This window comes from Heterodontus francisci, chromosome 1 (assembly GCF_036365525.1).
Source record: "Heterodontus francisci isolate sHetFra1 chromosome 1, sHetFra1.hap1, whole genome shotgun sequence".
In the NCBI taxonomy this organism is placed as follows: domain Eukaryota; kingdom Metazoa; phylum Chordata; class Chondrichthyes; order Heterodontiformes; family Heterodontidae; genus Heterodontus; species Heterodontus francisci.
In genome coordinates this window covers 270,750,122-270,881,843 of record NC_090371.1, presented here as the reverse complement: position 1 = coordinate 270,881,843, position 131,722 = coordinate 270,750,122, and the positions used below count along the sequence as shown (strand labels likewise).

Below are 131,722 nucleotides of genomic sequence, written 5' to 3'. Positions count from 1 at the left end.
AAGGGCAATTAGGGATGGGCAATAAATGCTGGCCTAGCCAATGATGCCCTCATCCCATGAATGAAAAAAAAAGAATTGATATATTAGGAGACTCAGGGAAGGAAAAGAATCGACAAATCTCTACATATTGGCTAGGGAAGGAAAAGAATCGACAAATCTCTACATATTGGCTTCTGCGCTCTGAATCTTACCCTGCTAACCTTCTGTCACCTGCTATTTCTGAACAGTGTCTTGACATTTAATAGACCTTTGGCCATCCTTATATAATTTCTATTTTTACACCAATAGCACCCTATTCCTTTAAATCACCCGTTTCAACACATCTATTAAGATGAAGGCTGAACACATTTGGATATTGCTGCGCAGCCCCAGTTTGCCAAAATTGCACATTTGAACCCTCAAAGGCAGCCAAGCAGCGCTGCCCATCACTCATGCATCTCAACTGTTCTGCAAAAACCGCCAACAACCAGCTAACCAAAACCAAGTTCTTCAGTTAGCATCCCCTGTGTCACTAGATTCCCCAAGAAAATTTCAGGAGCAATCGGACCACTGTCCTTCCGAAGACCAGCCCTACTTTCACAGCGCTTCACAGAGTGGTCCCGAGATTTAACCCTATCATCATTTAGAGGCACCCAGAGAGAACAGAGAAGTTAACAAACGGCGGACTATTTTTCTTGCTTCATTGAGCAAGTGGGTCTTCAGCTTCCAGGTCACTAGAAACCCGACAACTGAACTATATTCTGATAAACACAGTTGTGGTCTGACCAATATGTGATTCCTATCTAACAGCAACATGGTTGATTCTTCCTCACTCAATTAGGGACGGACGACAAATAACGATGTAGCGAATGGCACCTGTACTCATACCCATTGCCGCAACTTTAACACAACTCTAAAAATGAATAACATCAGTTCACCACATATCTGTAGCCGATTTGCCACATGTGGCGAGCGTATTGGACAACACTGGATTAGAAAGGCTAAAAAATGGAGATGTGGAAATGGTGAGCCTGGATGTGGGAGACAACTTTGGAAAAGGAATGGCGGTTGGAGATGGGGCGATAGTTTGTAAGCACAAAGGGGTCTTGGAGAGTAAAGGAGAGATTAGCAGGACACGGATTCCCAAACTTTACAGTGCCTTGGATACCAGTGTCTCCAGGAGGTTCATACAAAATACTGTCTCCAGACAGCATAATAAGTAAGATAGTATAAGTAATGAGAACTGCTCCAACTTCAGCATTATAGACTCAAAAGCCCATTTTCAAATGCTCCAAGATCCCAAACCCATCCTGACAAATAAACAATGCCCTTGAGAGACAACTGTAAAACACTGATGGGAAACAGAGTGGCAACATCTACTCAGTGCTGGTAACAATGTCCTCTGTCCTTACTTGTAAAAAAATGGATTTATTCCTTCTTATCCAACTTCTTTCTAGACTATACAGGTTGTGTTTCTCTAATCTTTCCTTATCTTTGCATTTGAGATCAGTCTTGCTGTTCTTCTCTGCACTCTCTTCAATGCATGTGTATTTTGTGATGTTGTAACCAGCGCTGAATATAATGCATAATCCAGTGGATATGCTCTGCTATTGTGTCTATGTATCCCAGTATGAAGTTTCATTTTAAAATTTCTTTCTCACAGCATCTAGACATCGCAAATGATGACTCTACTATTATTCCTAGATCTCCAGACCCCAATCTTCCCACTGCTAGTTCAGCTCAGTTCCCTTCACTATACTTCTGATGTACATTTTTTCAAGCTACATTTCATATTTTATAGTAATCAATGAGAAATGTATTTTGCCTGTTAACTGCCCAATTGCAGAATATTCTATCTCATTTGCTTCCCATATTTTAGTATCATCTGATACATTAATGACTGTCTCAATATCACTTCCTGCTCTCGCCCTGAAATGGAAATCTTTTTAAAACATTGCTTCTAATTTCCAACCTTCCCACTGCACATGGTTCATCTTCAACTCTTCCCTTCTCTACCTCCACTTCTACCTTCATTCCTGGGGATAGGCTGTCCACCAATGTGTACTACAAGCCCATAACTATCTTAATTATATTTTCTCCCACTCCATTTCCTGTAAGAACTATTCCATTCTCCCAGTTTTTCTGTCTCCATCACATCTGTTCCAATAATGTTACCTTCCACACCAGAGCTTCCGAGATGTCTTTCTTTTTCCTTAGCTGTGGACCCCCCTCCACTGTGGCTGATAGAGGCCTTGGCAATGTCTGTCCCATTTCTTACACTTTTGTTCTCACCATTTCCCTCCCTCCCAGAACCATGTTGGGATACTCTTGTCCTCACCTTCCATTCCACCTGCCTCTATATTGAACGGATCATCCTCTGCCATTTCTGCCATCTCAAATCAGATGTCCCCACCAAACACATCACTAACACTTACTCCCTTTCTCCTGATGCTTTCCCATGCAAGGGTAAGAGATATAACACCTGCCCTTTCACCTTCTCCTTCCCCATTGTCCAGGCCCTCAGACACTCCTCCGGGTGAGACATCAATTTACTTGTACTTCTTCAAATTTAGTATACTGTATTTGCTGCTCATGATGTGATCTCCTTTACACTGGGGAGACCAAGAATAGACTGAACGGTTGCTTTGCTGAACAACTTTATTCAGTCCACAAGCTTCCGGTCACTTGTCACTTTAATTCTCTATCCCACTCACATTCTCTGTTCTTGGTCTCCTACACTGTTCCAATGCAAGCTTGAGGAACAGTACCTCATCTTTCTATAAGGCATTTTACAGCCTGCTGTCCTTAACATTGAATTAGAATTAGAATTAGAACATTACAGCGCAGTACAGGCCCTTCGGCCCTCGATGTTGCGCCGACCTGTGAAACCATCTGACCTACACTATTCCATTTTCATCCATATGTCTATCCAATGACCACTTAAATGCCCTTAAAGTTGGCGAGTCTACTACTGTTGCAGGCAGGGCGTTCCACGCCCCTACTACTCTCTGAGTAAAGAAACTACCTCTAACATCTGTCCTATATCTATCACCCCTCAACTTAAAGCTATGTCCCCTCGTGTTTGCCATCACCATCCGAGGAAAAAGACTCTCACTATCCACCCTATCTAACCCTCTGATTATCTTATTGAGTATAACAACTTGAGATCTTAACCATTGCTCCCATTTTCTCTCAGGCAGCAGGTACTGGTAATGAAGGATGGCCACACGAGAGCCATTGGGAGTGGAGGAAGTGGGGGTTGATGCTTGGGTCCAGATCGGATTTCCTCTATCACTACACGGCTGGTGGGGTAATCTGTACCCTGGGGTCTCCCTACTTTTCTTCCACTGTGATCATGAGACTGGGGTGCCTTTGCCAGATTTTCCATGCTCCCTTCCCCATTTGCTATTTTGCTGTTTTGCTGTAACCATTTACACCTCATCTTTTATTTTTATTCTTCACTTTTTGCCTTTTGCACTATCATCCCTTTTGTCATTTAATCATTCATGCCTTCCACCCTATCACAGACCTCTCACTTATGTTCCTTCCTGCCCCTCTCCCTCCTGTCTCTCTGGCTCTGCACTTTCACTTGCTTAAAAACTTTTCACCTCTAGCATCTTCCAATTCTGATTGAAGATCAGCAACCTAAAGCAAAAGAACAAAGACAATTACAGCACAGGAACAGGTCCTTCGGCCCTCCATGCCTGCGCCGATCCAGATCCTCTATCTAAACCTGTCGCCTATTTTCTAAGGGTCTGTATCTCTTTGCTTCCTGCCCATTCATGTATCTGTCTAGATACATCTTAAAAGACGCTATCGTGCCCGCGTCTACCACCTCCGCTGGCAACGCTTTCCAGGCACCCACCACCCTCTGCGTAAAGAACTTTCCACGCATATTCCCCCTAAACTTTTCCCCTCTCACTTTGAACTCGTGACCCCTAGTAATTGAATCCCCCACTCTGGGAAAAAGCTTCTTGCTATCCACCCTGTCTATACCTCTCATGATTTTGTATACCTCAATCAGGTCACCCCTCAACCTCCGTCTTTCTAATGAAAATAATCCTAATCTACTCAAAGCATTAATTCTGTTTCTCTCTCCACCGATGATGCATGATCTGCTGAATAGTTCCAGCATTTTCTGTGTTTATGTAAGCTTACCTTTGATATAAAACCGATTCATGTACAGTAGAAACAACAGGGGTCCAACCACTGACCCCCATAGGATGCCAATCAACAATTTATCCCTCACATTGCTTTAGGTCTCTGTCTCGAGAACTCTCGCTTTTCTGTTTTTTAACTGATTTCTTACACTGCCCTTACACTCTAGTCAAGATCCCTATGGTTTTTAGTTGCATATATATATCCAGATGTTGTATCAGCTGAACAGTTTCCAGTTGCTATAGGGATGGCTAATCCATAGTATTCATATTGCATATTTCAGAGGTATTCCAGTTCTCAATGCACAGCATAAAATAATTGGTTTAATAATAATGAGATTATTGTGCAGTGTCACTAAGATCCAGCATTAATTCCCCTAAGCAATGCAATCATGAAATCAAATAAAAAGCTTGTTTTGGCACGCATTCACACAGTATAATACACAAACATTGAACCCATTTAGTAATCTCCCTGAAGGAAATAGAGTGAATGCAAATCTGCAACAAGTTGTGCAATGCAACAGAAATTGTAAAAATTACATTGCTTATATTACACAGTTTATTCAGGATTTTAAGTTGTGAGTTTCTGTTCTACCACTGTCTTTGGTTGTATTAGAACTAGATTCTTCAACAATAAACGGAGAAAAAAAAACTTATGGATAGATGCATCAGCACATTCATTCCAACAAAGTAAAATAAAAATACAGTAATTCAAAATTGTTTTAAGTTTTGAGAGACACCACTATCAGTAAGTGTTCACAATAGTGGAAATGATGAACATTTTGCTATTGTACCCTATGTGCGCTTAAAATAGAAATGGTCTCTTAGCCCTAATTGTTAACAATCAAAGAGATTGCAGAGACTATGATATGTTTACAGCCTCTTAGACTGTGCCTGGTGCACTGCAGTGGGGCTAGCATCATTCTCAGTGTTTGCTGTGAGAAGGTGTGACACTATGTGATATTCTCCCCACTCCCTTAAAGTTATGAGTAAAATTCCTAAGGGATATATACCAATCTGATCAGGGATGTGTGGAGCTGGAAAAGCAGGGGTGGAGATGGTAGCATGGTGTTAATGTCACTAAACTTGTTCAAATCCCACCATGGCAGCTTGTGGAACTTAAATACAATTAATTAATGAAAACATCTTGAATTGAAAGCCAATCTCAGTAATGGTGCCATGAACCATAGGGCGGCACAGTGGCGCAGTGGTTAGCACCGCAGCCTCACAGCTCCAGCGACCCGGGTTCAATTCTGGATACTGCCTGTGTGGAGTTTGCAAGTTCTCCCTGTGTCTGCGTGGGTTTCCTCCGGGTGCTCCGGTTTCCTCCCACATGCCAAAAGACTTGCAGGTTGATAGGTAAATTGGCCATTATAAATTGCCCCTAGTATAGGTAGGTGGTAGGGAAATATAGGGACAGGTGGGGATGTGGTAGGAATATGGAATTAGTGTAGGATTAGTGTAAATGGGTGGCTGATGGTCGGCACAGACTCGGTGGGCCGAAGGGCCTGTTTCAGTGCTGTATCTCTAAACTAAACTAAACTAAACTAAACTATCATAAAAACCCATCTGGTTCACTAATGTCCTTTAGGGAGGGAATTTTCTGTTTTTACCTGGTCTGGCCTACATGTGACTCCAGACCCACAGCAATGTGGTTGACTCTTGACTGCACTCTGAAATGGCCCAGCAAGCCACTCAATTGTCAATGCAATTAGGGATGGGCAACAAATGCTGGCCTTGCCAGCGATGCCCACATCCCATTGGAGTAAAAAAAAGTTAATGTTTTGGGCTTCCTTCCTGTCGGTCCATTCGATCCATTTTTACAGCCAGCACATCCACCCATTAGGGGAACGAATTGTAATCTTAGAAAAGAAAATATCATAATACCACCTCATCAAGCTCCAGCAATCTACTCCAGTGAAAAACTCCTGTCAATATAAGGCTGAGCTGCTGCCCTCACCCATTCAATGATCTGCCCAACCCTGACCTTCTTGCTGCAGAGAACTTGGATGCTGCATATATAATGTCTTCCAAATATGGATCTCTCATAATAAAATTTGTAAAATGTAATTCCAGGTAAATGATTACTAATGCTATAGATAGATATGTTCTTTCTCAGACAAAGTATATCTGCTTTTACATTTATGAGTAACGAGTCACATTTTATATCAATTACAGTTATATCAGAGTATAACTAGCCAAGCTGTTCCAGTACAGCTACAACACTGGCATCTACCCAGCAATGTGGAAAATTGCCCAGGTATGTCCTGTACACAAAAAGCAGGACAAAACCAACCTGGCCAATTACCATCCCATCAGTCTACTTTCAATCATCAGTAAAGTGATGGAAGGTGTCATTGACAGTGCTATCAAGTGGCACTTGCTTAGCAATAACCTGCTCAGTGATGCTCAGAATAGATTCCACCAGGGCCACTCAGATCCTGACCTCATTACAGTGTCATGCAGGCCCCCACCTATTTAGAATGAGGCACATATATTTTGCCACATGGACATTAAATTTTAAAATTGTTGCTGTGAAGAAAAGAAGGCCTATTACAAGGGGTTGCCAAGCCCCTGACGGAAAGACATTTTTTTGCATACTAGCAGACAGTGTTGGAACAAAGGAACCAGTCCCTGCTCCCCAATACACAAAAGAGACCTGGTCAAAAGAGTCAGTCATGTGACCACCTGCTGGCCAACTCGAGGAGTTTTAAATTGGCCACAGAGAATTTGAACTGAAAAAACGCTGTTTGCTCCTGGACTCGAAAAGACCTCTCGCCTGTCTGCTCTCATCTCGTTCTCACCAGCTTCGGAATCCATTGAAGACATACGAATTCCAAGAGAAATGTGTCCTACAGCGAACAAGGGTTAAGAAGAATACTGGGCCCCAATGAAAAGCAAGATCTACCTACAAGCAAGGACTACAGTGAGCTCGAAGCACAGTAACAAAAACCCCTCTTCAGTGATTGCCTCAAACCTCTCTACTTTATTTTTCTTCTGCTCTTTGCTGTCTCTATTTGCATGCGCATATCGTATATGCATGCTAGCGTGGGGCGCGGCGTGTATCCGTAGGTGTTAACCGAATTTGAGATTAAGTTTAAGTTTAATAAAATTGCACTTTTCTTCTTTAAATCTGAGAAAACCTGGTGTGCTGTTTTCTTTGCCTTATAATTGGAAAGCAGTGAACAAGGATTCACCAAGGGGGAGCTCAAAACATGGTGTGTTTAAAAACAAAACCCTGTTACAATAAGATCAGATGAAGGTTGAGAAAGACCCCTAGACACCTTTCTCATCTGGTCGTAACAGAAATTTGGGTGCTAGCATCCAGAATTTCGCCCACAGACAAACGAGAGAAGTTGGAAGTGTTCCCAATAAAAAAAGACCAAGATTAATACAGGTTTTCTTGTGGTTGTGTGTGATTGAATACTAACATGTCTGCAACAGAAGCTAATAGCTCTCCAAGAATCCGAAGTAACTTGGGATAAGTTAAAAGCACTGTCTATGGAGGAGCTGAGAAAAATGGCTGAGCAGTGTGAGATCACTGTATGTGGCAAGGCTAGGAAGTCTGAACTCCTAAGGCCAACCATTTTTCACTTGAATCTGAAGAAGCAGGAGCAGGCTTAGAAGCAGAATCCAACAGGGAATTGTTAACAAAGATACAACTGGAACAGAGGGAACTTGAATTAGAAGAAAGCAAAAAAGAGAGCGAGAGGCAGGAGAGGGAAAAAGAGAGAGCCTTCCAGAAGGAACGGGAAGAGAAAGAGAGAGCATTCCAGAAGGAAAGAAATAGAGAGAGAGAAAGAAAGACAGGAGAAGGAAAGAGAGAGAGAGAGCGAGAAAGAACATTCCAGAAAGAATCCAAAGAAAGGGAGCTGAAGCGGCTTGAGTTACCTAGGGGGTGAACAGAGTAATCCTAGTGAAAGCATGGCCAATATGGAGGAGTGTAATTCAGGCTGGGTACAAAATTGCTAAAACTTGCCCAACTAATTCCAAAATTCAATGAGGAAGATGTGGAAGAATTTTTTGTGTCTTTTGAGAAATTGGCAAGGCAGCTAAAATGGCCAGCTGAAACTGGTCACTTTTAGTACAAAGCAAGCTCACTGGAAAAGCCCATGAGGTTTATTCCTTGTTGTCAGATGAAAGTTCATCAAATTATGAAATGACCAAAAATGCTATCCTCAGGGCATATGAATTAGTATCTGAAGTCTACTGCCAAAAGTTTAGAACTCTCAAAAAACAAGCTAATCAAACTTATTTGGAGCTTGAAAGAAGTAAGCAGCTGGATTTTGACAAGTGGCTGAGGGCTCTTAAAATACAGCTCAGCTATCAGACGCTCAGAGAAGTAATTCTGTTAGAGGAATTTAAAAACTCTCTCCCACTCTCAGTAAAGACCCATGTAGAGGAGCAGCGGGTTCAGGGAGCCCAGCAAATGGCCGTTCAGGCCAATGAGTTTGCTTTAATTTATAAGCGGTTTCCCAGGGGAAACCTTTCCTAATCACCCCGTCAAATCTGAAAAGGACAAAGGGTGGGAAGGTGATTTCTGCCCAGGCAGTCCTGCGAGAGAAAGGAAAGCAGGAGACACAGGGGGCCCTCCTCCAGCCAAAAAGGAAGTAGCTGTGAGCAAGAGTGAGACCCAGAGACCTGTGTGCTTCCATTGTAATAAGGCAGGATTTAAAAGCTGAATGCTGGAAACTAAAAGGAAAACCAGTAGGGTTAGTCAGGGCACACCCGGTCAGTGAAGACGGGACCCTGATGGAAAGTCCAGCAGAACAAGTTGTGGCTTTAATTGCAGTAAGAGTGCAACCTAGGAAGGTTACTATAGCCAGTGCAGGAAAAGCTAATAGGATTCCTGAAGGTTATCAGGGTTTTGTGTCAGAATGGAAATATCCCCACACCCCTCGAGTGGGGCAAGCAAGCCCATAGTGATTCTCAGGGACACAGGGGCCACTAGATCCCTTTTACTGGGAAAAGGCCTGACCATTCTCCCAGAGAGTGCAGTGAACACCAATATGGTGGTGAATGGTTTTGGAGGGCAGTGTAAGCCTGTACCTGTACACTGGGTGCACCTGGAGTGCGACCTAGTTTCGGGACCGGTGACCGTAGGGATTGTCCCTAGTTTGCCTGTGGACTGGGTTGACCTGCTCCTCGGTAATGATCTGGCAGGGGTGCAGGTGGTAGCCCCCCTAGTAATGAAAGAAATACCTCAGGAGGTCAGAGAGACAGGGCAGTGACAGGAGACTGCCCCCTGCAGTGTCCCTGAATGTGTAGTGGGTCAGGCTATGATCAAACCAGCTCCCCCAGAGCAGACTGCATTGGCACTGCAGGCAAATGACCGTGAGGTCTGCCTGCCCGAGACTTTCTTTGGAAAGTTAGGAGACCCAGGGAATGAATTAAATGGATTTTCCCTGCCTGAGGCTCAGCGAGCTGAGCCAGTATTGCAAGAGTTAGCACAGGCTGCCCAGTCTGAAAGTGAAGCAGAGGGAGTCCCTGATTGCTACTATTTAAAGAATGAGGTACCGATGAGGAAATGGAGTTCTCCTCACAGACTTGAGGGCAAGGAATGGACAGTAGTTCACCAGTTAGTGGTGCCGCAGAGGTACCAGAGAGAAATATTAAGAAGGGTCCATGAGACTATAGTGGCTGTACATGCCGGTATATGAAAGACCAAAGCCCGCATAAGTCAACAGTTTGACTGGTCAAAACTCCACAAAGATGTGGTGGAGTCTGCAGGAGTTGCCACATGTGCCAGATTGAGGGGAAACCCCAACCTACAGTGAAACCTGCACCCCTAAGTCCTGTACCAGTGTTAGGAGGACCCTCCAGCAGAGGGCTGGTGAATTGTAAGGGACTCCCGCTGAGAACAAAAGGGGACAGGCAGGCATACGGCTAGCAAAAGGTTAGAAAAAGAAGGTGAAAAAGTGACCAAGAGGGCAGGTTAAAGGAAGTCCGGGAGGAATTCCAGATGATAACCACTACTGTCTGGTCAGCCAACCCCGAAAAGCTACACACCACGTCCTCTTATGTAAATGCAGACTCTAGAAGCACCCCACAAGAGTTGTTAACAGCATTTACAGGAACCTGTAGAGACATAGATAAACCTTTATGGGGCACAGAACCCATGAGGGTGATGCCTCACCTAGTCGAAGTGCCACTGGAGCGGACAGTCAAGCCTGCACACATACCTGCAGGCAGGAATGTCCCAGAGAACCAAGAGGAGATTAACAGAGAACCCTCCCCCACAGTCAGAGGAAAAGGGAACCACCCATCCCCTGAAGGCAAAAGCTTTTGCATGACTCAGCAAAGACAGCTCAGGATAGACCCGCCCATGACTAACTCTCGGGAATAACAAACATTACCTCAACAGGAACAAAACCTAGGCAGTCATGGCAATTTCCCCAAAGAACCACATGGCTACTGGGATCCCAAAATGGGGAATTTAAAGCAGCACTGGCACCAGGAAAAGACAATTTTAATAGGCTTTAAGATTCATGAATGAATGGAAATGAATGAGAGAAATGCATGTTTTTTCTTTCTGTATCTTATATTTCTCTTAAACCTTTTTAATGAAATGTGCCTTTTTTTTCAAATTGCATTTCATTTCCCTGGATGTGGAGGTGTCATGCAGGCCCCCACCTGCCAAGAATGAGGTAAAGGTCTGCAAAGGAAACCCGACCCAAGCCCGAATGCCGGACCAGGTAGCCCGACCCGACCCAACCCCAACCTGACACATGTCGTTGGGTCCCGTTGGGGTCAGGTAGCTGGCCTTTACTCATGTACTTATGTATTGCTCCCCAATACACAAGAGACCTGGTCAAACCAGTCAGTTATGTGACCACCTGCTGGCCAACTAGGGGAGTTTTAAATTGGCCACAGAGAATTTGAACTGAAAAAAAGCTGTTTGCTCCTGGAGTCGAAAAGACCTTTCTCCTGTCTGCTCTCATCTCATTCTCACCAGCTTCAGAATCCATTGAAGACATATGAACTCCAAGAGAAATGTGTCCTACAGCGAACAAAGCTTAAGAAGAATACTGGGCCCCAGTGAAAAGCAAGATCTACCTACAAGCAAGGACTACAGTGAGCTCGAAGCACAGTAATAAAAACCCCTCTTCAGAGATTATCTCAAACCTCTCTACTTTATTTTTCTTCTGCTCTTTTCTGTCTCTATTTGCATGTGCGTATTGCGTATGCATGCTAGCGTGGGGCGCGGCGTGTATCTGTAGGCGTTAACCGAATAAGAGATTACGTTTAAGTTTAATAAAATTGCACTTTTCTTCTTTAAATCTGAGAAAACCTGGTGTGCTGGTTTCTTTGCCTTATAATTGGAAAGCAGTGAACAAGGATTCACAAGGGGGAGCTCAAAACACAGTGTGTTTAAAAACAAAACCCTGTTACAATAAGATCAGATGAAGGCTGAGAAAGACCTCTAGACACCTTTCTCACCTGGTCGTAACAACAGGCTTGGTTCAACAATGGACAAAAGAGCTGAACTCAAGAGGTGAGGTGAGAGTGACTGCCCTTGACATCAAGGCAGCATTTGACAAAGTATGGCATCAAGGAGCCTGAGAAAAACTGAGGTCAATTGGAATCAGGGGGAAAACCCTCTGCTGGTTGGAGTCATACCTAGTGCCAAGGAAGATGGTTGTGGTTGTTGGAGGTCAATCATCTCAGCTGCAGGAGTTCCTGAGAGTAGAGTCCCAGGCCCAACCATCTTCAGCTGCTTCATCAATGACCTTCCCTCAATCATAAGGTCAGAAGTGGGGATGTTCGCTGATGATTGCACAATGTTCAGCACCATTTGTAACTCCTCAGATACTGAAGCAGTCCGTGTAGAAGTGCAGCAATACTTGGATAATATTAAGACTTGGGCTGAAAAATGGCAAGTAACATTCGTGTCACACAAGTGCCAGGCAATGACCATCTCCAACAAGAGAGAATCTAACCATCTCCCCTTGACATTCAATGGCATTACCATCGCTGAATCCCCCATTATCAACTTCCTGGGGGTTACCATTGACCAGAAACTGAACTGGAGTAGCCATATAAATACCATGGCCAGAAGAGCAGGTAAGAGGCTAGGAATCCTGCAGCAAGTAACTCATCTCCTGGCTCCCCAAATCTGTCCACCATATACAAGACACAAGTCAGGAGTGTGATGGAATACTCTCCACTTGCCAGGACGGGTGCAGCTCCAACAACACTTAAGAAACTTGACACCATCCAGGACAAAGCAGCCCGCTTGATTGGCACCCCATCTACAAACATTCACTCCCTCCACCATCGACGCACATTGGCAGCAGTGTGTACCATCTACAAGATGGCAGCATAGCACCAATGTTACTCACACAGCACCTTTCAAACCGACGACCTCTACCAACTAGAAGGACAAGAGCAACAGATGTGTGGGAACTCCACCACTTGCACGTTCCCCTCCAAGTCACACACCATCCTGACTTGGAACTATATTGCTGTTCCTTTACTGTCGCTGGGTCAAAATCCTGGAACTCCCTTCCCAACAGCACTGTGGGTGTACCTATTCCACATGGACTGCAGCGGTTCAAGAAGGCAGCTCACCACCACCACCTTCTCAAGGGCAATTAGGGATGGGCAATAAATGCCGCCCAAGCCAGCGCCGCCCACATCCCATGAAACAAATAAAAAAAGTTTAACACATCAGTAAGCAATGCTTGTAAAAGGATGGATATAAAATACCTCAACATAAACATAAACACAAGGCTACGGGCCAAGTGTTAGAACACGGGATTAGAATGGATAGGTGCTTGATGGGCCTGTTTCTGTGCTGTATAACTCTATGACTATGCTAAGATTAAAGGAAAACTAGTGCACGTTGTGCTATTTGAATATTTAACGAATGGATTAACCCCTGACGTCTCAGTTCAAGCAAATACAATTTACATTTATATTATATAAAAAATAACAGGCAGTCTGGATGAATTGCAGCGATGCGTAAAGACTCCAGATGTTTTGGATGTTTATAAAAGTGTAAAGGAGATACTTAAATAAGCTCGTGCACCAATCAGTATCTAAGAGCTTTAGAGCAGAGAGTGTGAGGCTGTGGAATTAACCTCGAGTGTTCCTGGTCGAGACAGCAGCAGTATCAACATTACAGACCAGATTGGAGATCTGGATAAAGGGTTACGGTAACAGGGTGGATAAACGTGGTTAGATCTATTTGCTCGCGTAGAGGGTGAACTCCGAAAGGAACTGGATGGATCGAATGGCCTGTTTCTGTACTGTAACTTGTATGTGTTTCTATGTACACGTCTGTGATTTGGCGCTGCTGTTCCCAGCATCAGCTTGTGGAACTTTTGTATCAGGGTGAATGAGCTGGGATCTCTAAAAAGTGACAAGACGAATAATCATTCTGTGGAACTGCACACTAATAGACCGCAATGTGGTCATTTGGAAACAACGGGTGTGAGGAGCGAGTGATGGAGAAGGCATTAAAAGTGAAAAGGTTGCACGTTTCCCGTGTTTTATACAGATTAAGCCATTAAATATAAGTTCTGAGCTAACTATGTTGCCCGGAAATCAGTTTTTGTCTGTTGTTGAGCAGGCCTGATATTTTCTGTGGGGGCCAGAGAGGAATATTTATGGGGCGCTGGCTTTGCACATTGTGGCTGAAGTCAATCAGCTCTGAACCAGGTTTGTTCAGGTGTTTGTTTCACACCAATAACTGCAAATCCACAGTGGCAACGAGGGGAAAACTAGTTTCTAATCATGTAACTAACGAAGAAACAGGAGGCAGACTTTGGGGTGAGAGGAATAAGAGAAAATTATCTTCAGTAAATAGTTCAAACACGCCATGGGAAGTAATGTACACTGTCATTAAGTTTGAGGAGGGAAAAGTTACTGGCAGCTTAAGAAAAATCTGCAAAGCGATACAGAAATATTGCAAATGTAATAGGATCCGCAAAGGTCAAACTGCATTAACAAATATATTACAGGTATGGAGGTGGCTGGGACTGTTGCAAACCTCAATTGCCCTTTGCGTCACAGTGAGCCATCTGTGACACAGAGTACATTGTCATACACTATAACAATGAGATTTAGTTCCAGTCAATGGGGCTTGACTTATTCAATAAATATTTTACTAAGGTGGTTTGTTTTTAGCCTGATTGACCTGCACGCATTGAAATTATATATTGACTTTTTTTTAAAATTTCATTACCGTGAAGAGAAACACCATTGAAATCAGTAAATGTGAAATTTCACGTGAAGGTAGGTACAGGCATCATAATTAAACAGTTTGATTTCTCACAGCCTTTACCTGTTTTAAAGACAAATAAGCCACTGGCGTAAAGAATATCAGTGTTCTTTGGTACATCGGAGATTAATCACAGATTATTCACAAACAGGCACATGGAAAGCTCTGCGAGACTGTAAAACTCTGAGAGACTATAAAATGAATTTGGTGGAAGAGATATTTAATTTCTTTTTCTCCCGTGATTTTCAAATTGCGAGTTATATTTCCACAGTTTTGATTTAATGGGTCCATTTCAGCCCCCTCCCACTGTTCATAAGAACATAGGAGCAGGAGTAGGCCATTCAGCCCATCGAACCTTCCCCGCCATTCATGGCTGAACATCCACTTCAATGCCTTTTCCCCAAACTATCCTCTTATCCCTTTATATCATTTGTATTTAGAAATCTGACAATCTCTGCTTTTAAACATACTCAATGACTGAGCTTCCACAGCCCTCTGAGGTAGAGAATTTCAAAGATTCACAACCCTCTGAGTTCAAAATTGCTGTGCCGTTCCTGAACTTTAAAATATTCCTCAAGCCCAAGCCTGTTCCTAGATTTTTTTTTATTCATTGATGGGATGTAGGAATTGCTGGCAAGGCCAGCATTTATTGTCCATTCCCACTTGCCCTTGAGAAGATGGTGGTGAGCTGCCTCCCTGAACCGCTGCAGTCCTTGTGGTGAAGGTGCTCCCACAATGCTATTCTATACTCAATTTCAAAATTTGCAGATGACACAAAAGTTGGAAGAAACGTTGGAGAGGAAAGTGATACATAGAAGAGGATATAGATAAGCTGGTGGATTGTGCAGACACATGGCAGATGAAACTCAATGCAGAGAATTGTGAAGTCATATATTTTGGTAGAAGATCAAGGACAGGCAATATAAAATAAAGGGTACAATTCTAAAGGGGGTACAGGAGCAGAGGGACCTGGGAGTATATGCACACAGATTGATAAAGGTGGCAGGGAATGCTGAGAAAGCGGTTAGTAAGGCATACAGGATCCTGGGCTTTATAAATAGAGGCATAGAGTACAAAAGCAAGCAAGTTAAAGTGAATCTTTACAAAACTGGTTCAGCCTCGACTGGATTATTGTGTCCAATTCTGGACACCACACTTTAGGAAGGATGTGAAGGCATTAGAGAGGGTGCAGGAATGATTTATGAAAATGGTTCCAGGGATGACAGACTTTAGTCACATGGATAGATTGGCAAAGCTGGGATTCTTCTCCTTAGAGGAGGTTAAGAGGAGACTTGATCACAGAATCACAGAATTGTTACAGCGCTGAAGGAGGCCATTTAGCCCATCATGTTCGCACCAGCTCTGTGAAAGACCAACTCCCTCAATTCCATTCCCCTGCCTCCTCCCCATAACCCTGCACATTCTTCCCTTTCATATAACTAATTCCCTTTTGAATGCTTCAATGGAACCTGCCTCTACCACGTTCTCAGGCAGCACATTCCAGACCTTAACCACTCGCTGCGTGAAAAAGTTTTCCTCATGTCACTTTTACTTCTCTTACCAAGTACTTTAAATCTGTGCCCTCTCGTTCTCGATCCTTTCACAAGTGGGAACAGTTTCTCTCTATCTACTCTGTCCAAACCCCTCATGATTTTGAATACCTCTGTCAAATCACCTCTCAGCCTTTTCTTCTCCAAGGAAAACAGTCCTAACTTCTCCAGTCTACCTTCATAATTGAAATTCCTCATCCCTGGAAACATTCTCTTGAATCTTTTCTGTACTCTCTCCAATGCCCTCATGTCTTTCCTCAAATGCGGTGCTCAGAATTGGACACAATACTCCAGCTGAGGCCGAACTAGTGTCTTATATAAGTCTTGATAGAGGTGTTCAAAATCATGAGGGAGAAACTGTTCCCGTTTGTGGAAAGGTTGAGAACTGGAGGACACAGATTTAAGGTGCTTGGCAAAAGAACCAAAGGCGACATGAGGAAAATCTTTTTTATGCAGCGAGTGCTTAGGGTCTGGAGTGCACTGCCTGAATATGTAGTGGAGACAGATTCAATCATGGCTTTCAAAAGGGAATTGGATAATTGACTGAAGTAAAAATATTGCATGCTATGGGGAAAAGCCAGGGAGTGGGACTAGCCCAGTAGCTCTTACAGAGAGCTAGCACAGCCACAACAGGCTGAATGGCCTCCTTCTGTGCTGTAATCATTCTATGATTGTAAGATTCTGTAGGGAGTTCCAGAATTTTGATCCAGTGACGAAGTAACGGCAATATATTTTAAGTCAGGATGGTAGGTGACTGGGAGGGGAACTTGCAGGTGGTGGTGTTCCCATGCACCTGCTTTCCTTGTCCATCTAGGTGGTAGAGGTTGGAGGTTTGGGAGATGCTGTTGAAGAAGCTTTGGTGAGTTGCTGCAGTGCATGTTGTAGATGGTACACACTGCAGGCCATGGTGTACGGGTGGTGGAGGGAGTGAATGTTTAAGGTGATGCATGGGGTACCAATTAAGTGGCTGCTTTGTCCTGAATGGTGTTGAGCTTCATGAGTGTTGTTGGAGCTGCATTCATCCAGGCAAGTGGGAATTATTCTATCACATTTGTGGCCTGTAGGTGGTGAACTGGCTTTAGGGAGTGAGGTGAGTCACTTGCTGCGGAATACCCATCCTCTAACCTGCTCTTGTAGCCGCAATATTTATGTGGTGGGCCAGCTAAGTTTCTGTTCAGTGGTAACTTCCAGGATATTGATAGTTGGGCATTTGATGATGGCAATGCCATTAACTGTCAAGAGGAGGTGGTTAGATTCTCTCTTGTTGGAAATGGACATTGCCTGCCACTTGAGTGGCACGAATGCTACTTGACACTTATCAGCCCAAGCCTTGATGCTATTCAGCTCTTGATGCACATGAGCACGGACTACTTCATCTGAGGAGTTGTGAATGGAACTGAAAACATCAGCGATCATCCACATTTCTGACCTTATGACAAAGGGAAGGTGTTAGAGAAGCTCATGGAGGGGAGATCATTTTGAAGACACAAGTTGGGGAACAAAGTCTGAAATGTGCTTAATTTGTTTCTGTCCACACTTCTCTTTCATTATAACAGTGCCGACAGTTCAAAAGTACTTCATTGGCTGTAAAGCACTTTGGGGAATCCTGAGATTGTGACAGGTGCTATATAGTTGTAAGACTCTCTTCAGTTTTTCTTCTTTCGTTCTCAGTTGGTGAGAGGCCATATTGTATTTAATTGTTACACAAGCAAAATACAGCAGAAGCTGGAAATCTGAAATAAAAACAGAAAATGCTGGAAATACTCAGCAGGTCAGGCAGACACGGTGTAGAAAATCAGAGTTAACGTTTCAAGTCCATGAACTTTCGTCAGAACTGGAAAAAGAGGTGTAACAGGTATTTGATTTGCATTTTATTGTTACATAGTTTAAGCTTTAAGACATGTCCCATCAAAGAAAGAACTTGCCTTTATACAACATCTCACATCCTCGGGACCCGCCAACGTTTCTACATGTCCAATTAATTTTACGTGCTCTTACTGCTCCTAGAGGGAAATGTGAAGATTAATTTATGTACATCAGGAGGACTTTATTTTGATGGTTAGTTGAGGGAAAGATGTTGGGGCAGGTAGACAGGGTCTCAGTTTAAGACCTCATCTGAAAGACAGTACCTTTCATAATGTGGCACTCCTTCAGTACTGCAATGCGATATCAACTTAGTTTACATACTTAAGTGTACCTATATCAAAATGCAACATAATAAGGCGTCAGTCAGTCCAAAATTCTTTAAACCAAGAGTGTTTAATGTTTTGCTTTTTTGTCCATCTAGGTGGTAGAGGTTGGAGGTTTGGGAGATGCTGTTGAAGAAGCTTTGGTGAAAAAACACTGCATTAAATTAATTAGAAACAGTTAACATTTCAAGTCCATGAAAATTCTGCCACTGCTTGTCGCCGCTGATCGCGGTGAATTGGGGAGGGACGGGAAGCAACTGAGATGGGAGTTCCGGGTGGGCGTGGTAAGGAACGGGCGAACTCTGGACTGGAGTAAACAGGGAGTAAGAGCCTGATCCAAAGTAAGGAGCAAAGCCGAAGTGAGAAAGACAGGAGTAAGATCCCAATCCGGAGTGAGAGGGGTAGGAATAAGGAGCGACGGGCAGCAACCGCAGTTTGCACTCTCCTGGCTGGGAGGGAAGCCCCCTCACCCTGTCTCCGAGCTCCTGTTAAGCCGGATAGGGCTAGCTGTTCCCTACAGCACCTGCAGGTCAGTCAGTGCATTGTTTCAGTTCAGCTCCAGTGGTGGGCTGGAAGAGAGAAGGGGGGAGGATGGCTGGGTCCCCAATCTCACATAGTTTCTGATCATTACCCATGTCTGCTTTCCGTTTTCCACTACCCACTTCCAGCACCCTCACTGGGTGGGCATTCCCCACTGGGCACACTGAGGGCATGGAGTGCCTGCAGTTCCCACCTACTGGGTGGGGTTGGGGATTCTCCAGTGCCTAATCTCTATTTCAAATTCACAGTTCCCAATCCCGATTTGGCAGGAGCGGGAGTATATGGGTTTCCACTCCTGCAGTGTGTTGGGGGAGGGGAAGAGGGCAGAGGTATTGCTGGTTTCCACTGCTGCACAGTATTTGGGTTACATCCCCACTTGTGCACAGTATTGTCATGGCCATGGGTCCTCAGTTCTTCATGGTGGAGAGGGGGAGGGCTGTTTTCCAGTTCCCACTTCCTCCTCTTGCATGGTATTGAGTTCTCCTTTCTGTGTTCTGTAATCTGCTTTAGCCCTACAACCTTCTGAGCTCTCTGCGCTCCTCCAAATCTGGCCTCTTGCACATGCCTGATTTTGTTCACCCCACCATTGGTGGGTGTGTTTTTAGCTGCCCAGGCCCTAAACTCTGCAATTCCTTCCCTAAACCTCTCACCTTTCTACTTTTCTCTCCTTTAAGACACTTCTTCAAATGTGCCTCTGACCAAGCTTTTGATCACCTGTCCTAATAATTCCTTATGTGGATGGGTGGCAAATTCTGTCCGATAATGCTCCTGTGAAGCACTTTGGAACATGCTATATAAAGGTACTATAGAAAGACAAGTGGTTGTTTCTGGGGCAGCATTGTTTTGGTGTTTATACTGAGGGGGCGGGATATTAAGTTGATAGCAGCTGTGTGTGTGTGGGAGGAGTGGTGAATAGTTTGTATCTCTTTTAACATGTGGCCTCCAGAGCTGGATCCCAGTGCACTTTGGTTGCAGAGAGCAGTGGCAGATGGAGGGATTTTGGGAACTCCTGTTGAAGGTGCTGTCGGTATGGCTGGTTCTTGGGATCACTCTCATTATGTTGCCTGCCATGTTTGGAGTTTCGTTGGGAATAACAGAACTCTACATGAAGATTCTGGTCAAGACTCTTGAGGTAAGAGCCTTTATTTAATAAGGGATATGTCGCGGGTCAGGAGAAGATACCTTTGCTTTAGTTTTGGGACTGTTACTGATATTGGAAGAAAATATGGAAAAAGGCATTTCTGAAAGGACACAATAGGACCTGGTGGGAACTTCGCCCTCTTTCAATTTAAGGCTGCTTGGCAGTTACTGTTCATTCTTGCATCTGTGGTCTCTCTTAACACAACTTAAATATGTATGGTATTTATTTATAACGTAGCATATACTCATTTTTAAAGTGCTCTGGCTTTTTTTGAGGGTAATTAAAAGAAATAATTTTAAAAGTAAAATGATTTGCCGCAATGGGTCACTGTGGGGATGTTTTATTATGTTAAAGGCACAATGCAATAATATAAGTTATCAAATGAGGAGCCGAGCTATTGATAACTTGGGTCTGCTGAGTATTCTGTGTTGTGTTAGTTGGTTTCAAGGGGTGACGTGGTGGGAAATTTGTCCTTAATGCCCCTGGGTTATGAAGGGCAAATCAGACAGGCTTCCCACTGCTGATCGCCACCTGGCGACCACACCTGGAAATGTACACAGGTGGGCGTTGGCTGAGGAGAGGACCAGGCTCTGCTGTGATGCACCCCCACTTCCCACCCCTCCCAGCCTGCTCCCCCACTTTGCTTCTGCCTGCTTCCCCTGACTGCTCCCCAGGTTTCCCCTCTCACAACTACCATTGCATTCCTCAGATCACATTGAGTTCATTCAGAGTAAGTGGTATGGGTTTAGTCCAGGAGAAAGTCCAATAGAACAAGCTGGAAGAACTGATCCTACATTCTTCTGTTTTTAAGTGAAATATGATCTGTAAAGAAGTGTTTCCTTCATGCAGTTATTCTTTTATCTGAAGAAAAATAACAGTATCTGTCCAAAATATAGACAGATTGCTTGCAAAACCATCCGTGATATAAATTGTCACTTGGATATAGTTTTAGCCTTATGAACCCACAGTCTGCCCTTCATTCCCAAATTACATTTCATTCTTTAACTTTATTAACATGGTGTGAACTTTTTGAAAGGGGAAAGGAACCTTGATAAATCTTGCTGCACGTTTTTCTTGACACTTCTTGGCAATTGATTTTAAACTTTCATTGCAGCTAGTAAGCTTAGGACTGAGAAAGAAAGCCATGAACAGATAAATGATTAAATCTTTTGGCCTTTTATATTGTAGGAGAGCTGCAGTGGAGTGGGATGCAATTTTGTGAGTGGCGTATGGTGATGCAATGGCACAGACAGAATTAAACTGTAGATTGGTCTTGTATGTTATGAAAAATGCCAAATAACCCACTGAGCTAGTGGAATTGTTCATAATGTGGGACAGGTTGGTGCCTGGGATTTCTTCATCGTTCTTGATTTCAGAAAAACTATTTGAAAGCAATGCTGGATAAAGATAGAATAGAAAGTTGGAGAGTGTCTGGGTTACTGTCACATGTGCACGCACTAATTCTCACCCCCTCAACCCTCTCCCCTTGCACACCACCTCTTCACATACCTACCAACCCCCGCACAACCACCTACCACAACACCAATACACCAACACACCCTCACGACACCTGTGCCGTCTTATAGAGCAAAGACCTGTAAGTTGGTGTCAGGAAGAAACTGATCAGTTTCCCAGTGATTTGGTTGGGGGGTGAGGGTGGTGGTTACAGCTGTTCAATGTAAATCATGTACTCATGCAGATCTGTAGAATGCAAATGTCGAATTGGAATCTGAAGGAACATTGTGAGTGAGCTTCTCCTAACTCAAGTGCTGTCTGAAATAAAAATAGAAAGTGCTGGAAAAATTCAGCAGGTCTGGCAGCATCTGTGGAGAGAGAAGCAGAGTTAACGTTTCAGGTCAGTGACCCTTCTTCAGAACTGGCAGATATAAGAAATGTAAAAGATTTTAAGCAAGTAAAGCAGGGCTGGGGAAAGAGATAACAAAAGAAAAGGTGTTGATAGGACAAGGTCACAGAATAGCTGACCAGAAGGTCATGGAGCAAAGGCAAACAATATGTTAATGGTGTGCTGTCTGCTTTCTTTTAGTGGGCTACTCGAAAAATACAAAAAAGAGCGCAAGAGCAACCTGGCCACCCTTATTCCCCTTCCAATGGTGAGGTGTATTTTCTCTCATGGAAACTGCAAAAGAACACAGAAATGTAACATTTTAAGTTAACTCAGTGATGCATGCAGAAAATGTAAAAGTGTATTATCAGAGGTAACAACGGAGGCCACCACTTCATTTACTTTTAAAATTTGTAGTTAATGAGCTCACTAACAAACACCCTCTGTACAGAATCCAAAGATAAAGAAACTCTGGAATAAATAGAAGTACCTCGGCCAATTTGTTCTCTGCTAGCAAAGTATCCTGTTTCTCTTTGTCGAGGTGTTTTAAAGCTATGCCCTATGAGGGATAGGTTGTAGTTTAACTCGGAGGACAGGAAGGCAGGTCTTGCTGTGGGTCAGTGTCACTCTCTAGCCTTTAGCTGACTGACATTCTAGCCTTCTCTGCACATCCCCACTTTCCCACTGGAATTAGAAATGTCACGTTTTGCTTTGATTCCAGCACCTTTTGCATGTCTGCTCAAAACAGTCATCAGTGGGGAATGGTGTTGGGAGCTAAAGCAAAAAAATTAAATATCACATTTTTAGGTATAACTTTCGAAACATCAAGAGAATGAAAATCTAGTTTCAGGCCAGACACTTCAAGTAGATTTAAACTCAATTGTTTGAAATTATACTCAGGAGTATACTTTTCATTTTATCGCAGTTTGTAGCATTTAATCTCCTTTATTTTCCTGGATTGTCTGGCAGTGTTATCAGACAAACTCCTCAGATTATTCTAGGAGGTAACAACTGTTTTCAAAGTTACTGGATGTCTTTGGTAGGATAGGTTACAGACTGACCTGATGAAGGGAAGGATTCTTTTGTGTATGGGATCTTGTCCTAAGGATTACATATGGGAAAGGGTTTTTGTTTTGGTTTGTATATTAGATGGCAGTGCAAGCAGGGATCATTGCCTCTCCTAGAATTGACCACAGTGATTGCAATAAGATGAGATGAGTTTGTCAACAGGCAAGCACATCTATTCCTGGGTTTCATTGTTGTGCAGATGCCAATAGCCCTTGTCCAGCAGATGATAACACTGTAATCTTTGGAACAACCCATCAGGGATTACACTGCCTGTCTGGGAAAGAATTTTACAGGCATGAGAAGCATGAATAAAATTTAATCTCCTTATTCTGATGGATTTCCTAATGATACTCTTTGAAGGACTGTCATGCAGTCTGCCACAAGAAAACTATTGCAGGTTCCATTGCATCATCCAGGGTATCTTGGGTCTTATGCCATAAAATTGGTAACCACCTTGTGTCCAACATTACATGGCACAACAGTCATCTTCACATGACTTCAGAAAGCTTTGAGGTCAGAGGACCTCTTGCGGCATGCCAATTTTAATTTAATTAAGGTAGTCTGATGTCTTGGATGAATTTATAGGGAATTAGATTTATTGCAGTGTTAGACTTTATGGTGATTATAAAGGAATAGAGATGTGATTTTGCTACGTGACATTGCCCCGTAACCAATCACGTCTTGTGACATGTTTAACTTTAATAAATTATTTGAATGAAAAACTGCCCTTAACTGGCACTGTGTACATTATCAGGTGTAATTTAGAACACTGGTGGCAACACCAAAATGCACACAAGGCAGAGTTAGTGCTTCAGGCTTTGGGTCTTTCTAGTTGCGGGGGGCACGCGGCTTGGGGGAAGTTCCACACAGGTCAGCGGAGTTAAGGCTAGACGTCTGACCTATTTGGATTAACTGAGCATTTGGCCTCCATGCCTCTACCGTGGGATCCAGCATTGTCGAAGGCAGCTCATTATGTTCACATTTAGAGGCCTCAGCAAGTGGGTCTCAGTGCCTTTGGAGGCACCTATGCCACCTTGTTTGTATTAGAACACTACCACTGAAGGCAGAGTGAAATACTATTGGTACCAATCATCTTTATTAGTTAATTGCTGCCAGCTGACACAGCTAAGGAGGAAACACCAAGTGCGTACTCAAGTTGTACCTTGAACTGCACTGGAGAATGTGATCATATACATCTGTATTGTTCAGTGATTTAAAAGGTTATTAGTGAGGGTGGTTACCTTGCTTCTGGTCTGGCCTATATGCGACTCTAGACTTACAACAATGTGGTTAACTGCCCTCTGAAATGCCTTAGCAAGCCACTCAGTTGTATTCAAGAAAGTGGCTCACCACCACCTTCTCAGGCAATTAGAAATGGGCAATAAATGCTGACCTTGCCACTGATGCCAAAGTCCCATGAACAAATTAAAAAAGATCCAGAGAAATGTGTTCAAATCCCACAATGGCCGTTTGAGAATTTGAATTGGAACTAAAGTAAAGAGTGGCCATTAAGCTGTCGGACAAACCCAACTGGTTCAATGATGTGTTTCAGGCAAGGAAATCTGCTGCTCTGACCTGGTCTGGCCTATACGTGACTCCAATCCTACAGCTGAACTGCCCTCTGAAGTGGCTGAGCAAAGTCACTCAGTTGTTTCTAACTGTTAGAAGAATGCGCACAATCAATTTCCGTGAGCACTAGGGAAGGGCAAAAATGCCAGCCTTACCAGTGACGCCCACATCATGAGAATGAATTAAAAATGAATTCTGTGGACAGGAGGAAGAAACTGTGGACAATTGACTGTATTTTTGAGGGCCAGTGTGCTGGAAGCAGATTTGTAAGTGACCATAATTAGTCTAAATGGCCTGCAATTTCCTGGGATGTTTCAGCATAATTAAAGTGTAAATATAGCATAGCACCAGATCTTCACTAGGAAATATGTGTGTAACGGATTTACGCTGGTTTTGCACTATGCGTGAATTTCCTCAGTCGTTTGCCCTGGCTCCAGACATGTACCTGCTGAAGCCTTCTGCTTATTTACATAGCCCTGCCCCCTTGCAAAGGACCAGCTTATGTGTAGACCAGTAACGTGGTGGTTTAGATTTATGCCCAAAAATTTGTTTACATGGACCGATGTCACCTGAGTAAGTCGCCAGGTTGCTGGAGTCTATTGGCAGTTTTCTGTGGTTTGTTTTGGCCAGTTGCTGGCATTGCAAGGAACAGCAATAATTGCAGCAAAATAATGATCCCTTGTGATGGTGCAATCCAACACCTCCCGTAGTAAATTAGGTTAAAGTACTCATGGGGCATTTGCCACTCAGAGAAACTTCTGTACAGTATCCATATGTATTTGGGGGAAAACACCAGGAGATTGTGAGCTTCCTTGTGCCTGTCAGTCTCCTACCCACACGCTGCTATAACTAGTCTGACTGGCTCAACGGGTACCTTCTGCTGCCTTAGCCTATTGCATTCTCCATTGGTGTGAGAGTGTAATTACTGAGTGACAGGTTTGCATGGGCAGTGTCCATTATGAATGTGCACATAGGAATACTTATTGGAAAAAGTTGGCAGAAAGTGTGTGCAGATGTGATGCACACATACACATGTATAATAGAAAGAAAGTATATTATGTGGTGCTATTAGGTTTTTCTTCTGATGATCAGGTTTTTGGGAGTAAAATGGATGAATGACTGCAGTTGTGGGGTAGTAGGTGCCACATGTGAGAAGGACGAGCAGTAACACCATTTCACTAGAATAAAACAATGTTTATTATTAACTTAAAGAAATTATCGAGAAGCGTGATAAAGTGTCGCTGGAAGAAGAGATGACGGAATTGAGGTGCTATTCAAATAGAAACAAACCTCTTCATGAAGGGGACTTTGACCTCTCTGACGTGATCTACTTCTCAAAGAAAGGTTTTGAAGCTATTGTTGAGGATGAAGTGACCACTCGATTCAGCTCAGAAGAGTTGGTCTTGTGGAATCTGTTAACGAGGACAAACAGAAACTTCCAGCACATCAGTGTTCGTCTGACCATACTCTGGGTTTTGGGAGTCGCGATTCGATATGGAGTCCTCCTCCCACTGCGGTAAGTGCAAAATTAACAGAAGTCCAAACATTTTGTACAGTGCTCCAAAGGAAAACACTGAAGTTTGTGTACGCGTTTCAAATGAACAAAAAATGTTTTTTGGGGGGGATCTGAGATATAGTGTGTTAATGTGTTACATCATTCACTTGAGAGAACAGGATTTGAACAGAAGAGTTTGTGATCAAGAAATGCTGCAACTTGGTGAGATTTGTCAGGTTTCAGCCAGTCACCTATAACAGGCACCAGAGCACGCTTACTTAACTTTACATTGTCACTTACTGTCACTTTTCTCACTTAATTTTTATTGATGTTCATTCTTGTTGTAGATTTTGCACCTTTTCCTTTAGGCTTCCCTCTGTTTAACATTTCCTCTCCCTCCCATCTGTTGAGACAAGTTGATGGTCACAACTGAATTTCATGTAGGAATATCAGGGACATAGAATTTACAGTACAGAAACTGGCCATTTGACCCAACTGGTCCATGCTGGAATTTATACTACACATGAGCAACCTCCTGCTCTTCTTCATCTAACCCCATAAACAAAATCCTTCTATTCCTTTCTCCCTCATGTACTTATCTAGCTTCACCTTAAATGTCATTTGCCTCAACTACTTCATATGGTAGCAAGTTCCAGATTCTGGCCACTCTCTGGGTAAAGGAGTTACTACTGAATTCCCTATTGAAATTATTAGTGACTATCATATATTTATGATAATTTTGGACTCTCCCATAAGACAGATGGAAGGAGTCCTACACCTTCACATTTTAGGGTCTCCTGTGCTAGGAAAGACCGTTGAGGTGTCAAAAGTTGCCTGCGCGTCATTCTGACTAATGTCCAGAATCTGTTCTGTGCTGAAGGTACACTTGGCATCATGCTCATGTAAGTTGGCCAAATGCCCTTCTCTTGAGTGACCTGGTTCCATGTTGTTGCTTACGTAGACTCGGCTTTGTCTCTATCTCTGAGGGTAATGCTTCTGGAGCTGCTCAAATTGAGCTGCAAATATCCAGGAAGATAGGTGGTCACTCTTGGGAATGATAAATGCAGGTCCACATACCACATTTACAGAAAGGCTCAATTCAGGAAATTTAAGTAAATGTAAGACATTCCTTTTATAGTTGGCGAAAACACACCGAACATTGGATCACAGTACAATCAAAGTCCATGTTGTTATCTTTTATTGTAGTATCGTAAAATCTCAGAATTACCAAAACATTTTATGTTTTGTGAATCTTATACTGTCCCCCATGTGTGTCTGCATAAATCTCTTGTTTGTTGCTGGTGTATCTTTCAGCTGTAGATCTAAAGTTTGAAGTTTAGAAAATAATTGCACTTTGTACATCAGTCTGTAAAACCTGGAGCGGAATGGGAAGTTGTGCGCTTCTATTTCTTAAGTTTCTTTCAAGAGGCCAATCATTATAAACAGACAATTTACAAATTGAACAGGAAAACAGATAAAGTTTAACTTTTTGGAAAAAAAATTGTTCCACTCGTTTCCATATTAATGCAGGAATTGTGTAGAAGATGTAGAAACAGAGGAACAGCAGGTCATTCAGCTCCCTGAGCCTGCTTCACAATTCCATCAGATCATGGCTGATCTGTACCTCAACTCCATTTGCCTCACTTAACAAAATGCTCTAATTATCTCCAATTTTAAGATTATTCTCTTTTGCCCCCACCCCCACCCCGTTCTTGATTACCTCATCTGAGGATCACCACTCAATCTTCTAAACTCCATGGAAAACGAGCCAAGTTATGCAACCTGTCCCCATAATTTAACCCTTTAAGCCTCGCATTCACTCTGGAATGGTGTCCAAGATGCAGGAATGGTATATATTATCAACATAATGTTTGTAGGAGGGATTGGGCCACGCAGCTAGTTGGCATGCTCTCATTGTTTGCCTGACATTAAGAGGACCCTCCCTCTGCAAGGAAGAGTTGTGGGGTTTGTGAGGAGGGGAGGGGGAGGGTGGTTGCTTGTATGGCTTATTTGGGTTTTTTTTTCAAGATGTTTTGCCATTTTCCTTCACCTTGTACCAGTACAATGACTTGCAGGGGAAAATCTCCTTTATTGCCCGTCGACATTAGGGTAGGTTCGGGGCAATCGCTACATTAACTGATCGAACCATGGTGTAAATGTGCGGAGTGTTATCCCAGCCTTGTGTTGAGGGTTGCTGTTGCATGTTGGAGCTTATCGCTAAACTGCGTTGCAGCAATTTCATACAACCTCACGGGCCAGGTACTGTCTCCTGGGCAGTCTGGTTCCATTCAGATGTTTATGTTCTGGATCAGATGGTGTTATTTGATGTTTGTATAATTCAGTAATTTGTGTGCTCAGATACACAGATTTGATGACCTGGGAGCCTAAGGATGCTAGTATCACTATTACCCACATAGTTTACAAGTGCCAGATTTGTATAGATTTGACACTACTGTGATAAAAATGTTCTCAATTTATACCCGATTTGCAGTGTGAGGACAATGTTTTGTCATTTTGTCACTGCCTGCTTGTATGCTTTGACTTCCCTTTTCAATCTTGATTGGAGTCTGAAACGCTGCTTGTCCCCAATTCATTCTAAAACAAAAACTAATCAGCATTGGCATGAAATTGCAAGTATGATCATTACGTCTATACAATTAAAAGGCTGAATGGGATTTGTTATTGTTTGAATCACAGAGACTGCCTCGCACTTCACTTAAACCATCAAATGTACAATCAAAAGTAATGCCACAACAAATGGGCTTCTCATGGCCTACAGTATAATTGCAATCAGCGATGAGACAACTAGACGAGAGGTGTTTTTGATATATATTTTAAAAATCCTCTGATGGAGTGCTGGTTAACATAGCACAATGCATGACCAGCCAATTTGAGAGCAGTGCAGAGCTGGCAGTATAACTTGCTCCTGCCCGTTCACACCACTCTTCAAGCAGGAACTCAAACTGAACCTGCAGTCAAATAATGTCGAAATTCTGGAACTCTGCAAAATATATGATTTATTGGCTGATTGTTTGCACAAAGTATGTGTCCATTTTTATTATTTTCTGGTGTGATCTATCACTCCACTCTATAGAAATGATTTCAGTCCTGTACATTACATCCGGTTTTCTTCTATTAGCCCCATTTTAACAAGACCTTCTAACCTGTTCTCTCATGCAGGATCACTTTGGGTCTGATTGGCATTAGCTGGCTTGTGATTGGGACCACTTTAGTAGGACAGCTACCCAACAGCAGGTAAGGAAGGGTGAATATTGTATCCATGCATCCAATTTCAGTGGGGGCGAGGGGGTTTGGTGGTAGGGTTAACTAATCGAAATCAGGAAGTGAAATCTCGCTGTTTGTCCCTGCCTGCCCTCCCCACCCATCTCGGTATACTGAGACCAGTTGTAGCACGCTTACAGTTCAGTTAACTCAAGAAAGATTTATTGAACTTGGAACCTTTCTGGTGTGTATGACTTACCTCGGTGAGTTTATGTCAGCGGCTATCAGTGGAGCCTGGGCCTGTGGGTAAAAAAGCTCTCAGTACCTCAGTCACAATCTCTTGGTTTACCTAGTTTTCCACCTAGAGAAAGCACATGCATATTTCATAGTCAGTGAAGTCCAGAACAAGAGAGAAAAAGTAAGTAAGAAACACAAAAGGTTAGAAAGGGGTAGAACCTGTGTGACAGTTGCTTGCTGCCTTTCATCTCATGTGATTTTGCCACAAGTGTTAGCCTCACATCAAGTACGTGGTTGGTGACTGGTAATCTCTGGTCTAAAATCATCCAGTGCTAAGGCTGGAGGTATAAATAGTGGGATAGGGTAAGAGACGGGGTCATGCCTGGATCAGAGGGAATAGAGAACTAACTTGTAAAATATCAAGACTGAGACACCATGGAGTGAAAACTTCAAGTGATGCAGTTTGTGACTAATGGGCAATGTGCAAGTGGAGCCACATATAGTGCATTTGTTTAGAAAGGAGTGAAAGGAACACCTCTTAGTTTGGCTTTTGTTGTTGTGACTTGATCCTGTTAAAGTGCTATAACTGACTGTGTCTATGCCCCATTCTTGGTGTTGACTTGGCTTACCAATGAAATCCTGACACTGAGGCATGTCCAGATGCAACCACAAAAGAAGACAAACTTGCATTTATATCACATCCTTCACAATCTCAGGACATCCCAAAGCACTTTACAGCCAACAAAGTACCGTTTGAAGTGTAGTTACTGTTGTAGGAAACATGGCAGCCAATTTGTGCACAGTAAGTTCCCACAAACAGAAATGTGAGAATGACCAGAGAATCTGTTCAGTGATGTTGGTTGAGATATAAATATTGGCCAGGACACTAGCGAAAGTTTCCCTGTTCCTCTTCAAAATATATGCTATGGGATCTTTTACATACCCCTGAGAGAGTAGATGGGGCCTCAGTTTAACATTTCATCTGAAAGGTGGCACCTCTGACAGTGCACCATTTCCACCGTAATGCCCTGGAGTGTTGGTCTACATTTTTTGTTCTGCTCAAGTCTCTCATGTCGGACTTGAACCCACAGCCTTTGACTCAAAGGAAGAGTGTTACCAACTGAGCCACAGCTGACCCTGAATCTCCAAGACTTATTGACTCAGTGTAAAAAGCTCTTCATCTCAGTGCTGAACCAATGAAATAGAATTATTAATAACAAAGATAATTTTAGACATAAAGTGACCATGTCTCGAGCTGCTCAACTTATGCCAACACAAGCAGTGGCGTAGTGGCAGTTTTAAAAGTGGGTATAATTAATGTAGTTAATGTATTTTCCTGGGGGCAGTGGGGTAAAGACCTAGGGGTGTGAACTCATCCAGAAAGGTTGACTTTTGATACTATCATCTAGCATTCATAAAATATTTTGTATTTGCATGCATGTTTTCTATAAGGGAATACATTCAGCTGAGTCAAAAACTAGATCAGTGAATGATGTACATTGTATAATCTATTATCAGGATCGTTTACTTTTATCCTATCGATTCTTTTTTGAGTCTAGGAATTACTGTTGCTGTAATTGAAATGATGCCATGATATTGCTATGATACTGGTATTAATATGGCATGGCATGATACTGGTATGGTGCTGGTATATGATATTGGTATGATGTATTCCTCTGTCCATTCAAAGGGGTAAGCACCTCAGTTGAAGTAGTGGACAAAAGAATGTCATGCAAGTGCATCTAAACTAATGTCGCCAACAGTAATCGCTAGACTTGGTCTCGAAACAAATCACTCGTCATATAGAATAATACAAAACCTAGCAGTAACTGCTGTAGATCTATTATGGTCAGAAACTGACTATTGATTTTTTTGGGGGGGGATTTGCTTTGTTGTACATTTGGAGTCAGGATCTTAGGTTCCAAATGACAAAACACAGGTGTTTAGTTCACCACACCGCTGTGCACAAGTTACTTTGACCTGCTGTGTTTGAGTTTTCAGATATGTACCCAAGTCCACTCTCTGCCACATTGGAATTCTCATGTTTTCATTCACCTGTTTCCAAATAAAATTGAAGGCATTAATCACTGTGCTCATTTAACAAGCTTTTTCTATAAGTGAGTTAAAAGAAAGATCACTTGAAGTCTTTCTTCTGCTTTCCTCCTCACAGTGTGAAGATGTGGCTCAGTGAGCTTGTTCACTTGATGTGCTACAGAATATGTGCAAGAGGACTGTCTGCAACAATCCACTACCACAATAAGTAAGTCTGCAATAGTTGAAAATCCATATGAATGATGACAAAAAACAGGAGAATATAGAAAGTAGGGCAGTTTCATCTAAATAGAAAAGGACAATCAGTATAATGCATTGGTGTAAGGTCTTGTTTAATTGGTATAAGGACCACAAAATCAATTCTGTATAAGATTCACTTTATTGTTTAGGATAGGAGGTACAATGAAATAGCACGCAGTTCTTTTAACCTCTGTGACCTGGCTTTCAAATATGGAAGGATTGTCTCCCTCCAACAGGACTTCGGCCAATCTCAGCCCTTTCCATTTCCTAAGGGGCACAGCACCAGAGCACTAGACTGCTCCTAATTTGAGGCAGTACGTTTTCATCAGAAGAATAAAGAGGCCACATACTCCTTGGAAAATAAGTGTCTAAATGGGGTAGAGGAGCAGAGGGATATGGCAGTATAGATACAGAAATCACTAAAAGTAATAACGCAGCTTAATAAGACATTAAAGAAAGCAAACAAAACACTGGGATTCATTTCTAGAGGGGCAAAATTGAAAAGCAGAGATGTTAAACTGGTATAGAACCTTGGGTAGACCTTACTTGGAGTACTGTGAACAGTTCTGATTGCCACATTAGAAAAAGGATACAATAATTTCAATTGGAATTTGAATAGGTCACAACTTTGCCATGAATTAATGCAGGTAATTTATATGAAAAATGTTGTATATATAATTTTACTCTTATTGGGCAATCTAACTGTTGCCATTATATCATTTATTGGAAAATTTTGAAATGTAATTTGATAAAAAATGCAACTAAGGAGCTTCAGGGTTAACTAGTAATGTTGTACTAGTTTGTTGCACACAATAACACTCTTGTTTTTCAGTATGAAGTGTGGGTTTATTCACATTGTGCAGAATGGTGTGGTGACGTTAGCCATTGTAGATATGCCAAGTTTTGATACTCATCAGGTTTTTTTTTCGACAGTAGAAATGAAGTTGGGGTTACAAAAGAGCTGTAGTGAAAATAAACCTTAAGGAAGGGGAGCTTTCACTTGAGTGAGACATTACAAGAAATGTTCTGAGGATGTAAAAAACCAAAGTGAGACGTGTCCGAGTAATTTAGTGTTGAAGATAAGTGATATTTTCATTTCAAAGATGAAAACTTAGTGAATGTGACCACAGACCACATTGTTAATAACGCTATGTATATAAACAACATCAATTTGCATTTATATAGCATTTTTAACATAGCAAAATGCCACAAGGTGCTTCACAGGAGGTTAACACCGAACCACACAAGGAGATATTGGGGTTGGTGATAAAAGACTTGGTCAAAGAGATAGGTTTTAAGGAGTGTCTTAAAGGAGGAGAGAGAATAGAGGTGGAGATCTAAAGAGGGAATTCCAGAGCTTAAGGTCTAGACAAATGAAGGCACGCTTGCCAATTTTGGAACAATTAATATCAGGGCAAGAGGTCAGAGGGTTGTTAGGATGGAGAGAGGCAAGGCTGGGGAGGGATTTGAAAAACTAGTTGTTGCTTAACCAGGAGTCAATGTAGAAATGTAACAGGGTGAATGGGACTTTGTATGAGTTAGGATATGGACAGCAGAGTTTTGGATGAGCTAAAGTTTACAGAGTGCAAGTTGGGAGGCAGGCCGGAAGAGCAGTGACATAGTCAATTCCAGAAATAACAAAGGCTTGGATGAGGGTTTCAGTAGCAACAGATTAGTTGAGGCACTGGTGGAGATGGGTGTTGTTACAGATGTGGAAAAGATGGTCTTGGTGATGGAGTGGATATAGGGTCAGAAGTTCGTCTCAAGGTCAAATAACTCACCAGGTTATTTGATTCCAAAGTTAACAAACCACAAATTGTTTTGAATGTTTACAGAATGTAATTTATTATTTTTTTCTCAACACAATGCAATGTCTTTTCTTTAATGTGCTTTCTTGTTTCACCTCAGACACAACCATTGTGGATTATATTGGTTTTGTAATTTGACTACTTCAGGTCCCATGGTTGGCATATGTGGAAGGCAGCGAAGATAAATGATTGGGGTGAATTTCAACAAATAGTGATAGCTTAACTCTTAGACTGCCAGCAGGTTCAAGGAAATTCTTGAACAGGAATGGTTTTCAGCTCATGCAAGAACACTGAAATAATCACCAACATTAAAAAGAAAGACTTGTATTTATATTGCTACTTTCCTGGCCCTTTTGTACTTTTTAATCTTTCTTTCCAATTATGTCCCATTTCGGCTTTATCACATTTTTAAACACTTTTTTTTTCATCTAGAGTGAATCTACTTTTTCTAACCATTTTCTAATTTTAAAATTTGTTCTAAAATCCTTTACTACTTCTCCGCTCCCCCAACAACCCCCTCCCCCCTTCCCCCTCCTCCCACCCTGCCCACAGGTGGAAACTGGGTTTTCATTAGCAGAAAATAACTATTGGGAAATGAAAAGAACAGAATGTGAAGTTTAACTTGGCCACCAATCTGTAAACTTGTTATTGGATTTGGAGTTTGTCTGTTGTTGCAGAATTAAGCTTTTAGCTCCGTGACCTCCTTGTCTTTCATTATGTAATTGTGGGTGAACAGTGTCGAATTAGTGTTCAGCACACCTGTACTGTATATTTCACAGGATGGATCTTTGCAGTATATCAGGCATGAATGTTAATATAAAATCGTGATGCGAGCCTGGGACGATTTTAAACCGCAATAAATTTTCCTTTTAAGATTTTCAGGTTTTTCTCAGTAATGATTAATTCTGTTTTTGAGAATGCGCTGATCAAAACATTTATAATTTTTTTTGTACTTTTAATGTAATTCCCAAACTGATCAGTGTTCATCCTGGTCTACAGTGTGTCACGATCCTGTCTTTTTTTTTCTCTGGGAAATATGTGGTGTGTCTTTAAGACAGCAAAGAATCAGTACTGTTTTAAGAACAAACTGGCCTCAGGAGTTACCGAGGAGATGCATATTGGTTGCCGTTGGACACAACCATACAGAAAGGGGACCAGCCAGCTTCAAAGGATGCATCCTGGTTGCCTTGGATACAGCCACTCGGACTGAGTATCAAGAGATACATTTGTTAGAATTTAATTTTGAACTGGCTTATACTGGGAAAACAGCCTGTTCTAACTGAGGACACAGACAGACAGCTGTGTGTTAGCACCTGAAAGGAGAGCTCTCAGACCATTGAAACAAGCCAACTTCTCTCAAAATTCTAAAAAGTCAAGCCAAAACAGAGATCTCTGATAATTTAAACTGAAGGTAGGAAAGTTAGACTGTGACGATCTTTTATCCCTCAAAAATTCTGAAGCCAAATTGATTCATTAAAAAGTGTTTGCAAGTTGTTAATTGTAGAAATTCATTGCTGAGAAGGAAAGCAACAATTTCGACTTCTGGTTTAGACTACGGACTGTTCTACTGTCGAAGAACCTTTTTTTCCCCATCGGATGGCTATGAGGACGTTAAGCAACCTTGGACTGTGCCACATCTGGCAGGAGTGTAAATCTGCAAGGAATCTAATTTTTTATATTTTAAATGATATTTATATCTTAGTAGTGTTTAAGAATTTAATTTTTCTAATTAAACGGTTAATTTGTTGATTTAAAGACACCTAGTCTGGTGAGCCTCATTCGGGGGTTGCCGATGGTACAATTTGGTTGGTTCTTTCTTTAATTTGGAAAGTTTAAAATGATATGTTGGGCGTTCTGTGGAGGGACGGGATTGAATTAACAGTGTGTTTCTCCCACCACAGTCAGAATCGTATATCTTGATTGGGGGCTTTGACTGGAGTGGTCGGTCGTTACAAGTGTCTGAACTGATTTTAATTTCTACACAATTTCTACTTGTATTGGAACTGCCAGACTTTGTATAAAACGAATCATACTGATGCTATAAATATTGAATGTATTTTGGAAAAAAAATGCATCTTCAAGAAGTGAGGAGAACTGCAGGTGGAATTGGAACAGAAATCGACAACTACAAAGGTTCTGATAATACCAGGCAATAGGTCTAAAGGCACTCTTAATTTAGCCAAGTTGCTAAACATCCAGCGATCTGTGTGTGTGTGTGTGTCAGTTGGCTAGGTTTCAAGTTGGCTTATTTCAACTTACTTATCTTTGACAGATTCTGAATAATCTTTCTGTTTTGCTACTCATTCCACTGAATTCCCAGAGAGCTTTTTAAAAATTTAATTACACAAAACACAACAGTCCATTTTATTCCAGCATGATTAAACAATCTAAAACTATTCCAAAACAAGTGCGCACTCTGCGATGTGTGGGCTTAATCTGGCCTTCATTTTCCATTTTAATTATTTACAAGAACTGGTGCCCTGGTGGTCTTTGAAGGTCAAGTAGGAGATTTCGCCCAACCTGCTATTGGCTGTTCTGCTTCAGTCAGTTTGTCCAGACACCTCATTAAACCAGGAAAATGATGGGACAAGTTGAATTGCACATCTGCCTGTGGCGCACATGGAGGTTCCTGCATTCATACAGCACTTTATTGGATCAACAAAACATCAGTGTTTCATGTAATGAGTTATGTTTGGTGTGCAGGATAGCTATTGTGCCACTTTTGGTACAGTTTTGGTGTAAAATATTCTGGTGCAATCTCTATAATCACCAGATAGGTAAAGTATGAAGAGGGACACATGGCCTATCTCAACCCATTCATGCAGCATGACCCAACAGTCACACCAGCCCCTCTTTTTCCCCATAACAGCACCCTGTGGATTCTTATATGGTTCTTTTTTTTCCTCCATTGTTCACTCTGAATGATGGTCTTTTTGTTATTGTCTACTTATCTGAAGATCCTCTGACATCAGTCCTGAATCGAAGCTCTGCCCCAAAGTTTTAATGTCATGGTTTAATTTGAAGTGTTTTGGAGCAGACACAGGACAACTTTTTTTTTAGGAAATAGATCTTCCATTTAGAAGTCTCTTTCCCTGTTTTACCTACAAGGTTTTGATTACTTGGGAGTCAGAGAGGAATTTCCCAGATTTCTTCACACTCCCATCCCCACTTTTTGGCCCTAGGTTTCTTTTTCTGATTTGTTGCCTCTGACAGGATGACACCACTTTTGAAATGTAGGAATAATCTCGTCACGATGCCCTAGACATCATGGTGTAGGGCAAGCTTAATGGAACAGCTGGTCTTTTCCTGCCCATGATTTCCGAGTGTTCGTACTTTACTCTCTAAGCTTGCTGGAGCTGCCGTCAAAGTGAATAAAACTTTTTGCTTGCCAGCAAAATCAGTTTTCATTTTCCTGTTTTGATTTTTTTGTGTTTAACATTTATGGCATAAATAAAAATATAGTGTATTCAATTAATAGCAAGATTGTGAAGCCATTCCTCTGTAGTTTCTGTTGTTCATGTTATGCTGCCGTTTCTCGTTCAGCGCTGGCTTCATTTGTGTATTGGTGTGAGAGGAAAATATTAGGGTTTATTTCTAGAGGGGTAAAATTGTAAAGTAGAAAAGATACGCTAAACTTGTATCAAACCTTGGTTACACCACACCTGGAGTACTGCATACAATTCTGCTCATCATATAAAAAAGAAACAGAGGGTGTAAAAAGGATTCACAAGACTGATGCCAGAAATGTGGGGATATACCTATCAGAAGAGGAAAACAAGGCCTGGTCTTTTTTTCTTGACAAAAGAGGGCTGAGGTGAAACCTATAGAGGACTTTAAAAGGCTTTGATGGAGTAGATACAGAGAAAATGTTTCCACTTGTGTGGAAGAGTAAATCCAGAGGCCATCAATATAAGATGGCCACCAAAAGATCAAATAGAGAACTCAGAAGAAACTTCCTTTACCTAGAAAGTGGTGAGAGTATGGAACTGGCTACCACAGAGAGTGATTGAAGTGATAGTGGGGAGGCCAGATAAGCATACGAGGGAGAAGGAAATAGTTATGTTGATAGAGTTAGATGAGGAAGGATGGCAGGAGGCTCGAGTGGAGCATAAACACCAGCATTTATTGGGTCACTGGAATGACTTGTTTCTATGTTGTATATTCTATGTAATCCCATGTAGATGACAATGAAAGTATGAATGAATATTGCAGGTGTTTGCTTGTACTTAGTGCCACTCTGTTCTTGGATGTAAAATGGTTGGTGGGGTGTTTAGCTCCCTTCATCTGAAGAGAATAGGACCACGGTACAGAAGGCAGCTTCAGTTAGACTGTGGCCAGCTCTAAAGAAAGCTTGCTATAAGACTGCTGGTTCGCGATGGTCTTGCAAAAGGTTGGTGTCATCTAGGTTGGGCCAGAATCACAAGTGCTAATGCTGCATTTCTGTGTTGGGTTTAATGTGAGTCGTGGGCATTGCTGGTCCTGATAGTGCAGTACTAATTGGGGTCTTACAAGTGCTGGGGATTATTGACTATTAATGTTGGGGGACTTTAACGAATGCTTTGTAATTGCAGGGAAAACAAACCAAGGAGAGGAGGCATATGTGTAGCAAACCACACGTCACCAATCGATGTTGTCATACTAGCCAATGATGGAGACTATGCAATGGTGAGAAGGATGATGCTCATATAAAACAGTTTAAATTGTCTACTTCTATGAAAAATATTAACCAGAAAAACTTATTTAAAAAGCCTTGCACTAATGAATAAATGTTTGAAGCAGTTTAAATCTCAGTTATGGGCCACTAAGACAACATATCTTTTAAAATGAGGGTTTGCCCCTATTTCTCTGTTTTCTTCTCTACACCCTATTCTCTCTCCTCTCTCACCGCTCTGCATCTCACTCTCTCTTTCGCTGCTCCTTTCTCTTGCACTCTCCCCTCGCTCTCATCTTTTACTCTCTCCAGCTTTATCTTCACAACTTTTCCTCTGAAATTCAGTTGAAGTGAAAATGTGTGGAGAAGGATCAGAGTGCACTTGCAGCCTTGGATAGTGTGGCTGAGTGTCAGGCTCTAGGTCAAAGAACAAAGAACAGTACAGCACAGGAACAGGCCATTCGGCCCTCCAAGCCTGCGCCAATCTTGATGCCTGCCTAAACTAAAACCTTCTGCACTTCCGGGGACCGTATCCCTCTATTCCCATCCTATTCATGTATTTGTCAAGATGCCTCTTAAACGTCGCTATCGTACCTGCTTCCACCACCTCCCCCAGCAGCAGGTTCCAGGCACTCATCACCCTGTGTGTAAAGAACTTGCCTCGCACATACCCTCGAAACTTTGCCCCTCGCACCTTAAACCTATGTCCCCTAGTAACTGACTCTTCCACCCTGGGAAAAAGCTTCTGACTATCCACTCTGTCCATGCCGCTCATAACTTTGTAAACCTCCACCTCCGTTGTTCCAGTGAAAACAATCAGAGTTTATCCAACCTCTCCTCATTGCTAATGCCCTCCAGACCAGGCAACATCCTAGTAAACCTCTTCTGTACCCTCTCCAAAGCCTCCACGTCCTTCTGGTAGTGTGGCGACCAGAATTGCACGCAATATTCTAAGTGTGGCCCAGCTAAAGTTCTGTACAGCTGCAGCATGACTTGCCAATTTTTATACTCTATGCCCCGACCGATGAAGGCAAGCATGCCGTATGCCTTCTTGACTACCTTATCCACCTGCGTTGCCACTTTCAGTGACCTGTGGACCTGTACGCCCAGATCTCTCTGCCTGTCAATACTCCTAAGGGTTCTGCCATTTACTGTATACTTCCCACCTGCATTAGACCTTCCAAAATGCATTACCTCACATTTGTCTGGATTAAACTCCATCTGCCATGTCTCCGCCCAAGTCTGTAACCGATCTATATACTGCTGTATCCTCTGACAATCCTCATCACTATCCTCAACTCCACCAACCTTTGTGTCGTCCGCAAATGTACTAATCAGACCAGCTCCAAATCATTTATATATATATATTACAACAGCAAAGGTCCCAGCACTGATCCCTGCGGAACACCAGTAGTCACAGCCCTCCATTCAGAAAAGCACCCTTCCACTGCTACCCTCTGTCTTCTGTGACCGAGCCAGTTCTGTATCCATCTTGCCAGCTCACCTCTGATCCCGTGTGACTTCACCTTTTGTACCAGTCTGCCATGAGGGACCTTGTCAAAGGCTTTACTGAAGTCCATATAGACAACATCCACTGCCCTTCCTTCATCAATCATCTTCATCATTTCCTCAAAAAACTCAATCAAATTAGTGAGACACGACCTCCCCTTCACAAAACCATGCTGCCTCTCGCTAATAAGTTTGTTTGTTTCCAAATGGGAGTAAATCCTGTCCCGAAGAATCCTCTCTAATAATTTCCCTACCACTGACGTAAGGCTCACCGGCCTATAATTTCCTGGATTATTCTTGCTACCCTTAAACAAAGGAACAACATTGGCTATTCTCCAGTCCTCTGGGACCTCACCTGTAGCCAATGAGGATACAAAGATTTCTGTCAAGGCCCCAGCAATTTCTTCCCTTGCCTCCCTCAGTATTCTAGGGTAGATCCCATCAGGTCCTGGGGAGTTATCTACCTTAATGCTTTGCAAGACGCCCAACACCTCCTCCTTTCTGATAACTACATGACTGAGACTATCTACACTCCTTTCCCTAGACTCATCATCCACCAAGTCCTTATCTTTGGTGAATACTGATGCAAAGTACTCATTTAGTACTTCGCCCATTTCCTCTGGCTCCACACATAGGTTCCCTCCTCTGTCCTTGAGTGGGCCAACCCTTTCCCTGGTTACCCTCTTGCTCTTTATATATGTATAAAAAGCCTTGGGATTTTCCTTAATCCTGTTTGCCAATGACTTTTCATGACCCCTTTTAGCCCTCTTGACTCCTTGGATTTGGTCCTTGGATTTGGTTTAGAAAACATGGTCACTCTAGTCAGTGAGTCATCCTGTCCCCTCTAGATCCATCGTTTAGTTTGAACATTTCAACATGAAAATGCCATAAATATTGAAAAACATGGAAAGAGAATGGTTTGTAGGTCACCCAATAAAATACCAATCAGCTGCTCATCCTCCCTCCAAACATAGACCAGCCCATTCATACCAACCTTGTAAACACGTAGTCAGATTTAAAACTAGTGACCTGACATTACATTTCTTTAATATTTGTTTTTTTTTACCTTTATTGGCCTAATTTCAATATTTCTCTTATTTAACTCATCAGAGAAATGATGTGTTAATTTTAACAAAATGTGTAACTAAGAGTCTGTACCAGTTGGCAAAACCAATTGTGGGTGTTTTGTTAAAATTTGTCATTTTCGTGTGCTTTGTTAATTATTTTCTTTCACCCTGTTGGTGTGCTGATGTTGAAAAATAATTTAACTGCGCAAAGTTAATTGCTCCATTTCTGAATAGGTTGGGCAGGTGCATGGTGGGCTGATGGGAATCATTCAGCGGGCTATGGTCAAAGCCTGCCCACACGTCTGGTTTGAACGATCCGAAATGAAAGATCGCCATCTCGTAATGAAAAGGTTAGATGCATTTGCTGTTATGTGCAGCTTTCATGAGGTTACATTCATTCAGATTTCCTTGTCTCTGTTTTCAGGAGTTCATTACTGGACTGAAGGAGTCAAAGTGGAGAAACATTTGGACAGTAATGATGACCTGCTTTGTAATTATGGCTTCACTTATCATTTACTAAATGTGCTCATTGTTACAATGTCTCAACAAATTTGGAGATTTGAATTTTTGAACTTAATGCTTCAAAATCAAGATGCACCCACTGTGGCTCCTCCTGCATTAATTTAATTAGGATTGTTATTCAGGGCGTCAGCTACAACTCAGTGGGTAGCACGCTCACCTCAGGACGTCATGGAATTAATTCCCACTCCAGTGATTGAGCACATAGTCCAGGCTGACGCTATACTGTAGTACTGAGGGAGTGAGAGCAGGGGCACTCCCTGGTGTCCTGGCCAATATTTATCCCTCAACCCATCACTAAAACAGATTCTCTGGTAATTATCACATTGCTGCTTGCGGGGCCTTGCTGTGTTTCCTACATTACAACTCTAATGCACTTCAAAAGTACTTCATTGACTGTAAAGCATTTTGGCATGTTCTTAGATTGTGAAAGGCATTATACATGCAAGTCTTTCTTATATTGAGTGTGTATAAATCAGAGACTTGGCTGTTGTGGCCCCTTTCTGAGGGATTTTGGGTTCAATTGATGGCAATCTCTGTGACAAGCTTCTGATTGTGGGGGATGCAGTGAGGATTGAAAGTGCTTCATTGACCTTGCGTATAATGTGAACAGCCTTTTTTGTTTCTATGTTGTCTGATGAAAATGCAAGCTGTCTATGGGACATTTCAGACTGTTTGCTCTTTAATGTCGGAGACAGATGATGTTGAAATTCTGGTTCAACTGTTTTGTTAATCTTCATTCAGTTGTGCTGCTTATTAAAGATAAACTTATTGCTATGTCAGGAAAACAAATTCAGATCCTACCATGCAGTCACAGTAGTTACTTGCCTTGCATAACAGACATAAACTCAAACAAGTGAAATGAAGGTACATGAGTAGGCAATTCAACCTCTCAAATCTGTGTCACCATTCAATTAGACCTGTATCTTTACTCCATCTACTCGCTATAGTTCCAAATCCCTTAATATCCTTGCCTAACAAAATCAATATCAGTTTTGAAGTTTTCATTTGATCCCCAACCTCAACAGCCTTTTGGGGGAGAGGATTCCAGATTTCCACTGCCTTTTGTGTGAAGAAATGCTTCCTGCCATCACCCCTCAAAGCCCTTGATCTATTATTAAGGTTATTCCCCCTTCTGCTGGACTCCCCTACCAGAGGATGTAGTTTCTGTCTATCTAGCCTATCAACTCCTTTTAATCATCTTAGAAACCTCAATTAGATCACCCCTTAATCTTCTCTACTCGAGGGTATATAAGCCTAGACTGTACAACCTGTCCTCCTAATTTAACCTTTTTAGTCCTGTTGTGTTGAAAATCTTGCGCATTTATATAGCAGAATTTGTTGAAAGCTCAGCAGGGCTGGATGTTGCCATTTATTTTACTGTTCTTTTGTGGCTGTGAGTCTACCTGTTACTCTGAAGTCAGCTGTCTACACCCTCTCAGCATTAAAGGTGATCAGCTTACTTCCAGGTCTTTGTGCCACTCTGAACGTGGCTGGCACTTGGTTTGTGTTCCCCTAGACATGCTTTCAGGAAACACCTGGCCATTACTTGCTGCACCCAACAGAGACCTTACTCAATTTGATGACTGTGAGTGGAAGGTCTCTGGCATGAGCCCATCTCCTACCTTCTCTTTCACACTGTGAATTGGTGCTTCAACACATTGCATCAGTGTCTTATCTCCATTAAAATGCTCTTCATCGTACATTCAGTCCAGTTTTGTTTTCCATTGTTGTGGGTTACAAAAGGCTTCTCAATGAAGAGGAAGCTGGGTTGAATTAGCCTTGAGTTTGTAGTTCTCAAAGTTCTTAACACCTATGAATAATTGGCCTGTCTTTTTAAGCATAGAATTTCTTGAACAAAGATGAGAGAAAGAGTAGGATTTTTAAACATTACAGAAATGTTATAGTCTTCAAAGGGCCAAGGAAGATTCTGTTTTCCCTTGTATGACGAAGCTTCTCTTCTCTTCACAGATTAAGTGATCATGTTGCAGATAAGACAAAACTACCAATTTTAATATTTCCTGAAGGTAAGGACAATTTTAGTATGTTTCATTCTTTATGATTATTGAAAAGCCAAAAGAAGTTTCCATTAAAAAGTGCAAGAAAAAATTACTGTATATTAACAATTTGTGTCATATTTTTTTAAAAGTGCTTATGGGTCCCATAATTTAGTTGAAGAATTGCATAACCTCCAACTCTAGACTTTCCTCCCCGTGTATCCTTCAGGATATTTTGGTACTGTGTTCTCCAGATGCAAGATGTTCGTACCTTTCAGAGATCAGGAAACTTTCCAAGACTCAACAGTTTTCTTATGAGACTTGATTGACATCCAGGAGTGAAAAGATGTCCTCCATTGCTGAATGTTGTGCAGCCAACAGCTGATGTCAGCTGAGTGACTCTGTGCTGAGCCTGAGGACTGAAGATAGTTTTTGGGATGCCAGATACTAAATTTACAAATAAAGATTCCTAAATCGATAGGTCCATGAAGTCATTTTACATTAAAGTGCTTCCCTTCAATTTTCTTTTCTTTACATGAGCATTTCAGCAAACGGAGATGAGTAATACCGAGAAAAATTGCTGTTGAGCTGAACTGAACATTACTTTGGGTGCAATCTTGGTTGATTACCAGTGGATTCCATTACAAACTCTTGCTCCCATTTGGTATAAATTTGTGCACTAATTCCTGAATATGAAACTTGCCTCCAGGTACCTGCATAAACAATACCTCTGTCATGATGTTTAAGAAAGGAAGTTTTGAAATAGGAGGAACAATATATCCAGTTGCAATCAAGGTAAATTGGTGAAGATTTTTCTGAGTTTGACTGTTAGCTTTTTTCGATTTTTGAATATATTTTACCTCCTTGAGATATTCAACATTCTGTGTATGACCCAGGCTCAAGCTGATCAAGGAGTTCCTGTTGAAAATATCACATCCCTGAAATTCCTTCAGGTGTAAGAATCAATTGGAGGAAATTGCTTTTGCTTGCTTGTATCTATTTTAAAAATAACTTCTCCTGCTGATAGAGAAGGTGCCTGGTGTGTGTACATGTACTCATTCTGTGCTGAAGCCACAAGGGAATGTCTAGCTTGTATGCTTGTATATCAGTGCACCAGAAAAATGTTTTGGTCTAAAGCTTTGATTAGCAATATGCGTACTTCTATTTTAAGAATATATGAAGTTGTCTACAGTGATTTTCTCCTGAAAGCAGTTAGAGTCTTGTTCCAAGTGGTGGTCAAATTGTTTATTATTTTCAGTTTTCTAAACAGTCCCAACTGCAGGGCTGTTGTCTGCAGCCCTTATTGCGTTGGCCTGGTGTGCTAGACAATGAAGATGTATTGGTGTGTCTTATTCCTTGAGGGTGCATTCCATTAATATTTGCAAGTATATCAGATCTCTGTTTTGCTCTTTGTTCCCAATTTTACCACTGGTTTAAATGACAAATGGATGACTTATTCCACGCTCTGTCAACGACCTTCGGAGACGTGAAGCAGCAGTTCAGGTAATCATAGAACCATTGAGCACAGGAGGAGGCCATTTGGCCCATGGCTGTGCCAGCTCATTGAAAGAGCTGTCCAATTTGTCCCACTCCCCTGCTCTTTCCCTCTCGCTCCTGCAAGTTTCTCCATTTCAAGCCTGCTACATCCAATTCCCCTTTGAAAGTTACTATTGAATCTGCTATACCACCTTTTCAGACAGTGCATTCAGATGATCATCATTCGCTACATTAATTAAAAAAAAAAAATCATCTCAGCTCTAGCTCTTTTTCCAATGACCTTAAATCCATGTCCTCTGGTTACCGACCCTCCTACCAGTGGAAACAGAGTAAGGAGTAACTATCAAAACCCCTCATGAGGAAGTGATGCCTCCTCCAATTTTCAGTTATTGCTAATGATTGTAATTGTCTTGGGAACAGACTTCTAAGAATTTATTTCTTTGCTTGTTCTCTACACCATCAACCCCTTCCTCCAAAATTTCACTGTAAAATTTCAGTATGAATAGAGAAGAGAAAAAAGGCTGCTTGAAAACAGACTAATTGTAAGGTTTTGGTGTCTTAAAACCCAACAATTTTACTTGCTGCTGTTGCCCTCTTAGGGCATTGACTGTAGTAATGGGACTTTTATTGAGCTGATGTCATTGTTTTTGCTGCAGTATGATCCTCAGTTCGGCGATGCTTTTTGGAACAGTAGCAAATACGGAATGGTGTCCTACCTGCTCCAAATGATGACTAGCTGGGCCATAGTCTGCAATGTGTGGTACTTGCCTCCAATGACCCAAAAGGTAGGTGACGGGTTTGTATCTAATTGATTTCAGATGGCATTGCAATTGGACAGTCAAGGCCAAGTGTAGTTTTCAAGTAAAGCAGGGTTAGAGGGCAGAAGATAATTGGTCTGGGGTGTAATTCGCTCCTTATTTTTAAAAAATCATATTCCGATCTTATTTTAATGTAAGACATAATATTAATTACAGTTAAATAGGAAAACTTACAGTAACTTGAGAAGCAGAGCTGGTTGGAGTGTAGAAGTTACTCTGCAGTACAGGCTGGCAGGTGCACAACTGTGGGACTACAGCGCCATTCTTAGTGGGCGGATGTACTTGCAATGTTTTTTTATTCTTTCATGGGATGTGGGCGTCACTGCCAGGCCAGCATTTATTGCCCACCCCTAAATTGCCCTTGAACTGAGTGGCTTGCTCGCCCATGTCAGAGGACAGTTAATAGTCAACCACATTGCTGTGGCAAAAGCAAAATACTGCAGTTGCTGGAAATCTGAAATGAAAACAGAAAGTGTTGGAAATACTCAGCGGGTCTGGCAGCATCTGTGGAGAAAGAAATAGAGTTAACATTTCAGGTCTGTGACCTTCCATCAGAACATTGCTGTGGGTCTGAAGTCACATGTAGGCCAGACCAGGTAAGGACAGCAGACTTCCTTCCCTAATGGACATTAGTGAACCAGATGGGTATTAATGACAATGGCGCCATGAAACTGAGATTAGCTTTCAATTCCAGATTTTTAAAAATTAATTTAAAATTCTACCAGCTACCATGGTGGGATTTGAACCCATGTCCCCAGGGCATTAAGCTGGGGCCTCTGGATTACTAGTCTAGCTATTACCACCATCTCCTATGAAAAGTCTACACAGGCAGTTTCCATTATATGTGTGAATTTAAGAATTTTAATAGAAATATAAAAATAAGGAAAGGGTGCATGAATTGATGATATTTAATATATTGTAGATCTGTGTGACAAGAACCTAAACTTGCAATGATGTTTTATGAACTTTTGACAACATTCAAGGTACAAGCAAGGTGGGCCAGTTTTTGGATGTGTAGGGAGGAGTTGACCATATAGTAATCTATTTTATAACTTTGAGCATCCAATATATCACAGCACTGTGCAGCATTTACTCCAATAATACTTCTGAGCAATTCAACGGTAAGTTTCTGTATGAAGATCGTAGATACTGTTTGTAGTTTCCTTATCGTAATGTTTAAGTTCCCAGTGATGCAGTGCCCTCATTAGCCAGTGGTTCTTGTACTGGACTAGCAATGCAGAGGTCAGGAGTTCAAATCTCACCATGTCACGTATTGAAAGTGAACTCAAGCAATCTGGTAATTTGTGTCTTGACACCAGGAAAATTACCTCAGAAGCCATTGGATTGTTACAAAAACCCAACTGGTTCTGTAATGTCCATCTGGGAAGGAAATCTGGTCTTCCCCACGTGTGACTGCAGTCGCAAATTATGTTGAAGACTCTTAATGCCCTTTGATGTGGCTTTGCATCACAGCAAGGCTGCCTGTTGCAAGATGCTGAATCTATTTCCATTCTTGATTGTTTTAACAAGATAGCCTAACAACACTTACTGAACAGGTATGGCACAGTTTAGATAAAGAGTACTGTCCCATCAAGCACTCTCAGGACTGTTACAGAACAGATTAGGTAGAGTAAGCTCCCTTTACGCTGTCCTATCAAATGCTCCAAGGCAAGTACAGCATGGGTTAGATACAAAACAAAGCCCCCTCTACATTGTCCCAACAAACATTTCCAGGGCAGGTACAGCATAGGTTAGATATATAATAATGCTGCTCCTACACTGTCCCAACAAACATTCCCAGGTCAAGGACAGCATAGGTTAGATACAGAGTAAATTTCTCAATAGTTCACCCATAATAATTTACCTCATTCTCAACATTAGAACATCCCCATCTGCCCTTGTATAACATTTTCTGTCTACCCCATTAGCCATGGAGTGACTTCTCAGAATCATCTAATTCACCAAATCATTTTAAATTGCATAAGAGCATAAGAAATAGGAGCAGGAGGAGGCCTTTCAGCCCTTCGAGCCTGCTCTGCCATTCAATGAGATTATGGCTGATCTTCTACTTAACACCATTTTGCTGCACTATTCCTGTAACCCTTGATGATAATATCTAGAAATCTATTGATTTCAACCTTGAACGTACTCAACGACTGAGACTCCACAGCCCTCTGGGGCAGAGAATTCCAAATATTAACTGGAATTTTGTTGAACAGGTTATTGATTCCTTTCTTAACTGAGTTAGGGAACAAACTTTTGGTCCACTGAAATGGTAATGTGCAGTTTCATGGTATTTAGACCCTTTAACCCTGTCCCTGCTAAATAAACTTGTACTGTGAGGGTATCGGGTATAGTGACAGCTGCTGAAGCATTCACTCAGTCTGAACAGATTTAATTTTGACCTCAGTTTTACTGAATTAATAAAAAATAAGAACCTAAGTTAAACCATCAGGGTTTGGACTGCAGACTACACCAAGGTCAGAAGGAGTAGAAGAAAACTGGTAATGGAGGAAGAAATATTTGGTGACGCCAAATTTGGGTTTTAAAAGACTAAAAATTGTTGATGAAATTAAGAAATTCCATGATTTTGAAGAGCTGGGAAAGAATGGTCGTCTTGTGCAAAGGGAGTTTGTGCAGCATCTCCCCAGATGTGGGAACTGTGAACTATTCTAAGGCGGAATTAAGAGTGAGAAACATTCATAACAAAAGAGGAACCTGAGCTACTTGGAAGAGGTTGCAGCAATACAGGAAGGACATGTTGAGACCAAGAATGTTCAAAGATGAAAGACTGTCACTGTTCAGGATTCTGTGGGTTGCTTTAATGAAGAATACTTAGACTTAAGTGGATTTAACGTAAGCTTTCCGCAGAAACTGTGTTTATCCAGAAAGTCTAGTGCTGGACATCCATAGGCTACCAACAGGCGATTTAAGTAAAAAGAAAGACTTGCATTTATACAGCGCCTTACACAACCTCAGAACTTCCCAACACACTTTACAGCCAGTGATGTTAATAGAAGAAATAGGAGCAGGAGTAGACCATACGGCCCCTCGAAACTGCTCCACCATTCAGTGCGACCATGGCTGATCTTCTGCCTCAACTCTATTATCCTGCCCGCTCCCCATATTCCTTGATATCTATCCCAACTTTAATTATACTCAATGATGGAGCATCCACAACCCTCTGGGGTAGAAAGAATTCCAAAGATTTGTAACCCTTTATGTGAAGAAATTTCTCCTCATCTCGGTCCAAAATGATCAGCTCCTTATCCTGAGACTGTGTCCCTGTGTTCTAGAATCCCCAGCCAAGGGAAACAACCTCTGTGTCTACCCTGTCAGACTCCTTCAGAATCTTCTATGTTTGATTGAGATCACCTCTCATTCTTCTAAACTTCGGAGCTCATAGGTCCAATTCACGAAGCGTCTCATCATAGGACAACCCTCTCATCCTAATAATTACACCTACTGAACCTTCACTGTGTCACCTCCAAGGCAAGTATATCCTTCCTTAAATATGGAGACCAAAGCTGCACATAGTACATGTGTGGTCTTACCAAAGCCCTGTATAATTATAGCAAGACCACTTTATTCTTGTACTCCAATTCCTTTGCAGTAAAGACCAACGTGCCATTTGTCTTCCTAATTGTACCTGCTTGCTAATTTGTGTTCTTTGTACGAGTACACCCAAGTCCTTCTGAAGATCAACATTAACGTTTCACTCCTTTTAATTAATATTCTTGCTACCAAAGTGAATAACCTCACACTTCCCTACATTATACTCCATCTGCCACCTTGTTGCCCACTCACTTAACTTATCTAAATCTCTTTGCAGCCTCTTTGTGTCCTCCTTACAGCTTACATTCCCACCTCGCTTTGTATCGACAACCAACTTAGATACATTAATCTCGGTCTCTTCGTTTAAGTCATTAACATAGATTGTAAGTAGCTAAGGCACCGGCACTGATTCTTGTGGCACTCCACTAGTTATAGCCTGCCAATGTGAAACTAATACCCCATTTATTCAAACTCTTTGCTTCCTGTCTGTAAATCAATCCTCTATCCATGCTAATATATTATTCCCAACTCGGTGAGCGCTTATCTTATGTGCTAACCTTTTGTGTGGCACCTTATCGAATGCCTTTTGGAAATCCAAGTTTACTACATCTACTGGTTCCCCCTTTATTTACCCTACTAGTTACATCCTCAAAAAGCTCCATTTAAATTTGTCAAACATGATTTCCTTTTCGTAAAACCATGTTGACTTTGTTTGATCATACTATGATTTTCTAAGTGCATTGTTAAGACTTCCTTAATAATATATTCCAGGATTTGCCAACGACTGATGTCAGACTAACTGGCCTCCTTTCTTGAATAGCAGTGTTAAATTTGCTAACTTCCAATCAGCTGGTCCATTCTAGAATCTAGAGAATTTTGGAATATCAATGTATTGTTGTGTTGTGCTGTGTTCTTCAGTCTTCATTAAAGATAGATGCAGGCTTTATATTCGGATTCAAAACAAATACTATTTATTGTCTTACTTATCTACATTGCATGATCTCTGGTCCAGGTCTTTTCTCTCTTTGGTCCATGTGTCTGCTGTTTGTAAGCCATGTGCTGAGTGTTTCTCTCAAAATAGTGTCTCCTTATATATGTCTGATGATGTCATCAGTTGCATCAGTGACCTGATCTCTTAAAGGTATGATTTCTTAAAAGTGAAGTTACCACTACACTACATTACTATCATAACCAGTGCATCCACTATCGCTGTTGCTACCTATTTTAGAACTCTAGGATGTAGGCCATCAGGTCCTGGGAATTTGTCAGATTTTAGTCCCTTAAGTTTCTCCAATACTTTTTCTCTTGTATTAATTACCTTAAGTTCTTCACTCTTATTAGCCCCTTGGTTACCCTTTTCTTCTGGTATGTAATTTGTGTCTTCTGCTGTGAAGACTTGCAGGTTGATAGGTAAATTGGCCATTATAAATTGCCCCTAGTATAGGTAGGTGGTAGGGAAATATAGGGACAGGTGGGGATGTGGTAGGAATATGGAATTAGTGTAGGATTAGTATAAATGGGTGGTTGATGGTCGGCACAGACTCGGGTCGAAGGGCCTGTTTCAGTGCTGTATCTCTAAATAAAAAAAAAAATAAAATATTTGTGCAATGTCTGTGCCATTTCCTTATTCCCCATGATAATTACTCCTGTCTCTGCCTCCAAGGGACCGATGTTTACTTCAGCTACTCTATATTTTATATACTTGTAAAAGCTCTTACAATCTGTTTTTATGTTCATGGCTAGTTTACTCTCAACTATTCTTTGCAACATTGTAAGCCTTTTCTTTTAATCTAATACTATCCTTAACTTCCCTCATAAGCCAGAGATGATCTTTCTTGTTGAGTTTTTGTTTTTATTGTGATGTATTTTTGTTGAACATTTTGAATTTCTTCTTTGTTTCCCACTGTTTGTTTATCGACATACCTTTTTAGACTATTTACCTAATCAACCTTAGCCAGCTCTCCCCTCATACCAAAGTAGTTGGCTTTAAGTTTAAGATTCTTGTTTGGGACTGGAGTATGTCGCTTTCAAACTTAATATGGAGTTCAATTATATTAGCACTTTTTCCCAGAGGATCTTTTACTATGGGATTACTAATTAACTCTGCCTCATTGCATAATACTAGATCTAAAATAGCTTTATCCCTAGTTGGTTCCAACATGTATTGTTAGTTCTGCAGTGTAGCCATTGATGTCATGTGAGAAACGTGGCAGTCAAATTGTTCACAACAAGCTCCCACAAACAGCAATATGATAATGTAATGCTTTTTTTAGGTGATGTCAGTTGAGGGATAAAGATTGGCGAACTGCCCTGCTTTAATAATAGTGTCACGGGAGCTTTTTATGTTTGCCTGAGAAGGCTGACAAGTTTAACATTTTATTTAAAAGATAGCACCTCTAACAGTGCAGCAGTTCCTCAGTGCTGCATTGAAAGGTCAGTATAGATTTTGTGCTCCAGTCTCTGGATTAGGACTTGGACCTACAACCTTCTGACTCAAAGGAGTGAGCGTTATGACTGAGCCTGTTGGATGGGCAGTTTTGCACAGACCCTGAACCGGTGGCCATTTTCCTGCAATGTCTGGCCATTCCACAGTACCTTGGTGTTGACCATCTTTTGATTTCTGTGGGTCAGGGATAAGAGTTCATGAAGAATCCAGTTAGCGAAGGCCACAGAGCAACTGCAAGTTCAATCAGGCAGTTGTGGAACCTCTGCTGTGTTCAGAGAGATATTGTGTAGTTATGTTCGGTAAAGGACCCACTGAACTGTGGTAGTGTGTATGTGTCTGTGCGTCAATTTTGTTTACATGAACAGAAGTCAAGCTGATTGTACCAAGTGACTTTTATCCTGTTCCATGCTGTGTTTTGCCCACTGTGGAAGTAAACAGTTCACCAATCAAACCAAACAAAACCTCACCCAGTATTAGCTTGGAGAGGTTAAAGACATTGACATGCTTAAACAAGGAGATCTGGTGCCATACATAAGGGAGTCAACTTCTGTATTATTTAAAGAAAAAAGTAGATAACCAGACTGCTTAGATGAGCTACTGAGACCACTGAATCTGTGGCAGACTCAAATTTGTAACAATGAGAAAGGTTGGACCTAGCTAGGGAGGAAAATTTTTTAATGTCATTTCTTTTAGATATGTATGTGTACCTCACTGTTCTCTGAATAAAGTTTATGACTAACGATGTACTTAGTCTTGTGTAAAGTGTGTCACGCCAGATGTGTCACATCGAGTTTCCCTCACTGAGTGTTTCTCGTAATGTGTATGTACTGCAATAAAATTCATCTGTCACGTATTTGTGACTGGTTTAAATAACCATTGTCTGCTTATTTAATCAAACTGATTTGCTCAAATGTCCCAACAGGTCAAAAAAAAACAACCAGGCATGAAACCAGGAACTTGCACCAAACCAAGCAATTAAATCACAAACATTTTTCAAAAATCTACCCATCTGGAAGCACCAGCTAACAGAAAGCAGAATAGTGCAAAATAGTCCCTCATTGCGTCAGCCATGTTACTCTTCTGACCCACTTCTCAATATGTTCCTAATTCAATTTATGACCAGTAGATAAAAAGTTCCATAACTCTTTTTTTTTAAATTGCTAAACCCCACACTTGACTTCGCTACTCTGTTCTCAGAGCTGGCAGACTTCATTTCTGGAGAGGAGAGCAGAGGGAAATAAAGTGGAGGAATGGAATGGGAGATGTTAAGTCATTTGGAAATGCTTGCTACGTGGGATGTGGCTGAGTGTCAGCATCTGGAGACCACATGCAACTTGATGGGAGATGTGCTGGAGATGCTGGGCATTCACCATCTGCCTGTAGGAGACCATGGTGACCGTACGGTTAAAGCAGCCTAGCTGTGTGCTCGTCACTTAGCGGAAAAGAAAGCCAGGCCTCAGGTTGAAGTGCTAAGTATGCAAGTTAGGCTGTGTTGCTATTGGTGATAGATCTTGAGAGCACAGTAATGGGGAGCATGCCAGTGATTGGCAATCACATCTGTCAGAACTACTCGTGGTACAAACTGTGCATAAAACCCAAGTAGGCATAAAAGGTGAGACCTTGACACTATGAATAGGATCCTGAGTGTTTATACCTATCGAGAAGGACTGAACAGTTTGGGGCTCTTTTATGTAAAAAAGTGAAGGCTGATAGGTGATCTGATAGAAACCTTTACAATTATGAAGGGGTTTGATAGGGTAGACATTGACAAGATATTTCCACATTTGAGAGAGACCAAAACTAAGGGCCATAATTATGATAGTCACTAATAAATTCAATAGGGACCTCAGGAGAAACTTATCCCGAGTGCGGTTAGAATGTGGAACTCAATATCATGTGGTGTAGTTGAGGCAAATAGTATTGATGCATTTAAGTTCAAGCTAGATAAGCACATGCAGGAGAAAGGAATAGAAGGATTTTTGATTATGGGGTTAGATAAAGGGTGGGAGGAGGCTCGTGTAGAACATCGTGTGTTGGGCCATTCTGTGCTGTAAATTATATGTAATACAGGAGAAGGAGTTTGGCTGTCAGTATTGACTGCTTTAGTTTTTAAACAATTTAGTAGGAAATTGATAATATATACTTGATGCACTTCTGTAGTATCATGCTCAGATTGTAAAACTTTGCATGAGCAATGCCATGGAAGGTCTGCAACTGCTGTACTGAAATTATGAGTTGGAAAATGAAATGCTTTAAAAATCTGTTTGCAGTCATTTTAGTCAACTTGTATTTTTCATTAAAGGCTGACTCTCACACAGTTTGCCACATCAGGCGTTATGATTGCCGAGTAATGGTTTGACTCTCCCTTGACTCTATAGGAAGGTGAAGATGCTGTGCAGTTTGCCAATCGAGTCAAAGCAGCCATAGCTCAGCAAGGAGGCCTGGTGGATCTCGCCTGGTAACTAACTCTGGCAAATCTTTTAAATGGATTATTAAATGGAGTGATTGTTTGGAGACTCTGTTTAGGTTTTGATTGTATTTTTATCTACCCAAATGAGTAGGAGAGGAATGACCAGAAAACTCCTTTTGTGATTGGCTGGCAGTTGAGTTCTGTAATGTCTTTGGCAAGGGGGAGGGGGAAGAGGAGGGAAGAAAGACGCTCAGTTTGTTTTTCTTCTATCTGATGGAATGTCTTGTTTTTACATGGTGGTTTACTTAATGGCTGAGTTTAGAGCTGTCAATACTCACCCAGATTGGGCGTTGGAAGTTTTGAAACTCGACAAAAGAGCCTACTAACTAGTTGATCCACTAGGGCTTTTGTTTGGAGCCCAGAGGGTTTGTGTTTGCAGCCTAAGTGTAACAGTGCTTGATTCTTTCACCTTACTCCCATGTAAATGGCATCAGATGCTGGGCGTATGAAATAAAATCAGGAAATGCTGGAAACACACAGAAGATCAGGCAGCATTTTAGAAAGAGAGAAATAGGTTGATGACCTGTGTGGAGTTTGCAAGTTCTCCCTGTGTCTGCGTGGGTTTCCTCCGGGTGCTCCGGTTTCCTCCCACATGCCAAAGACTTGCAGGTTGATAGGTTAATTGGCCATTATAAATTGCCCCTAGTATAGGTAGGTGGTAGGAAAATATATAGGGACAGGTGAGGATGTGGTAGGAATATGGGATTAGTATAGGATTAATATAAATGGGTGGTTGATGGTCGGCACAGACTCGGTGGGCCGAAGGGTCTGTTTCAGTGCTGTATCTCTAAAACTAAAAAAACCTTTCCTCAGAACTCAGGCATTTTTTAACTTTCCTTGTTCAACCTCAACTTTGTCATTGAAACCCTCATCCATGCCTTTGTTATCTCCAGACAGAATGACACCAACACTTCCCTTGCTCTCTTACTCCACCCTCCATAAACTTTAATTTGTGAAAACTTCTTCTGTCCTATTCTGTTTTGTACCAAGTTCTGCTTGCCCATCACCCCTCTCCTTACTGATTTACATTGGCTCCCTTTTCCCCGACGCCTTAAATTTGCAACCCTTGTCCCTGACTTCAAAGCCCTCCATGGCCGTGCCTCATCCTATCTCCCCAGCTTTTCCTTATCTCCATTCCTCTGTCTGAGGCTCTTGTGTTTCCTCCACTCTACATCCCAGCCTTAGCGGTTGGGTCTTCAGCCATCCTGAGGCCTACACTGTGAAATTACCTCCCTAAATCTCTCCACCTTTTGGCTCTTCCTTTAGAAATCTTCTCAAAATCCATCTTCTCAACCAAGCTCTATCTAACTACTCCTAACCTCATCCTTCCTGCCTTAGTGTATGCTTTCCTTAAACCCTTCTGTGAAGCACCTCAGGATGATCCTAATGTTTATGATTACAATAACTTTCATTCTTATTTTTCGGGATGAACTGCCTGTGCTTTATTCCCCCACAGCAAGTGACTGAGCCATTTCTCCCTTTCCACACTTAACTATTCATGCTTATTTTTGTCAATGCATTTCCTCCTTTGACTTATTAACTTTAAAAGAATCCCTTTGCAAAGCGTTATTCTATTCCTTCCATTGCAGGCACTCAATAGGAAGTTAAATATGAGAATTGTAAGTCTAAAGGGATGTGGAATTCGTGTTGAGATTTTATTGTGTTATCACATCTCTCCCAGATAAAAGAGAATTTTGCAGGTGGTAATGTGCTGGGTGAGAATGAGTTTGAGATTTTGAATCATTACTAAATGGGTAATGTAGATAACACCAGGAACTGGAAGTTGGTTTAAATGGGAAAGGGATAAGTTAAGTTGTGATTAAATGAAGGAGAATGGAAAATTCTGTTTGAATCTCCCTGCGGCTGTGGAAGGTTTACAGGCCGGCATGGACTCAGTGGGCCAAATGGCCTCCTTCTATGCCATAAATGACTCTGATAGCTTTTATACTCTCTGGCACTGGTGATTCTTTTTGCTGGATTTTGTGCTGGAGGCGGGGCTCCTGGTACTGAGCTGAAAAGGCAGGGGGAACCTCCAGTTGTAGGAGACGGGATCCTCGTCCCCTTAAAGACTTTAAAGGGATGGGGGATCCCGCCTCCAAGAGCTGCCAGCCAATCAGCGAGTCGGCAGCTCAGCAGTATCGGCAGCACCACTGGGAGTTGTGGCCATTGCCAGTACTGCAGAGGCCTCGGACCCAGGTCCAGCACTGGACCCCAGAACAGAGATAGGTGAGGTGGGGTTTAGGTGCCAGTGTGGAAGGTCCCGGCATTGGGGGGTGATGTGGTCGTTCAGTCCAGGTTGGGGGGGGGTCCCGAGGGGTTAAAGTTGTTTCCAAATGGGGTCCTCCATGGGCCACAAATTGTCCACGGAGGAGGGACCCCCTTCCCCAAGTCCGCAGGGAGGGTGCCTCGTTTTGTAAGGCGTCCTCCCCGTGTGGCGGAGGGACCCCCCGCCACTGGTAAGATCCCAGCGACAATGGGAACAGGCCCTTAATTGGCCATTTAAGGGCCTCATTTGGCCTCTGGGTGGGAAGGCATTGTTGGTCCATTGGGGGGCCCATAAAATTCTAGCCTTTATGTCAGCGACAGTATTAACCAGTGTACTTCATTTTTGAGTGCTGTAATGGCCTTATTGAGTTGTTGTTACATAAGTAGACCTCTCCTCCCTCACCTTCCCAAAACAAGCCATGCACAATTGGGAGCTTCAGCCATGCTCTCGGATGAGGGAGTGAAGAGAATTATTTAGATATTTAGATTTAGAGATACAGCACTGAAACAGGCCCTTCGGCCCACCGAGTCTGTGCTGACCATTAACCACCCATTTATACGAATCCTACACTAATCCCATATTCCTACCACATCCTCACCTGTCCCTATATTCCCCTACAACCTACCTATACTAGGGGCAAATTATAATGGCCAATTTACCTATCAACCTGCAAGTCTTTTGGCTGTGGGAGGAAACCGGAGCACCCGGAGGAAACCCACGCAGACACAGGGAGAACTTGCAAACTCCACACAGGCAGTACCCAGAAGTGAACCCGGGTCGCTGGAGCTGTGAGGCTGCGGTGCTAACCACTGCACCACTGTGCCGCCCCAGATGGAGGCTGAGAATCTTAAAAAATTATTCGGAAGATTATGCTGTGCTGAATAACCTAATAATCACTCTGATAGCACAGTTAATAGCTCCCTGGAAATTCTGCCAAAACGGAGAGCACAATCTCCTAATCTGGAAACTAACAAAAGATTACTGTTTCAAATGTATTTGGATATTATCAAAATTAATCTATGAATGAGTGTCTGGTACAAGTATTACTGTTGATTTAAATGCTTTCTCTGGAGGTTTCCACTAAATCCAGTTGTCTTTATAAACTCCTAAATCTCAGAAGGTGAGATTGATTTTTTTTTCTTTTTCTCTAGGGACGGAGCTCTGAAAAGAGCCAAAGTTAAAGACAGTTTGAAAGAACAGCAGCAGAAATCCTACAGCCAGATGATCGTTGGGAAAGAAAACAGCTGAAGAGAAATGAGATGTTCGTCCATCAGTCCTTCTGGTCATTGTTTATGTCTTCACATCACTTGGGTTTTCAATGAATCTCTTCTCTCTATTTTTGTAAATGAAATAAATTTATACATTGAGTCCCAAATAGAACAATATCTAAAAATGATATAGATCCAAATGTGTTTGTTTTATTTAGCAGAAAATCTCTGATCTACTGGTAGTGGATTAGTGTGTCTGTCCTAGTTGGTCTGCGTTCTTCTTTGATGCCATGCTCCAGTATAATTATCAGCATCCCATAACTGCAATGTAGTGGCAGGCTTCAGTCAGGATCTTTGACCTGTTTCCAAGACTGGGTGTCGAACTGTGATGTTAACCTGCTTTGTCTTAGCTCCCACCTCGCTCCTCTGCACCTTTTGAAAGCAATGAGCAGTGGAGGGTCCTGAGAGCCAAGAGAGTGACTTGACATGTTTTGGCACAGGCCTTGGAAATTCCGCAAAGGATGCAGTCTCACTCAGCAGCCTGTGGTGAACACTGTTACAGGAAAAGGAAGAAAGAGTGAAGGAAAAAGATAATATAGTTCCTGAACTTTAATCAGGTTTATATGGCTTACAATGGCTTCTCTTCCTTTACCGACACTGTTGCCTGTAGGGTTCCCCAGGACCTATCCTTGACCCAGCTTACTTTTCATTTGCACACTGCCCCTTAGCGATATCAGCTGAAAACATGTCAGGTTCCACATGTACACAGTATACCTGACCACCACCTTGCTTGACACCTCCAATCCCTCTGATTTGTCATGCTGCTTGTCTGATAACCAGCGTTGGATAAGCAGAAATTTCTTCCAACTAAATATTGAGAAGACCAAAGCCATTGTCTTCAGTCCCCACTGCAAACTCCATTCCCTGACCATTGACTCCATCCCTCTCCCTGGCAACTATCTGAAGCTGAACCAAACCATTCACAACTTTGGTGCCATATTTGACCCTGAACTGAGCTTCTGACCACATATCCATGCCATCGCTATGGCAGCCTACTTCTACCCCTGTAATATTGCCTGACTCTGCCCATGTTTTAGCTCATCTGCTGCTGAAATCTGCATCTGTGCCTTCGCTACCTCTGGACTTGATGGCTGTGGCTCAGTTGGTAGCACTCTTGCTTCTGAACCACAAAGTTCCATGTTCAAGTCCCACTCCAAGGCTTGAGCACAAAAATCCATTCTGTCACTCCAGTGCAGTACTGAGGGAGTGTCACACTGTCAGAGGTGCCATCTTTTGGATGACACATTAAACTGAGGCTCCATCTACTTGGGTGGATGTAAAAGATCCCATGGCAGTACTTCGAAGAGCAAGGGAATTACCCTGCTGTTATGGCCAATATTTCTCCCTCAATCAACATCACAAAAACTGGTTATCTCGTCATTATCACATTGCTGTTTGTGGGTGTCGACTGTGCACAAATTGGCTGCTGTGCTTCCTACATTACAACAGTGGCTACACATCTAAAGTGCTTCATTGGCTGTAAGGTGCTTTGAAACATCCGGTGGTCATGAAAGACGTTATATAAATGCAAGTCTTTGTTTTCCCCAATGCTCTCCTGCATAAACCTGAGCTCATCCAGAACTCTCCTACCTGAATTTTAACTCTCACCAAATCCTGTTCCCCCATCACTATCTCTTTGACCAAGATTTTGGTCACCTTTCCTAATATCTCCTTACGTTGTTCGGTGTTAAAATTTACTTGATAATGCTTCTGTGAGGCACTTTGGGACATTTTACTGCATAAAAGGCACAATATAAATGCAATTTGTTGTCAGATGTATAATGTGTCACCTGGTAATTTCAGGACTATTAATACATTGATTAAATCTGTTGAAATAGTTGGTTGTATTTATGGAGAGGGCCTGGTTGTGGAAAACTAACAGTACCGGGGTTCTGCAATCTGCAGGTCTTTTGTACAACAGTCAGTCCGTATCAGACTCCACTGCCAGAACAATGTACGGAACCATAGCAATGGACTGGGATTTGCTGTCATTTACTAAACATTTCTGTAATAAGGAGGCATATAAAATTGGCAGAAAAAGCAGCAAGTCTGAGGATTGAGAGCTGTTTAGAATTCAGCAAAGGAGGACAAAGAGGTTGATTAAGCGGGGGGAAATAGAGTATGAGAGTAAAATTGCAGGGAATGTAAAAACTGACTGTAAAAGCTTCTATAAATATGTGAAGAGAAAAAGATTAGTGAAGACAAATGTAGGTCCGAAACAGGAGAAATTATAATGGGGAACAAAGAAATGGCAGAACAATTAAACACATACTTTGGTTCTGTCTTCACAAAGGAGGACGCAAATAACCTCTCAGAAATGTTAGGGAACCAAGGGTCTAATGAGAGGGAGGAACTGAAGGAAATCAGTATTATTAAGAAAAATAGTGCTAGGGAAATTAATGGGGTTAAAGGCTGACAAATCCACAGGGCCTGATAATCTACATCCCAGAGTACTAAAGGAAGTAGCCCTGGAGATAGCGGATGCATTGGTGGTCATCTTCCAAAATTCTATAGACTCTGGAGCAGTTCCTACAGATTGGAGGGTGGCAAATGTAACCCCACAATTTAAAAAAGGAGGGAGAGAAAAAACAGGGAACTACAGACCAGTTAGCCTTACATCGGTATTGGGAAAACGCTAGAGTCTATTAAAAAGGATGCAATAGCAGAATACCTGGAAAGCATAAACAGGATTGGACAAAGTCAGCATGGGTTTACGAAAGGGAAATCATGCTTAACAAATCTACTGGAGTTTTTTGAGGATGTAACTAGTAGAATAGATAAGGGAGAACCAGTGGATGTGGTGTATTTGGATTTTCAGAAAGCTTTTGATAAGGTCCCACATAAGAGGTTAGTGTGCAAAATTGAAGCACATGGGATTGGGGATAATATACTGGTATGGATTGAGAATTGGTTGACAGACAGGAAACAGAGAGTAGGAGTAAACGGATTTTTTTCTGGATGGCAGGCAGTGATTAGTGGGGTACCGCAAGGATCAGTGCTTGGGCCCCAGCTATTCACAATATACATTAATGACTTGGGTGAGGGAACTAAATGTAGCATTTTCAAGTTTTCAGACGACACAAAGCTGGGGGGTCTGTGAGCAGTGAGAAGGATGCAAAGAGGCTCCAATGTGATTTGGACAAGTTGGGTGAGTGGGCAAACGCATGGCAGATGCAGTATAACGTGGATAAATGTGACGTTATCCACTTTGGTTGTAAAAACAAAAAGGCAGATTATTATTTGAATGGCGATAGATTGGGAAAGGGGGAGGTGCAACGAGACCTGGGTGTCCTTATACACCAGTTGCTGAAAGCTAGCATTTGCTAGGATGATATGTTGGCCTTCATTGCAAGAGGATTTGAGTACAGGAGAAAAGATGTCTTACTGCAGTTATACAGGGCCTTGGTGAGACCACCTCTGCAGTATTGTGTGCAGTTTTGGTCTCCTTATCTGAGGAAGGATGTTCTTGCCATGGAGGGAGTGCAAAGAAGATTTACTAGGTTGATTCCTGGGATGGCAGGATTGACGTATGAGGAGAGATTGGGTCGACTAGGCCTATATTCACTAGAATTTAGAAAAATGAGAGGGGATCTCATAGAAACCTATAACATTCTAACAGGAATAGACAGGCTAGATGCAGGGAGGACGTTCCCGATGGCTGGCGAGCAAGAACCAGGGGTCACAGTCCAACGATACGGGGTTATGCCATTTAGAACTGAGATGAGGAGAAATTTCTTCACTCAGAGGGTGGTGAACCTGTAGAATTCTCTACCACAGAAGGCAGTGGAGGCCAAGTCATTAAATATATTCAGAAGAAGAAGAAAGGGATCAAGGGATATGGGGAGAAAGCGGGAACAGGGTACTGAATTAGACGATCAGCCATGATCTTTTTTGAATGGCGGAGCAGGCCCGAAGGGCTGAAAGGCCTACTCCTGCTCCTATTTTCTATGTTTCTAATTAATATAACTACAGGATGTTTTTCAATCTTCACGCTATAAGTGGGGAGGGTGTGTGTTCTGGCTTAGTTGAGTGTATGGTGTGGCTGGCACACATAACTACAGTTACTTTATATAAAAAAAACATCCTGTAACGAAAACTGGCCTGAAGACCAGTCAGCTTGTTGCAAAGGCAAAAATGGATCCTCTTGGCTTCGTATGACTTCTGATGCTCAATATATATAATGCCAAAGAGAATAACAAACAGGAAAAATATCAAACAATGTATATTCAATTGAGATAATAAAATTATATAAAATCAATACTTTTTTCTCTTTCTGTCCTTTTCAAATTAAAATAATTTAATTTATTTGCAAATGATATAATTACACAGAAGCACACCACACAATTTTACTAGCAGTACATTTTTTGACTTATTCAATAATCGGTTTCAAAACAATAAAAATCCCTGAATATTCAGTGATTCTGTCATGTAACAATTCAAATGTTATTGAAAAACTCCACAGCGTCCCTCCTCCTAGCTGCTTTTGGTGGATTTAGCAGGGAATAATACTCAAGGAATCTCTTGTGTACTTTCCTGGGACATCCAAAAAACCTCAAAAGCAAAGGGGCATTTTCTCACTGGTCAGTATAATTCATCTTTTCTACCACTACAGCAGCTAGGGGGTGAGCAGCTGACCATAACTAAAACCAAGCTTGCTGGCTGGTATGAGTCTGCAAGTTTACACACAAAAGGTTTCAAAAGTGCGAGCAGCTAACAAAACAATTGGATCAGACTACGTCCCAAAACTAAAGCTCCTGTCTCTCATGAACCAGCCTCTGTTTATTGTATCTTTCTCTCATGACACCAAGATAAAAAAAAACCCTTTCTCTGCCACGGCTAATGAAGTAGATTTTAAATTCACGTTTCTCTGAATTATCCAAGTTGAAGTAAGAGATGAAATGTTTTTGTTTCCTTGACTGGGGCTTGACAAGCTCTACTTTCATTGTTCTTTGGCCTCCTTATCTCGAGAGACAATGGGTAAGCACCTGGAGGTGGTCAGTGGTGTGTGGAGCAGCACCTGGAGTGGCTATCAAGGCCAATTCTAGAGTGACAGGCTCTTCCACAGGTGCTGCAAAAAAATTTGATTGTCGGGGCTGTTACACAGTTGGCTCTTCCCTTGCGCCTCTGTATTTTTTCCTGCCAACTGCTAAGTCTCATTGTAAGTACATATAAAGAGCAGCAAATGGCCTATACCATTACTCTCATTTGGAGACAGTTTCTGAATAAAAGTTGTAGATGGGATGTCCTACAGAAATTGCCTTATATGTGTTCTTGAAATGCAGTCAGGTTGAATGCTGGGAAGAGAAAGGGTTAATGCTGATTAAACCATGAAACAACCAAACATTCCTTACCAGCGATAAAAAACAAGAAGTCAAGATCACAGGCCTGGACACTGGTTGAGCAGGACAAGAAATGCTGGATTCACTCAGCAGGTCTGGCAGCATCTGTGGAAAGAGAAGCAGAGTTAACGTTTCGGGTCAGTGACCCTTCTTCGGAACTGACAAATATTAGAAAAGTCACAGATTATAAACAAGTGAGGTGGGGGTTGGGCAAGAGATAAACAAAGGAGAAGGTGCAGATTGGACCAGGCCACATAGCTGACCAAAAGGTCACGGAGCAAAGGCAAACAATATGTTTTTGTTTATCTGGACTGGTTTCTGGTCCTTTGTTAGCAACGACCTGAGAAGCTAAGGGCTAAAGGAGCAACTTAATTGGCATATGTAAATGCCACAGAGAAAGGTTACAGAATGTAAGATTATATGGCTACACCAGCCGATTCAGGCAGATTTCAGTACTTCACTTAGATGCACAAGTTTCTCTGCGATCACAGAAAGCGAGATTTAAGCCAACTCGTACACACACAGCTACCAGTGTGGAAGGTGAATTAATCTGAGGGCAAGAGGATCCAGGAGGAACAGAAAGCACCTCTACAGACAGACGTTTATCACACTATCTCAGAAGGTAAACGCTATCCTCCTAGGGTAACGAGGAGTAACTAGTTCATCTGTGCCAATTTATAAAGACAAGCTTGTGTAAGTTGGGAAAATATTGCTAACTGCAGGCATATAGGTTTCATTCAATGGACTGGCTATCTACTGCTGTTGTCAGCTATTGAAAAAGTCTAATCGAAAATTAGCCTCAAATTTATTTTAATCCCAGACAGGATCTCCACTGTAAACTTATAAGTAGTTAATGCTTAAACGTAGCTAATGCTGAATTACAGAAACATAACCCTTTGTAACCTCCACTATTTATTTAATTAACTAACTATTTACATACTCAGTGTTTAAGTGCTGATAACTGATTCTAAGGTTCGTAAACAATTGGTAATTCATTATTTTTTGTCTGACTTGCTTAAGAATTGGCAAGAGTAGCTTGTGTGAATCTTAATGGGAGGTTGGTGATGCAATCTGTTGATGTAATTTGAGTTGGTTGATGTAAAGCATTTCGGCAAGCCAATATTTAGGCATCATGAACTCCTCGGCATAGATTGGGTAGTAAACCTCATATGATTCTTTGATGAGGAGTTAAGGATTCATCTGGTGCTCTTGATGAACATTCTTGTCAGGATATCAATCTGAGTGTTCTTACAACATCTGGAGTTTAAATGAAAGACAAGAAAAATGCAAATGCAGAAAATCGCTAAGGCACTCAGAAGAAGCACTAGATTAGGGAGTAGAGCATATCAGTAAGGAAATTGTTTGTGCTGTAAAAATAACTTGTTAACCAAAACAGTAACAGAAAATGCCAGAAAAAAACTCAACAGGTCAGTCAGGATCTGTGGAGAGAACGGGTTAGTGATGTTTGAGGTGTGGATCCTTGATTAGAATAGATCATAACGACAGCTCCCATCTTTTTGGACAGTAGGTGTTGGTAATGGTTCTACTGTTGCCATTTACTGCTCCTCTGGATCCATCTTTTATTTCTTTACTTGTCTCATTACTACCCCCTTCTAAAGCGTCACTCGGGTATAAAATTAAAACCTGACCCGAGCCTGACCCGACCACAGCCAACCCGAACCCGACCCGAGCCCGAGCCCTTTAATTTTATTTCGCGCCCAACCCAACACGAATCTCCTTCATCTGTTCTGGCATCAGGCTATTCCTGCAGCTGGACCTGTGGGGAATCATGGGTAAGCCTGAGCCCGTGACTGCCCGGAAGCAGCGTCCAGCCCGACCCGACCTGAGCCTGTATGCTGGACTCGGAATTTTGACCCGATCCGACCTGACACATGTAATCGGGTCTAGTCGGGTTCCGGTCGGGTAGCCAGGCTTTACCCCTTCTGCCTCGCACCATCATCTCTTTTGTCATTTAATCTCTTCTGCCTTCCATCATTTCACAAACCTTCCCTTTTGTTCTTTCTTCCACTCCCCCCTTTCCTTGCATCTGTACTTCCTTAAAACCTCTTACAGTTCTAACTTTTATCAGTTGCTGCCTGTGTATGTCCAGCATTTTTTGTTTTTATTTCAGAATTCCAGCATTCACAGTATTATGTTTATGGATCAGAACATGATGTTTCTGTTCCAGAATTTAATTAGTTTTTAGACAGAAGCTTTGAGTTACACTAAGTACCATTCAAAATTGGAAAAGATGACACAAATATGCCTTATCCTTTCAACTTTTCTATTCCTTAATTTTCACCACAAAAGCCCAGGTCGTAAATGGATGAGAATAGTCTATTAAAGTGCCACTGTAATTAACTTTCACCGAAGGCAGTTGTAAGGAAATATGAATGTATTTTTGCTCAGACCGATATATAGAATAAACTGCATGATAAAATATTAGTTTAAAGCTATGCTTGACATTGAAAAGAAAATTTGGTTAAAACATGGAGCTTTAATGTGATTTATGTGCTTTGGTTTTATGCAATATTGGTCAGCTAAGTGTTTTTCTTATTCATTCATGGGTTATGGCCATCGCTGGCCAGGCGGACATTTATTGTCCATCCCTAATTGCCCTTGAGAAGGTGGTGGTGAGCTGCCTTCTTGAACCGCTGCAGTCCATGTGGGGAAGGTACACCCACAGTGCTATTAGGAAGGGAGTTCCAGGATTTTGACCCAGCGACAGTGAAGGAATGGCGATATACTCCCAAGTGAGGATGGTGTGTGACTTGGAGGGGAACTTGCAAGTGGTGGTGTTCCCATGCATTTGCTGCCCTTGTCCTTCTAGTTAGTAGAGGTTGCGGGTTTGGAAGGTGCTGTCTAAGGATCCTTGGTGCATCGCTGCAGTGCATCTTGTAGATGGTACACACTGCTGCCACTGTGCGTCAGTGGTGGAGGGAGTGAATGTTTGTGGATGGGGTGCCAATCAAGTGGGCTGCTTTGTCCTGGATGGTGTCGAGCTTCTTGAGTGTTGTTGGTGCTGCACCCATCCAGGCAAATGGAGAGTATTCCATCACATTCCTGACTTGTGCCTTGTAGATGGTGGACAGGCTTTGGGGAGTTAGGAGGTGAGTTAGTCGCCACAGGATTCCTAGCCTCTGACCTGGTTTTGTAGCCACGGTATTTATCTGGCTACACCCGTTCAGTTTCTGGTCAATGGTATCCATGAGGATGTTGATAGTGGGGGATTCAGCAATGGTAATGCCATTGAATGTCAAGGGGAGATGGTTAGATTCTCTTTTGTTAGAGATGGTCATTGCCTGGCACTTGTGTGGCGCGAATGTTGCTTGCCACTTATCTGCCCAAGCCTGGATATTGTCCAGGTCTTGCTGCATTTCTACGCAGACTGCTTCAGCATCTGAGGAGTCACGAATGGTGCTGAACATTGTGCAATCATCAGCGAACATCCCCACTTCTGACCTTATGATTGAAGGAAGGTCATTGATGAAGCAGCTGAAGATGGTTGGACCTAGGACACTACCCTGACGAACTCCTGCAGTGATGTCCTGAAGCTGAGATGATTGACCTCCAACAACCACAACCATCTTCCTTTGCACTAGGTATGACTCCAGCCAGCGGAGGGTTTTCCCCCTGATTCCCATTGACTCCAGTTTTGCTAGGGCTCCTTGGTGCCATACTCAGTCAAATGCTGCCTTGATGTTAAGGGCAGTCACTCTCACCTCACCTCTTGAGTTCAGCTCTTTTTTCCATGTTTGAACCAAGGCTGTGATGAGGTCAGGAGCTGAGTGGCCCTGGCGGAACCCAAACTGAGCATCACTGAGCAGGTTATTGCTAAGCAAGTGACCCTTGATGGCATTTTTGATGACATCTTCTATCATTTTACTGATGATTGAGAGTAGACTGATGGGGCGGTAATTGGCCGGGTTGGACGTCTTGCTTTTTGTGTACAGGACATACCTGGGCAATTTTCCACATTGCAGGGTAGATGCCAGTGTTGTAGCTGTACTGGAACAGCTTGGCTAGCGGCATTGGGTTGACATTGGGTTTCCTGAGAGATGTTTACGTTTTGCCAGTTTGACTGATATTCTATCCAGCAGTGTTGGCCTCACCTTGATGAAACCATGATTCCCCAATAACTTTGAAGTAATTTTCTATTTAACTGGTCCTTTGCTTTTTTGAATATATCAAAGAACTGAGGATGCTGTTGAAAGCTTTAATCCAGGCTCCACATTACTGCTGACCATTCAGGTTTCACTGTTATACTCTAGGACATCGCTAGCATCTCTCAGTTGGATTGTAGCTTTTTAACTAACATATCACCAATGATGTAAGTGTAGTTAGATACATGTGTGCACACACAACAACAACTTGCATTTATTTAGCATGTTTAACATAGTAACACATCCCAAAGGTGCTCACAGGAACATAATTCAGATGAAAATTGACTCTGTGCCAAATAAAAGACATTAGGACAGATCAATCAAATAACTCAAAAAGCATGGTCAAAGAGGTAGGTTTTAAGGAGCATTGTAAAAAGAGCAGAGAGTTGGAGAGGCTTACGGAAGGAATTCCAGCAACTAGGGCATAGGTGACTGGAGGGACAGCCACACGTGCACACACCAGTTTTGTGAAACATCACAAGAAACAAAGTCAACTATTTGCGATGGGTTGTTTGCCTGGTTGCTCAATAATGCATCATTTACTTTCTTGCTGGTGAGTTTTGCAGTTTTTGCACAATTTTCAATATTGAAAAATGACATTTTGTTAAACCACACATCACAGTATCATAGTGATTTGATCACATGACATCCTATTGACAGGTTGTAGCTGCCATCTAGTGATTAGATGGAGCATTATTAACCAGAGTTCTACATTCCACAATAACTTTTTTTTGCAGTCATTTTCAGGATATAACTTTTGAGGTAATTGAGGCTGGGGTAACATATCTGTGAAGTGCAGCCTGATGCTTTGCTATGTTAAAGGCACTATATAAATGCAAGTTGTTAATAGATCAATGAGATATTGAAGTGAGGGAGGAAATATTCAAACACAAATATTCAAGCATCTGAGTATTTTTATTAAACAATATTTAACTGTATTTCTATACATGTAAAGTATCTTTAAAAAAAATCCCTGTTTAAAAGAATTGTGCAGAAGTCCATCTCTCACTGTTGATTGCCCCAATCTATGTTTGACAAAGAAACGAAGAGTTTACACATCTGGATACAGCTGGGCAGTAGATTGCCACATGATGAAAATATTGCAATATTGTGGTTTTATGATTTAAGAAGAAGTCAATTTTGAGGCTGCAGTATGCACAATGTTTGTCATAATTAGTCGGGAAGTGTTTTATGTGAAGTGAAAATGTACAAGAATGAAATATATTTGAGGACAGAGGAAACAGCCAGTATATTTTTATGTCAGCTTCTTGCCACCTGTCCCAAATTTCAGCATCTCTTCTTGTGGTGTGTACCTGTCTTAGGGGATAAAGTAAGTTGGGAAGAGTTGATGGCAGGATACATCATACAACATATGGAAAGAAGCAGTGGTGTGGCCAAACCTCCAAGATTACCCAGGAGTCTCCAGGAATGGATGATTAATCTCCAGGATACTGCTGCAAGCAACCCAGGAGAAAAATCAGAAGGGCATTGAACAAAATTGTGTTTTTAAAAAAAATTTATTTAAACACTTTTGTTTATTAGTTATATAAAAAAAAGTGAAGACAGGAGAAGAAATGTTGTTTCACTAACAGTCAAGAATCATCCAACTGGATAACAAAGTGCCTGTTCCCTTTCCAGTTGGTGTGGGAAGACAGCAAGCCTGGAGGATGGACCAAAGGCAGGAGTTTGGGCCTGGGGTGCTTTGAGGCAGGAGGCCATATGATGAAACCTCCAGGAACACACTCAACCAGAGGTGGCACCCTAAGGAGCAGACTTGATGGATGAACAGCCTAGAATCTGACATTGTAGGATGTACAATATGCACCCTGTTGCTGGTAGTGACCTTTCACTGAAGAATGATAGTCAATATAACGTACCCCCACCATCAACTCTTCCGAACTTACTTCATCCTCTTAGAGAGGTACACACCACAAGAGGAGATGCTGAAATTTGGGACAGGTGATGAGAAGCTGAACCATGAAAATGCACAGGCTGCTTCCTCTGTCCTCAAATATATTTTAACCTTGCACATTTACACTTTACATAGGACACTTCCTGACAGATTATGGCCAACATTGTGCAAACTGCACTCTTAAAAGTGACTTCTTCCTAAACCACAATTTTGTGCTATTTTCATCTACTGCCCAGCTGTATCAAGAAGTGTAAACTCTTCATTTCATTGTCAAACATAGATTGGGGCAGTCAACAGGCATATTTCTGCACATTTTTTAAATAATTAATGTAAATATTTGTTGTTACTTGCTGAATAGTGGGATGACATCACATAATATCTATAATATATTAAAATACAGAACTGTATGCACTTGCTGTCTGCATAATTCTTGTCACTTTTTGTGTCAACTTTTTCCATTACAAATTCCTGGGCTCACATTTCGAATGGAGTACACAAAATAACTTATAGTGGTGGATTAACGATTGATGTTGTCTCATTCAAAACCAACTGCTTGCTAACATTACTTGGACTGGAGATGCCAAACGTTACAGCGAATGTTTTCGGGTGACCGGTCCTAATAGTGCTGAATTTTATTATTGCAATGAAAGCAATCCATAGATTAAAAATTTCCACCGAGACTGGATTCAGTCCAGCATGCAACAATTCACTAGTTCAATACTTTACCTCCTGCCCAGAGTTTCATATCAGCCTGAAACTCATGTCAGCACATTATAAATATTGACCCAACTCAGTACTCAAATCCTAGATAGCCTCTTGAAAAGGGATTGGGAGGAGCACGACCAGGGTCCCAGAATTCTTTCGAGTGTAGGATTAAATGGTGATGGGGACCTTCATGCAGTGTTCTTGTTACATGCTATTGATTAATACGACAAATCTTGTCAATAGGCTATTGAGTTTGGCATTGCAGGGATGCTAAGTTCGTGGTGTTTAAATTGGGTATAAAGACCAGGGAGCATCATTCCACTGTGTTCCAAAGCTGGTGGATTCTGCATTTATACTGTAATTGTAGTATTGGTGCAGGATGAAAGCACTTCACACTGATTGTAAGCTATCGGTGTTCAACTTCCTCCATGGCCTCACCTCTCTCCTATCTCTGTATCCTCCTCCAGCCCTACAACCCTCCCAAAACTCTGCGTTCCTCCAACTCTAACCTCTTGCGCATCCTCCAAATCCTTTGCCTGCCATTGGCTGCCGTGCCATTAGCCATTCAGGCTCTAGGTTCTAGAATTAATTCCCAAACCCTTTTGCCTCTCTACCTTCCTCTCCTTCTTTAAGATGCTACTTAAAACCCACCTACCAAACAGTTGGTCACCTGTCCTAAAATCTTCTTTGGCTCAACTTTTGCCTGATGAAGCACCTGTGAAACGCTTTGGGACATTTTGTTATGTTCAAGGCACTATATAAATGTAAGTTGTTGTTTTTGTGAACACACCCTTCAATAACATTCTTAGTTTAGTAAAAGCAGTAAGTTCATTTACACTGAACGTGAAGTCACTGCAACTTAAAGTTGATACATTCTTGACATTGATTCAAAGACTTTAATCAAAAGAATGTGTTGAATTGGCTGCTACTTCAGCTGGTGAACTTGACCTGTATCTTTCTGCACACTTTGCAAAAAAGTGAGACAATGATATTGATGGTTGTGTAATGCAATTAAGGGAATCAGTCCATTCCGAGACAGATTAAATGTGTTATGACTTGAGGTACCAGGTTCCATCTTTTGAGATAAGAACAGGATGTAACTAACAAGGACGTGTATCCAAGAGAGATGACACTTGTAGTAGCTGATAGATACTGCAATGGGTTACCAAGGAGTAATCCCCAGGGTCTCATAACTGCTGTGGTGACCCTAGCTGAGCAAATGAATGGTGCACATAACATTTGAGTTACTGCACACAGGTGACTGAATTCCATTTGGCCTTTGGTGGAAGGTTTGCCCATCTCAGGGAGTGAGAGAGGGTTTCTCCCTAGAATCCATGAAGAGTTTTTGGATGGATTTAGTAAATGAGGTCCAGCAGCAGTTCCTGTACCCTGATATAAACTTGTACTGCTCTGTTCATAATCATGTCATGTATTGACTGGCTCCAGCTTTTTAGTGCTGAAGAACTTCACCTTTAGCATGGAATGGGACCCAGGCACTTGTTATATACTTTCCAACCAGGATGCTATCTTCTGTTACTAGGCAGGCGTAGACTCTGTGGAACTCAGAATGCGCTGCTGGTCCAGCTTTCCTGAGCTTTTTTGTCTTCTCAAACGTACCCCATTCCATTTTTACTCCCGTGCATTATTGAAGGTTGACAAATGCTGGGATAGTGACTCACATTCGGGCTCTGATGCATGCTGGGGCACTGCATCACAATGGGCCACTGACCCGTGCTGGGGCGCTGACTCACACTGCAGTGATAATTCACATTAGGGTGTTGACTTACTCTGGACTCCAGACTCACACCAGGGCCCTGATTCACACTATGCCCCTGAGTTACTTTAGGACTCTGATCCACTGGGGCACTGAGTGGTGTTGGGCTGGTGACTCACACTGGGGTGCAGACTGATGCTGGGGCACTGGCTCACATTGGGGTACAGAATGATGATGAGGCACTGGCTCACATTGGGGATCAGAATGATGATGAGGCACTGGCTCACATTGGGGTACAGAATGATGATGAGGCACTGGCTCACACTTGGGTACAGAATGATGATGAGGCACTGGCTCACATTGGGGTACAGAATGATGATGAGGCACTGGCTCACATTGGGGTACAGAATGATGATGAGGCACTGGCTCACACTTGGGTACAGAATGATGATGAGGCACTGGCTCACATTGGGGTACAGAATGATGATGAGGCACTGGCTCACATTGGGGTACAGAATGATGATGAGGCACTGGCTCACACTTGGGTACAGACTGATGCTGGGGCACTGGCTCACATTGGGGTACAGACTGGTGCTGGGGCACCATCTCAGACTGAGGTACAGACTGATGCCGGGGCACTGGCTCACACTGGGGTACAGACTGATGAGGCACTGGCTCACACTGGGGTACAGAATGATGATGAGGCACTGGCTCACACTTGGGTACAGACTGATGCTGGGGCACTGGCTCACACTGGGGTACAGACTGGTGCTGGGGCACTGGCTCACACTGGGATACAGACTGATGCTGGGGCACTGGCTCACATTGGGATACAGACTGATGCTGGGGCACTGGCTCACATTGGGGTACAGACTGATGCTGGGGCACCATCTCAGACTGAGGTACAGACTGATGCTGGGGCACTGGCTCACACTGGGGTACAGACTGATGATGAGGCACTGGCTCACACTGGGGTACAGAATGATGATGAGGCACTGGCTCACACTGGGGTACAGACTGATGATGAGGCACTGGCTCACACTGGGGTACAGACTGATGATGAGGCACTGGCTCACACTGGGGTACAGACTGATGATGAGGCACTGGCTCACACTGGGGTACAGACTGATGATGAGGCACTGGCTCACACTGGGGTACAGACTGATGATGAGGCACTGGCTCACACTGCGGTACAGACTAATGCTGGGTACTGGCTCATTCTGGAGTACAGACTGATGATGAGGCACTAGCTCACACTGGGGTACAAACTGATGATGAGGCACTGGCTCATACTGGGGTACAGACTTGTGCTGGGGTACTGGCTCACACTGGGCTACAGGCTGATACTGGGGCACTGGCGCACACTGGGGTACAGACTGATGCTGGGGCACTGGCTGACCCTGGGATACAGCTGGATTCTGGGGCACAGGCTCATACTGGGGTATAGACTGGTGCTGGGGCACTGTCACACTGGGGTACAGACTGATGCTGGGGCACTGGCTGACCCTGGGATACAGCTGGATTCTGGGGCACAGGCTCATACTGGGGTATAGACTGGTGCTGGGGCACTGTCACACTGGGGTACAGACGGTTGCTGGGGCACTGGTTCACATGGCTATAGACTGATACTGGGGCACTGGCTCACACTGGGGTATAGACCGATGGTGGGGCACTGGCTCACATTGGGATACAGAGTGGTGTTGGGACTCTGGCTCACACTGGGGTGCAGTCTGATACTGGGGCACTGTCTCACACTGGGTTACAGACTGATGATGGGGCATTGGCTCACACTGGGGTACAAACTAATGCTGGGACACTGGCTCACACTGGGGTACAGACTGATGCTGGGGCACTGGCTGACCCTGGGGTACAGTGTGATGCTGGGGCACTGGCTCACACTGGGGTACAGACTGATGATGAGGCACTGGCTCACACTGGGGTACAGTGTGATGCTGGGGCACTGGCTCACACTGGGGTACAGACTGATGCTGGGGCACTGGCTCACGCTGGGGTACAGACTAATGCTGGGGTACAGACTAATGCTGGGGCACTGGCTCACACTGGGGTACTGATTTGTGCTGGGGCACTGGCTCACACTGGGGTATAGACTGATGCTGGGGCACTGGCTGACCCTGGGGTACAGTGTGATGCTGGGGCACTGGCTCACACTGGGGTACAGACTGACACTGGGGCACTGGCTCACACTTGGGTACAGACTGATGCTGGGGCACTGGCTCACACTGGGGTACAGACTGATACTGGGGCACTTGCTCACACTGGGGTACAGACTGATGCTGGGGCACTGGCTCACATTGGGATACAGAGTGGTGTTGGGGCTCTGGCTCACACTGGGGTACAGACTGATGCTGTGGCACTGGCTTACACTGGACACTGATTCACACTGGGGTGCTCAATGACACTGCGGTGCTGACTCACACTGAGGCAATGTCTTGTGCTGTGGTGCTGAATCGTGCTGGGGTGGTGTCTTGTACTGGGGTGGTGGCTCACACTGGTGCCAGTGCCCTAGCTGAGAAGTAACTCAGCACAACCAAACTGAGCCATTGGGGAGCTATCATGAGCTAAACCACTTGACGAAAATTTGCCATGAGCTTTACAAAGCAATGAAAGAACCTTTACTTACATAATACCTTTCATGTCCTGTGGATGTTCCAGTTAACTTCATAGCAGTTAATTATTTGAAGTCTAGTTACTGATGTCTTGCAAGCAAGCACGGCAATTATTTTGTACACAGCAAGACCCTACAAAGACCACTGAGCTAAATGATCAGTTACTGTATATTTTGGTGGTGTTGGTTAAGGGATAAATGTTGGCCAGGACACTGGGAGAACTCCCCTGCTTTTCAAATAATGCCATGGGATCCTTTACATCCATTCAAACAGGCAAACGGGACGTCCATTTATTGTCTCAACTGAATGTCGACACTTCCAAAAATGCAACTCTTCCTAGCTGGTGTAGGCTCTGTTTAAATTAAACTCAGTTGAGTCAAAATATGGTTGGTAAATTCATGATTCACAATTATGAGCTGTATGGCAGTAAATTACATTTCATTGCAAAGAAATCAAACGGCATAGTTTAAGGAACAATATTTCAAGCAGACTCCTTAATTACCTATAAATAATGGAGCATAATGGAAAATGCATAAAAGCAAATGGGAAAATCCATGAAACATCACCAGGCTTATTGAACATTGAAAGCAAAGCTGCAAAGCAGCTTCCTAACAATGTTAATCATTTCTAATAAACCCTGGCAGTAAATTAAAGCAAAAAGCAAACATAAAATGCTCCATTGTAAGAAAGCCCTCACATATTTTAAATATTTCTAAAGATTATTTTAAAAAAAATCTTCGTTCAGGCTTTCTCCATCCCACTAAAGAAATTAGACTTGTGTCACAAAATGTCCCATCCCAAAGAATGTCCTCCAGCTGGCAGGATTCACCTCATTGAGGCTGTATTAATAGCCAATAACATTGGCAAAATGCCACTTCTGCCATTTTTGATGGCTTGTTAAAATTTTCACAGCACCATTGCTGGATGAGGACCATTAATCCATGTATTATGCCACTCATTAAGCAATTTATACCCTTCCACTCATAGTGGGATTCATTATAGTAGGATTGTCATTTAGTAACCTACATTATACCTCCCGATATAGTGACTGTCAGTAAATATTGATCATTATTAAAATTGATTAAAACTCTCCAAGTTGTGAGAAAGATATGGTTTAAAACTTCCTTGTTTCAGCAGCTTTATAAGATTATGTAAATAAGCTGATTTACTATCTTATTGTGCATTGTTGGAACAGAGAGTGACACTTGTCGGGGGTGGGGGGAGCCCAGACTGAAGGCATGGTTCGTGCTAAGTTAGTCAATCTCAGCCAGGGAAATGGTTGGTTGGAACTTTACAGTGTAACCAACCATTTCACACACTGCTGGTTATTTTATTTGATGAGATCAAATAAATTCACAACACCAGTGGTTTGGCATGTGAGTTGCAAATTTGTATGTGAGAGCGTGACAGAGGCTTAAGGCCTAAATGCTACATGTCTAATATGTGCGGCTTGAAAAGTAATGCTGTCTGGAAATGTTCCAGCACAACGGAAAATGGAACAGATCTTAGTCACAGCACTGTGTCCTTGTCTCCGTTTAATTCCCTTATGCTAGTTTCCTGTGCAATTTCAAAATCCCTCCAAGGCCTTGCTCTTCCCCATCTCTGTAACCTGCTCCATCCCAGCAACCCTCTGAGATCTCCGCGCTCCTCCACTTCTGGCCTCTTGTTCATCACTGATTTTCATACCTTCAGCTACCGAGGTCCTAAGCTCTGGAGTTCCCTTCCTAAAACTCTTTGCCTCGCTCATCTCCTTTAAAACTACCTCTTTGACCAAGCTTTTCTAAGGTCTCCTTACGTGGCTTAGTGTCAAGTTTTGTTTGATAGCGCTCCTGCTAATCTCCTTGGGATGTTTTACTATGTTAAAACTGCTATATAAATGCAAGCAACACAAAAACCGTTTGCTCCAATATCTAATTGCTGTCAGGTTCTATTAATTTGATAATAATACCTGTGGCCAACACTCCCTCTAAGCTGTGTGGGTGTGTGGCCAGGGCAGCAATGGGGAATGTGCTGTGCAGGGGACAAAGAGGCTGTGCACAGCAGTGGTCCCTTTAAGATGGGCAAATGCGCGACGGTGTGTCACTCTTAAAGGGAAAGTGCAGTGCAAAAAATGGGCTGGGCACTATAAACAGAAATTAGAGGGACCATTGCTTGTGGCAATCCCCAGTGGTGTTGCAATGATCTGATTTCTTCACCCACTGTATCATTCCACTCTCTGCCTTCCAATGTAACTGATTGGATGCCAAAGCCCCTTTAAATACCTTTAAAATCCAGAGAGGCTGAGAGCCACTGAATGGTTGTAAGGTAGTAATGAGAGAAAAGTGTTCAGATTTTTCAAGGTTTCAGCTTTGCAACATATGGAATTTTGATATTTCTGAAGCCAAGTGTTCATCGTGCAGTTTGATCCCAATCTTCAGGGTGGTGTAAGATCCTCCTTAAAGCGCTAGGGACATAACCTCTTTGCTTCCCATTAGGCCCAATTATTAATGCAGTTGATTACAGGAGACTCATTCATTTCAGGTATATTCCATGCATCCGGTGGTGCTATGGAAGTGGAGAGGGTCGTTGGCATCATTTGGGGCTCACCATTTGACCAAGATACCAGGTGAGTGGTTCTAACATGTAACAGAGCTGGGGAGGCAGTGGGTGCGGAGAGATAGAGGCGAGAATCCAACATGTTTCAAACTGAAATATGCCTGTATGATTTCCTTGAATTAAAATTGTAGCGAGACTAGGGCACTGGGATTTTTCCAAATGCAAACACATTTGAGAGCCTGTAACAATGCAAATACACAAAATATGGAGACATTATATATTGATGGCAGGTTCAATTAGGTGAATTATCTCTGCTAAGTGCTGTCTCTGTCTGAGACGAGGTGCTTGCTTCAGAGAAAAACACACTGTTTGTATTTATTACTTACAGACAGACCCCCATGAAGACTGATTTGGATGATTAATTTTTCAGACACTTTATGTAAATTTTTTATGTTTATTCTCAGGGTATGAGTATTGTTGGCATTTATTGTCCATACCTAGTTACCTGGTGCTGGTTTGATACAACTGAGTGGCTTTCAAGGCCACTTCAGAGGGCAGTTAAGAGTAAACCACTTTGATGTGGGACTGGAGTCACCATGTCGAGAAAGGGCAGCAGATTTCCATCACCAAGGATATTCGTGAACCCGCCTGCTTGACTTCACCAGAACCCTGGCCTAGGTTGATGTTTGTCAGGTATGCAGTGGGATTCCTGCTGCAAAGAGCCCGGCATTACCTAGCTGTGAAATTGCAACCGTACTGCAGTAGGAAAACCACTGCAGCACCAGAAGAGGTCTCCTCTTGGCATCCTGATAAACTGAGGGTGAGCGAATGGAGGCTGCTGCTACCTCTATGGGAGTGGGGAGGGGGATCATTCCTACTGCTTCCCAGGCATTATCATCATCCCTATGATGGCCTCAGGAAGTGCAGTAACAAGCGTGGAGAGGAAGGAATCTCCTGGAGGACACAGACATTGATTGATCCCACCTCCCCTTCCCCCTTGCTGAAGGGAAGGCCAGTGGCAGTCCTGAAGGGGCAATGAGAGGGAGTTGCGGGTTGACCAATGAACCAGTAGTAGGCCTGATCGCCCACATTTTCCTTCTTCTTCCACTACGATTCTGACGGATTTCAGATGGGATTGCGCAGAAAATCCTGGCCAATGTGCTACTTGATGAAATGATGTCCTTTTCACACTGGGGATCTGGGATGTTTCAAACCTGAATCTCATTTGATTGACAAAGGGTATCAGCGAACAGCTTGTGTAATCAAAGAACAAAGAACAAAGAACCGTACAGCACAGGAACAGGCCATTCGGCCCTCCAAGCCTGCGCCGATCTTGATGCCTGCCTAAACTAACACCTTCTGCACTTCTGGGACCCATATCCCTCTATTCCCTTCCTATTCATGTATTTGTCAAGATGTCTCTTAAACGTCGCTATCGTATCTGCTTCCACCACCTCCCCTGGCAGCAGGTCCCAGGCACTCACCACCCTCTGTGTAAAAAACTTGCCTCGCACATCCCCTCTAAACTTTGCCCCTCTCACCTTAAACCTATGTCCCACGACAACGCTGAAGAAAAAATAGCCATTACATAAGTTTTGGTTGGAGGTCAAACTATATCCTTAAAGCTGATGCTGAGCTTCTTGGACTGTGGTCATTCAGTCTTATTTTCAACTGGGCGCTGTGGCTTACATAGAATGACATTGAATTTACAGCATTATTCGGTCCAACTAGTCATTGTTGGTGTTTATGCTCCACATGAGACTCCGCCCACCTCTCTTTCTTTAACCCTATCAGCTGAACCTTCCATTCTTTTCTCCCTCATGTACTTAACTAGCTTCCCCTTAGATGCATCTAAGCCATTTGCCTTAACTGCTCCTTATGGTAACCAGTTCCAATCTCTGGGTGAGGAAGTTTCTCCTGAATTTGCTACTGGATTTATTAGTGACTACCTTATAGTATTAGAGTTCAATGCCCAGAAATTTCAGAAATGCAAGGTGGACATCAAAATGTTTTGATATTTAAGTTAATTTTTCCACTTGCTTTGTGTCCTGTGATATGGAGGTTTCTTAATTATTACTGGTATTAAGATCTTTACATGAACCTTCATCAGAATGCAAGCCTCGTTGCCCTTTCTCCACCCTAACTTCTGCCTGGTGTTGGATATGGCAAATCGTCGCAGCCCCAGCTCCTAGTAAGGAAGCTCACCCAATGCTACAGCATTGGTTAGTATCAGCCCTAGTCAGAGGTTGATGCACACTTTATACACAGACAGCTAGAGGCCAGTAATGACACACTTTTACACTTCTCTAACTGAACCTTCCTGAGATTGTGAAGAATGCACAGCTTGTTTTCTGCTGATTTCTGGTTGTATACACTAAGTAGATTGGCTATAATTGGTCTCAATTGATTTTTTTTTGATTGAGCTAAGATAGAGTCAGAACCTCAACAGGTGGCGAGCTGATTGATTTGTGGTGGGATTGCCAACTGTTCAGTTCAGAAAATAATTATGCACTTACTTAGTTATCACCAGAGCCTAAGTTTATTCCTGCAGTGCAGTTACATTATGTAATGTAATAGTGTATTGTGCTAATGTAATGATGTAATGACACGATGACATAATGACGTAAAAAAATACTTCCTTGAACTTGCCGTGCTTGGTGTCCATTTTCTCTGGAAGTGCCACCGGAATATGTCACAGAAAATGGCAATGAGGCTGGGATCCAAGTCTGCAAATACGGGCAGCAAACAGCAGCCGAACTGCAGTGAACAAAATCAGCCAGCTCCTGGTGACCTACCTGCTCGGATGGCAGAGATTTTGGCTGGATTTTATAACACCTGAATCTCAAACTCCTCAATTGAATGGGATGCTGCAGGATCCTAGTGTGCATCGTATTCAAAGTGCTCATTTGGGTAAGAGAATATTTATAACCACCGACTAGTCTGGTTTTAGTTATCACTGTTATGGACAACCGCAGTAAAGCATTTACTGGGTTACTGTGAATTTGGAAACGGGAAAATATGGCTATGCTCACAGGATACACCTGGAAGGCTAGGAACATGTGAGAGGGCTCGCAAACCATTCAGTTCATATATTGAAAGAATGGACATATTTTTCAAAGCTAATAACATTTTGGAACTTGAAGGTGAAAGTGAAGAGGTCAAGATTCAGAATAAGGCAATTCTTGAGCACAAGAAAGCAATTTTACTAATGGAGATTGGCCCAGAGGTGTACAGCATGCTAACAAACCTTCTTGCTCCCAACATGGCAAAAGATGCGCCATTCAAAACAATCACCACCAAGTTGGCGGAACATTTCAGTCCTCAGCCATTAGAGATAGCGAAAGCTACAAATTTGGAACCAGAAATCGGAAAAGTAGTGAAACAGTTGGTGAGCACATTGTGGTACTGAAAAATTTATTACTACATTGCAACTTTGGCACATTCTTAGACCATGCATTACGAGACAGATTTGTGTGTGGATTGGTGGATAAAAGAATCCAATCAAAGTTACTAAATGTGCAAAATCTTACATTTGAGCTAATGTGTAAGATTGCTCCGTCTGTGGAGATGGCATCAAAGAATGCTCGGGAGTTTCATCCTATGCCAGTGACTAGCACAGCTTCTGTCCACTGTCAGAAGGCTTCTGCCAAGTCTAAAGTGGAGAGATCTGGCCCACAGATTGATGGTGATAGCCGTTTAGTGTCTTGTTATCACTGTAAGGGCAACCACACGGCACAAGCATGTCAGTACAAAAATGCCAAATGCTTTAATTGCCAAAATATGGCCATATTGCAATTGCTAGCAGAGCGAAGGCCAAAGAAGGAAAGGGAACTCATTCCAGTGGTAATGGAAAACAGCACGACACAAGGGTGGAGTTTGCAAACTTGAAGTGAAGAGGAGCTAGGGCTGTACTGCATTTATCCCATGAGCAATCACTCAAATAACAGAGACATTTGTACAAAGTTGTTAGTAGATCAACAGAACACCAACATGCGCATTGATAAGGCTGCAGATTGTAGTATTAGGGTTTGAATGGGTTAATGTTGAGAGAGTGTAAAGAATATCTCCGAACATGATGATGTAAGAGATCACACGTGAGAGAGACTTGAAGATAGATGCAGTGTGGCTTTAGGAGAATCATACAGACTGGTGTGAAGCTGTACATAGTTATAATTTCATAAAGGTTGATGTTCTAATTACTCCAGACTAAGGAATCTCTTTAAGCTAGACTAACTAAACATATTAAGGTGACAGCGTACCAAACAAACATACAACACAGATTGCTCCATTAGAATAGAGATATGTATAAAAACAAATTCAGTAATGTACCTCTAACTGAGGGCACCGTTCAGTTGGAAACCTACTCTGGTGACGTGTTAGAAACATGTAGACAAATGGACAATATAAGGACAAGTCCCTCAAGTTACCCATTGTTATAGTGAGATATTAACAAACCCATGTTAATGGGCAGAGACTGGCTTCACAAGCTGAAGTTAGACTGGAAGCATGTTTTCCAAGTTGACACAACCAAGAAGCTTGATCAGCTATTGAATAGTTACAGCAATATTTTCGAGGACACCTATGAAGGCATAATTGGTGTGAAAGTGCACGTTTGAATCAGGCCTGATGCAAAATCAGTAAATTGCAAGGCTAGGCCATTCCTTAACTCTCAAAACCCAGGTTGAAGAGGAGCTAAGGAAGCTAGAGAGAAATGGTGTGCGAGTGAAAACTGACCACAATGATTGGGCAACCTCAATTGTAGTAGTACCCAAATCAGCCAAAACCGCAGGACAATGCAGGGACTATTGCAATTGCAATTAACCAGACAGTGAATGATGAGCAGTCTCCACTATTGACCTCTCAACATTTGTATGTGGGGTTTTGGATCCAAGCTATTCACTAAGTTGGAATTGTCCTATGCTTATGCACAGCTCCATGTGGATCAAGAGCATCAGTAGTATCTCATGATAAACACATGTAATGTGTTATATTCCTACACAAAGCTGCCCTATGATGTGAAGTCTTCTCCAAAAATCTTCCAAGCTATACTGCATAAGATTTTGCAAGGAATGGTGCATTGCGTGTGCAATCAGGTTATGTGTTGATCACGACTGCAACAGAGGAAGAGAATCTTCAAGTGTTGGATGAAGAGTTAAAAAGGCTCAATGATCACAATGTGAAGTTGAAAAAGAGCAAGTGTGCCATTGTGCAATCTGTGGTGGCGTTCCTTGGCCTGAAAATCAATGAAAAAGGAAAGCGTGAAAGAGAGATCAAGGCTATAATCAATGCCCCAAAGCCAAAAGATGTGTCTGAGTTTAGATCTTTTCTAGGCATGGTCCAATACTACTCACGATTTCTGCCTGAGCTCCATTATATGAGTTGTTGAAGAAAGATATGAAATGGGAATGGCCTAAAGCACAACAAGATGCTTATGATGCATGTAAGCGAAGCTTGATCAGTGATGCACTACTCATTCATTATGACACAAATCGTGATTTGCAGTTAGCATGTGACACTTCAAACTCTGGAGTTGGAGCAGTGATCAGTCATGTCATGGATGATGGTCAAGAGAAGCCTATAGCATTTGCCTTGCATACCCTGACCCAGAGTGAATGCAACTACACACAGATAGAAAAGAAAGAGCTTGGAATTATCTTCAATATCAAAAAGTTTCATCAGTTTTAGTTGGGCAGAAACTTCATGTGAGTAACGGAACATAAACCAGAAATAGCTATTCTGGGACTGAAAGAGAATGCTATCACTAATGCACTGTTGCGTTTGTCATATGCAGAGTCAGAAGTATGATGTGAAGGTGCAATCTTCACAACAGGAGTAGTAGATGATGACTTTCCAATCACTGCCACTGAAATTGCAGCTGAAACTCAAAGACTCAGTGTTGAAATGAGTCTATGAACAGACATTGAATGGATGGACAGAATTTGACCAGGGTACAGATGAGGAACTGAAAACATTAAAATAAAAGTAAGGATGTTATGCTTCAGTTATACAGGGCATTGTTGAGACCACATCTTGAATACCGTGTGCAGTTTTGGTCTTCTTATTTAAAGAAGGATGTAAATGCATTGGAGGTGGTTCAGAGGAGGTTTACTGGATTGATACCTGGAATGAGCGGTTTGTCTTATGAGGAAAGGGTGGACAAACTGGGCTTTCCGAGAGAAAAAAATTCTCCTCATCTCTGTCCTAAAAGGGCAACTCCTAATTTTAAAACAGTGTCAAGTTTCAGGCCACAGCTGATTATTACTCACACTGGATGTGCCAGTCCTGTGCTGCCTGGTAGCTGCAAGTCTCCTTAAAGCAAATGACACGCCCTGAGAAGATGGTTTCTTTTGATCATTGGCTGATAGATATGGCAGAAATGGTTGTGACGTTGATGGGTGTGGTCAATCAGGCTACATTGGCTCTCGATCCCTTCAGCATGTCTTATCCATGCAGTACCAAGGAAACACAATATACTGTGAGTGAGGTATGGGTGCAGAAGTGTCCAACATTATGATTAGTCAGGAAATCGTATGGCTTATTGTTCCATTTGCTCTTCTGTCCAAACTTCTTTTGGGAAGTTAACAACAAAAACTTGCATTTATATAGCGCCTTCAATGTAGTAAAATATCCCAAGGCACTTCAAGGGAGGTTTATCAGGCAAAATTTGTCACCGAACCAGATGACCAAAAGCTTAGTCAAGGAGGTAGGTTTTAAGGAGCATCTTAAAGGAGGTGTGAGAGATATAGAGGTGGAGAGATATAGGGAGGGTGTTTCCAGAGCTTAGAGCCTTGGCAGCTGAAGACATGACCAGAAATGGTGGACTGATGAAAATCGGGGATACTGAAGAGTTCAGAATTGGACAAGGGCAGATATCTCTGAAGGTTGTAGGGCTGGAGGAGGTTATAGATATAGGGAGGGGCAAGGCTATGGAGGGATTTGAAAACAAGGATGAGAATTTTAAAAGACCAGTCTTCCCCTGCACAAATTATCTACCAAAGTAAGGTATGTCCATCTCTGTCTGCACATGTAGGGGTGTGGATACTGGCAGATGGGCTTCGTGTCTGATTGGGGAATTCCGACTGCAAGATCCATGTGGGTCTGATTCTAATTTTCATTAATTGACACAAAGCCTCGTGTGAACCTAAATGACAAAAGGGAACGAAAGGTAATAAGGAGAGATCAGTTTAAAAATGGCTGAAATTCATTTCCCTCCAGATGTGTCCTTTCTAACATCTTCTGGATGTTGCCTGGCAACTGGATGCCCATTTAAAATGGTGCTCTCGAGGCCACTTGTCTGCACTAGAACTGTAGAAGGTGACTTGCAGGCATGACACACTCCCAAGTGCATATTAAATAGAGATATCTGTCCTTTTGAGGTGGGCGCTTCTAATGGCACCGATCCCAATCACCGACAAAAGCGATGGGATTGTCAACCCAATGCCATTCTGGCAGATTGGAATTGCCACCAACCTGAAATCAGATGATGAAGCTGAGGAAAATCCAGCCTCCAATCTGGATCCTGAGATTGCATTACTGTGTATAATTCATGGATATTATCTATAAGGTTATAAATTTTCCTTACAACTCATGAACAATTGTTAGTGTTAAAATAGCCCATGTTTTGACCCACTATCAACCGTTCATGACTTGTAAGGAATATCCTTAAATTCAATTGTGTTTATTGGTGCAAACATTTCCATGCCCAAATGTCAGTTGTGGCTCAGTTGGTAGCTCTCTCACCTCTGAGTCAGCAGGTTATGGGTTCATGTTCCCCAGGATTCCAGACCAAAAATCTGTGCTGACACTCCAGTGCAGTACTGAGCAAGTGCTGCACTATTGGAGGCATTGTCTTGCAGATGAGATGGAAAACCAAGGCCCTGTCTGCTCTCTCAGGCGAATGTAAAAGATGTCAAGGTACTATTTTGAAGAAGAGCTGGGGAGTTCTACCTGGTCTCCTGGCTAATATTTATCCCAACTCAACATCATAAAAACAGATGAAATGAGAACAGAAAGTGCCGGAAATATGCAGCAGGCCTGGTAGGATCTGTGTAGAGAGAAACAGAGTTAATGCTTCAGTTCTGTGACCCTTCATCAGAACTGGCAAAAGTTAGAAATGTAATGGTCTTTGAGCAAGTGAAAGGGGGGAGGGGGAAAGAAGAACATGAAGCAAGCTCTGTGATTGGATATCCCTGCTTTTGTATTCTATACCTCGGCCAATAAAGGAAAGCATTCCATATGCCTTCTTCACCACTTACTTTACCTCTCCTGCCACCTTCAGGGACCTGTGGACATGCATTCAAAGATCTCTCACTTCCTCTACCTCTTTCAGTATCCTCATGTTTATTGTGTATTCCCTTGCTTTGTCTGCCCTCCCCAAAATGCATTACCTCACACGTCTCCGGATTGAATTCCATTTGCTACTCAACCAAGCCATTGATATAATTCTGGAGTCTACAGCTATCCTCTTCACCATCAACTACATGGCCAATTTTTGTGTCATCTGCAAATTTCTCAATCATGCTTCCCACATTTAAGTCCAAATCATTAATATATACACCAAACTGCAAGGGACCCAACACTGAGTCCTGTGGAACGCCACTGGAAACTGCCTTCCATTCGCAAAAACATCCATCAACTATTACCCTTTGTTTCCTGTCACGGAGCCAATTTTTGATCCAACTCGCCACATTCCCCTGTATCCCATGAACTTTTACTTTTCTGACCAGTCTGCCATGTGGGACCTTGTCAAATGCCTTACTAAAATTAGCCGAACTGAATTCTGAAGAGATTGTACACCTGATATTTAACATAGACCTTAAATGAGTTTGAAAGGAGCTGATGCACTCAACCAATAACAATGCAAGGCTCTTCTAATCTGTTCAGAGAAAATAGCACAACATCCTCTGAGCAATTGCACCTGTTCATCATGCACCATTTATTTAAATAATGCAAATCACATCTGCAAAGAAACCAAAAGCAACCACACCAATGAGAAGTATTTCCAAAGTTACCTCACCCGAGTAATGGAAGCTCAAAGCATCCACTTGCACCAGTTTTGAGGATTTCAACTCGACTTGCAATAGATTTCAGACAGTAAAGGAGCTCAAGTATGAAGAGCTTGAAAGAGCTATTATAATTTCATGCACTTGTTATTGTCATTTAAATGTAGTTTTACTTCAGTCTAAAAAAAAGCTTGAGTTTGGTTCCACCGATGATGAACTGTTCATTTCAGAAAGTTGGGCTTCTAGTGAATAGGATATTAACTGGCACATTTTTTTTGAAATTACTGAAAATTTGCAAATGTGCAATAGAATCTACTTTGTAACATAATACAATGAAAACCCATTTATCAATCTAAAACTGTAGAATATAAATTGACAGGATGGTACAATATATTTACAGTAAAATGGAATATAATTTTAAATTTCCAAGGATTGCAGCATGGCACAATATTTTTAAACCTACAATAATCACAGTAAGATAATAATGTTCTGTGTTTTATTTTATTCTTTCATGGGATGTGGGCGTTGCTGGCTAGACCCATCCCTAATTGCCCTTGAGAAGGTGGTGGTGAGCTGCCTTCTTGAACCGCTGCAATCCGTGTGAGGTAGGTACACCCACAGCGCTGTTAGGAAGGGAGTTCCAGGATTTTGACCCAGCGACAGTGAAGGAACGACGATATAGTCCCAAGTGAGGATGGTGTGTGACTTGGAGGGGAACTTGCAAGTGGTGGTGTTCCCATGCATTTGCTGCCCTTGTCCTTCTAGTTAGTAGAGGTCGCGGGTTTGGAAGGTGCTGTCTAAGGATCCTTGGTGCATCGCTGCAGTGCATCTTGTAGATGGTACACATTGCTGCCACTGTGCGTCGGTGGTGGAGGGAGTGAATGTTTGTGGATGGGGTGCCAATCAAGCAGGCTGCTTTGTCCTGGATGGTGTCGAGCTTCTTGAGTGTTGTTGGTGCTGCACCCATCCAGGCAAATGGAGAGTATTCCATCACATTCCTGACTTGTACCTTGTAGATGGTGGACAGGCTTTGGGGAGTTAGGAGGTGAGTTAGTCGCCACAGGATTCCTAGCCTCTGACCTGGTTTTGTAGCCACGGTATTTATCTGGCTACTCCAGTTCAGTTTCTGGTCAATGGTAGCCACGAGGATGTTGACAGTGTGGGATTCAGCGATGGCAATGCCATTGAATGTCAAGGGGAGATGGTTAGATTCTCTTTTGTTGGAGATGGTCATTGCCTGGCATTTGTGTGGCGCGACTGTTACTTACCACTTATCAGCCCAAGCCTGGATATTGTCCAGGTCTTGCTGCATTTCTACACGGACCGCTTCAGTATCTGAGGAGTCGCGAATGGTGCTGAACATTGTGCAATCATCAGCGAACATCCCCACTTCTGACCTTATGATTGAAGGAAGGTCATTGATGAAGCAGCTGAAGATGGTTGGGCCTAGGACACTACCCTGAGGAACTCCTGCAGTAATGTCCTGGAGGTCAGATGATTGACTTCCAACAACCACAACCATTAGCCTTTGCGTTAGGTATGACTCCAACCAGCGGCGAGTTTCCCCCCAATTCCCATTGACTCCAGCTTTGCTAGGGCTCCTTGATGCCATACTTGGTCAAATGCTGCCTTGATGTCAAGAGCAGTCACTCTCACCTCACCTCTTGAGTTCAGCTCTTTTGTCCATGTTTGAACCAAGGCTGTAATGAGGTCAGTAGCTGAGTGGCCTGGCGGAACCCAAACTGAGCGTAACTAAGCAGGTTATTGCTCAGCAGGTGCTGCTTGATGGCACTGTTGATGACACCTTCCATCACTTTACTGATGATTGAGAGTAGACTGATGGGGCGGTAATTGGCCGGGTCGGACTTGTCCTACTTTTTGTGTACAGGACATACCTGGGCAATTTTCCACTTTGCCGGGTAGATGCCAATGTTGTCGCTGTACTGGAACAGCTTGGCTAGGGGCGTGGCAAGTTCTGGAGCACAAGTCTTCAGTACTATTGCTGGAATGTGTGATGAGAAACGAACAGCTTGATATTCAAAACATGGACAAATTGTGCTAATTATATAATTGGTTCAAAAAGATTCTAAATATAACTCCTGAAAATGTATGCTAAGTCTGTGAATTGGCAGAAGGTAGATAAAATTAACACTGTAATTTTTGCAATTGATTTATTAATGCACTTGTATGACACCTGTTCATATATTATTTGTTAAAAGAATGGACAGTGCAATTCATTAAATATGTTTGTGTTTTATTCCTAAAAGTGTATTTCAACACAATGATAATTTACATTCCCCAAATATCATCATTTTCCAACACCCAAAATCAGACAAGTTGGGAAATAGCGAATAAATTTGGATTTGTTGATAAATTTCAGATAGAAATTAGTTCTTGGGATGTGGGTGTCACTGGCTAGGCAAGCATTTATTGCCCATGCCTAGCTGATGTGAGAAGGTGCTGGTAGGCCTTCTCCCTGAACTGCTGCAGTCTGTGTGGTAATGGTGCTCCCACAATGGTGTGAGACTGGGATTTCCAGGATTCTGACGCAGCGAGGATGAAGGAATGGCAATAAACTGCCAAAATAAATGATATAGTATTGTTGCAGTTACTCATTTATCAAGGCTGTGTAAATAGAGCCATTGTCAACTTAAACAAATGTGCTGCAAAAATGATGTGTCGCTCCTTTCATTGTATTTTCCAGCTTTTGAAAAGAGCTTCCAAATATGAATGATTTCATTCCACACAAGGCATCAGATACTGAGTTAGATAAATTACAACAGGTTACTTTCAAAAAGGCAGCAATGGCCACTTTTAAAGAGAGACTCTGTCTATCAACGCTGGTAAAAATCAGTCAGGAGTGGATAGTGTTGATATTTCCATCTGGGGGGAGGTGGGGTGAAGGGAAGGGGCCAGGAAAATCCAAGGGAGGAGTTATGGTGTGGGTGAGCGAGTACTGGCATCATTGGCCAGGTAGCCTCCTTCTGCACCAACATTTCCATCAAATTCTCGTCCTTGTTTTCAAATCCGTCCATGGCCTTGTTCCTCCCTATCTCTGTAATTTCGTCCAGACCCAGAACCCTCTGAGATTTCTGCACTCCTTTAATTCTAGTCTCTTTAGCATCCCCAATTTTAATCGCTCCACCATTGGTGGCCTCGGCCCTAAGCTCTGGTCTTCCCTTCCTAAATCTCTCCATCTCTCTACCTCTCTTTCCTCCTTTAAGAGACTCCTTAAAACCTACCTATTTGTCCACGCTTTTGGCCATTTGCTCTAATATCTCCTTATGTGGCTCGGTGTCATATCCAGTTTTATTATGGTAAAGGTGCTATATAAATACAACATGTTGTTGTACCTATGCCTGGTAGTTTTTTGGATGATCATAGGGGCTATTTAAGGCTCCTGGCATCAGTCCTGGTGAATGAAGAAATGGCACTGAGTAACAATGAAAGATACTCACCCAAAACATCTTTAGAAAAGAAAAGTCAAAACAGTAACAATGAACCTCTCACCTTTTTAAAATCTCTGCTCATATTGTTTTTGTTTTAAAAACAGTTCTGTTCCTACAGGGCGCACTGATGAAATAATCAAAGGGGATACTAAGGTTAACAGTGTGAGCAAACTAACATCATTACATGGACTGTTGAATATTTCAGTCCCAGCTCCCTTTGCTATTTCAGGATGCTTTATTTTCTAAAAGGCTGTGCATATTATGAATGTCAATTAGAATTAAAATCCAACCTATTTCGATGGGAGTTCCAGTATCATTTGAATCATTCTGAAATGAGAATTGACTCTGACACTATGACTGAGGATGATAACTATGAAATTGTAATTTTTGAAAATGTATTAATAATAATTAGAAATGTGTCAACTATCCAAAAGCAAAGTTAAATTTAACAATAAAAGCTCAGTAACATTTCCCAAAAAAAATCCAGTTTGAAACTATCTTAGATCAGTTCCTTTTACAATTAACAATCAACAATACTAGTTCTCCCATTAAGACTGCTTTTTAAAAGGAAATAGTTACAAGATAGTATCACTAACTTCAATGTCCTTTTGCTTGTTTCTGTTGCAAAACCATTTTTGAATGTTTTTACTTAACTAGTAAATGCTAAGGGGATTATATCACATTCTGACTCTCGGGAGTTACCAAGCTGATCGTGTGAGGCAGCTGAATTAACCTGCACCTTTGAAGCTAAAGAACTAATGGGATTTAATAATTTATATCTTTACTGATATTAATTCTGCTGCCTCACACCACAGTAACTCCGCTATAGCAGCTGCTGAGAGATATCATCTGTACTCACTGTCTAAACATGTTTTGAACCAAAATAATTAGATGGAAAAGCAGATGATGAAGTTAATGTTAATTCTCTGCAATTGTCTGACTTCTGGAAAGGGTTGTGATGGTGACTGCCTTTCCACGATCTGCATTCACTCCTCCTTTTCTGTATGGAATAAATCACATGGTTGTTGGCTGCCCCACCCAACTACCTCAACTAAGTGATCACCTTTCATGTGTGATGTTGGTCAGCAAGCTCTTGGACCATAAAAAACATCACAACAGAGCTCAATCCCATCCTCATCAGATGCCCACTCACCCCCTTTCCAGGGGGGTGGGGTGGAGGTCTCTGGATAGCAACCAAGAGTTGGAATTCTGTCTGATTCCATTACAGAGGTGTACTGTGGCCAATTGTAGCATTGCCAGTGTATCTGTATCTGTACCATTGCCATCTCAGCTAATAACAACTAACTCAGCACCTGAGAGAGAGATGGCAGATGTGATAGATGGGGAAAATGCAGCGGATATGGTGTACATGGACTGTCAGAAAGCTTTTAACAAGATACTGCACAAGAGATTATTGGAGAAAATTAAAGGGGTTGGAATTAGGGGAAGGAGAGCTGGGAGTAGCCAAACCATGGCTCACAAAGGAAATTAGAGGTAGCATTAGATCCAAGGAAGAGGCATATAAATTTGCCAGGAAAAACAATAGACCTGAGGATTGGGAGCAGTTTAGAATTCAGCAAAGGAGGACCAAGGGATTGATTAAGAAGGGGAAAATAGAGTTCGAGAGCAAGCTTGCGGGGAACATAAAAACTGACTGTAAAAGTTTCTATAGGTATGTGAAGAGAAAAAGATTGGTGAAGACAAATGTAGGTACCTTACAGTCAGAAACAGGGGAATTTATTATGGGGAATAAAGAAATAGCTGACAAACTAAATGCATACTTTGGTTCTGTCTTCACAAAGGAGGACACAAATATCATACCAGAAATGTTGGGGAACACAGGGCTTAATGAGAGAGAGGAACTGAAAGAAATCAGTATTAGAAGAGAAATGGTGTTGGGGAAATTGATGGGATTGAAGGCCGAGTATCCCAGAGTACTTAAGGAAGTGGCCCAGAAATAGTGGATGCATTGGAGGTCATCTTCCAAGATTCTATAGACTCTGGAACAGTTCCTACAGATTGGAGGGTAGATAATGTAACCCCAATATTTAAAAAGTGAGGTAGAGAGAAAGCAGGGAATTATAGGCCAGGTAGTGGTCTATAGTCGGTAGTGGAGAAAATTCTAGAGTCCATTATCAAAGATTTTATAGCAGAGCACTTGGAGAACAGTGGTAGAATTGGGCAGAGTCAGCATGTATTTAGGAAAGGGAAATCATGCTTGACAAATCTACCAGAATTCTTCGAGGATGTAACTGGTAGAGTTGATGAGGGGGAGCCAGTGGATGTGGTTTATTTGGACTTTCAGAAGGCTTTCGACAAAGTCCCACATAAGAGATTATCATGTAAAATTAAAGCGCATGGGATTGGGGGTAATGTATTGCAATGGATAGAAAATTGTTTGGCAGACAGGAAACAAAGAGTCGGGATAAATGGGTCTTTTTCCCAATGGCGGGCAGTGACTAGTGGGGTACCGCAGGGATCGGTGCTAGGACCCCAGCTATTCACAATATATATTCATGATTTAGATGACGGAACTAAATGTAATATCTCAATTTGCAGATGTCACAAAACTGGGTGGGAGGGTGAGTTGTGAGGAGGATGCAGAGTGGCTTCAGGGTGATTTGGACAAGTTGAGTGAGTGGGCTAATGCATGGCAGATGCAGTATAATGTGGATAAATGTGAGGTTATCCACTTTGGTAGCAAAAACAGGAAGGCAGATTATTATCTGAACGGCTATAAACTGAGAGAGGTGAATATGCAGCGAGACGTGGGTGTTCTTGTACACCAGTCGCTGAAGGTAAGCATGCAAGTGCAACAGGTGGTAAAAAAGGCAAATGGTATGTTGGCCTTCATAGTGAGAGGATTCGAGTACAGAAGCAGGGATGTCTTGCTGCAATTATACAGGGCCTTGGTGAGGCCACGCCTGGAATATTGTGTGCAGTTTTGGTCTCCTTATCTGAGGAAGGATGTTTTTGCTATCGAGGGAGTGCAGCGAAGGTACACCAGACTGATTCCTGGGATGGCGGGACTGACATATGAGGAGAGATTGAGTCGGTTATGATTATATTCGCTGGAGTTCAGAAGAGTGTCATGGTCATAAAGTCATAGAGTTATACAGCAGAGTGAGGGGGATCTCATAGAAATCTATAAAATTCTAACAGGACTTGACAGGGTAGATGCAGGAAGGATGTTCCCAATAGTGGGGGAGTCCAGAATCAGGGGTCATAGTCTAAGGATATGGGGTAAACCTTTCAGGACTGAGATGAGGAGAAATTTCTTCACCCAGAGAGTGGTGAGCCTGTGGAATTTGCTACCACAGAAAGCAGTTGAGGCCAAAACATTGAATGTTTTCAAAAAGGAGTTAGATATAGCTCTTGGGTCTAAAGGGATCAAAGGGTATGGGGCGAAAGCCGGAATAGGCTACTGAGTTGGATGATCAGCCATGTCATAATGAAAGGCGGAGCAGGCTCAAAGGGCCAATTGGCCTACTCCTGCTCCTATTTTCTATGTTTCTATGTTTCTCTGAGTAGGAGTTAAGGGCAGTTTTTTTCGAGTGGTTGGAAGTGCGAAGTGGTGTTTCCAACAGTGTTCAGTTCGGGGGCCACTTCTGCTCATTGTGTATATCAATGGTTTAGATATAGTCCTAGAGGGAGTGGTGTTGAAATTTGCAGGCGGTATCAAAATAAGAGATTGAGTTGGCTCTTTAGAAGGTCAAAGGAGGCTACAAAGGTATGTTGATAAAATGAAGCAATGAGTTAAAAAGTGGCTGATAGAAATCAATGTCAGTATGAGGTGATTCATTTTGGAAAAAACAAAGTAGCTATACTTTGAATGAGAGAAAGCTGGGTGATATGGAATAACAGAGGGATCTGGGGGTACAAATTTGCAAGACATTAAAAGCAGCTCCACAAGTGCATAAGGCCATAGATAAAGTGAGTGGAATATCTGATTTTATGGAAAAAGGTATAGAACATTAAAGTCAAGATATAGTAATGAATTTATATAAAACTTGAATAAGATTACATTTGGAGGACTGTGTGCAATTTTGGGCTCCAAACTATAGGAAGAATGTTAAGGCAATACAGAAGGTACCACAGAGATACACTAGGATATTGTCTGGTTTGAAGAAATATAAATAGGCTTGAAAAATTTGGGCTCTTTTCATTAAAACAGAGGAGTTTAAGGTATGATACAAGATAGATAGAAGAGAATTTTCCAGTATTTGAGGGGTATGGAATAAGGACATTTTTATATCAGATTAAATGTAAGACATTTAGGACACAGAACAGGAGAAATGTTTCCACATAGAGGGCTGTCAGGCTGTGGACTGAATAATTGAAGCAGAGGCCATGTCAACATTTAAGAATAGGTTAGATTGGTTGTTAAGCTGCGCAGGTGCACAGTTGCACAAGGAGCCTGGAAGGAACCGTGCAGGACTTGTTCCATGATAAATATACGGGTGTGCTGCCTTGTAAAAGAATTTAAAGGGACCACGTCCTGAAAAGACTGACCGCGCACAACAACTAGATTTTAAAGGGAACATTGATTGGAACAGAGTGGTAACATGGGATTAGGACGAGAAAGAAAGAGAACAATCATTTATATAGTACATTTCATGACCTTAAGATGACCCAGACTGCTTCACAGATAATGAAGTACTTTTGAAGGGCAGTCACTGTTGTAATATAGGGATATGTAGCCAATTTGCTTACCGCAGATCCCAGAAGCAGCATTGAGATAAATGACCTGATCATCTGTTCTTTCAGTGATGATGGTTGAGCGATAAATACTGCCCAGGACACTAGGAAAACCCTCCTGCTCTCCTTCAAATAGTGCTTTGGGATCTTATGCATCTACCTACATCGATGTAATATCAGGACTAAAACTTGGGATCTTCCCAGTCTGTATAGCTCAGTATCATCTCTCATCATTTACCAGCTGAGTTATTAGGGAAGCTATGACTGTTTCTTTGTACTGGCCTAATAATCAGTATTTGTCCCTGGTAAATTAAACAGTGGGAACTGACCTCTCTTTTGCTCTGTGCAGCTCCACTGAAAGCCATGTGGCTAGATTTTAAGAGCCCGCCGCCGATCTCAGCCGTGAGCTCAACAAATGGCAGCCATGCTGCTGCAATCTCAAGATGGGGCCAGCCCTGCTGCCCAACTTAACTTTTTAAAGTCCTAACCCACAAAATTAAATAAATATATTTCTAATGTCCCTTTCCCACCCCCCAGAACACTTACCTTTTACATCTGACCAACCCCCCACAAACTGCACCAGGTTTAAGGTTCACCCCATCCCACCATCCCTTACGCCCATTACGTGTATTTGACCCTGTTGCCCCCCAGCACTGACAAACTAGTGTGGCGCCGCATTTCCCCAGACGGGGATCTGAAGGCGTGGGAGTGCTGGTCACTGCGCCGATGATCGTAGCAGGCCCTCAACATCGCAGGCAAGTCCATGTAAATTTATTAATTTTATTGAATATTTAAACTGTGGTCCCATCGTCCAGCGGCAGGGCAGTGAAAGGGTGGAGGGGAGGGCCGCCACGGAGCCTCGCTGCTGCTAGGAGGATCAGGCCGGGCCCCTCCCAGCATCGAGATCCATGGTGGGCCTTATCCAGAGCCATCTTCAGGCCCCCCTGCCACAGAACCCGATGCCTGGGGGAGAATAAAATCCAGCCCATTGAGTGGGGAGTGCTAGTACAACAATGAAGTACTTCAAAGACACCAGTTAAAATAAGAGGATTAAGTTGTAGATCATTGTCACATTATTAAGGTCCAATCTTTAGAGATTAAATATCTACTGTTTTACAGTGAGTGTACTTTCAACTACATTCAGTTTTTGTAATCTTTACCCCAGAATCCAAGTAATCTAATATGAATAAATTTAAAAAGTAAGAAAAAGTAATTTTAGTCAGAGAAGTGAACAAGTTCCATTGATCAGCCACTTCACTAAATTATTCAGTGACAGGTTATTTATTAAATTTCTGAACCCTTTGCCCCACAGGAGTAGTGGCTTAATGGTAAATACATACAAACACATGAACTAGGAGCAGGAGTAGGCTATCCTACCCCTCGAGCCTGCTCTGCAATTCTATAAGATCACAGCTGGTCTGTTTGTGGACACAACTCCACTTTCCTGCCTACCCCCAACACCCTTTGACTCCCTTGTTTGTCAAGAATCTGTCTACCTCTGCCTTAAAAACATTCAATGACCCTGCCTCCACCATTCTCCGGGGAAGAGAGTTCCACAGACTCACAACCCTCTGAGAGAAACAATTTCTCCTCATCTCTGTCTTAAATGGGAGGCCCCTTACTTTTAAACTGTGCCCCCTAGTTTTAGTCTCTCCCATAAGGGGAAACATCCTTTCAACATCCACCCTGTCAAGTCCTCTCAGGATCTTATATGTTTCAATAAGATCACCTCTCATCCTTCTAAACTCCAATGGATACAGAGCCAACCTGTACAACTTTTCCTCGTAAGATAATCCTCTCATCCCAGGAATCAGCCGAATGAACAAATAGGTGAGGACTGAAAGTTAGTGCTTTTCACCCTAGCCTGGGGTCCTGCTTACTGTGTGTCGCAGTGTGAGACCCTGCCAGGGTTTGCTGTATGTTCGACATCAGTGAGAGCAAAGGTTATAGTTCAACTCTGATGATGCATAGTCTGTGTGAGTGTAGAGCCTTTCTGGTGTGTATCAACAGTGCAGTAAGATTGATGTACTGCGCTAAGCATGCCAACAGGGACTCATACTCTTTGTAATCTACAGATTCTTAAAAATGGAAAATAAAATGAATTTTAAATCACATTATAATTGTATGGGCTTCTTAACTGCAATGGAAGTTGTGTGAGCTAAATAAAAGTGCACTAAAATTAACAGTGACTTGGGACTCAACGTTAGAGGCATCATATGAATTGGACTTTATTAATAATATTTGTTTTACTTTCCAACAGTGAATTACTGAGAAATACTGAGTGTTTGGTATAAATATGTATAGAGTCAAACACAACACACAAGGGGGGTGAACAGTTTGGACTCCAGGAAGAAAAAGTTATAGATTTCAGCTCTATTTAATTGATTGACAACCATGTTAAATGCTTCAAAAGAAAGAGCTGATATTGGAGGGTAATAACTTAAGATGAAAAATAAGAAAAAATACTGGATATTCACAGCAGGTTAGTCAGCATCTGAACATAAAGACTGGTTTATGTTTTGGTGGGATCTTCATTAAAACTTAACATTCCACTGAACACATTAACCTGCATTTCTCTTTTACATACTGACTGATCTGTGCATTTATAACAAAATACGACTCTTACGCCGTGACGTAATGCACAAGGACTTAGAAATCCAGTTGTGCAGTGCCCATTTTTAGGGCACAGACATGATGGGCCAAGTGGCCTCTTTCTGAACCTTAAGCTTTCTATGATTATAAATGGCTACCGAAGTGTCCAATATGATAGGCAGGAAGTGCACACTTATCACGAATTGGATGTGTGTGCCACCCACCATATTGGTAAAGATTAGAAAATTGGTATGCTGTGCATATGCAAATGAGGGGCCTAATGCCTGTTTAAGGCCCCCACTTCAACGTTCATTTTCAATTAAGTTGGCACTGGTTGCACTCAGGAAAACCAGCTCTACATGTGGCTAACAGACAGTTCTTTAAGTGACCATTCTAGGTTGCCACAAAAAGGTATGCTTTTTATCAATATACTTACCTGAATGTGGAACCAGGAGGAGCAGGATTATTACACTTGACCCCACTGCTGCTGGCCACTGCTCTTCCCCCATTCCCAGAGTAAGCTTGGCTGGTGGTGAGAATCCCCAGATGAAGCAGAAAATGGCTCGGGTGACCGCCACGGTGCAGGAGTGGGGTATGGGCCAGACCTGCACCACGTACAGCAACAATGTGAGTGCTTTGCACTGATGACCAGGTTCTTACCCACAATGGGGCGAGAGAATACTACTCCCACATGCTCAGCTTATGATGTACCCTGGCTACTTGCTCCTTCCAGGTTTTGGTGCATGACCTGGCCCTTCTGAACCATATCTCCAGCACCTTCAGGTAATCTGACCTGACAGTGAAGGGGACAAAGGATTGGTCAGCCCAGTTCCCAAAGAACATGGCCTCGCTCTTGCCGTGGTTTACTTTGGCTCCCGAGGCCAATTCGAACTGGTCGCAGATGCTCATCAGCCTGTGAGCGGACAGTGGATCCGAGCAGAAGATGGTGACGTCATTGGTGTACAGGGAGGTTTTAACCTGAGTGCCTCCACTGCCTGGGACTGTCACCCCTCTTATGCTCGCATCCTTCCTAATCAACTCAGCAAAGGGTTCAATACAGCAAACAAACAAGACAGGGGAGAGAGGACAGCCCTGTCTGGCTCCAGATTGGATAGGGAAACTTTCTGATTCCCACCCATTGATTGAGACTGCGTTACTGATGTTTGTGTAGAGCAATTTGATCCAATTGCAGATTCCCTCCCCAAAGCACGTCCATCATGTAGGTGTGCGATATCCTGTCAAAAGCCTTCTGCTGGTCCAGGTTGATGAGGCAGGTGTCCACCCTTCTGTCTTGTACATAGGCGATCGTATCCCTGAGTAGCGCGAGACTATCAGAGATCTTCCTGCCAGGTACAGTGCAGGTCTGATCAGGGTGAATCACCAACTCCAGAGTAGACTTGACTCGACTGGCGATGACTTTGGACAGAATCTTGTAGTCAACATTAAGCAGTGAGATGGGCCGTCAATTTCTGATTTCTGCCCTCTCCCCCTTCTGCTTGTAGATAAGGGTGATGATGCCTTTCCTCATGGATTCTGACATGCTGCCGGCCAGGAGCATACTCTCGTATACTTCCAGCAGGTCTGGGCCGACCCAGTCCCACAGGGCCGAATACAACTCAACCGGTAAGCCATCGCTTCCGGGAGTTTTACTCGTCTTGACGGACTTGATGGCCTTTGTCAGCTCGTCCAGAGTTAGCGGCTTGTCCAGTCTCTCCCTCATGCTGTCATCTAAGACCTCTGTGATAGATGACAGGAAGGACTGGGAGGCTCTGCTGTCTGTGGGCTTCATGTCGTACAGCCCAGCATAAAAGGATTTGCTGATCCTTAGTATGTCGGACTGCGAAGATGTTACCGAGCCATCCTCTTCCTTCAGGCTGCTGATCATAGAGCTCTCTCTGTGTACCTTTTGGAAGAAGTAACGCGAGCACGTCTCATCCTGCTCAATGGAGCGGACTCTGGACCGGAAGATGATCTTGGAGGCCTCCATGGCAAAGATCGAGGCCTGCTGGCTCTTCACCTCATGGAGGTCCTCCTTGACCTCAACCCCCATCGACTGCAGCCGGAGCAGATTTTGCATTCTTTTCTGGAGTCGGGACATTTCCCTCTGTCTCTCTCCTACCCTCTGAACACCTTTGAAAATAAAGAACCTCTTGATGTTCTCCTTGGTCGCCTCCCACCAGTGAACTGGAGACTCAAAGAGGGGTTTCACAGTTCTCCAACCTTTGTAATCCCTTTCGAGTTCCTCAATGTTCTCTGGGGTTAGCAGTGTAGCATTGAGTTTCCATGTCCCCCTGCCAATTCGCTGGTCATCCTTCAAGTGACAGTCGGCCAATAAGAGGCAATGGTTGGAGAAGAACACCGGCTTGACGTCAGTGGATCTGACCGTGACAGCACGGGACACAAACAGGAAGTCAATCCTGGAACGGGCAGACCCGTCTGATCCGGACCATGTGTATCTACGCTGCGCTCCGTCTGCAGGTTTGCTGAAGACGTCGAGCAGCTTGGCATCTTTAACTGTTTCTATTAGGAATCTGGACGTAGCGTCCAGTTTGCTGTCGTCACTGCCGGATCATCCAGCTGCATCGATGATGCAGTTGAAGTCACCGCCGAGAATGACTGGCCTGGACGTCGCCAGCAGCAGTGGGAGCTGCCAGAAGACGGTCAGCCGCTCGCTGCATTGAACCGGGGCGTACACGTTGATCAACCGGAGCGGAGCATTGTTATACATTACATCTGCTACGAGGAGACGACTGCCCACCGCTTCCTTAACTTCGGAGATGGTGAAGTTACAGAATACCCAGCAGAATACCCAGAACGGAGGAAGGAGAATCATTACCCCCTGACCAGATCGATGGCCCGTGGGACCACCATCGCAACCATTGCCTGTAGGTGCTGAGATAAACATCAACAGCTGCTGGAGGACCATTGACTCAGTGAAAGATGCACTTTGGTTTGCCTGAAACTTATTGGTCTTCCAGTGTAAAGAGCTGGTGAAGACCGAGTGTTGCAGACATTCCAAGGTCCGGGACTATGTCGGACTATGTGCTGAGGGAAGCACGAAAGTGTAAGGCAGCCGTTGAAAAGGCTCAATGGGGAGAGGCCACTGTCTAAGGCCCTCACGCCATTGTATACTGAGGGGCTGGAAACTGCATAAAATCCCTCGGGCTGTATGCACCAGAGAACGTTTGACATGGAATGTAAATGTACATTGTAAATATAACCTTTAATGGCAAGTGTAGTGAGGCACCTCATAAACCGTATTGAAAGAAACTGATCTGTATAACACTTTATGTCATGTCAAATTTGAACTGTTATGTAATGTATTTTACAAATTTTATGAATGAAGTATATTTTTGGGAAAAAAATCCCGAGTAACAGCTCTCACCTGCTGCTGCTGCTGCCCCTCCCCAGGCACCCCACCTCCCCTTCCAGCCTTCCCAACCCAATCACCCTCCCTTCCCAAGCTGGTTATTCAATTCCCTTCCGGCCTAATTGTCCTCTTCCCAACCCTGTTGCAATCTCCCCAATCAGGGCCTTCCCATTCAGGCACAGAGATTGCAAGAATTGGAGGTAGGTAAAAAAACATGTACTTGTTTAGTGCCTTTAATGTCGATGAAGATCAAAATGGACTTCAGGCCAAAGAAGGAAATTTTAGGAAAGGCTGACCAAAATCTCAGTACCTAATGGTTTTTGAGGTGTGTCTTAAAGGAGGAGCGGGAGGTGGTGATGTGGAGGGATTATGGAAGGGAGTGGGGGCCTAAATGGGCGAAGGCACAACCACCAATGTTGGTGTCAAAGGGAGATGGCAATCCAGGCAATTAAGTTGGGTGGTCAACAGTTTAATGGGTTGAGGGAGTATGAGGTGTGTCTTGTGGATGATGTGAGCTCTGTGAGGGCACGAGATAGCTTTGCTGTTCAGGATGATCGTAGAGTAGTGGAAGGTTTTCAAAGAGGAGAGGGAATCCCAGTAAAGTTTGATGTCTTCCAGCCAGATTGGTCATGGATGACTGAACCACTTGTGCACTTGATCTGTTCAAATGTGCACCCCTTGGATTTGAGGGAGTGTAGATGCATCGACAGTGTGTAGACAGTGAAGGTTTTTCTGGGAACAAGAGCATTAAACGTGGACGGTGAGCAAATTGACAGCTGCAGAAGTATTGTGGAAAATGGAAGGACATCAGCCTTGGCTCATTGGTAGCACTCTTGCCTGTGAGTCAGAAGGTCAAGCCCCAATCCAGAGACTCGAGTGCAGCATTGCGGGGAGTGAGATGTTAAACTGAGGCCCAGACCGCCCTCTCAGGTAGACATAAAAGATCCCATGATACTATTCGAAGAAGAGCAGAGGAGTTCTTCTGTTGTTCTGTGCAATATTTATCCCTCAACCAACATCACTAAAAAAACAGATTATCTGCTGATTATTTCATTGCTGTTTGTGGGACTTGACTGTGCAATTTGGCTGCCACGTTGCCCTATGTCACAACAATGGCAATCCTTCATTGGTCCTGAAGCGCATTGTGCTTTCTCAAGGTCATGACGGGGACTGTGTCTGTCACTCACCCAGCGAGTACCCATACAGGAAGGTTGTGCTGTTATTAAATCCTGTGTCCTTGAACATGCAAAGGCCATTGATCTCACTCAGAATCCCAGCAGGATAAGTGCCAGCTGGTGCCCCTCCAGAGCCAGTGGCATTGGGGTTTTTCAGGATCAGGGGAATGACACTTCATTTGCACGGGGCATACAGGCACACATGCCACCATATCACACCTGTGGTGCCCATCTGTCCCATGCTGATAGGAACTCCCCTCTCTCCCACCACCCCCCCACCCTCTCCCACCCCACCAAATTGCTCCCCTTGTGTAAGGGGCTGATCCATAATTTTTTCCTATATCTGTGCATCTTCAGAGGTCCAGATTACTTCCCTGGCCTGGGTTCTTCGGGTGGGGATCACCTCAGCCCTCTGGAGGTAAGCCGCATCTGACTCAAAGTCCTGACTTTCAGTGTCACCCCAGGCCCCTTATGTGCTGGTGAAACGGGAGTTCCCAGTGTGGGGAGCCCACCCTTCTTTTGAAGGAGCTGACCTTGTGTTGGGTAGGAAGAGGCTGAGCAGGGATCCCAACTTCGGCTGGGGCCTGCTGTAATTGGCCTCCTTCTGAACTTTTCCACTGGACTTATGGCAGGAATGCTGAAGGTGGATGAATTTAGCCTTTCTGTCTTAATGTATACATTTATTATTAATTGTAGATTGTTGTGCATAACTCTACAGTCTGATTTTCTGATTAATGCTTAAACAGACATTGAAAGGTAGTTCACATTACATAGCTAATACATAGTAAAATAGGGCGGCACAGTGGCGCAGTGGTTAGCACCGCAGCCTCACAGCTCCAGGGACCCAGGTTCAATTCTGGGTACTGCCTGTGCGGAGTTTGCAAGTTCTCCCTGTGACTGCGTGGGTTTTCGCCGGGTGCTCCGGTTTCCTCCCACAGCCAAAGACTTGCAGGTGATAGGTAAATTGGCCGTTGTAAATTGCCCCTAGTGGAGGTAGGTGGTAGGGAATATGAGATTACTGTAGGGTTAGTATAAATGGGTGGTTGTTGGTCGGCACAGACTTGGTGGGCCGAAGGGCCTGTTTCAGTGCTGTATTTGAAAATAAATAAATAAATAAAAATAAATAAAATGCGGACAGTACACCATTTCTAAACCTATTCCACTCTACAGTGAAACGTGGCGATAGCACATGTAATGTTGCGATGCATCCTGTGTGTGACTATTTTGAAATCGCAATGGTTTTCCATATGGCAGGAGTTGGGGTAAACAGCTGGTGTGACCTGAATGACTGCTGATTGAAACTACAAAACTATTTTCTGTTTCTTAAATCTTGAACACATTTTATTGCATTACAGTAAACTTTATGAATCCCAATGCATGCTTCATTAAAATAAAATTACATTACAATTATGATTAATTAGATTAAACTTATGAAACTGTGTATTAGTTGCATCAGAGAAAAGGGAATGATGGATGACAAAGCCTAGTGATAAATGAAGAAAGCGACCAAACTAAATTGAATGTGTATTCATCCGTTCTCTCTTCATAAGTAATGATAAATTGAGCATGTCACATTTAACAATAGATGTCTGGGTTTAACTACAATCTCCACTTCTGGTTTCTAATGCACAGTGGCAGGGATCACAGTCCAATGCCTGTGAGACTGCGGGAGCATTGCTCCCGACAAATATAAAGCATGCCCCTCACTCCCTTATATGTACACACAACATAATATGGGAGCCCCATGCTACTATGAAAGAATTTAACAGGGGACAATGCATATGATTCGGATTATTATTAATAAAATCTCAACATATTACAAAGCCATCAATTGGACAAGTACACCTGCATATGTAATTTTTTGAAGTACAAAAGATTGAGTTAAGGTGAAATTTTAAAATATTATCTGATCTCGAATGCCATTGCTCATGTGTATTCTAGGGTATAGAGTAAGCAGTATGGGCTGTGATGGCCCTGTTATGCAAGAAGAAAGAGGCGTAGCCAACTTGTCTGTGGGGCACAAGTAAAGAAAGGGTCATTGTGGGATGAATCTGCTGTTGTGCACGAGTGTATGCTCAAATTGGTGTGGCTATAACAAACTTCTTTATTTCCAGACCCACTGGAATATTCTGTCAAACAATACCAAAAGCAAAACAATACATGTTTCGCACCTTTCTTTCAGGGAATTTCATACTCTCCCCTGCGACCGGTTTGGAGATTGGGGGAGAGTGTATAATCGGGTGAGTGGGGACCTCGCCTCTGCCGAAAATATGTCCAGGGCCGGAAGGTCTATGAATGGCCTTCCTGTCCCACCGCCAATTGAGGCCCTTAAGCAGGCAATTAATGCCCATTTAAGGGCCTCATCCCGGCACTCCCGCAATTAGCCGAGCAATGGACTTGGCCTGTCGCTGCACAGGAAGCACAGCAAGAAAAAATGTGAGGGTTGCTTGCCGGCTCTGGGGTGGGGGAGGGGGAGGGGGGGGTTGTGGGGGCACCCTGATTAAAAGGCATTTATTGCCTGAACAAGGGACCCAGCATCAGGAAGGGGGGGTGCCACTGACAGCCACCCCATTGCCCTTGCTGCTGATGCCCCTAAACCCCCACTCCCCCATGACCCCCAACCCACGAGACCCCTCCCGCCCTGACCTACCTGTGGCCTGGGTCCAGCGGTGCTCCTGGGCCCAGCGGTGCTCCTGGGCCTCAGGTGGGTGCTCCACCAGCAGCAGCCACCGCCTCTGTTATGGCGCTTCTCAGTGAAACAGCTGCCAGCCTCTGATTGGCCAGTAGTTCTCAGAGGGCGGGACTTTGTCACCAGGGTCCTTGATCCCATGGAAGGCCCACCTTTGTCCACTTAAGTGCCTAATTAGCACTTGTTTTGCCGGGCCACCCACAGAATGAGTGAAGCGGGGTTCTCAGTATCGCTTTTGCTGGAGGTCGAGACCCCTGTTGCCCGGATAAAATCCCGGGTTGAATTTACCCTCTGTTTTAATGTATGCATTTATTGTCCAGGAGAGTTCACACTGGATTCAGGAGCACAAACAAAGTTCTGGGAGGTGGTTGGTTTGTTACACATGAGAAGAGGTGGAACATCTGAAGCCTTCTGAGGAGCTGTAACATGTTCTTCCTTGGTATCAATTGTCAGCTCCCAAATCTGCCTCATTAACTGTCGAAACATCTGTGGGATGAGCTCGTTCAGGATTATTTGGGGATATTCCTGTTTTATTTGTATTCAGGATCTTCAGGTATTCCTTCTCGTTCACTTTACGACTACAATGGCCTCTGAACAGCATTCATGAGCAGTCCAATGGTCTTATCATTAGTTTGGTCTGGTTAATCTTGCCATAGACATCATGGCCGATTGTTGGCAAACCATTTGTTTTTGGATACTTTCTGGTGTGAACTAGAACCCAAGGAGCTGATATGTTTTATGAAATAATGAGGCTGCCAAAGACTTTTTTTTAAGTTGCTGCAGCACAGTAAGAGTAGGAATTTGAGGAAGAGACTGAGACTAGGATGCTTTGGTGGAGACTGTTTATTGCTTGCCACAGGGCTTACTTCTCCACTCCTTAACAACACCCAGCCAGTCGTGGCTGGCTGTTTATATATACATCTGAGTACATCAATTAACTAATCAACACCCAACACCTGTTCACCCTATTACCTTCAAATACTAGGTTGTTAACATCCATTAACAGAACTTATGAAACGCTAACACCAATCTTCAAACTGGCTCTGGCCTCTTGGCAGACACTCTGAGTGGGTAGCATGATTAAACTGCGCTCCGCCGGTCTGCAGTCTGAATAGACTTAACCCCGACCTACTCGTATCTTCAAAGTGTTTAATAGGTTGTAGGAATTCTTCAAGATAATTTATAGTTCTCAGAACACAGAGAAACTCTTTGTATGTGAATGTTCGTGGAGTAAAAGACTAAAAAAAAAATTCCGTTAGGTTCTCTATGCAATTGTGTTGATGATGGCAAGCTCTTACATAAGGGAAGCAGAAGCTGAGGAACAGCAGGTAAACCAGAGGGGTGAAAAGAAATTGGTAAAGCAATGTTGAACCAGTTTTATCTCTTAAAGTTAATTTAGTTTTTCTATCAATGTATATCTGATGCAGTATATGTGATAGACCCAAGATAGTACAAGTTAAAACCAAGTCGCAGTGGTTTGTGCAGTGTGCTCTATATAAAAGTTACCTGGAATTAAAAGCCATTTTTGAGAGGTTCTTAATCATACATTTGGCTGCACCTAATGTTTCATTTGTATTTTGATGTTTCCCTAAAACACAGAAGACCGTTTTGTCAGTTATTACATAAAATGAACTCCTGCTGGTTAGGTGGGTTTGATGATCTACCTCCAGTTCTTAAAATAGCCTCACCATATTATCACCGACCAGAAGGCACAATTGGTGAATTACAGGATTTCAGTCGTCTTTAGTGCAAAATCCATCGCTCCGCAGTTTAAAATCTTGCAAAAAGGTCCTTTACTCATCCTGTACATCCATCTATGCACCACAGGTCCCCAGGGACCAGTTTGAAAATGCTACCCTTTCTATCCAGGTGGCTATTAGCCCAATCTTCCAATGACAGTGTTTGGCTGCAGCGAAAGTGCTTTTTAATGCTGGAGATGTACTTCAGTGATGCCACACAGGTCATGTTTCAAGTAACATTTCATAGTATTGATTCGAGTTTAGTGCAATAAATGGAGACGAGGTAACCAATTCAGAAATCCAAAGTATGAGGGAGATGTGTCACACAGAACTTCACAAGCTGAGGCGATGATTATGTAAACGCCGTTTGAAACATCATTGATAATGAAACAATTTCTCTTAACATCTCCTTTCAGTTCTTCAACGAGCGATGAAACAAAAGCTTTCGTTCCTTCCTGGTTTGCACGCCTGCCCATTGCAGATCTTTTTTTAAATCATTCATTCACAGGATGTGGATGTCACTGGCAAGGCCAGCATTTATTGTCCTTCCCTACTTGTCCTTGAGCAGATTGTGGTGAGCTGCCTTCTCCAACTTCTACAGTCTGTGTGGATTGTAGTTTCTCGTAGCAGTTTTTTGATACCACTGAGTGGCTTCTGAGGCCATTTCAGAGGGCAGTTAAGAGTCAACTGCATTGCGTGGGTCTGGAGTCACATATAGGCTAGACGAGGTTTCCTTCCCTAAAGGACATTAGTGAACCAGTTGTGTTTTTACAACAATCCAGCAGTTTCATAATCACCATAATGATACTATCTTTTTAGCCCAAATTTATTTAATAAACTGAATTTAAATTCCTCAACTACCATTGTAAAATTTTAACTAACAACTTCAGATTATTAGTTCAGGCCTCTGGATAACATAACCACTATGCTACTGTACTTGTACCTGCTGCAGCATTGCAGCCTAATCCATCAGTCACTACACCTCTGCACTCTTAAAGCACTTTGCTGTCTTCCCTCGTTACCTTCAAAAGACTCGTAAAATCTATCTGGCGTTGTCCCCATGGTAGATAAAGAAAAGCTGTTGCCATAAGCTGATGGTACAAGAACTAGGGGACGCAGATTTAAGGCTTTGGGCAAGAGATACAGGTGGGATGTGAAGAAGAACTTTTTTACACAGCAAATAATAATGAACCTGGAACTTGCTGCCTATGAGGGGGTGGAAGTGGAGACAATCAGTGATTTTAATCGGAGATTGGATGTGCACTTGAGGGAAATAAACTTGCAGGGCTATGGGGATAGAGCGGGTGAATAGTACTGACTGGATTACTTGATGGAGAGCCAACATGGGCTTGATGGGCCGAATTGCTTCTTTCTATGCCATAATAACTCTATGACTCTATCTCTTGCTCCTGCTGAACTTCCTGCCTTCTGTGTTAATCTTATTGGCCTGGAATGATGCAGTTGGAGTGATGGCATAACTGTCAGTATTCATCGTCCATACAACTGCAAAACTGACAGCGACCTCTGCCATATGCGTATGTGTAGTTAACTGCGGAAATCCAGAAGCTGCTGTCAGTGATTCCCTGCTCCATCACAGGGTGTTTTGTTAAAGTCCTCATAGATGAAATCTATAGAAACCACTTGAACTGACATGAACTTCCACTTTTTGCACTCTAATCTCGTTGTTAAAACCCACTTAATAAAGTTACACCTTGTTGATTGAGGTGTAACTGGGTTTTTAACAGTGTAATAAGTCATAGTTAAGCCTGAACAAACTCTCTGACTCTGATAAAACTAATATAACTTTTGGGAAATGTCAAATTTTTCCATTCCATGATAAAAAATTCCTTAGATATTTTGATACTTTTTAAAAGTTTTCGCTTCCATCTTAAATTCCATATGTATGTCCCATTCTATATTTTGCTCTCTGCAAAATGATCAGAAAGTGAAGGATAATCAGTGCATTTTACTTCCTGTCTGTGATAATTCTTCAATGTGATTGGCTGCTTTGTGTGATTGATTACATCATAGTTGTTGTCAATGGAGATCCCCTATACTTATACCAGAATCAAATAAACATTGGGATAGGTGAAATCCATGCCACAAAGATGTTTGTGGATAGCTTTCTTCGAGGCTTCGACTGAAAAATTCAAGCCATTGTCTTCAAGGGCGGTATGTTATATAAACATAAGGGCTCTGAATTAATTTAGGATTATAGATACATTGGGGCTGTATTGAGATAGGGGCAGATATCAGGGCGGGACCTGTTTAGCCTCAGTCTCTGCCCACATTCATTGCTCCTGTATTTCCTGGAGAAGTATGTTGGGAAGTTCTGCCTGGCCTCTTTGTGGAAAAGAAGTGCATTAATCCATCCAGTGGAATCCCCATGAGTGGATCCCTAGTACTCCCGGCAGGAAGCCGGTGTACAATACTATGAGCTACTGGAAGTGGCGTCCATCAATTTGGGAAGAGCCACTGTCCATCTTTCAGCTGCTCACAATGTGATTCTCGGAAAAGGTCAATTCTTTGACATCCCATGCTATAATCAGAGCTGCCTTTGTTAAAGTCACAAGATTTGGTGCAAGATTGGATTCGAATGATTGTACTATTTGAGTGAGGCTTTCCCGTCCTTACAGCACAGCCTCATTTTCTCCACTCAGAAGTTTCAAACAGAAAGAAAGAACTTGCCTTTCACAATCTCAGGATGCCCCAAAACATTTTACAGCTGATGAAGTAGTTTTTGAAGTGCAGTCACTGTTTGTAATGTAGGAAATATGACGCCCATTTTACACTCAGCAAGATCCCAAAAACAACAATGTGATAATGACCAGGCTAACTGTTTCAGGATGTTGGTTGAAGGATAAATATTGGTCAGGACTACATAGAGAAATCCCTTGCTCTTCTTTGAAATAGTGCCATTGGATCTTTTATGTACACCTGAGAGGGCAGTTGGGACCTCAGCTTAATGACTCATCTGAAAGAAGGCATCTACCAATGGTGTAGCACTCCCTCAGTACTGCGGTGGAGTGCCAGCCGAGATTAGGTGCTCATGACCATCAAAAAGGCTAATGGCACGTTGCCCTTTATCTCAAGAGGTCTGGAATACCAAGTGAAGAGGTGTTGCTTTGCTTGTACTGAGCCTTGGTCAGACCCTGTCTGGAGTAGTGTGTTTAGTTTTGGATACCAAACCTCAGAAAATATATATTGGCCTTAGCGGGGGTGTCATGCAGATCTCCAGAATGATACCTGACCTTAAAGGTCAAACTATGAGGACAGGATGAATTAACTTGGTTTCTATTTCCTTGAGTTTAGAAGGTTGATGGGTGATCTAATCAAGGCCTTTAAAATTATAGAGATCTGATAGAATGGATACAAAGAAACTATGTCCTCTGGTGGAGGAATCCAGAACAAGTGAGCATAATCTTAAAATTAGAGCTAGGCTATTTAGCAGAGAAGCATTTTTCACACAAAGAATAGTGGAAATCTGGAATTCACTTCCCAAAAGGCTGTGGATGTTGGGACAATTGAAGCTTTCAAGACTAATTTATAGATTTTTGGTAGGTAAGGGTGTAAAGGGATGTGCAAATCAATGGAGTTAAAGTGGCCTGTTTCAGTGCTGTATCTCTAAATCAAATCAAATCATACAGATTGGCCATAATTGAATCGAATGGCAGAACCGCGTAGAAGGGCTGAATTGCCTACTCCTGTTCATATGTATGATGAATGTTATCTCACAGTAATATTGAAGGATGGGTAATCTTATTAATACGTTACTCCGCAAAATAAGAGTGTTCACAACTTTGAATGTAAACATTGACAGATTTATGAAGCATACAGTAATAACCATTATTGACACTAATTAAAGATACACTTAACAACACTTACAACAAAACCTTATGAGTTCTAACCAACATGAGCTCAATTAGGGGTGAGAACAAAAGCAGCTAATTGGTAGAAGAATAGAATAAAAGGATTGACGTTAATCTAGCAGAGAGAGACCTCAGGGAAGTGAGAGATTCTGAAGAATGAGGAGTTGATTGCTTTGTGAGTTTAGAACATGGGTGTGCTACTCACCTTTACCACATTATCTTTCTCAGTCCTCTTACAGTTGGTGTGATTCACACCCTAGCAGTTTTCTGTGCATTTTGTGTCTATCTTGTTGCTTTTTTCACATACAGCACACTTCAACAATATCATGGCTTTGTCTGCTTTGCACCTTATCCATAGTATGGTGAATGTTATGCAAAGTATGTTAAATGCTGTGTCATACCAGACAAGGCAATATTTCTTATTGAATAGAACTGATGCTGTTGTGTGACATTGAGGACATTCCTTTACATTGAGCAGTGAAGTTAACAAGATTACAACAAATTTCCTGATGATGTTATCTGAAAGAATGGACACTTAAATGACTGCTATTTCATTTGTGTATCCTCTCCCAATTAGTGAAAGCAGATAATGTATCTGTTGTTCAACAGACAGAATGATTAACCAGAGAAGGATAGTTCCCATTTGGTGTCAACGCACAGCAGACAGAAGTTACACTTTGGTGTCAATTGGTCGAATATCAGAGCAGCCTGGTGCTGCCATTCTTTAGTTCTATCCCATCACATTTAGTGTTAGAAATGCAACAATGAAACCAACAACTTGCATTTATATAGCGCCTTTAATGCTTGTGTTACAAAGGTTTTATTTTTGTACTCAGAACTTAGAATTCTGTGTGTTTTAAAAAAAAAACAAGAAAAGGATTTTACTCAGTGAAAGACACCTGCAAAATAATTGGAATTCCTGCAATGTTTTGAAAGGAAGTTCATAGCAAGAATTGAACTTTATGGGTACTTTGAAAGGAAGTTGAACTTGTACAAGGATAGGAAGGCCAGCAGTTTCAAGGAAACCACAGGAGTTTGACCTTTCCTCAGAGCAGTTTTTTTTTGAAGGACAAGCGACACTGTGTCTGGACATGTGACCATGTTCAGGAAGATTCTTTTTTCATCTTGGACCCTTTAAAAATCCTGTGAGTTGGACAAAGGACAGGTATTTGAAATCTTTGCTTTGATTTGCCTGGAGCAAGAGAGAAAAGACCCAGAAAAGTGTTACCTCACTCTGTAAAGGAGACTTGCATCTCTTGAAAAGGAATCCTGCATTTGAAAGGTGGCAAATTCCTGTTGCCACATGTCTCTGAAGAATTCCTGTATCCAGTCAGATTCTTGCTACTTCCTGTGTTCTAAGAAATCCTGAAATCTGAAGAATTCTTCTACTGCTAGACTGCTGCTTCAAAATCCAAGCAGACCTATTGCTACACCCCTAATGGAAGACCTATGTTACGGCTGCTGCAGTTAAATTGCTGTGAACGCCTATCCATCACAGACTGTTCACCAACCTCGCCTGGAGAGACTTCGGGTGGCATCCAACTATTTGACTCTGGGACACTTCACTGTACCAAAAACATCCTACCAGACTGTGACCCTCAATTATTTTTATTATTCCTTCCATTCCTACGAAACAGCTGTAAACCAAAAATCCTTTTTCCCCAGTTAACCGGTTTTTTTTTTAATGTATGTGCATGAGGGTAAAGGCACAGGATATAGATTTATATAGATTTATATAGATTTATCTCGTGAGTAGTTAAGACCTATTATTTCTTTTCTAATAAATAGTTAATGTTTCTGTTGTTTAATGAAACCTGGTTTGGTGTGCTTTCTTCTGGGGGAAAAATACAATGTTTAGTTTGGCTATTCTTTGCAAGGTGGGAAACTTTATTTGATATGCTATGACCTGTGGAGTAGTGGGACTGAATTAACAGTGCATTACTCCAGTCTTGGTCACAACACTTATAAGATGCAAATGTCACTGTAGAAACAGATCGTTAGCATTGGGTTAATACAGAGGATTTTTAAAAATAGCTTTTACAGCATGTAATCTTCTTCAACAACAGTAATGTTAATGTGTGAAAACATCCCAAGGCGGAATCATACAAAACTTCCCACTGAGCCAAAGGAGAGAATAGGACAGGTGACAAAGAGAAACGTTGTAAAAAGGCTGCAATTAAGTAAAGCACTGTATTATGGAAAAGATTGATATCATTATTAATTTGCGGATTCATTGGGATTCCTTATCAAATGCAAGCACAATAATGACATTTCAAGTTATATGCACGATCATTAACTATCTATTCTTCTGATGACCATCAGTGGGTCTATACTATCAAATAATGCCACCTTTTTAAAAAAGACTGCTGTGAATGGAGACTTTCTAATCTTCCATTATAACCCTCCAATTAAGTGTCCAGTAATAGGATTTCCATATTAGGATTTAGATAACACATACATTGTAAAGCAGGCCTTCAGTTCATGGAGTTTTCATTACTTTCCATTGGGTAAGACTTGCTTTGATGGACCTTTCTGAACCTACAAGCCTTGAACTACAGTTACACATGCAGCTAAAAATAGCATTTTTAAACTGGTACATATTTCCACAGTTGTGGGATACAGTTATGGCTGAACTCTGCAGGCAATGCTTGATTCCTCAGTCACACTAGATTTTACAAAACAGTATACAATTGAGGACAAATGTAATTGCTTGTACTAGCAGAGACTTGCAAATAGTATCCTTATTGCAACACGAACTTCTTTATATCCCCATCCCATACCATTCCATCCTTCCCATGACAATCTTCCCATGCATTTCATCCCTCTCATATGATCACCAACCCATCCCCCATCCTAGCCTTTCTTTCTATGCAATCCCCATCTCTCATTACATCCATCTTATCCCATTCCATCCCCAACCCCATTGCAAACCTCCCAACCCCCACCCCCAATGCCATCCCCTTCCCTCCCATGCCGTCTCCCCTCCTCCTCCCATGCAGTTGCCCCACCCCCCCTCCTGTGCCGTTCCTCCGCCACCCTGCCATGCTGTCTCCCCTCCCTCCCATGCCATCCCCCCTTTCCATGGTGCACCCCCCAGGTTGTCATTCCCCCCAACTCCCCCCTTAACCGTTCCCATGCTATTATCCACCCCATGCCGTCTCCCTCCCTTCCCATGCTGTCTGCCCCCTCCCCCCATCATGCTGTCTCCACCTCTCAGGCCATGACCCCCCATGCTGTCTCACCCCCACCCCTTCCCCCATGCCATCTTCCCCTCCACCCTTCACATGCCGACTCTCCCACCTCCCCACTCCCAACCTCTCATGCTGTCTCCAGCTCTTTCCATGCCACCTCCACCCCTCCCGCCATGCCATCTCCCCCCTCCCATGACATTTCCCCTCTCCCCCCCACCCCCACCTCATCATCAAGAGCCCAGTAACCAAGGTGCCCTGTGTCCAGATGCAGCAAGACCTGGACAATATCCAGGCTTGGGGCTGATAAGTGGCAAGTAACATTCGCGCCACACAAGTGCCAGGCAATGGCCATCTCAAACAAGAGAGAATCTAACCATCTCCCCTTGGTGTTCAATGGCATTACCATTGCTGAATCCCCCACTATCAACATCCCCTCCAAGCCACACACCATCCTGACTTGGAACAATATCACCGTTCTTTCACTGTCATGGGGTCAAAGTCCTGGAACTCCCTTCCTAACTGCACTGTACCTACAACACAAGGACAGCAGCGGTTCAAGAAGGCAGTTCACCACCACTTTCTCAAGGGCAATTAGGGATGGGCAATAAATGCTGGCCTAGCCAGCGATGCCCACATCCCATGAACGAATAAAAAAAAGGCTGGGGAGCAGCTAGAACCGGGGGCTGGAGCCCAATAACTGCGGCCAGAAAGCGGCGAGAGCCAGCGTTCAGTAACTGAGGCCAGGGACCGGTGGGGGCGGGGTGCCAGTATGTGGTGGGAAACATCAACAGCTGTGGGCCGGTGCCCAGTAAATGAAGCCAGGGAGTGGTGAGTGCAGGGACCCAGTAACCAAGGACAGGGAGTGGCGGGGGCAGGGTGACAGTAAACAAGGCCGGGGAGTGGTGAATGCTTGGAGCCAGTATCTGAGGCCGGGAACAGTGTGAGCCAGTGCCCAGTAACTGAGGCATGAGCGCCAGGCTCCGCCCACCAAATCAAACCACCAACCGATCAGACAATGTGAACAGACAAAAACTGTATTATAATAGATACATTACAGAGCATTGCAGCTGTATTATTGTGAGCTTAGGCTCGTAATACCCACAAAGAATGTGATATTAAACAGCACAAATGAAACTTATTATTTGCACTATTTTAATTTGAATTCACTGATAATTCGAATTATGCAATTAACCATTAGGAGGATTGGACTGTGTATAATACTCTGACCAAAGGGGCAGAAAGGTCTTAGATTGTTGCTCTTATCCCAGTCACTGGCTGCTTTGTGAAAATGGCCCAAGCTATCCTGACTCACTTGCTGCTTTTTCTGTAATCTCTCGTGAAATCTTTATATACTCTTTTAGGTTACACTAGAGTAGGGTAGAAGTAGTGGAGAGGAAACCTGAAAAAGGGTATTTAAAATTATCCGACATATAGTGAATGGTAAAATTCTTACCCATGTGTATGAATATTCACTAATGCCACTTCATAGTACAGCTCATTAGAGCACCAATGGATACTATCACTGTGCCCTGCATTTCAACCATTACATTCTTTATCAAGGTTTCATGAAGTGAGCTGCAGCAAATAGTAACACGCAGCTCTTGAATTTTTTAAAAGTTCGGATGCAAATCCTTCAAAATTAGTTGTTTGACCTTCTAATCTTATAAACAATAATTTGAGATGCTGCATGTCTGTTTAGGGTATTATTAATGAGCTCCAGTTTGTGTCTGTTCAAGATGATCCACAAGTGCGCTGTCGGAATGCAAAATGTCAAATTTTATCTTGGGCAATCACACCTATCAAATGCTGAGTAAAAGATGCTTAACAAGATCGGTTACTCAATCAGGAGTGTAAAATGAGTATTATGGAGAATTGAAAATAAGGACAGAATTTTAACATTCTAACACACTGCGGACATGGAAGCTGGGAGAGCAGCATCGTGTGGGCAACCCATAAGTTCGAGTTTCCCTGTATACTGTGGAGATTTAACACCTCAGTGCACGTTGTTCTTTTCCTGTAGGTTCCCTGTCTAGAGATCAACTTGATTGACAGACTTGGCTTCCAGTTGGGTGGGGAATGATCTGGAGGATGCCACATGACCAAGTAGATCCAATCCCCAACCCGGAGGTGGGGGTTGTGGGGCTCAGATCTCTGAGCCTGGGGATGGTGCTGGTGGGAGTCTGAAACTTGACCCTGGGAGGGTGGCTGAGGGCAGTGTTCCAATTTGCAATCCCAGAGAGGGGGTCGGATCCTGGGGGGAGGGGGGCTTGGATGGGAGGGGTGGTCTGATAGTCGGGGACCTTGGGGATTCGGATGGAAACACTCCTGCTCCTCCTGGCCCACAGGAGTTCTGTGAAGGCATTTACCTTCTCTCCTAGGCTGTCCTCATCTCACTGGAGCTGTTGGGTTTCCCAAGGCCTAGGGAACTTGTCCGCCTACTGTTAAACCTGCAAAGTAGATAAATCCGAGGCTTCCACCTTCATTAACATATTTAAAACATCCTTTTCTTATTCATTTACGGGATGTGGGCATTGCTGGCAAGACCAGCATTTATTGTCCATCCCTAATTGCCCTTGAGAAGGTGGTGATGAGCCATCTTCTGGAACCACTGCAGTCCTTGTGGAGTAGGTACACCCCCAGTGCTGTTCAGGAGAGAGTACCAAGTTTTTGACCCAGTGACAGTGAAGGAACGGCGATATAGTTCCAATTCAGGATTGGTGTGTGGCTTGGAGGGGAACTTGCAGTTGGAGGTGTTCCCATGCATCTGCTGCCCTTGTCCTTCTAGGTGGTAGTGGTAATAAGTTTGGAACTTGGTGGAAGATTTGGAAGAAGCCTTGGTGAGTTGCTGCAGTGCATCCTGTAGATGGTACACACTGCAGCCATGGTGCGCTGGTGATGAGTGAGTGAATGTTTACGGTGGTGGATGGGGTGCTGATCAGGCCAGCTGATTTGTCCTGGATGGTCTTGTTGAAGCTGTACTCATCCAGGCAAGTGGAGAGTATTCCATCACACTCCTGATTTGTGCCTTGTAGATGGTGGAAAGGCTTTGGGGAGTCAGGAGGTGAGTGACTCACCGCAGAATTCCCAGCCTCTGCCCTGCCACAGGATTTAGTGGCTGGTCCAATTAAGCTTCTGGTCAAAGTGAAGGTAATGCTGTTGAATGTCAAGGGGAGATGGTTACACTCTCTCTTGTTGGAGATTGTTATTGCCTGGCACTTACGTGGCACGAATGATACTTGCCACTTATAGTTAAAGATTAAATGTTTTCCAGGTCTTGCTGCATGCAGGCACAGACTACTTGATTATTGGAGGAGTTCTGACTGGAACTGAAGACTGTGCAATCATCAGCCAATGTCCCCACTACTGCCCTCATGATGGAGGAAAGGTCAGCAATGAAGCAGCTGAAGATGGTGGGGCCAAGGACACTTACCTGAGGAACTCCTGCAATGATGTCCTGGGCTGAGATGATTGGCCTCAAACAACCACAACCATCTTCCTTTGTTCTAGGTATGACTTCAACCGGTGGAGTTTTTCCCAATTCCTATTGACATCAATTTTACTAGGGCTCCTTGATGTCATACTTGTTCAAATGCTGTCTTGATGTCAAGGGAAGTCACTCTTACCTCACCTCTGGAACTCAGCTCTTTAGTCCATGTAATGAGCTCTGAAGCTTAGTGGTACTGGCAGAACCCAAACTGAGCATTTATGAACAGGTTATTGGTGAGTAAGTGCTGCTTGATAGCACTGTCGATGGCACTGCCATCACTTTGCTGATAATTGAGAGGAGACTGATGGGGCAGTAATTGGCCGGCTTGGATTTGTCCTGCTTTTTGTGGACAGGACATATCTGGGCAATTTTCCACATTGCAGGATAGATGTCAGTATTATAGTTGTTACTGGAACAGCTTGGCTAGAAGCACAGCAAGTTCTGGAGCCCAAGTCTTCAACACTACAGCCATGATGTTATTGGAGCCCATAGCCTTTCTTTTATTCAGTGCATTCTGCCATTTCTAGATATCATATGGTGTGAATCAAATTGGCTGAAGATTGGCATCTATGATGCGGAGGACCTCAAGAGGAGGCCGAGATGGATCATCCATTCGGCATTTCTGGTTGAAGATGGTTGCAAACACTTCAGCCTTGTCTTTTACACTGACTTGCTGGGCTTCCTCATCATTGAGGATGGGGACGTTCATAGAGCCTCCTCTTCCCGTTAGTTGTTTAATTGTCCAACACCATTCAGGTGCTGCCCCTGGTATTCTCTTTGACATTCCTCAATGAACCAGGGTTGATCCCTTGTGTTGATGGTAATGGTAGAGTGAGCGATATGCTGGGTCATGAGGTTACAGATTGTGGTGGAATATAAGTCTGTAGTTACTGATGGCCCACAGCACTTCATGGATGCCCAGTTTTGAGCTGCTAGATCTGTTCTGAACTATCCTATCTAGCACTGAGGCAGTTTTACACAACATGATGGAGGGTATCCTCAGTGTGAAGGTGGAATGTAGTCTCCACAAGAACTGTGAAGTGGTGACTCCTACCAATACTGTTATGGACAGATGCATCTGCAACAGGTACATTGGTGAGGATGAGGTCAAGTAAGTTTTTCCCTCTGGTTGGTTCTCTCACCACCTGCCGTGGGCCCAGTCTGGCACCTATGTCCTTCAGGAGTTGATCATCTCTGTCAGTAGTGCCTCTGTAGTAGTTTATGCCTTTGCTCCCTCTAGACTTGACTTGACTTGACACTCCTGGCTGGTCTCCCATATTCTACCCTCCATAACTTGAGGTCATCCAAAACTCTGCTGCCTGTGTCTTAACTTACACCAAGTCTCTTTAACATATCACCCCTGTTCTCGCTGACTTAAATTGCCTCCTGGTCAAGCAACATCTTGATTTTAATATTCCGATCCTTGTTTTCAAATCGCACCATGGCCTCGTCCCTCTCTATCTCTGTAATCTCCTCCAGCCTCACAAACCTCCACGATATCTGCTCTCCTCTAATTCTGGCCTCTTGAGCATCCCCAATTCTAATTGCTCCACCATTGGTGGCTGCACCTTCAGTTGCCTAGACCTTAAGCTCTGGAATTCCCTCACTATACCTCTTTGCCTCTCTACCTCATTTTCCTCCTTTAAAATATCTCTTAAAAACTACCTCTTTCACCAACCTTTTGTTCATCTGGCCTAATATCTCCTTATGTGGCTTGTTTTATGATGCTCTTGTGAAACGTCTTGGGATGATTTATTATGTTAAAGATGCTATGTAAATATAAATTGTTGTTGTAGTGGTAGTGCTACTGAGCCACTCTTGGTGATGGACATTGAAGTTCCCCACACAGAGTACATTCTGTGCCTTTGCCATCCTCAGGACATCTTCCAACTGATATTCAACACGGAAGAGTACTGATTCATCAGCTGAGAGAGGGTAGTAGGTGGTAACCAGCAGGAGGTCTCCTTGCCCATGTTTGACCTGATGTTGAGACTACACGGAGTCTGGAGTTAATGTTGAGGACTCCAAGACGCACTCTCTCCTGATTGTATACCACTGTGCCACCACCTGTGAGGTACAATTCTGCTGGAATTACTCCATCTAGGGATGTTACGTTGGCTGAAAGTTATGAGCCTATGAGTATGACTTTGTCAGACTGTTGCTTGACTAGTTTGTGGGACAGTTCTCCAAATCATGGGACTGGTTTTGCTGCCTATCCCTTTACTGGCCTGAGTAAAACCTGGGAGATGCGGCTTCCCAACATGTTTCCCTTTTTTTACTCATTTACCACCCCCCCCGCCGCTGCCCTGTACTCAATTCCACCTGCTCACCCATGTTAAAATTCCCCACTTAGTTGCAAATAACGTACTGGAAAATCCTAGTTTATTTCTTTAAACTTTTCTCTCTTTGAGGTTTTCTGAACAGTATGGTTCCCTGTGCCTTAAACTTCCATTGGTTCTGTCAATACTACACTCTGACTGGTCATAGGTACAATTGGAGCAGGAACAATCCTTCCTTCCTGTAGCCAGGAATGATCATATTGTGTCCCTATGCTTTGTGATGTGGTGGGTTAGCATGTCAAATAGTCCAAGGACTTGAACTCCTGCCTAAGAGTCAAGCACTCAAGCAATTGAGCTATGGGGGTTCTTGTTAGGTTCACTACTATGTATGTCAAGCTAAAACGCAGATGTATGATTTAATTTGCCAGGGAATGAAGATGAAACTTGGAAAGTTCAATTCATTTGCCACAAGGCTCAGACTTGAGTTATATCCAATGCCATCATCCCCTCATTAATTTACTATCATATCCCTTTGGACACTGACCCCTAAGAAAAATTACACAATCAGAACATTTTGACCATTGGTTTATGTAAACTCCCAATATTTCTTCTCACTACAAAAGGCAGTTTTCAAAGGTGTTATGATCTAAAACGTAACTTTACGTATTTAGCATATTGGAAGTAGCATGCCTTAGGCTAAACAATTCTCCCTTTTATTGAGAACTCACTATGGGATAATAAGTAGGATTCCAATACCACTTAAACCACTTCAGACACTGCCTTATAGGTGGCTGCCAAACCCCTTCCATAACAGGCTTAACAGTTTTATTCACAATTAGTGTTATTGACAGAAGTAAGCAGCATAGGCAAAACATTGAATGGTCCAATCAGTATGGAAAGTCTAGAAATAGCCCAGAGTATGATGGTGGAGTCAATCAAAAATTAACCAGTCAAAGACCCTTTGAATTCTGATAGAATGTGAGAGGAAGTTCTTAAAAAAAAAAGCCAGAATATAGACTTTGTATGAATTAAGTAATTGTAAGAAAGAACTTACATTTATATAATGTCTTTCACAACCCCAGGATGTCCCCGGGCGCGTCACAGCCAATTAACTACTTTTTGACGTGTAGTCGCTGCTGCAAGGAAGGAAATCGCAGCAGCCAATTTGTGCACAGCAAGATCCCACAAACAGCAATGGGATAAATGGCCAGAGCATCTGTTTTTAGTGATGTTGTTTGATGGATAAATATCGACCAGGACACTGGGGAGAACCCCTTGCCTTTCTTCAAATAGTGCCATGGGATCTTTTGAGTCCACCTGAGAGGGCAGACAAGGCCTTGGCTTAATGTCTCATTTGAAAGACAGCATGTTTGACAATGCAGCACACTCCCAGTACTGCATTTAAGTGGATTATATGCTTATATCTCTGGAGTGGGTCTCGACTCCAAAACCTTGGAAGCTCCTAAGAACTGCAACTTGTACCACAAGTCAAACCATGCTGCTAATGCATAAAGCATGCGAGGTTGTTTTCTGCTTGTAATTTCTGTGAAATCAATTCTTCCTTTTAAAGCCAGTTATAGGTGATCTGAACAATATTTACAATCTTTGCAATGATGTGATGATGATCACTTGGGTTTTGATAAGGACGATAGATATATGTCATCTGGGATTGGTTAAGTTACAGTCTCAAACCAAAATGGATGTTTAACATTAATTTACTTCTGATTCAATGTAGCTTTAACACATATGATGTTTCTGACCAGAAACAAGCATCTTCTTCAAATTGTTTATGCTTTTGGGATTGCAGGAAATGTTCTGGTGGTACATCATCAATTAAGACTTAACACACCAACTTACCTGAACCTCTTCAAAGAAGTACTCTTGGCAATGTGCTAAATATCTTCGTATTTCTGAATCAAATGAAGGTGTTCAAAATAGCCATTTAAAAACTGAGATAAAACCAATATGAATATCCTACATGTCACAGTTTTGCTCTTGTTACTTTTTTGTTACACTATATTCAGTTCTCACTAATTAACAATCAAAAGGATTTCTTTGCATTGGTCTTCCTTATACTGGACCTAGATGTAGATGTAATTTAGAAAGCCACTGCACCACTATATTTTTCTTTTTAAACCCCTGTTATGAAAAGATGATCATGTGGATTATGCAAAATAACACCTAACTGGAAAGAAGTTGCTGTATTTTGTTTCACCAGCCAAGAGGTTTGATTAAGTATTTTTGAGCAATGAATACATTAAAAGCAGAAGTGCTGTAATTGGGATGTCATGACAGTGTATTGCTGTATTCAATCGTCAGCTTCACTACATTCTCTAACCTTTTTTTTTATATATACAGCCACTCCTGGATAGCTGAAAGCTATCTTACTGTGAGTATCACAAGTTCCTGTTAAATTGAATGCATTTTTTTAAAATTTCTTCAGATGATATTGGCCCAGCTCTGGGACAATTCTGATGGATGATGTTTTAATGCAGCTGAATGTTATTCCACTGAACCAGAGAAACTATAAATTTTGCTTCATTGGCAATGATCACACTATGCATAAAGTACTGCAGCTCCTATTGCCTTTGAATAATCACCTCTCGCAGCAGATGTTGCTTCAGAAACCAATTCTTTGGTGAAGAATTGTGGAAGATTAATTGTCTACAGCTGTTTCATGGCCCAAGGCAATCTTGATACATTTATGATAAGTTTAAGAGCTCACCAGAGGCAACACAAATTCCCTGGTGTGTGGAAGGCTTTATTCTAACACCTGGATTCATATGTCCTGTCTGTTTCATTACACTCCTTATACAAGTCTAATATTTCGAGTTTTAAATGACTGTGCAAGGTGCAGTGTCAGCCCGAAAAAGAGGGAGGATTATTCAAATTTGTGCAAATGAATTTGTTCCATTCTTTCTCTCTGCTGAGTTGAAATTGAAAGTCACCTGCTGTGACCTTGCTTTGTGTAAGGCATCGGCAACTCAAGTGGTTGCAATTTGGAATAACATTGTCAGAATAGCAGACGAAGTCTCAGCAGCAGCCTCATTCAACTGGAAGCTACAACTTTGCTGTTCGATATTTATTCAAATTATTTCCAAGAATAAAAAGGCATTTTGACCCGCTGAAGTCTACAATCTCATCTTATTTAGTTTACATTTAGATTGGGCTTTACTGTCGTGGGCTGGGAAGTTTGGCAAAAAGCAGGGAGGGATGGTTTACTAACCTTTTAATGAGGTCTCGAGTTCAAAGGCCATGCCCAAGGATTTCAAGTGGATTCCCAAGTTATCAGCACACTATTTACTCTTTAAATTCTGACAACTGAAGGGATTGTTCATAAATCGCAGAATTCTTTGAAATGGAATCACCCATAATCAGACATGTATTTTCCTCCCAGATTTATGTCTGCTCAAATGAACTGCTCCATTCAGCTGCCGACCTATGATATCATACGTTGTTACTCACTTAGCTCTGGATTTCACAATAACTCACAGTGTCCTCACCTTCTGAGCTCGTATACTGCATTACGTCATCTTCAGGAGTCTTTGAGGCTGTTTACGGTGACTGACACCGTCCACAACCTTTTAGCACTAGCTCTCATTCCAAGTACCAAGGGGAAGGACTACACAGAGTGAAGTGGCAGTGTGGGTGGCTTGTGAGTTTGCATTCTAGTTTATCCCGTTCACTTTTAAGTTATTTCAGTGGGACACATGCTCTGAATGGGATGTGCTATCTCTTGAGTTAGCATCTGTTATTCTAATGACAGTTGATTTTTATTCTATATCTTTGAAACACAACACCACTGTGCTGCATCTGGCTCCAGTCCAAAGTTCAAAATATACCCTACACCACATTATTCTCATAGGGCTACAACATATTCTTAGCCAAGTATCGAACCAGTTCCCTCTTGAATTTGCCTCCTGCTGCATATATTACTACCTTTAAATGAATCAGTCTAAACTGTTCATCTTCCTTGTTATTGCCTACACCGTAGATTGTGTGATTACATTAAAGTATTATTGGGTTTTCATTGACTTATACTTTATTAAGGTTTACCTGAGCCTCAAACTTTCCAGTGTAAACACTTCCAGTTTCCGTTACCTCTTTTCAGAGCTCAAGCACCTAAATCCTAGCTTTCGATTTAACTGCCCTTCGCTGCACCCTCTCTAATGTGTGGTTATCCCATCTGTAGTATGGTGACCAGAACTACGTACAGTGCTTCAGGTGGGGTTAGGCCAATGCTTTCTGCAAGCTTTGTTATCACTTCTTGGACTTGATGCTCCATCTCTCTGGATTTTCTCCCTTAGAAGTTGTTTTCAGTCACAGATAGTGCTGCTGGTTTCAGAGAACTACCTGTGAAAGCCTCGAATCCTCCTGTGATAGGGCCTCTGGACTAATAGGCTGGGATTATCTACCGCTGCACTCTCCTGCCTACAGTTTTCTGCCTGCTCATTTAATAGGCAGAAAATTATGGGCTGAAGATTAAAGAGCAAAATCCCACCCAAATAGTTTAGCTTATATTCCCACTTGCTCCTCTAAGGAGGCATTGGTGAGAATGTAATGGTAGCATAGTGGTTATGTTATGAGACTAGTCCAGAGGCCTAGACTAATGGTCTGGAGACATGAGTTCAAATCCCACCACAGCAGCTGGGGAATTTAAGTTTAATTAATTATAAGTATCTGTATCATTAATAGTGATCATGTAACTACTGGATTGTTGTAAAACCCATCTGGTTCACTAATGTCCTTTAGGGAAGGAAGTCTGCTGTCCTTACATGGTCTGTCCTATATGTGACTCCTGACCCATAGCAACGTGGTTGACTCTTAACTGCCTTCTGAAATGGCCTAACAAGCCACTCAGTTGTACCAAACTGTTTTCACCACATGGACTGCAATAGTTTGGGAATGTGTCTTCTCAATGGCAATTAGGGATAAGCAATAAATGCTGGCCTTGCCAGCAACACTGAATGAATTAAAAAAAGACTTTGCACTGTACTACATTAAACAACACTTGTTAAACTATTCAAGTGCCTCAGCATTTGGCCAAATTAATCTGTGCCATTTGACTCCCTTTTTCAGTTTTGTATTATCAGCAAACATAGACAGATTTGTTTGTATTCCTAGTAAAGGCCTGCTCTGGTCTACAAGTGAGACCCCACACGGCCCGAGTCCTTCCATTTTTTCCCACATCCGACCTGACACGTCCCGACCATCAGTTAACCTACCTTCTGTTTTTCACTTTGTTCCTTACCTGCACAAGCTTAAAATAACTGTAGCAAAACCACCTTTAAAGTCCAAAAAGTAAATTAACATTAAGGTCACTTACCTGAGGTGGTGATAGAGCATGTCCGATCCGGCCCGACCCAACCTGAGCCTGAATGCTGCACTCGGAAGTGCAACTCAACCCGACCCGCACCCAACACATGTCGTCGGGTCCCGTTGGGTTCAGGTCAGGTAGCAGGCCTTTAATTCCTGGATCAAAATCATTTATTTACAATGTAAATAACAGTAGCTTGACCTTTGACCCCTGATCATGATCTTTCTCATGCCAGTATAGCTACACTCGGTTTCCTTTTGATCCAGTTCATTTTCAATCTACTTCAAAGGCTTCTGCCAATTCTACACATTCCAACCTTATGGACTAATCTTTTGTGTGTCTCTGTGTGAAAAGTTTTGCAAAGGTCTAAATCTTTAACATTCACTAAGGACTTGTGGTCTACCAGGTCCATTAGTTCCTCGAAGAACTACAATAGACATGACCTTCCTCCTATCTTCTTCTTAGGCAGTCCCTCGGGAATGAGGATGACTTTCTTCCACTCCAGGGTTGTGGGTCCTTGGGTGACTGAATAGTCCAATTCCAGATCTGTACACTCTGCCACAGGTGGGGCAGGTGGTGTTTGGTGAGGCGAGTGAATGGGATGCTCGAATTTCCGAACACTCCTTTCACTGCTTGCACTTGATCACTGCCTGTGCATGTCGACGTTGTTTGAACTGGCTGGCACCATCACGGATGCTTCTTTTCCCTTTTGGGTGGTCTCAGGCAAGAGATTCCCACGAATCAGTGACGATGTCACATTTTTCAGGGAGGCTTTAAGGACCTCCTTGTAGCGTTTCCTTTGCCCTCCTGGTAGCCTCTTGCTGTGACGGAGCTCGGAGTAGAAAACTTGTTTTGGGAGTCTTGTGTCAGGCATGTGGACGATGTGGCCTGACCAGTGTAACTGACTAGCCATGACCAGTGTCTCGAAACTGGGGATGTTGGCCTGAGAGAGGACACTGATATTGGAGCGCCTGTCCTGCCACTGAATTTCAGGATCTTGCGGAGGCTGGTGGTATCTCTCCAGGGCTTTGAGATGCCTGCTGTACAGTGTCCATGTTTCTGTCACATACAGGAGGGCAGGTAACAGTAATAATAATAAAATAACAACTATTTGTCAACATGCCAGGTACAAAATACAATAGTACCAGAGGGGTCTACTGACTGCAGTCTTGAATTTCAGAGGTGTATCATAGAGGCGTCTTGTGGCACCATATTGAGCAAAGAATAGCAACAGCTTCCAAGAGATTTGGGGCACATTCAGGGCCTGCATGATCTGACTGCAACAATCAGATCTGTCTCCTTACAGATCAGTGGGCACACAGATCCATAGCCCAGCACATATGGGCTGGTAAGTATCCTCATGTGAACTTTACAGTAAGCCCCTTCAGATGCCTTACTCATGTTTGTGAAAGGACACTGGACTGGTCTTGCCGTGTGCATGCAGTGGCAATGCAACCTACAGAAAAGTCCTCATGGGACACAGAACCCCTGAGTTAAGAGTATCTTGGTGCCTAGAAGTTTATGATACAACAGCACAACCAAACATTTTTGGCATTGCTGATCCTCAGATTCGGGCTGGATGGGAATGTGGAATTCGAGACACAAACAGATCAGCCATGATCTTATTGAATGGCGGAGCAGGCTAGAGGGGCCGAATGGCCTATTTCTGCTCCTAATTCATATGTATATATGTATGTAACACTGTGACAATGTAGACCATGAGCTTGGTGCCAGGTTTGAGGTCTTTGTCTTCTGGATGTTTAGCTTAAGGCCCATTCTTTCATACGCTTCCGTGAATGTATCGACGAGGGTTTGAAGCTCAGCCTCTGAGTGTGCGCATACGCAAGCATCGTCAGCATACTACAGCTTGATGACAGAGGCTGGAGTGGCCTTGGTTCCGAACTGGAGGCGATATAGGTTAAATAATTTCCCGCTCGAATTGTAAAGTAGATCTACTCTGGCAGGGAGCTTCAATGAGATGAGGTGGAGTGCTGCAGCGAGGAAGTTGGAAAAGAGCGTGGGTACAATGACACAGCCTTGCTTGACTCCAGTTTGCACTTGACTGGGTCAGTGGCGGATCCTTTAGCAAGGATTACAGCTTGCATGTCGTCGTGCAGCAGGTGGACGATGGCGATGAATTTCTCCGGGCAGCCAAATCTGGGGAGGTGTTCCATAATCTCTCTCGGTTGATAGAGTCGAAGGTCTTTGTGAGGTTAAAGAAGGCCATGCATAAAGGTTGCTGCTGCTCTCTACATTTTCCTTGGATTGTCTTGCTGTGAAGATCATATCCACTGTGTCTCTTGATGGATGGAATCCACATTGTGATTCCGGTAGGAGCTCTTCAACCACGGGGAGGAGGAGGTTGAGAAGGACTCTTGCAATGACCTTCCCTGTGGCAGACAGCAGGGATATCCCTCTACATTTGCCACAGTCAGTTTTGTCGCCTTTTTTGAAGATGGTCACAATTACGGCATCTCGGAGATCCCTGTCATGCTCTCTTCCCTCCAGATGAGGGAGATGAGACCATGTATTTACATCAAGAGTGCCTCTCTGCCGTATTTTAAAGTTTCAGCGGGAATCTCGGTTATGCCAGTGGCCTTATTGTTTTTTAGCTGTTGGATGGCCTTTTCGATCTCATGTTGGGCTGGGGCTGTGCTGAGGTTGTGGAGGGTAGCTGGCTGTGGAATGTGGTCGCATCAAGGACTGATTCGCGATTGAGAAAATCTTCGAAGTGCTTCTTCCAACTAGTACTGACTGCCACTCTGTCCTTGATCAGTGTCACTCCATTCTTTGCTGTCAGTGGGGTAAGTCCTTGGATACTTGGGCGTAAATGTTCTTGACTGCCGTGGCTGTCAGTGAGTTGCTGTACTTCCTGTGCTCTTTCAGCCCACCAGCCTTGATCGCTTGCTGTCCTGTGTTCCCAAGGAAGACAAACTGATCCTCCCCGGAGACTTCAATGCCAGAGTTGGGAGGGACACAAACTTTTCGAAAGGTGTGATTGACAAGCAAAGTGCTGGAAGGGCTAACACCAACGGAATCCTCCTTCTGACGAAATGCCTTGAACATGGCCTGATCATAACAAACACCCTATTTTGTCAGAGAGACAAATACAAGACCTCATGGCAGCATCTTCGCTCCAGGCATTGGTATTTGCTTGACTATATCATCGTCCGGGTGAGGGACCGCAAGGATGTTTGCATCATCCGTGCCGTGATAGCTGATGACTGCTGAACCGACCATCGCCTAATCCAAGCTACTATCTCCATAAACTAGTCCAAAACGGCAGCGGCAGCAGAAGCACTGCCGCAGGAAAATCAATGCCGATGGTATCAAGGACTCTGCGAAGAAAGACCTACTCAGGCAGCGTCTTACAAGCAACTTGGCGACGCTCAACAAACAGGAACCATAGAATGTCCACAATGCCTGGTCTGCCCTCAAAGCTACCATAATTAGCACTTGCAAAGATACTCTTGGCTTCTTGACCAGGAAACATCATGACTGGTTTGATGAAAACAACCAGGGGATCCAAGAGCTACTGAATCGCAAGCCCAAGGCGTTCCTGAACTGGAAGCATCACCAAAATTCGAGGGGAAAAAAGCAGGGGTATACAGACAATTGAAGACCTAGGTTCAACAAAACGCCCGCGACCTAAACAACAGCTTCCACCTATGAAGCCATGCTGAATCCCCTTGTTGGTACATTTTTTTTAGATGCTTCATTCTATCCTTTAGGTGACCCTCTAATGTCTTACCTACAGATATCAGTTTCCCTGATATCCCAGTATTTTATCAGTGGTCTTTATGTCCCTTTTTTTACATTTACCCTTCTTCAATCTTTGGGTACTTCCAATTAATTCCTAGTCACATACCAGAATGTGACAATCTCATTGACCATTTCCTGAAGGTCACTAGTGTGCAGTCTATCTGTGCCGAGCGCTTTGTCTTTTTTTTTTAGCATCCTTAGGCTGTTCATTATCTCTTTATCTGCAATTTTTTTTCTTTTGTAATTGTAGTTTAGGATTGAGAAGGCATCTTATGGTTTCCTTTCTGAACATAGGTTCAAAAAACTCATTTAGAGTTTCTCCTTTCCCTAAGTTGCTCACAATTGTGTCATCCTTGGGAAGCTGCAGGAATTCTACTGTTTGCAATACAGATGTTTATGGAATCTTTTTCATGTTAATTTTATTGTCTTAGGGATCAATGCTGTTTCTATTTTTTCTTTGTCCTGACTAATTTTCTAACTTGTTTACCTTATTCTTATGTTAATCTTGGTGTCTTCATCCTCCTTCATTTTATTCTTAAATACAACACAACAGCTCCATTATCACCCCCTCCTCTATGTCGGTTCATAAATTAAGTGAGTCAAATAGCAATTCAGAACACAATTGATGAAGGGGTGTAGAATAAATGTGATTATTTATTCACATGAAGGGTAAATGCCCTCACTGACTGGTGGGACTGAAAGGCCTATTTATGTGCTGTAATTTCAATGTTATTCTGGAATGGTGCTCGAAGGCAGTGCTGGTCATGAAATTGCAGGCTGACAATCCCTGATTTTCCATCTATTTAAATCTTCTTTCTTCATTGGCCTGCTTGTCTCGAGAGACAATGGGTAAGCGCCTGGAGGTGGTCAGTGGTTTGTGAAGCAGCGCCTGGAGTGACTATAAAGGCCAATTCTCGAGTGACAGACTCTTCCACAGGTGCTGCAGATAGAATTGGTTGTCGGGGCTGTTACACAGTTGGCTCTCCCCTTGCGCTTCTGTCTTTTTTCCTGCCAATTTCTAAGTCTCTTCGACTCGCCACACTTTAGCCCCGCCTTTATGGCTGCCCGCCAGCTCTGGCGATCACTGGCAACTGACTCCCATGATTTGTGATCAATGTCACAGGACTTCATGTTGCGTTTGCAGACGTCTTTAAAGCGGAGACATGGACGGCCGGTGGGTCTGATACCAGTGACGAGTTCGATGTACAGTGTGTCCTTGGGGATCCTGCATTCTTCCATGCGGCTCACATGGCCAAGCCAACTCAAGCGCCGCTGGCTCAGTAGGGTGTATATGCTGGGGATGTTGGGCACCTCGAGGACTTCTGTGTTGGAGATACGGTCCTGCCACCTGATGCCAAGGATTCTCCGGAGGCAGCGAAGATGGAATGAATTGAGACATCACTCTTGGCTGACATACGTTGTCCAGGCCTCGCTGCCGTAAAGCAAGGTACTGAGGACACAGGCTTGATACACTCAGACTTTTGTGTTCTGTGTCAGTGCGCCATTTTCCCACACTCTCTTGGCCAGTCTGGACATAGGACTGGAAGCCTTTCCCATGCGCTTGTTGATTTCTGCATCGGGAGACAGGTTACTGGTGATAGTTGAATCTAGGTAGGTGAACTCTTGAACCACTTCCAGAGCGTGGTCGCCGATATTGATGGATGGAGCATTTCTGACGTCCTGTCCCATGACGTTCGTTTTCTTGAGGTTGATGGTTAGGCCAAATTCATTGCAGGCAGCTGCAATCCTGTTGATGAGTCTCTGCAGACACTCTTCCGTATGAGATGTTAATGCAGCATCGTCAGCAAAGAGGAGTTCCCTGATGAGGACTTTCCGTACTTTGGTCTTCGCTCTTCGACAGGGAAGGTTGAACAACCTGCCCCCTGATCTTGTGTGGAGGAAAATTCCTTCTTCTGAAGACTTGAATGCATGTGAGAGCAGCAGGGAGAAGAAGATCCCAAACAGTGTAGGTGCAAGAACACAGCCTTGTTTCACGCCACTCACGATAGGAAAGGGGTCTGATGAGGCGCCGCTATGCTGAATTGTGCCTTTCATATTGTCATGGAATGAGGTGATAATACTTAGTAGCTTTGGTGGACATCCGATCTTTTCTAGTAGTCTGAAGAGACCATGTCTGCTGACGAGATATTCCCTGGAGCACTAGGTAGTGCTCCACCCAGCGGTCCATTTGCTTGCGTTGGTCAGTGATTGTGTCCCCTGATTTAGATTTGAGGGGGGCAATCTTCTTGATGGTTGGCCCAAAAGCTCTTTTAATGCCATCATACATTCCTCTGATGTTTCCGGTGTCGGAGGCCAGCTGAATATGACTGCATAGGCGTTGCCAGTAGTCATTTGCGCAGTGCCTGGCTGTTCTTTGTGCAGCGCTTCTGGCTGCTTTAAGTGCTACGGATGTTAACTCGCTGGGGGCTTTCTTGTAGTTCAGCAGTGCAATGTGCTTAGTGGCTATGACAGGTTCCTGCTCTTTAAAGTGAGATTGAAACCAGTCTGCATTCTGCTTCACACGTTTGCCATTGGTGGTCATTGCTGAGTCATAGATGGCGTCTCTGATGTGGGCCCACTTGGTCTCTGCATCCCCTGTGGGAGTGTTTTGAAGGGCTTTTTCAAGTGAATTTAGAAACTTATGTAACAGCTGTGGATAAGAACTGCTGCTAGTGTTGATGCGTGGGCAGCCCTTCTTCTTGGAGTGATGCACCTTCTTTGGTTTGAGTCTAAACTTGCTGCACACCAGGGAGTGGTCGGTGTCGCAGTCCGCACTGTGGAAGCTGCGTGTAATTTGAACGCTGTTTAAAAAGGCTCGCCTTGTGACGATGAGGTGCCAATGACGTGATCTTGGGTGCCTCCAAGAAACCTGGTGACAGGGTTTAGTGTGAAAGAACGAGTTGGTGATGCAGAGGTTATGATAAGTACACAACTCAAGCAGTCTCTGTCCATTCTCATTCATCCTTCCAATGCCATAGTGCCCAAGGCAGGAGGGCCATGAGTCATGGTCGGCCCCAACCCTGGCATTAAAGTCCCCCAGCAGGAACAGATGTTCGGTATTGGGGATGCTACTAATGATATTATGGAGTTCCTCGTAGAACTGGTCTTTAGCTTCAAGTGGGGAGCAGAGTGTTGGATCATAGATGCTGAGTAGGTTTACTGGAATAGAGGCGGTGAGCAGTCAGATGGACAGTATGCGTTCCGAGCCATTTGAGGGTGGCTCTATCATGCTGAGCAAAGAGTTTCTGATGGCGAAGCCCACTCCATGCTGTCTTGGATCTTCAGGATCCCTACCCTGCCAGAAGAAGGTGTAGTCTTGCTCTCTTAGAGAGACACAGGGAGGCGTGTCTCCTGAAGTGCTGCAATGTCCGCATTGAGTCTACTGAGCTCGTTGTTAATGATGGCGGTCTTCCGAGAATCGTTGGTTTGTGGAAGGTCTTCCGACAGGCCAGAACACATAGTTCTGACGTTCCAGCTTGCAAAATGAAGGGCTGGTACCTTCTTTCCTTTTTTTTATCGTGCTGTTTGGTGCAGTGTTGCAGTCCACTTTTCGGGCAATGACCCTGAGTTCCAAGCCCCCATTGAAGCAGGTGGACTGTGGCGGGACAGAACCTTACTGACTGGGGGCTGCCAGGTTTGAGGCGGGCGGTTGCTGTCCAGAGAGATGCGATGACCTCTCCCACCGACAAAGGCAACCCGTATTTAAATCAATGACTGGAAAATCAGGGGCTGCAGGGCCATAATTTCCTGATCAGTGCTCCCTTCGAGAGCTGATTCTCACCAGACAGCACCATTACAGAGTTGGTCTTTGCAGGTTAACAATCGCAGGTTAACATGACACCAAAAAAACCCCCTACAACTCAAAATATCCAGAATAAAATGATGCTGAGTACAATAGTGGCACAATGGTGTGAGGTTGTGAGGTGTGGGTTTGCCCCTGGGATTCCTTCATGTTCCATGTTTCTGACCTTGCTGAGGCCTTGGAGAGAGTGGGCAAGTGAATAAGCTATAACACTTGTAGTGAGGAAGGGAAAATCGGGGGTGAGCCAGCCAGTCTACTGTTGTGCACCTCATTCATCTAGGTACCCAAATGTGAAAATGTTGGCTCATGGATGGTATGACAAATAGATGAGAATTGTTATCCTAAGAGAATATTTGGACTTAGCTACATGGGAGTAGGCCATTCAGCTCCTCAAGGCTGTTTCCCCATTCAATTCGATTGTGCATGATCTGCACCTCAACTCCATTACTCACCTTTGTTTCATATCCTTTGATATGCTGATAAATATCCTATCAATCTCAGTCTTAAGAATTTTAATTGCCCCAGCACACACGGCCTTTTGGGGGAGTGGATTCCAGATTTCCACTAATCTTTGTGTGACTTCATTTCAAAATGATGTAGCTCTAATTTTTCCCCTTGTTCTGGAATCCCCACCAGAGGAAATAGTTTCTCTGGGCTGGATTTTAACAGCCCCTCAACGTCATGGATCGTGGCGGGGAGGTCTGTAAAATACTTGTGGGAGAGGCCCGCCACGACCCACGCTGCTGAGAAGGCCCCGCTGCATATTATTGGCGGTGGTGAGGCCTTGGTGCGGCCCCCACCCCAGCCACTGCCAAGCGGCTGGGCCTTCATTTAAATAACAAAATTAATTAAAATCAAATGCAAATTAACTCACCTTGTTCCAGCAGCTGTCCCACACCGATTTTATGGTCGCCGGCCGCAACTCGCA

At 43.0% G+C, this 131,722-nt stretch overlaps 1 protein-coding gene across 3 annotated transcripts; it reads left to right on the top strand.

Annotated features, from left to right (window-relative positions):
* Positions 1-18,367: 18,367 nt before the first annotated feature.
* gpat3 (glycerol-3-phosphate acyltransferase 3) lies at positions 18,368-61,608 on the top strand. Of its 3 annotated transcripts, none has more exons than XM_068044746.1 (13): positions 18,368-18,441; positions 19,587-19,772; positions 21,826-21,892; positions 25,474-25,777; positions 28,937-29,011; positions 31,386-31,475; positions 37,887-37,980; positions 40,777-40,892; positions 43,033-43,088; positions 43,768-43,853; positions 45,212-45,340; positions 53,753-53,832; positions 57,262-61,608. In XM_068044746.1, exons 2-13 carry the CDS (start codon positions 19,629-19,631, stop codon positions 57,356-57,358), a joined length of 1,338 nt encoding a protein of 445 aa, XP_067900847.1. In that variant the 5' UTR covers positions 18,368-18,441; positions 19,587-19,628; the 3' UTR covers positions 57,359-61,608. The 3 variants fall into 3 exon arrangements, with proteins under 3 accessions (XP_067900847.1, XP_067900838.1, XP_067900858.1); XM_068044737.1 differs by having other exon boundaries at positions 18,380-18,629; XM_068044757.1 differs by lacking the exon at positions 18,368-18,441 and adding an exon at positions 19,249-19,440.
* Positions 61,609-131,722: the final 70,114 nt, after the last annotated feature.

Coding starts and splice junctions, on each gene's coding strand:
- gpat3 (XM_068044746.1), top strand. CDS start 19,629: ATGGAGGGATTTTGGGAACTCCTGTTGAAGGTGCTGTCGGTATGGCTG. Junction 25,778..28,936: donor GGAGTCCTCCTCCCACTGCG/GTAAGTGCAAAA, acceptor TCTCTCATGCAG/GATCACTTTGGGTCTGATTG. Junction 37,981..40,776: donor ATGATGGAGACTATGCAATG/GTGAGAAGGATG, acceptor ATTTCTGAATAG/GTTGGGCAGGTGCATGGTGG.